Source organism: Dendrobates tinctorius, unplaced genomic scaffold (genome assembly GCF_039654945.1).
Source record: "Dendrobates tinctorius isolate UK_male_01 unplaced genomic scaffold, ASM3965494v1 ptg000044l, whole genome shotgun sequence".
Taxonomy (NCBI): domain Eukaryota; kingdom Metazoa; phylum Chordata; class Amphibia; order Anura; family Dendrobatidae; genus Dendrobates; species Dendrobates tinctorius.
In genome coordinates this window covers 3,838,929-3,983,107 of record NW_027361712.1, presented here as the reverse complement: position 1 = coordinate 3,983,107, position 144,179 = coordinate 3,838,929, and positions in this window count along the sequence as shown.

The window sequence follows — 144,179 nt, the reverse complement described above, 5'->3', positions numbered from 1 at the left end:
TAACAATAGTAATCCTCACCTAATGCCAATTCCACTGAAGCCCTGGTCTCCTGTAAAAAAATAAAAAATAAAAAATAGCCATATCCCTCGCCTATCCGATGTTCTGTCCTATGACATAATCCATGTTTGCGATAAATGATTTTTAACCTTGATGGTGACAAGATGCCAACATCCAGGCTGAAAACAACAGGAGAATAAAATGCTGTGAGTGTAGCTTCAGTGACTAGGGTGACATCGTTGAGGTTTCCGCAGGTCACTGAGGCTACAGCTGGGCCAATGAACCGTGGTGATCTTAGTGAGATCACTGCTCACACAGTAAGAAATGTGAGTCAGTAATGTGTCCCATCCTGGTCTCCATCCTGTACTAATGTCCGTTATCCTCATCCCCTTCTTGTAGTAATGCCCCATCCTCATCTTCAGCTTGTAGTAATGCCCAATCCTGGTCCCCATCTTGTAGTAACACCAATCCTGGTCCCTATCTCATAGTAATGCCCCATCCTGGTCCGCCTCCTATAGTACATGCCACATCCTGGTTCTCATATCATAGTAATGCCCCATCCTTGTCCCTTTCATATAATAATGCCTCATCATTGTCTCCTTCTTACAGTAATGCCCCATCCTGGTTGCCTTATTTTAGTAGCATCCCATCCTGTTCCCTTTCTTACACTGTAGTAATGCCCTATCCTGGTCTCCTTCTTATAGTAATTCCCTATCCTGGTCCTCATCTTGTAGTAATGTACCTGATTGTGCTATTCTTCACATACACATGACGTCCTTTCTGCACATGTGGCCCGCAGGCACTGTAGACGTACAACCAATTGAAATGTATTGTCATGCAGAGATGAGCTCTGCACAGCAAAACCAACGCCAGCTGCCAGCCAATCAGGGGCCAGTAGCTGACGTGGACTGATTTCAGCTGTTGGCCTTTGATTGGCTGATGGCTGGCAGTGGTATTGTGCAGAGAGCTTGTTTCCATGTGGCAATAAATTTCAATTGAATGGGCGTGCAAGTACCCCCATTCAACTGAAATAAAGTGCTGACATCAACAGCCCTGGAATGGACCACAATCGTCAAGTGGTTTACAGTGCCTGCAGACCGTGTGAAGCATCCTTAGGAGCCATATGTGGCCTGCTATAGAGCATTCTGTGCACTTGAAGAAAAGTTATGAGAATTTAGACTTTATTTTCTAGTAATTTTGTTTTTAGGATAAAGGATGATCAATATGTGGTGGTCTGAAAGTTCTCTCTTTGCTCCTTTGGCAGCAAGGAGGATATTACCCATGCTTTTTGTGTGAATGAGACAGCTGGGCTAGGACTCATCACTGAAGCCAAAAAAGTTGTCCATTGAGAATATCTTGCAACTTGGACTCAAGAGCATAGTTGGGGAAAGTTTAATTGATCCCACTAAAATTCTCCTGCCACCACTTAAGCTTGGACTGATATAGCAATTTGTGAAAGCTCAACGAAAAGGATAATTTTTTAATTATCTGTGTAGCAAGTTTCAGGGACTGTCCCAAGCAAAACTGAAGGAAGGCATTTTTGTGGGTCTGGATATTCGGAATCTTATGAAAGATAACGTGTTTGAAATAAAAATGAAAGCTGTTGAGAAAAGGGCTTAACCCCTTAACCCCCAAGTGTGGTTTGCACGTTCATGACCGGGCCAATTTTTACAATTCTGACCACTGTCCCTTTATGAGGTAATAACTCTGGAACGCTTCCGTGGATCCTGGTGATTCTGACATTGTTTTCTCATGACATATTGTACTTCATGCTAGTGGTAAAATTTAATTCATATAACTTTGGTTTATTTGTGAAAAAAATGGAAATTTGGCGAAAATTTTGAAAATTTCACAATTTTCCAACTTTGAATTTTTATGCCCTTAAATCACAGAGATACGGCACACAAAAAACTTAATAAGTAACATTTCTCACATGTTTACTTTACATCAGCACAATTTTGGAACTCAAATTATTTTTTCTTAGTAAGTTATAAGGGTTAAAAGTTGACCAGCGATTTCTCATTTTTGCAACACCATTTTATTTTTATGGACAACATCACATTTGAAGCCACTTTGAGGGGTCTATATGATAGAAAATACCCAAGTGACACCATTCTAAAAAATGCACCCCTTAAGATGCTTAAAACCACATTTAAGAAGTTCATTAACCCTTCAGGTGCTTCACAGGAATTTTTTGAATATTTAAAAAATGAACATTTAACTTTTTTTCACAAAAAAAATTCTTCAGGTTTAATTTTTTTATTTTACCAAGGGTAACAGAGAAGTTGGACTGCAAAAGTTATTGTGCAGTTTGTCCTGAGTACGCTGATACCTGATATGTGGGGGGAACCACTGTTTCGGCGCATGGCAGAGCTCAGAAGGGAAGGAGCGCCATTTGACTTTTTCAATGCAAAATTGGCTAGAATTCAGATTGGACGCCATGTCACGTTTGGAGAGCCCCTGATGTACCTAAACAGTGAAAACCCCCCACAAGTGACCCCATTTTGGAAACTAGGCCCCCCAAGGAACTTATCTAGATATGTGGTGAGAACTTTGAACCAACAAGGGCTTCACAGAAGTTTATAACGTACAGCGGTACAATTAAAAAATCATATTTTTCCAAAAAAATTATCTTTTCACCCCAAATTTTTATTTTCCCAAGGGTAACAGGACCTTAAAAGTTATTGTGCAATTTGTCCTGAGTACACTGATACCCCATATGTGGGTGTAAATGACTATTTGGGTGCATGGCAGAGCTCAGAAGGGAAGCAGTGCCATTTGACTTTTTTGGCTGGAATTGAGATCGGACACCATGTCGCGATTGGAAAACCCCTGATGTACCAAAACAGTGGAAACCCCCCACAAATGACACCATTTTGGAAACTAGACCCCCAAGGAACTTATCTAGATGTGTGGTGAGAACTTTGAGCCCCCAAGGGCTTCACAGAAGTTTATAACGTACAGCCGTGCAATTAAAAAATCATATTTTTTCCACAAAAATGATCTTTTCACCCTCAATTCTTATTTTTCCAAGGGTAACAGGACCTTAAACGTTATTGTGCAATTTGTCCTGAGTACACTGATACCCCATATGTGGGTGTAAATGACTATTTGGGCGCATGGCAGAGCTCAGAAGGGAAGCAGCGCCATTTTACCTTTTTGGCTGGAATTGAGATCGGACACCATGTCGCATTTGGAAAGCCCCTGATGTACCAAAACAGTGAAAACCCCCCACAAATTACACCATTTTGGAAACTAGACTCCCCAAGGAACTTACCTAGATGTGTGGTGAGCACTTTGCACCCCCCAATGCTTCACAGAAGTTTATAACGCCTGGGCGTGAAAATAAAAAAATCGTATTTTTTCCACAAACATGATCTTTTAGTCACCATTTTTTTTATTTTACCAAGGGTACCAGGAGAAATTGGACCCCAAAAGTTGTTGTCCAATTTGTCCTGAGTACGCTGATATGTGGGAGAAAACTACTGTTTGGGCACACGTCGGGGCTCGGAAGGGAAGTAGTGACGTTTTGGAATGCAGACTTTGATGCAATGTTCTGCGGGTGTCATGTGCGTTTGGAGAGCCTCTGATGTACCTAAACTATTGAAACTCCCCACAAGTGACCTCATTTTGGAAACTAGACCCTCCACGGAACTTACCTAGATGTGTGGTGAGCACTTTGATCCCCCAAGTGCTTCACAGAAGTTTACAACGCCCGGGCGTGAAAATAAAAAAATCATTTTTTTCCACAAAAATGATATTTTTGCCCCCAATTTTTTACTTTCCTAAGGGTAACAGGAGAAATTGGACACCAAACGTTGTTTTGCAATTTGTCCTGAGCAAGCTGATATCCTTTATGTGGGGGTAAAACACTGTTAGGGCGCATGGCAGAGCTTGGAAGGGAAGGAGCACCATTTGACTTTTTCAACGCAGAATTGGCTGGAATTGAGATCAGACGCCATGTTGCATTTGGAGAGCACCTGATGTGCCCAAACAGTGGAAACCCCCCAATTCTAACTCCAATCCTAACCCCAACACACACCTAACCCTAATCTCAGCCCTAACCCAAACCCTAGCCCTAACCTAATGGGAAAATGGAAATAAATACATTTTTTTTATTTTATTATTTTTCCCTAACTAAGCGGGTGATAACGGGGGGTTTGATTTACTATTTATGGCGGTTTTTATATTTGGCAGCTGTCACACGCTAAAAGGCGCTTTTTATTGTAAGAATAGTTTTTGCATCACCACATATTGAGAGCTATAATTTTTCCATATTTTGACCCACTGAGTCATGTGAGGTCTTATTTTTTGCGGGATGAGTTGACACTTTTATTGGTATCATGTTCGGGCACGTGACATCTTTTGATCGCTTTTTATTCTGATTTTTGTGATGCAGAATGAACAAAAACCAGCGTTTCATGAATTTCTTTTGGGGGGTGCATTTACTCCGTTCAGCGTGCGGTAAAATTGATAAACCCCTTTTATTCTTCGGGTCAGTACGGTTACAGCGATACCTCACTTAGGTCGTTTTTTACATTTTGGTGCTTTTATGCAATGAAAACAATTTTATATAAAAAATAATTATTTTTGCATCGCTTTATTCTGCGAGCTATAACTTTTTTATTTTTTCACTGATGACACTGTGTGGCAGCTCGTTTTTTGTGGGACAAGATGACGTTTTCAGCGGTACCATGGATATTTATATGAGTGTTTTTGATTGTGCGTTATTGCACTTTTTGTTTGGCAGTATGATAACAAATCATTATTTTTTGCTTCGTTTTTTATTTTTATTTTTTAAGGGGTTCACTAAAGGGGTTAATTAATGGGACAGTTTTATAGGGCGGGTCGTTACGGACGTGACGATACCAAATATGTGTACTTTTATTGTTTTTTTTTTTATTTCCAAAAAATGAATTTATTAGCGAATATTTTTTTTTTTAAATTTATTTAGTGATTTTTTAAAAATTATTTTTACACTTTTTTTAACTTTATTACATTGTCCCAGGTGGGACATCACTGTCCTGTGACAGATCGGTGATCTGTCACATCACAGATCACTGTGACAGATCAGCGATCTGTCACAGGCACTGCACAAGGCTTACTCCTTACTCAGGGAAGCACGGAAGGAGCCCCCTTCCTGCCGATGCTTCCCTTTAACTCCCGGTACACCGCGATCTTGTTTGATCGCAAGGGGTTAACATGTCGGGGCGGTCCGTGATCGCCCCTGACACACTGTGCCGGGTGTCAGCTGTGATAATCAGCTGACACCCGGCCGCGATCAGCGGCGCTCACCACGTGGGCGCCACTGATCGCTGTGACCTACTATCCTGACCCTGGGAATTAACTCCCAGGGCACATGGACGGGATAGTAGGTCACATGACAGAAAGGGATTTAAGAGAAGTCATGAAGAAATTTCTACGTAACAACAAAGATCCAAAACTTAATTCATCATAGAGGACATGCTGAAGTATTTCAAAGCCTTGGGTTGTCTGATAAATTTGAGGTTACATTTTTTATATTCCCATTTGGACTACCTTCCTGAAAACTTGGAACTGTTAGCGAAGAGCAAGGAGAAAGACTTCATCAGGAGTCAAGGAGATGGAACAATGATACAAAGCTAGATGGAATGTGAACATGATGGGGGTCTATTGCTGGATGCTTCACAGAAAAGATCGGCAGGCCTTTATTTTTAAAAAAACTTGCAGAATGAATGTTCATTAATTTGTTATAAATAAGATTGTGGGCATTTTTGGCTACAATAAAGATTTTTCTTGCTCATCTCGCTTGTACATATTTTATGCATGTTTTGTGCAAAATTAATGTGATGTAGAAGTGTTATTTTTTTTTTTAAATCAGGGCGTAAGGAAATATAAATCTAAATTTTGCATACCTGTATAATTCATACTATTAGGTGACCTGGCATTCTCTATTAACATCTATAAAGTAATGATTCTTTGTTTAATAAGAGACTTGTCCAATTGTCACTTCGTTCAGGTTTGTCAACTTTTTTCACCCTTAAAAAATCCCAAATTGAGTCTAATCTACAATTTTGCAGTTCTAAAAAGTGTTTGGCCTCACCAGACACATTAAACTGATTCCATAAACTCTGTCTCTGGTAACACAATTGATGAAGGGCTTGATAAAAAAGGAATTACCATTACAGATAAATTCATTTTTTGTTATGCTGAAGGATCTCAACAAGTGCAAGATCCTGATTCAAAACTTGGAAATATTTGAAAATGATGTGTTACATGCCTGAATTTGTGAACATTCTTCACAAATTCTTCACAAATGCGTGATTCTGCAGGTGAACAACTGGCTACGTCGATGGTGCCGTCAGCAACGATTTGGATTTCTGGATCACGGAGTGAACTACTTATACGATGGACTACTTGCTAGAGATGGGGTGCACCTTACGAAGACTGGAAAGCATGTATTTGGAAGTCGCCTTGCTACACTTGTAAGGAGAGCTTTAAACTAGAACAACATGGGAAGGGAAGCAAAAGACCAGAAAAAGCCATACACCTGACAAATGCTATTGAGAACTCTGCTATTAGAAGTGGAAAGGAAGAACAAAGACGAAAGAATCTAATTAATAAAAATATTGGAGAAAGAGAAACCAATCACAAACTAAAATGTTTCTATACTAATGCACAAAGCATGGGCAACAAACAAGGAGAATTGGAACTACTAACACAGGAACAGAAATATGATGTAATTGGAATCACTGAAACTTGGTGGGACAATACACATGATTGGAATACAAGACTAGAAGGATACAACTTATTTGCAAGAAACAGACTTGATAAACGAGGAGGGGGTGTCGCATTGTATGTTCGAAACGCGTATATCTGCACAGAGATTGAAGCTTCAGAGACTGGGAGTTCTGTGGAAACTGTTTGGGTAAGAATACAAGGACAGAACAATGGAAAGGACACCATTGTAGGCATTTACTACAGGCCGCCTGTGCAAGCCGAATATATAGATGAACTCTTTATGCATCAGATGGCCAAGTTCTCCAAAAAATATGACATAGTTGTCATGGGAGATTTCAACTATCCAGACATTTGTTGGGAATCTCTCTCAGGCAAAACTAACAGGTCAAGGAAATTCTTATCCTCTCTTGCTGACAACTTTATCTTCCAAAAGGTAAGGGAGAAAACAAGGGGAACTGCTACCTTGGATCTAATCCTTATAAACAGGGAGGAAATGGTTGAGGAGGTAAAAGTGGCTGGGACCCTAGGAGGTAGCGACCATGCTATTTTAGAATTTTGGATTACTAGAGGTGGAAGACCTGTGAAGACTCAGACGTCAAGGTTAGATTTCAGAAAGGCAGATTTTAAGGGATTCAGAAAGAGAATTGGAGGGATCCAATGGCTGGATATCCTTAAAGACAAAAATGTCCAGGAAGGATGGGAAATCTTGAAAAATGAAATTCTCAAAGCACAGTTGTTAACAATTCCGAAAAGAGGGAAGAATAGGAAGCATTTAAGGAAACCAGGATGGATGAACACAGAACTTAAGCACATGCTAAAAAGGAAGAAAAAAATGTTTATAAAATGGAAAGAGGGAGGCATATCTAAAGAAGAATATAATGCTGTCTGCAGAACCTGCAGGGCACAAATCAGATTAGCTAAAGCTGAAAATGAACTGAGGCTTGCAAGAGATGTCAAAAGCAATAATAAAGGATTTTGGGGATATGTCAAAAGTAAAAGAAAAGTCAAAGATGCTATAGGATTTTTACAGGATGAAAATGATGAAATGGTAAGACAGGATGTTGAGAAGGCTGAACTTTTAAATTCCTATTTTGCATCTGTTTTCTCTCAGAAAGGAAATGCAACACCAACTGTTATTCACTGTCCTATTAAGGGAATAGAAGAATCCAGGATATCTATAAACAGAAAGATAGTGAGGAAACACTTAGCTAACCTAAATGAATTCAAGTCTCCAGGTCCAGATGAATTACACCCCAGAGTACTGAAGGAGATAGCAGAAGAAATTTTTGAACCCCTCTCCATAATCTTTGAAAATTCTTGGAGAACAGGAGAAGTGCCAGAAGACTGGAGAAGAGCAAATGTTGTTCCTATCTTCAAAAAGGGGAAGAAGGTGGACCCAGGCAACTATAGGCCGGTGAGTCTGACTTCTATACCAGGAAAGATCTTTGAACAAATTATTAAACAACACGTATGTCAATACCTGGATAAGAATGAAGTGATTAAACAGAGTCAGCATGGGTTTCTAACTAATAAGTCATGTCAGACTAACTTAATTTCCTTCTATGACGGTATCACTGATTGGGTGGATCAAGGAAATGCTGTAGATATAGTATATCTTGACTTCAGCAAAGCATTTGACAAAGTCTCTCATACAATCCTTATTGAAAAAATGACTAAGTATGGAATGGACAAGGCAACTGTTAGGTGGATTCATAACTGGCTTAGTGATCGGACCCAAAGAGTGGTCGTAAATGGCTGCACATCCAGTTGGAAGAATGTCTCAAGTGGGGTACCACAGGGCTCTGTCCTGGGCCCTGTATTGTTCAACATCTTTATCAACGATTTAGATGAAGGAATTGAGGGTAAACTGATTAAATTTGCTGATGACACAAAGCTAGGAGGGATAGCTAATACTAGAGAAGAGAGAGAGAGGATTCAAAAAGATTTAAATAAACTGGAGAAGTGGGCAGCAACTAACAGAATGGTTTTTAACAGGGAGAAATGCAAAGTACTACATCTGGGCAATAAAAATGAAAAAAGCATATATAGAATGGGAGGAATAGGGCTAAGTGACAGCACATGTGAAAAAGACTTGGGTATACTAATAGATCACAGACTGAATATGAGTCAACAGTGTGATGCAGCAGCAAAAAAGGCAAATGCAATTCTAGGATGTATTAACAGAAGCATACAGTCTAGATCACGTGAAGTCATTATTTCCCTCTACTCCTCTTTGGTCAGACCTCATCTGGAATATTGTGTCCAGTTTTGGGCACCACATTTTAAAAAAGACATCAACAAACTGGAGCAAGTTCAGAAAAGAGCGACCAGAATGGTGACCGGTCTGCAAACCCTGTCTTATGAGGAAAGGTTGCAGGATTTGGGAATGTTTAGTTTGCAAAAGAGAAGACTGAGAGGAGACTTAATAGCTGTCTACAAATATCTAAAGGGCTGTCACATTGTAGAAGGATCAACTTTATTCTCATTTGCACAAGGAAAGACTAGAAGCAATGGGATGAAACTGAATGGGAAGAGACACAGATTAGATATTAGAAAAAACTTTTTGACAGTTAGAGTGATCAATGAGTGGAACAGGCTGCCACGAGAAGTGGTGAGTTCTCCTTCAATGGAAGTTTTCAAACAGAGGCTGGACAGACATCTGACTGGGATGATTTAGAGAATCCTGCTTTGAGCAGGGGGTTGGACCAGATGGCCCAGGAGGTCCCTTCCAACTCTACGATTCTATGATTCTAAGAATGCCCTCTACCAGTTGTAGAGAAAACTGGGATGGTGGAATCCCAGCTATCTCTAAAAAAAATTTTCTTCCATTTTACATGATGATTTCTAGCTAGCATTTTTGTGTAATAGTGATGTACCAGACATTATTTTGATTTTCAATATGGCATTTTCTAAGATAAGATTTTTCTGTAATCTGCTGGTAATAATAGTACACTGGTCTTTAACCCCTTCCTGACATGAGACGTACTATCCCGTCCACGGTACCCGGGCCCGTATGACCGGGGACGGGATAGTACGTCTACCGCGATCAGCGGCGCCCACGTGGTGAGCGCCGCTGATCGCGGCCGGGTGTCAGCTGATTATCACAGCTGACACCCGGCACAATGTGTCAGGGGCGGTCACGGACCGCCCCCGACACGTTAACCCCTTGCACACCGCGATCAAACGCGATCGCGGTGTACCGGGAGTTAAAGGGAAGCATCGGCAGGGAGGGGGCTCCCTCCGTGCTTCCCTGAGCCCCCCACGGCAGCGCAATGTGCAGCGCTGCTGCGGGGGGCTCCTATCCTCCAGGCCCCCGAATCCAAGATGGCGACGGGGGCCTTCGGGGGCCTGGGGAAGCTGGCTTCCTCAGTGCCTGCAAAGCGCAGGCATGAGGAAGCCTTGTGCACTGCCTGTGACAGATTGCTGATCTGTCACAGTGATCTGTGATGTGACAGATCAGCGATCTGTCACAGGACAGTGATGTCCCACCTGGGACTATGTAATAAAGTAAAAAAAAATTAAAAAAAAAGTGTAAAAATAAATTTAAAAAAATTGCCAAATAAATTAGTAAAAAAAAAAAAAAATATTCCCCAATAAATTCATTTTTTTAAAATAATAAAAAAACAAAACAATAAATGTACACATATTAGGTATCGCCGCGTCCGTAACGACCTGCCCTATAAAACTGTCCCATTAGTTAACCCCTTTAGCGAACCCCTTAAAAAATAAAAATAAAAAACGAAGCAAAAAATAATGATTTATTATCATACCGCCAAACAAAAAGTGCAATAACGCGCGATCAAAAAGACGCATATAAATATCCATGGTACCACTGAAAACGTCATCTTGTCCCGCAAAAAACAAGCCGCCACACAGCATTATCAGCGAAAAAATAAAAAAGTTATAACTCGCAGAATAAAGCGATGCAAAAATAATTATTTTTTATATAAAATAGTTTTCATTGCATAAAACCGACAAAAACATAAAAAAACGACCTAAATGAGGTATCGCTGTAACCGTACTGACCCGAAGAATAAAACCGCTTTATCAATTTTACTGCACGCGGAACGGTGTAAACGCACCCCCCCCAAAAGAAATTCATGAAACGCTGGTTTTTGTTCATTCTGCGTCCCAAAAATCGGAATAAAAAGCGATCAAAAAATTTCACGTGCCCGAAAATGGTACCAATAAAAACATCAACTCGTCCCGCAAAAAATAAGACCTCACATGACTCGGTGGGTCAAAATACGGAAAAATTATAGCTCTCAATATGTGGTGATGAAAAAACTATTTTTACAATAAAAAGCGTCTTTTAGCGTGCGACAGCCGCCAAACATAAAAACCGCCATAAATAGTAAATCAAACCCCCCGTTATCACCCCCTTTAGTTAGGGAAAAATAATAAAATAAAAAAAATGTATTTATTTCCATTTTTCCATTAGGGTTAGGGCTAGGGTTAGGGCTAGGGGTGTGTTGGGGTAGGGTTAGGTTAGGGTTAGGGTTAGGGTTAGGGTTAGGGCTAGGGTTAGGGTTAGGGCTAGGGCTAGGGTTAGGGCTAGGGTTAGGGCTAGGGTTAGGGCTAGGGTTAGGGGCGTGTTGGGGTTCGGGTTGGAGTTAGAATTGGGGGTTTCCACTGTTTGGGCACATCAGGGGCTCTCCAAATGCAACATGGCGTCTGATCTCAATTCCAGCCAATTCTGAGTTGAAAAAGTCAAAAGGTGCTCCTTCCCTTCCAAGCTCTGCTATGCGCCCAAACAGTGTTTTACCCCCTCATGTAGGGTATCAGCCTACTCAGGACAAATTGCAAAACAATTTTTGGGGTCCAATTTCTCCTGTTACCCTTAGGAAAATAAAAAATTGGGGGCAAAAATATCATTTTTGTGGAAAAAAATGATTTTTTTATTTTCACGTCCGAGTGTTATAAACTTCTGTGAAGCACTTGGGGGTTCAAAGTGCTCACCACACATCTAGATAAGTTCCGTGGGGGGTCTAGTGTCCAAAATGGGGTCACTTGTGGGGAGTTTCAATAGTTTAGGTACATCAGGGGCTCTCCAAACGCACATGACACCCGCAGACCATTCCATCAAAGTCTGCATTCCAAAACGTCACTGCTTCCCTTCCGAGCCCCGACGTGTGTCCATACAGTAGTTTTCTCCCACATATGGGGTGTCAGCGTACTCAGGACAAATTGGACAACAACTTTTGGGGTCCAATTTCTCCTGGTACCCTTGGGAAAATAAAAAAAATGGTGACTAAAAGATCATGTTTGTGGAAAAAATACGAATTTTTTATTTTCACGCCCGGGCGTTGTAAACTTCTGTGAAGCACTGGGGGGGTCAAAGTGCTCACCACACATCTAGATAAGTTCCTTGGGGGGTCTAGTTTACAAAATGGTGTCATTTGTGGGGGGTTTCCACTGTTTAGGTACATTAGGGGCTCTCCAAAGGCAATATGACACCCGCAGACCATTCCATCAAAGTCTGCATTCCAAAACGTCATTACTTCCCTTCCGAGCCCCGACGTGTGCCCATACAGTAGTTTTCTCCCACATATGGGGTATCAGCATACTCAGGACAAATTGTACAACAACTTTTGGGGTCCAATTTCTCCTGGTACCCTTGGGAAAATAAAAAAATGGTGACTAAAAGATCACGTTTGTGGAAAAAATACGAATTTTTTATTTTCACGCCCGGGCGTTGTAAACTTCTGTGAAGCACTGGGGGGGTCAAAGTGCTCACCACACATCTAGATAAGTTCCTTGGGGGGTCTAGTTTACAAAATGGTGTCATTTGTGGGGGGTTTCCACTGTTTAGGTACATTAGGGGCTCTCCAAAGGCAACATGACACCCGCAGACCATTCCATCAAAGTCTGCATTCCAAAACGTCACTACTTCCCTTCCGAGCCCCGACGTGTGCCCATACAGTAGTTTTCTCCCACATATGGGGTATCAGCATACACAGGACAAATTGGACAACAACTTTTGGGGTCCAATTTCTCCTGGTACCCTTGGGAAAATAAAAAAATGGTGACTAAAAGATCATGTTTGTGGAAAAAATACGAATTTTTTATTTTCACACCCGGGCGTTGTAAACTTCTGTGAAGCACTGGGGGGGTCAAAGTGCTCACCACACATCTAGATAAGTTCCTTAGGGGGTCTAGTTTCCAAAATGGTGTCATTTGTGGGGGGTTCCACTGTTTTGGTACATCAGGAGTTTTCCAAACGCGACATGGTGTCCGATCTCAATTCCAGCCAGAAACGTCAAATGGCGCTGCTTCCCTTCCGAGCTCTGCCATGCCCCCAAATAGTGGTTTACCCCCACATGTGGGGTATCAGCGTACTCAGGACAAATTGCACAATAACTTTTAGGGTCCTGTTACCCTTGGAAAAATAAGAATTGAGGGTGAAAAGATCATTTTTGTGGAAAAAATATGATTTTTTAATTGTATGGCTTTATGTTATAAACTTCTGTGAAGCCCATGGGGGTTCAAAGTTTTCACCACACATCTAGATAAGTTCCTTAGGGTGTCTAGTTTCCAAAATGGTGTCATTTGTGGGGGGTTTCCACTGTTTTGGTACATCAGGGGTTTTCCAAACGCGACATGGTGTCCGATCTCAATTCCAGCCAAAAACGTCAAATGGCGCTGCTTCCCTTCCGAGCTCTGCCATGCGCCCAAATAGTGGTTTACCCCCACATGTGGGGTATCAGCGTACTCAGGACAAATTGCACAATAACTTTTAGGGTCCTGTTACCCTTGAAAAAATAAGAATTGAGGGTGAAAAGATCATTTTTGTTGAAAAAATATGATTTTTTTAATTGTATGGCTTTATGTTATAAACTTCTGTGAAGCCCATGGGGGTTCAAAGTTCTCACCACACATCTAGATAAGTTCCTTAGGGGGTCTAGTTTCCAAAATGGTGTCATTTGTGGGGGGTTTCCACTGTTTTGGTACATCAGGGGTTTTCCAAACGCGACATGGTGTCCGATCTCAATTCCAGCCAAAAACGTCAAATGGCGCTGCTTCCCTTCCGAGCTCTGCCATGCGCCCAAATAGTGGTTTACCCCCACATGTGGGGTATCAGCGTACTCACGACAAATTGCACAATAACTTTTAGGGTCCTGTTACCCTTGGGAAAATAAAAATTGGGGTGAAAAGATCATTTTTGTGGAAAAAATATGATTTTTTAATTGTACCGCTGTACGTTATAAACTTCTGTAAAGCCCTTGTGGGTTCAAAGTTCTCACCACATATCTAGATAAGTTCCTTGGGGGGTCTAGTTTCCAAAATGGGGTCACTTGTAGGGTGTTTCCAATGTTTAGGTACATCAGGGACTCTCCAAACGTGACATGGCGTCCAATCTGAATTCCAGCCAATTTTGCATTGAAAAAGTCAAACGGCGCTCCTTCCATTCTGAGCTCTGCCATGCGCCGAAACAGTCGTTCCCCCCCACATATCAGGTTATCTGCGTACTCAGGACAAATTGCACAATAACTTTTGCAGTTCAATTTCTCCTGTTACCCTTGGTAAAATAAAAAAAATTGAACCTGAAGTATTTTTTTTATGAAAAAAAGTTAGATGTTCATTTTTTTTAAATATTCAAAAAAATTCCTGTGACGCACCTAAAGGGTTAATAAACTTCTTGAATGTGGTTTTGAGCACCTTAAGGGGTGCAGTTTTTAGAATGGTGTCACTTTTGTGTATTTTCTATCATATAGACCCCTCAAAGTGGCTTCAAATGTGATGTGGTCCTAAAAATAAAATGGTGTTGTAAAAATGAGAAATCGCTGGTCAACTTTTAACCCTTATAACTTCCTAACAAAAAAAAATTTTGGTTCCAAAATTGTGCTGATGTAAAGTAAACATGTGGGAAATGTTAGTTATCAAGTTTTTTGTGTGCCGTATCTCTGTGATTTAAGGGCATAAAAATTCAAAGTTGGAAAATTGCGAAATTTTCAAAATTTTCGCCAAATTTCCGTTTTTCTCACAAATAAACGCAAGTTATTTGAATGAAATTTTACCACTAACATGAAGTACAATATGTCACGAGAAAACATTGTCAGAATCACCGGGATCCATGGAAGCGTTCCAGAGTTATGACCTCATAAAGGTACAGTGGTCAGAATTGTAAAAATTGGCCCGGTCATGAACGTGCAAACCACCCTTGGGGGTGAAGGGGTTAAACAGTTCAGTTTTGGCGCAAATATACTTAGCCCTACGTAACTCTCCATATTTTATTTCAGCAATGTCTGCCCCTGCTCCAGGCAGCATGAATCTCATGACAGGTTCTCTTACACAAATTTTATAGCGCTAGCGCAGGCCTGAGTGACATCTGGCCCACCGAAGGATGTTGTCCAGACTACAAATGAGCGACCATGTTCGGAAAACATTTGCCAATCTCAAATTCTGCATCAATGTAGCACATTCGGATTTATGTATGCTTTCACAAGCAAGTTTACCCAAAGTTGGCAAAATTCGGTCACAGGTTTTTAAATCATCGTGTTTCCACTAATCCTCTTGTTATTACTTTGGCTAGAATAGTGGTGCTGTGTGATGAGCATGGGGATGGGGGAAGGGGTAGTGCAGAGGTTAGAAAAGTGTGTGAAGAGATTACAGGAGTGGCATGTGCTTTTTTTCCCACTTATCTTTATGTGTTTTGATTCCAGAAACCAATAAGTGCGCCAAAGCCATACAGACCATCATGACACAAGGACTTGTGTGACTGCCAAGGTCACATGTCCCTGGCCATATAAAAAGCAGACATCTTGTTTTGCTGGCACCATTTGCTCAGTGTAACAGCCCAGAGAGGTCACTCCTGCACTAGTGCTGATGGTGAAAGGGAATTTGTCAGTTAAATAGGATCCTATAGTTTGAAATGAATTTTCCAGTGTCAAAGTAGAATGTGCAAAAACTGTGTGGCAGTATCTGGAAGCCCCATTTGCTACTTCAAATCATTTGTGCTAAAACTGAGCTTCAGTGACAATTCAGAAGGCCAGATTTCCACCTAAAAATCATCAGGACTAATATTGAGGTGCAACATCGAGGGCTAACTTCTAATCAAAGTAGTTTGTGATAAAACTGTGTTTCAGTGGCAAATCAGAAGGCAGATTTCCACTTAAAAATTGTGAGGCCTAATGTAGTAGTGCAGTCACGAGGCCCAATTAGCTACTTCTAATCGTTTGTGATAAAACTATTTTTCAGTGACAAATCAGAAGGCCAGATTTCCTCATAGAATTTGTTTGGTCTAACACAGCCACAAGGACCAATTAGTTACTCCAAATCGTTTGTGCTAAACTTGTGTTTCAGTGGCAAATCATGAGGCCAGATTTCCACTTAAAAATCGTTAGTAGAGACGAGCGACTTTGCCTTTTTTTGGGTCGAGTCGGGTTTAATGAAACCCGACTTTCTCAAAAGTCGGGTTGAACGAAATCGGCCGATTATTGTGAAAAGTCGAAGGCCAACTGAAACACAAAACCAATGCAAGTCAATGGGGAACCATGGTCGGCAGGGAGTGGAGGACAGGAAACACACCTACAGTGCCCATTTTAATGCTAATAACATCAATTCTTATTACTTAAGCTTGTCAACCTTAATTTACTTTATAATAGTTAGGCATTGAAAACTGGGGGTTATTTGGCTAAAGTTGTGGGGAGGGGTTAGGGCTGGCTCCAGATTTTCATGGGCCCTGGGCCAAAGAGTGTCACTGGGCTCTTTTAACACATGCCACAATTCATGATCCTCTGATACAGCAGAGAAATAGAAGTATAGTACAGTGAAGAATACTTCACTTCTTACATCTCATGACTGATATCCATTTTAAATTCTCCAAAAGCTCCAAAAATGTACAGCATCTTACTCCATACAGTATTATGGCCACCGCATAGTGCACTATACAGAGTAATGAGGCCCATATATTTCTCCATACAGAATCATTGATCCCATATAATCTTTGAAACAGTATATGATGAGCTCCACATAATGCTACAGTATATGTTGATCCCCATGGATGAAGCTCTACTGTGCTATGGGCCCAAATAATGCTTCATATATAATGGGCCCCATTTCTAATGCTCCAGTGCATAATGGGCCCTGTAAATGCTGCTCCAGTGTCTGATGTCCACCTTTGGAATGCTCCAGTGTATGGTGGGCCTCATATATCATTCTCTAGAGTATAGTGCTCCCAAAAATAGCTGTCCCAACATCGAAAACAATTAAATAAGTCTCCTCGATAGGGAATCCCTGTACTAGTCTGGACTCCTCATTGTCCCCATCTTCCATCTCACTGCACTTGAACTGTTTAGGCAGAGGGCGTACAGACGTGATGTGCTCGTGCTCTCTGACCAGAATGTCACTGTCAGGAAACGCGGAAGACGTCACGGCGGTGGAGCAGGGAGAGGTAAGTATTTCAACATTGCAAGTGCTGTGATCCTGAGCAAGCAGGTGGGGCCCACTCGTTGGTGACGGCACTGGCACGGGGCCCCTCATAGTACGGCGGTGTGTCTGACGGCGGGTGGTGGTGGGCCCGCCGCCCTCCCACCTGCAGAGACACTTTTGCATACTATGAGGGGCCCTGTGCCAGTGCCATCGCTCATGAGTATGCCCCCCCACCTGCTCAAGGAACCTGCACTTTCATCTGCACCTTCGTCTTTGTCATCGTGCAAGGTGGTATAGTATGCGGGAAGGGGAACCTGATCTTCATCAGGGTCAGATTCTGGCTGTGTAGAGTGTGAGGGGAATGTAGTGGTCTGGGTCAATGTATCAGCAGAATCATCTAACAGTGGCTGGGCATCAGTGCACTTGTGGTGCCCCCAGGAGTACGGTCACCACAGTGGCATTACCTTCCTCCTAGGGAGTGTGATGTCATGCTTGGGAGCAATGAAGGATCTCGCTAGCAGTTAAACCAACACACAACACAGTTCCCACTCCAGGCCAGCAGGGAGACCTCTGAACCTGACTGCTGAGGAGCTGCTCTCTGTGGTCGGGAGGAGGGAAGTTAGGGCAGTCTGTGAAGGGAAGGGTAAGTGTGTGGACGTGAGAAGGGGAGCTGGAGGATGAGCAGAGTTAAGGCTCACTCCTAGCTGGAGCGCATGGTCGGGATTCCGGTCTCCGAGTTTGTAGGGACACTGACGATCCTGCAGCAGAAACCGGAGGAAGTAGCAGCTGTAAATGCTCTGTTCCCAACTAAGGCTCGGAGGCCCCAGCAGCGACGTGTGAGCCAGAAGGAAAAGGCTATGGCTGCCTGCCATACAAGAAAGTTCCAAAAGAGAGTCAACAGGGGGAACTTCAGTGAACTCAGTACTGCGAGTACCTCAGATAAGCACTAGAACGGAGGCCACACTACCTATCTGCAGAGAGAATTCCAAATTTGCTTCCAGGCTGACCAACTCCTTCTCCATCTGTACTCTGGGTCCTGGACAGCACTTACCGATTACAGGTAAAGAACTGCACGACTGTCTGACATCTTTCTCCTGCGCCTGGTGCACAGCTCTGTTACATCCTGCACTGCACACCATCTACCATCTCTTTTATCTGCTCTGCGACTACGGCCCTACCTGTGCAGGGCTTCTACATCTTAGCTGCACCACAACATCTGTCCCAGAGAAGCGACACTGCAGCGCGGGTCAATGTGATCAGAAACCACAGGTGGCGTCACGTATCATTCACCTATAAATGTTATTCACCCCTTTGCATGGATGCCCAGGGCCACGGAACGAGTCATCACCCCTAATGTGACACATCCCTCTGAGACACTGGCCCGGTACCGATTAACCCCACTGCACTGGCTGGCCACCCACACTCCATGTCAGATTCATCTTGGACTGGGGAATTCACGATTTGACTTGATAACCCAGGCATGGTATGATAGAAAGAGCTACATGGACTAATGTGAAGTGTGGCCTGCTGCATCATTCACTTTGAGTGGGGGTGAAGGACACAAGGAAAGGGGTTCTTCCCGACCAGGAGTCAGCACTTGACGACTCAGTGCTTGCACTTTTTGAAACTTCAGAAGAGGAGGGCATATTTGCTGGAGTCTGTTTCAGCAATGTAAGCCAAAACCAGTTCCTGATGCTCCGGTTTTAAAAGCGATTAACCTACTCCCAGAAAAGGTAGCCTTCCAGGTGTTCTGGAGCCAGACCATGATGCAGGCTCAACACCTCCTGCCTTAGCTGCTATTGTGCTTTTGCCACTACCAGCAGATGCACCACCACCAACAGCACCAGCTGGCCCCCCACGCCCACGTCCGCGGCCTCTTCCACCAAACTTCAAAATGTTGCAGAACATGAACCCAAAATAACATCAGATATATGGTACTGTATCTGAAGCGTACATCTCTATACAGTCAAAGGATGATTGTCAATCTCCCTATATATACCATCAGTCACACAGAGACGCTCACAGGCTCAGTATGGATTAGACAAGAATATAAAAAGTAGAAAAAGTGTACAGTATCATCAGATAGCAGGTATATATAGCATAGTTTGAACATTCTAAATCTCCGTAGATATTTCAGGAGCCAGACACAGATGCTCTCAGGCTCAGTATGGATTACAACACAATATAAAAAGCCGTAAAACGGTAATGGAACTGAAGAGTACAGCTGTATACAGTGTAGGAGTCATTGTTGACAATCTCAGTATTTATTTTCACAGTCAGAAAATAACTCTCACTAGGTCAATTTGTATTAGAACATAATATAAAAAGCAGTAAATGGGTAATGTATCACAAGCGTAGAGCTATATACACTAGTGTTGGGGTAATTTTTAAATGTACATCTAAATTGCAGGACTAACCCACAGACTGTCACACACTCAGGATGGATCACACCACAATATAACAAGAAGATCTGCAAGAAATAATCACACATGTGGGACAATGTTCAAGGTGTTAATGATACACTTAGAGTGGTGGGTGAAGGAGGACTTCCTGGCAGAAAGGGTACAGTGTCACCAGATACAAGGTATATATAGCATAGTTTAAACATTAAAAATGTACGTCTATATATTCAGGAGTAGTGTTGAGCCACCCCGCTAGTGTTCCAGTTCGTTTTGGTTCGTCGAACACGAGGCAAGTTCGTCAAATGTTTGTCGAACGTTCGACGAACAATGTCGAACACCATTGAAAACAATGGCAGGCAAACACAAACACATACGAACACATATAAAACAATTGCAAAACACCTTAAAAGGTGTCCCAAAGCAGACAAAATGCTCAGAATACAAAAATAACATATGGAAAACGGCAACTACATATAGAAAAGAGGTGTAGGAGTAAAAGGAGGAGGAGGAGACACAGATATAGGCATGTCATGCCCTTATGAAGTCAAGAAAGGCTGGAATAAAAATGTAAAATACCAAAAAACAGTAAAAATCTGAAATCGAAGACAATCCTATACCGTCGGACTTCCCACCATAAATTAGGCCAACTGCTGATCGGGCGGCGTTACTCCCACGACCCTCCGAACAGCGTCCATGAAGGCAAAGTGTTTGGTTTCTGGGGCAGTATGGTTGCAAAGCTGAACCTTAAAGGAATGTCCACAAGGGCACCACCAGGAGTGGAGCCTGTGGCTTAATTTGACTCCACCCGGGAAACCTCAGCCATGCCAGCTGCAGAAAAGATTGACAGATTGCAAGCTTTGTTGATTCTGTGGGTGGTGGTGGATGTCCATTTTTAGTTGTGCTAGCGATTTCTCAGCTTAATTCCGTTAACGAACGAGACTCCGTCATGCCCCCGCAGTACACGTTAAGCTTACTAGAGGGACACGCGAGGCTCTGGCACGCGAGATCAATCAATAACAGGTCTGTCATGCCCTTACATGTTCGGGGCTGCATGCGCGCTACACTGAACAGTTCAGAGTGTGTCGCTTACAGGTGCAGATAACCCGCTGAACCTCATTAGTGATGGAGATCTGGGATTACAATTCTTCCCCGCGAACGAGGATTTCCCAGTAAGTGCAGGTCAACCGGAATTCCGGAATTAGGACTAACCGGCATTCCAGAAAAAATGAAAAAATTAAGTGTCCAAACCACAGGTGCTGTAGCTTGCTTAACAGCTGGAATCCTATGCTGAGTAGCACGCAGTTCTTACATAAACAGGCGGCATAGCTTGGTTCACTGGTGGGCTTCTCTGCTGAGTAGCAGACAGTGCTACAAGGCCCAAAAGGACATGATGCGGTAAAAAATAATTAGAAACACACACGGTGTAGCTCCTTGACAGGTATACTACACCGCTTGCTACCACACACCGCTACTATGCTATGAAACAGTCTATTGACATTGAAAACCATTATTAATTTGAAAATGAAGTTACGCTTTTGGTGAACGAACCGTTCTCGAACGAAACCTCGAACAAAGTGTTCGACGAACGGCTCGAACACTGCCCAAAACAGCTGGAATTTTAACTTGGCGAGCAGGTCGACTCAAACACCGCTCATCTCTAATCAGGAGGCAGACTCAGACGTTCTCAGGCCCAGTATGGATTCGACAAGATTGTGGAAAGTTGAGAAAGGGTACAGTATCACCCGATAACAGGTAACATGTAGCATAGTTTACACATGAAAAGCCTATTTCTATATATCAGGAGGCAGACTCAGAGAGTCTCAGGCCCAGTATGGATTTGATGTGATTGTGCAAAGTTGAGAAAGGGTACAGTATCACCGGATAACAGGTATATATGTAGCATAGTGTACACCTGAAAAACCTATGTCTATATATCAGGAGGCAGATTCAGAGGGTCTCAGGCCCAGTATGGATATGACTTGATTGTACAAAGTTGAGAAAGGGTATAGTATCACCGGATAGCAGGTATATATAGCATAGTTTAAACATTAAAAACCTATGTCTATATATCAGAAGGAAGACTCAGATGGTCTCAGGCCCAGTATGGATTTGACGTGATTGTAGAAAGTTGAGAAAGGGTACAGTAGCACTGGATAGCAGTTATATATATAGCATAGTTTAAACATTAAAAATCTGCGTGTATATTTCCGGAGTCCGACAAAGACACTCACAGCCTCAGTATGGATTAGACAAGAATTTAAAAAGTAGAAAAAAAAGGGTTATGTATTCGAAGCGTACACCAGTATACACTGTTGGGGTATTTTTCAATCTTCATATATATTTCAGTCACAGTAACACAGTCCAGACTCACCACAAGAGGAAACGAGATGGATACAAGTACAGACGGAAAGTCGACTGATTGCAGAAATTTTAGAATTACTAATCATGGTAAAAACTCCCGGGAGAATTCTCAGAGGCGATGCTGACCCTCAATTACTTTGTCTGTGAAGAAAGGTTTGCTGTATCGCAGTACCGTGGAACCCATCACCGTTACTCATCTCCATCAAATTGTGATCACAGGGACAGATGTAGACATTGTCCTCACTGCCTATCATGATCTGTCAGGTAACTTTGGAGTGCAAAAGACACAAGCCACAGGCCGTAGGCGATTCTATTGGATTGGCATGAGAGGACACATTTAAAAATGTGGGCAGGAATGTCACACGTCTGTGAGTCAGAAAACCGTGAAAGCTGATAATAAACCACCACTGCATCTCATTGTGAGTCGACGTCCATAACAAATGGAAGCCATTGATCATCTGAAGATAGAGCCCAGCAGGACAGGGCATAGCTACGTCTTAACCATCATCTATCATTTCACCAAATTTGTATTGGCAGTCCCAGTGAAGTATTTAACAGTCCAGACTACACAGTGGTGGAGCAGGGAGAGGTAAGTATTGCAAGTGCTGGTGCCCTGAGCAAGCAGGGGGGGCCCACTCGTGGCACAGGGCCCCTCATAGTACGCCAGTGTGTCTGACGGCAGGTGTGCACCCCCACCGTCAGAGACACTTGATTCTACTATGAGGGACCTTGTGCCAGTGCCGTTGCCAAAGAGTGTGCCCACCCACCTGTCCAGGGCAACGGCACTCGCATGGGTGCGTGCTCCAGGTGGTGACCCCGGCCCTGTGGGGGCAGTCAGCTCAGTTAGGGAGATGGAAAAAATGGCATATGTTGATGTTGGACATTCAGCAGCTGCAAATGGAGTAATTGGAGAAGACCGCAGAAGAGGAGGACAAAAGCAAGCCATTTTTCTGGCAACCTACGTGTCAGCAGGGGAGGGTGGGACAAAATCCTTTGAAACCCATGCATGGTTCATTTTAAAGAAGGTCAGATCATCAACATTTTGGGTCGACAGACGATTCCTTTTTTCTGTCAGGATTGATCCAGCAGCACTGAAGACTCGTTCGGATAACACACTAGCAGCTGGGCAAGCGAGCTCCTGTAAGGCATATTGTGCCAATTCAGGCCAGGTGTCAAGTTTACTGGCCGAATAGTCAAAGGGGAATGACGGGTGAGGGAGAACATCGATATGGGAGGAGAAGTAGTTTGCTACCATAGTTGATAACTGCTGTCTCCAGTCACTTTTGATCGATGCAGTATTACCAGTCGTGTGAGCGGTACTTGAAAAATCAGTCCACAACATGGTCATGAAACCCCTGTGTCCAACGTCACTTCGGCTATGTGCACCACGAACACCTCTTCCATGTTGCCCCCTACGGCTCATGGGAGAAACATCACCGCCACTGTGTGCTGGGAATGCCTCAAACAAACGGTTTACCAGAGTTGCTTGTTTGTTAGCCAATATTAGCTCTAGGTTCTCGTGTGGCATGATGTTTTGGAATTTGCCTTTATAGCGTGTTTCCAGGATGCTGGCCAACCAGTAGTCATCATCGTTCATCCTTTTTGCAATGCGGGGGTCCCTTTTTAGGATTTGCAAGGCATAATCAGACATGTGGGCCAATGTTCCTGCGAGTGCTGGGTGGAGGAGCACTTTCTGGCAAATCCACATCCCTCCAGTCACGCACAAACCCTGTACCTGACCTTGCCACACCAACATTTTTTCTTGCCCCCTGAGAAGCATCCTCCTCTCCAAAATAATCATCCCCTTTATCATCCTCCTCCTCCTCTTCCTCTTCTTCCTCCACCTCATCCACAAGACTTATCTGAGCAGACAATGGCTGACTATCCTCCTCTTCCTCCTCGGCTGCAGACGCCTGCTCCTTAATGTGCATCAAAGTTTGCATGAGCAGATGCATAAGAGGGATGTTCATGCTTATGATGGCGCCGTCTGCGCTTACCTGCCGTGTGCATTCCTCAAAACACTGAAGGACTTTACAGAGGTCTTCCACTTCGACCACTGCACACCAGACAACTCCATGTCTGCCTGCAAACTGCCTGCCCGAGTATCATCCCACAAATGAATTACAGCCTGCCTCTGTTCGCACAGCCTCTGAACCATGTGAAGGGTGGAGTTCCACCTTGTTGTAACGTCGATAATTAGGCTGTGCTTGGGAAGGTGGAGCAATCACTGCAGCTTCTGCATATGACTGGAGTGTATGGGCGACCAATGGATGTGCGAGCACAGTCTTCACACCTTATAGAGCAGGGGTGTTAACTCCGGATAATTATTGAGGAAGCAATGCAACACCAGGTTCAAGGTGTGAGCCAGGCAAGGTATGTGCCTGAGTTTTGAAAGGGCTATGGCTGCCTCAAAATTCCGGCCATTATCCCTAACTACCTTGCCTGCCTCAAGATGTAGACTGCCCAGCTTTGACTCAGTTTGTCGCTGCAAGTAGTCGGCCAGTACCTCAGCGGTGTGTCTGTTGTCGTCCAAACACATCATCTTCAACACAGCCTGCTGACTCTTACCCCTGGCTGTTCGATAGTGGGACAACTCGTGTGCAACACTGGCAGCTGCGGATGGAGTGCTCGTGTGACTGCGCTCTGTGGATGAGCTTTTGCTTCTGGAGGAGGAGGAGGGTCGAACACCTACAGCCAACTGTTTCCTATACCGTGGGCTAGGCAGCACAGTCCCACCGCCGCTGTCCCCTGTGGACCCTGCATCCACCACATTAACCCAGTGCGCAGTGATGGACACATAACAGCCCTGGCCATGCCTACTGGACCATGCATCTGTTGTGAGGTGCATCTTTCCACTCACTGATTGCTTGAGTGCATGGACAATGCGGTCTTTCACATGCACGTGGAGGGCTGGGATGGATTTTCGCTAAAAGAAGTGCCCACTGGGTAGGTCATAGCGTGGTACTGCATAGGCCATGAGCTCGCTGAAAGCTTTGCTTTCAACCAACCGGTAGGGCATCATCTCTAACAAGATTAGTTTGACAATGTGGGCGTTCAAAGCCAGTGTACGCGGATGAGAGGATGAGTACTTTCTTGTCCTACTCAAAGTCTCTGGTAGGGTGAGCTGGACTTCAGAGCTGCATATGGTGGAACTAGCGGTGGACATGGCGGACTGAGAGAGGGTTGGTGATGGTGATTGTGTTGGTGGTGTTGCTGATGGCCTAGATTCAGTCTTTCGTAGCAATAACATTGTGATTCCATGACTGCTTTGCCCTTGCGACGACACCTCGACATTTGCTGCTGGTGGTGTGCTAACCGGTGGGCTTTCAGTGGGGAAGCGATGTAGCGTTGCTGACTACCTTCATTTTAAGCAGGCGCACATGTGGTACGTGAGGTTTGGTAGCCCGTCCACATTTGCAAGTGCATGGTGGTTAAATGTCTAAGCATGCAACTGGTATTCAAATTTCTCAGATTTTTCCCTCGGCTAAAGGTCTTTGCGCACTTCCTACAGATAACTTTTGCCTGATCATTAGGATTTTGTTCAAAAATTTGCCACACTGCACTCTTCCTACTATGGAAGACATTTTGAGACCTTGCACGCTGTGCTATTTGACCATCTGGCCAAGCTGTCCTGCAACTCTTTTGGTTTTTGTAACACATTTTTGGACTGCTACGGTCATGCCAGATAACAGCTGTTGCGATGTTGTTGCCTGCTCCGGATCCTCCTCCTCCTCTTCTGAGCTATTGGCAGCCGCAACCTCTTCCCCCAATGGATGCCAATCTGGGTCAACAACTGGGTCATCCTCTTCAATTTCATGTGCACCTTCCTCTGTGTCAGCATGTAAGGTGGTATAGTATGCGGGAAGGGGCACCTGAGTTTCATCAGGGTCTGATTCTGCCTCAGTACACTGCGAGGACAATGTAGCGCTCTGAGTGAATGTACCAGCAGAAAAATCTAGCAGTGGCTGTGCATCAGTGCACTTCATGTCAGATTCATCTTGGACTGGGGAATTCACGATTTGACTTGCTAACCCAGGCATGGTATGTGAAAAGAGCTCCATGGAGTAATCGGTAGTGTAACACAAGTAAAGGTATTGTTCCTGACCAGGAGCCTCCACTGACAACTCAGTGCTTTTATTTTTAAAACTTCAGAAGAGGAGGCGAGAGAGCTGGAGTGTTATGATGAGTCACCGAAGGAGGAAAAAACAAAATACCAGCTAAGTCCAGAAAAACCAGAGAGGTTGGCAGCTATTGGATTGCAGACCCCTGGACCTATCCACAACAACTAGCAGTAGCCGTGGGGGGTTACTACGGTTCCCCTTTACCCCTCGATCACAGCCGGAGAGCTAGATAGCCTAAAGACAGAAAGGGGAAAAACTAAACTGCCCCAGATCAGACCCCAAAGCAATAGGCAGCCCCCAACATATAATGACGGTGAAGCAAGATGAAAACACTAACACAGATAGAAAGATAGGTTGAGCAAATGATGGGGCCCAAGCTAACTACATAGGACAGGGTAGGAAAGCTGCTGTCTGCCATCCGCAAAAACCCTATCAAAATGAGCCAACCGACTGATAGGAAAAACAGGCCCTGAAGTCGCTAGGCTTCAAAAGACTATATCAGCACTCAGGTAAATTCTGAAGACAAAGCAAAAGATCAACAGATCAGAGACAAAAATGGAATTCAGCTCACCCCCGGCCGGGGATGGCAGAACTCCCAAAAAGCAAGGCAAAACAAAAACAAAACTGAAGAGTACAAAGCAGAGCAGAAAAACTTAGCTTTGAGATGAAGGAATCAGACTGGTCTCCAAGAATCCAGCAGGAAAATCACCAGCCTGGAAGAAGGGCGTCGGCAGCCTTATATCCAGTCCTCAATTCCAGCCACCCAGTCATCATCTAGCTGCCCAGGTGTTTGATAATCAGCCTCACTACCTTCCTTCACCAGAGGAGGGAGTTCATCAGACCTCAATGGTGAATGGAAAAATGAACTCACAACACTGGAGGCTGTGTCAGCAATGTAAGCCAAAACTTGTTCCTGAAGCTCCGGCTTTAAAAGCGGTTTACCTATTCCCAGAAAAGGGAGCCTTCGAGGCCTTTGTGGAGCAGACGATGACGCAGGCTCAACACCTCCTGCCTTAGGTGCCATTGTGCTTTTGCCACTACCAACAGATGCAACACCACCACCACCATCGGGACCAGCTGGCAACCCCCGCCCACTTCCATGGCGTCTTCCACCATACTTCCTCATTTTTGTGAAAATGTACCCAAAATACCACCAGCTATATAGTACTGTAAAACAAGGTAGAAAGTGTATCTACTATGGGTGAGAATTTGAATCACACTATAGATTTGAGGACGCAGCACTATTGTCTCAGGCCCAGGAGAGATTACACCTCAATGTAACAGGCTGAAATTGGATGGTGTATGACAAGGTGGAGGGTGTCTATAGGATTGGTGAGAATTTGAATCTCACTATATACTTTGGAGGACGCTGAACTATTGTCTCAGGCCCAGGAGAGATTACACCTCAATGTAACAGGCTGAAATTGGATGGTGTATGACAAGGTGGAGGGTGTCTATTGGATTGGTGAGAATTTGAATCTCACTATAGATTTGAGGACGCTGAACTATTGTCTCAGGCCCAGTAGAGATTACACCTCAATGTAACAGACTGAAATTGGATGGTGTATGACAAGGTGGAGGGTGTCTATAGGATTGGTGAGAATTTGAATCTCACTATAGATTTGAGAATGCTGAACTATTGTCTCAGGCCCAGTAGATATTACACCTCAATGTAACAGGCTGAAATTTGATGGTGTATGACAAGGTGGAGGGTGTCTATAGGATTGGTGAGAATTTGGATTTCACTAGAGATTTGAGGACGCTGGCAATGATGCTCTCAGTCAAAGTATGGATGCAGGCAGCCTAATAAGCAGGACTGCTGCACACACAAAAGGGTGGAAAAATGAATGCTTGGTAACTGTGCAGAAAAGAGGAAGAAAAAGTATTTTTGCTTTTAAAAAAGCAGTTTGCACATCAGTGTGCAAACAGCAATGCAGCTATCAGGGAGCCTTATAAGGCAGCCTAATAACCAACAGAGCTGATGCACAAAAATAGAGCCTCCCCTGTCACTGCACACAAAGTGTTGTGTTGTAAGTGGAAATCGCTAACAGCAGAAGCAGTTTTTTGGTTCTTCTTCCCTGCCTAACGCTCTCCCTTATTCTGAATCAGCAGCCAGCAACCTCTCCCTAATGCTAAGATAGGCAGAAGTAAGATGGCGGTCGGCGTTCACGCCCTTTTACAGCCCCTGTGGTGCCACACCAAGTCAGCCAATCACTTGCATGCCCTTCTCAAAGATGGTGGTGACCGATGCCTATGTCATCACGTTGCCCACAGTGTGCGTCCTCCATCATTGGCTGAAAAAGGGCGCTGGAAGCATCTTTTGAAATGCGACTTTGGCGCTCTGGTCGCCGACCTCGTGGCCTTCTTCACGCTATGGTCGGGTTTCGTTTCATGAAACCCGACTTCAGCGAAAGTCGCCGACTTTTGAATATGACCGACCCGTTTTGCTCAACTCTAATCGTTAGGTCTATTATAGTGATGCAGCCAAGAGGCAGAAATTAGCTACTCAAAATCCTTTGTGATAAAAATATTTTCAGTGGCAAATCAGAAGGCCAGATTTCCACATAAAAATAGTTAAATGTAATATTGTGGTACATATATTAAGCCCAATTAGCTACTCCAAATCCTTTGTGATAAAACTGTGTTTCAATGGCAAATCAGAAGGCCAGATTTCCACTTAAAAATCATTTAGTATAACAGTGTTGTTCAGACAGACTATCTAAGAAAATAAATAGTGATTGTTCATTTAGTGACTGACAGCTGTGACTGACAGCTGTGGGCCTAAGGTTGTCAAACAGCGTGTCATAAGAGGAGAAGGCTACTTTTACAACATGAGTGTGAAAAAGCGAGGTTGAGGTGGAAGGGAATTGGCTTGATGCTCAATGTGTGGGTTAGTTAATGTGAATGAAAGATCTACTTAACAAACAATGTCTCGTAATATTCAAAGACCACTGATAGCATCTGTTACTGACAGGTCTACTCGACTCCCTTTCTTTGACAGCCGCACAGCGGTACACCTTGCAAATGAAGAGCATCAAATGGCCTCTCCTCCTCTTCCTCCAACTTAACACCACCTTAACATCACACAGTACAATCCTCAGAGGTAGCATCCCAATCACCCTTGCTTCTCCCCTAGTCAAAAATTTCCAAATGTCCAACTGACTGTGGGGAAAATGAGTTGGACCATTCTGCAGATCTGTTCACACATTCTACTCCATGGACATCAGAGGTCTGCTCTGAAACATCACAGAATACAGAGGAATGCATCTGCACAGAGGCCCAAAATTTTTTCATGTTGGATCTGGGGTCGGACAAAGTAGGATGACACTGAGGTTGCAGCTTAGTAGCTCAGCAGAGGACATGGAGGAGGAGAAAAATGAGGAGGTTTTGTTGCAGCTTCCCACACAGACACAATGTGTTGCAACCATAACAAGCACTGCATCCTCAGCCCCAACTTTGGCTATGACCTCCACCCGTCATGAGTGTGCAGTTCGCAGGGGAGGCAAGGGTTGCCTAGCCTGGGTCTTTTTTGAGACCACAAAGGATGACTGAACATGTGAAATAAAAAAACTCAGCAGAGGCAAAAATTGCAATAATTTGACTACTACATGCATGAACTGGTACATGTGCGATCGACATACCTTAGTATTGGAATCTCACTGCACTAAAATGCTGACTACCGGGTCTCACCAACCACCAGCCATCCCATCAACCCCGTCTGCTGCTTCTTCCTTCTCCATCACCATGCCAAGTATTTTCACACAGGTCTCTGGCCGCAGAAACTACACTTGTTTACCCTGTACAGTTAGGGTGAGTGAAAGCCTGTAAGCAGTAGTAGTAGACATGATTGCTGCTTTAGTGTCACCTAGCAGAACACATCTTTCTCAATCCACCATAACTTCTCTGCCTGCACCTCACGCACAATCCATCAGTTTGTCCTGTTCTCTGTACTCGAAACCCTATCAGTACAGCATCCAGCCCTCGGTCCCTCAGTTGTGGTAACATGAAAGAATGTTTCCTCCTACACATTTCAAAGCTAAGAGCTTGAATGCCAGCATCTCCAATTAGTTTGCCATGGAAATATTGCCTTTCTGCCAGGTGGATGCAGATGGTTTCAGAATGTTGATGACTGTCGCAGTCCCCCAGTACCACTTGCCTAGTTGCCATTACTTCTCTAAGAAAGCTGTGCCTGCACATGCTACATCAGTATGTCGCTAGCAACAATACACATTCCCTGAAAAAAAACACAAACATCGCCCATTCTATGAAAAAAATCTATGTCGGCCAGGGTGCATTTTACCACTGACACCTGGAGGAGCAAACATGGGCAGGGGTGTTACATCTCACTGACTTTTCACTGGGTGACTCCGGTGGCTGTGGAGTCAGGCGGTCAAGGGGCTGCTCCACAAATCTTTGAATCCTGAGGCTTGCGTGACAAAACTCTGTATCTAACAGTTCCTTCACTGCATCTGTCTTCTTCACCTTCTCTTAGAACTCTACCTGTGCCCTCAACCTCTCCATTATTCAGACACAGTGCAGATAGAATCTCCCTCACATTCGTACTGCTCAGCCATGGCTCACTGCAATAAGTCAGTGTTTAAGTTAATATGACTTGGAGATCTCAATCACACAGCTCAAGAGTTGTGGACAGCTATCTAGGCTAAATTGGAGCAGAGGCGGTCTCCACTAAACCTGGAGCCAGGGAAGGCCATGTATGATAACAGTGGAAACCTGGTGGCGGCCCTTCGCCGTTGAAACCTCACACATGTGCCCTGCATGGCTCACGTCCTCAAGCTGTTGGTACAGCAATTTCTATGCCACTATCATGGCTTGGATATGCTGCTGCAGAAAGCACAGTCGCTGTGTGCTTAGTTCCGATGATTGCACCCCGCGGTCATCGACCTGCATCGTTTTAGAGATCGTTCGGCCTACCGGTTAAACATTTGATTAAAGATGTTCTGCCAAGGTGGAATTCCATTCTGCACATGTTACAACAGCTTTGGCAGCAGCAAAAAGCCCTGGTGTATTATATCCTTTTGCATATTGTGGGGCAATGCAGTACAGAGGTCGTGGTGCAAATCACGCTTGTAGAGTGGGCACAGAATAAGGATCTTGGCATCCTTCTGAATAGCATTGAAATGGCTGCTAAGATGGTAAGTGCTGATGATGCCATCATCATCATCATCACTATTACGGTCATCTACATGCTGAAGCACACTTTGTATAGTTTACGTGAAGAGGTGATAGTCCCAGAGTAAGACGTTGAAGCAGAGGAGGATGCGGAAGGGATAACGATATCTTAATTTTCAAGACTGTCATTACGCAAGCGGCTGCCGTGAGCGGGTGGCTTACAGCAATCAAGGGGGACTCATGGTACCAGACAAACTGTTAATGAAGATACAGAAGCCGAGGAATAAATAGAGGAGGATGAAGTGATGTACGCTTAACAGTCAGGAGATGAAGAGTATAATGATCCACTCTCAGTTGACTGTGGTTGGGGGGAGTGGATGGATTAAGCAACCTTGAGTGTTACCAAGCCACCAACACACCATGGACTTAGACCTCATGGAAGCCCCCAACACCTGAGTGCCTTCTTTATGCACTATCTTCAACACGATGCCTGTATTCTTAGGGTTAGAAATAGTACTGACAGCAGTATGGCACACAGTGTTCGTCCCAGTTCTAGATGTCCAACCCCAGGAATGTCAAGGCGTTATCACAAGAACATTAGCAGCAGCAGAGTTGTTTAACACATTTTTTGCACCAGTCTGGGGCACCAGCAGAACAGTATACAAGTCTGACATGTTGTGAACCACTGGAGGGTATGGTGCAGGAGTATCTGGAGCTCAATCTCAATGCCATCAGGCGGGTTTGAACCCTTTTGCATTCTGGTCTTCAAAAATGGAAGAGTGGCCTGAGCTTGCCTGTCATTCCTTGGATATTTTGTCATGCCCGGCAGCCAGCGTTCTCTCAGAACATGTCTTCAGTGCTGCTGACGGTGTCCTGATGGATAAACACATCTGGCTGTCCCCTGAAAGTGTTAACCTTCCAACCTTTTATCAAAATGAAAAAGTCATGGATGATTTTTGCACCCTAGTCACAGATTGGGCAGACTAAGAAATGGAGTCATTTTAAGGGTCATTTATTGATCTTGCATTATTGCAGTCTGTGCCAGTGCCATCTTTATGGTGTTTGAAGAAAAAGATGGAATCCAGCTCCAAGGAATAAAATCAATTTGTTTTATTCAGTTTCAATAAAAAATATGACAAAGTCATGCATCACGTTAATACCCGGTATACCGGTGAGAAAAAGTACCTGACTGAAACTGAACGCGTTTCGAACACACACACGTGTTCTTAGACTCAGTTAATTGCACACAGGCATGAAACCTATTTATATGAAAGGCTCAACAGGTGTATCAGAAGAATTTTTTATAACAAAAAATAATAACAAATATAAAGACAATGAATAAACATCACTGGACCAATTTTTAACAAATATCAAAAACACGCACAATTAATTAGGGAACAATGGAAAATTAATAATGCAGCATTAATTATTTTTCCAAATTTAAACCCAATGGAACTCTTGTATTAAGCCAGTAGAGCCAGAAGGCTTCCTTGTCCCTAAGTCTTCTTTCTCTTTCTCCAACTCTTGGATCCACATTGATTTGTTCTATCGCAAAAACTTTACAAACATTGTCTGTCTATTGTGAACAGTGACAAAATGATTAGACAAATTAGAAATATTTTGGGTAGTGGGATGTGATATATCATGCAAATATTCTCTGATCCTACTCTTCAATTTGCGAATAGTGGAACCCACATATAACTGATTACATTCAGAGCATTCCACAACATTGACTATATAATCAGAATTATAATTCAAAAAATTCTTTATTTTTTAAGTTTTCTCATTTTTGCTGACTGAAGAAATCATAGTTTTTTTAGAATGTACACAGGTCTTACAAGGAAAAAATCCACACTTATAAAAGCCTGTGGTGGACAAACCAATGAGGAGACTAAGAACTTTTATTAGAAATATAAAAACTTGGGGACAAGCGATTCCCCAATGTGGGTGCACGTCTGGCTACAATTTTTATACCGTTTTTTAAGATAATGTCAATGGTTTCATCATTTCTCAAAATATTTAAATTGTGGTATACAATTTTAGAAATGGCTTTGAAATGAGAGCTATATGTTAAAACTAAAACAGGTTGTTTCAGTGTTTTAATGTGTTTCAATTAAAAGAAATTGATTTTATTCCTTGGAGCTGGATTCCTTCTTTTTCTTCAAGCACATTATGAGGTGTCCAGCAGAGACACAAATCCTTGCTCATTGGTGTTGCATGAGGTATCTGGGCTCCCAGCAAAGAAGGCTTACACCGCACCCTTAGCCAACATGTCTTAATTGAAACTTCAATTCATAGCTGTAACTGTCCGAAACCCTGATACCTCATGCATGGGCCATGGCTGACTGCTTCTGTGCCATTATAAAAGGTTCTACTGTGGGTCAATTGATCAGTCAACTACCTGTAATACTTTCCTTACATTTTCTCCTAATAGTGTTGTATGAAACTGATGTTTTTGCCATCTAAGTGTGGATAAAAAAAAATTTTTTGAATGAAAAAAAAATTGGAGGTGCTGTATGAGGTATCAGGTCTACCAGCTAAGACAGCTTATACCGCTCCCTGAACTACCAAGTCCTCATTAAAAAATCAAATTTCAAGCTGTTGATGCTGGACCAGACCCTGACACCTCATGCATGGGCTATGGTTGACTGCTTCTGTACCATTATAAAAGGTTCTACTGTGAGTCAATTGATCAGTCAAAAACCTGAGTTACTTTCCTTACATTTTTCTCCCAATAGTACTGTATGAAACTGATGTTTGTGCCATCTGAGTGTGGCTGGAATAAAAAGAAGTAAAAAATTGGACGTGTTGCATGAGGTATCAGGTCTCCCAGCTAAGAAGGCTTACACCGCTCCCTTAACCACCAGGTCCTCATTGAAACTTCTGGGCCGGGTCCTTATACCTCATGCATGGCCCATGGCTGACTGTTGCTGTGCCATTTGCAAATTTCTACTGTGGATCAATTGATGCCACTTTTCATGGTGTCAACCCCTAATATTAGCTGCATGGGAAGCTTTTTGTTACCCTCTAACGTGTTGTGTATACTTTTGGTTTAGCCTCCCATTGAATCTAATGGCGTTTGTGTTGTGAGTTCATTTTTCCCTTCACCAGTGAGGTCTGATGAACTCCCTCTTCTGGCAAAGGAAGGTAGTGAGGCTGATTACCAAACAGCTGAGCAGGTAGATGATGACTGGGTCACAGGAACTGATGACTGGATATAAGGCAGCCAACGCCCTGCTGCCTTGCCAGTGATTTTCCTGCTGGATTCTTGGAGACCAGTCTGATTTCTGCTTCTCAAAGCTAAGTTTTGCTCTGCCTTTTGTACACTTTAGTTCTGGTTTTGTTTGCCTTGTTTTTTTGGAGTTCAGCCATCCCCGGCCGGGGGTGAGCTGAATTCCATTTTTGTCTCTGATCTGCTGATCTCTGGCTTTGTCTTCAGAATATACCTGAAAGCTGATATAGTCTTTTGAAGCCTAGCGACTTCAGGGCCTGTTTCTCCTATCAGTCTGTTGGTACATTTTTGGATAGGGTTTTTGCGGATTGCAGACAGCAGCTTTTCTATCCTGTTCTATTTAGTTAGCTTGGGCCCCATCATTTGCTCAACCTATCTTTCTATCTGTGTTAGTGTTTTTCATCTTGCTTCACAGTCATTATATGTTGGGGGCTGCCTATTGCTTTGGGGTCTGCTCTGGGGCAGTTTAGATTTCCCCTTTCTGTCTGTAGGCTAATTTAGTTCTCCGGCTGTGATCAAGGGGTCTAGGGTACCATAGGAACCCCCCACGGCTACTGCTAGTTGTTGTGGATAGGTTCAGGGGTCTGCAATCCGATACCTGTCAACTTCTCTGGTTTTCTGGACTTAGCTATTATTTTTGTTTTTTCCTCCTTCGGTGACTCATCCATAACACGTTCGGGTACGTTTGTCGAACCATTTGACGGACATGTTCGGTGAACATCTAATCATTCAGAGAATTGAGCCAAACCTTAAAATATTTGCTCATGTCTAGTTCTGATCATGTAGCAATCCATACTGTGTTTCAATTTAAAACTAAAAAATCCTCAAAACTTTTTTTTTTGAGGTTACGAGGAGGATTTGTTTTAGCTTCTGTTCCAAAAACTCAGTGTAAGTTTGAGGGTGTTCACACTGATATTTTGGAGCAGAAACTCTCTAAATCCTTCTCAAATACTCAAAATTTGGTTCTGCTGATGTATTCATGTAAATACCCAATAAGATTCTTTTTGTGGCTCTTCAGATTTGTTCAATTTGACATTGTGGCCCTTGAACTAAAAATATATTGTGCAACTTGTGAGTGGATTTAAGTATAATGTAAATGGATTCTAGCCTGAAAGTTATCACTGCATCAAAAGTCCGTATTGCATGAAATAATTTAAATTTCTCTCCAAAATTGTAATACAGTTGTGGTTTTAAAAAACAAAAGTTATTAAAAGTATACATAAGTAATTTAAGTCCATAGATAGCATAGACAATAAAAGGAAGCAATATAAATCATCATTAAAGCACACATTCCAGCCGAGAAAGAGGCATTCTATCATATTACCGCAGCAGGATGGTCTCCAAAATTAGATTTCTAATTTAAGGTAAATAGACTTTCTGAGCACCTATGCGCACCAATACAAATCCGAAAAGATAAAAATGGTATTTCTCTGTGCTATTGTTCCTTGACAAAAGCTCAAAGTACAAAGAATTATTGTTAAGCAGTTCATAAGAATTTTTTATCAGTATGATTCCAGCAAGCATATTTCTCATTGGAATGATGAGAAAGAACAAAAAATGTAGGTAGGAACATTTCAAGCTGTTTATCTTAGTGCTCTGCTCAGTGCAAACAACAAAATAGACTTTGCCCACCACATTAATGGAGTGGAGAGAAAAAAAAACCTGCACTACTGTGATAATACCTTTGCAGCAGAGTTACATTAGCAGTAATAGGCAAAGATTCCATTTGTAAATTCTGCTAGCTAGCATATTACAAGTGGGCCATTTTTAAAACATTTTACAGACAATAATGTACAATTATTGTTTTTCACAATACTGCCAGAAAAAAGCATATAAGTGCTCTATAAATATTACTATTTATAAATTTTAAAACCTTTTTGTAAACCAGTCAGTTAATTTTCAAAATGCGGTAAGATGCTCTTGTTAAAAGGATGTGAATTGTTTTGTTCGTTAATACCTAATACTTACAAATTAAAAGTGAATACACAGCTAAACATATGTAGTCATTTTAATAAACTATAATAAATCTGAAAAGCATGTCTTATCACTTCAAAATATATTACTAGTTGTATGAGCATATATAAATGGGATTGGATGGTGTAAAGGCAAAATTTATATATTATGTCATTCTCTCAAAACCCTTTCACCTATGTTATACAAACCATTAAAGATGTTGTCTGACCCAGAAATCAAAATTTTTATTCAAACTAATCTGTGCTTTAGTGTAATACAAAACATGCCTATATTTTTTTTTTTATTTCTATCTTTTGTTCCTCTGGAATTTCACTTCAAAGCAGTTTGTTTACATGCTCTGTTTGTGACTAGACAGCTACCCGCAAAAGATTTTGAGTGAGGGCAGCCTGATGACCCTATAAAGATTAGAGTGAAGACCACCTGTTGACCCTATAATGATTTTGAATGAGGGCTGCCTGATTACCTTATAAAGATTTTGAGTGAGGGCTACCTAATGACCCTACCTTTGAATTGGCTTTATGTTCCGCTGCTGTCATCAGGTGGGGTTGAGAAGCCTGGGCGAATCTAGGCCTTGTTCATTTTGATAAAAGTCAGCCTGTCAGCATTTAGACTTTTAGTGCCTGCTCCTGGTGGCAATAAAAACCCACTCTGACAAAAGGATGGTGGCAGGGCAGGTCAGCACCTCCATGGTGTAGAAGGACAGTTCACGGCATGTGTTCAGTTTGGATAAACAATAGATGTACTACATAGCGGCAATCATAGCACTGTTGGCTAAGTACTCCTTCACCATCTTCAAAAATTTTCCTTCCCTGTATGACTACCCAATGTAAGAAGACCTGGGCATTGGGGGGATCTAATGAAATTGTCCCAGACCTTTGACATTGTTCCCCTGCCTCTGTTTGAAATGTACTGCATTGCTTCTTTAGCAATATTAGATACTGCATATCCTAAAATACGCTCCCCCTCTTATAACAACTCTTCCTGAACTGCTTCTCAAGGACAGTATGCTGAACATCACATTATTTGGTCTTATATAAGACACCATGACGCAATGTGGCTGGCAAATCACAGTAATGCCAGTATCCAGCATGGCAATGGCATTATCGTGTATGTCAGGCAATCACCACATGTTTATTGGTTGTCTAACAGGCATCAAACATGCGGGATAAGGACTCGAGCACAGTGCTCGTGCAATCCCAATACTCGACAAAGTAATAGCGTGCTCGCTCTTCACTAGTTGTAATGTATCATAATATGGTTATGCATAGTGTATAAGATATGTAAAGAAGGGAAATGTAGTTTAGGACGTAGTACGTAAGGTAGGTAGCATTTGATAGTTGACTGTAGTTTAGATAGCTTCATTAGAGTAAGTTAAGAGTTAATATTTGTTACTAGCCCATAGCTGGAGGATTTTAATGTTAATGCCATTGACTGCTTTCTGTAGATAGCTAGATAGTGTCCTGGTAAAGTGTAAGTAGGAAGTGTTATGTGAGCAGTGCTGCAGTTGGGGTGACCTACAAGAAAAGGAGACAAAGGGATATAGAAGTAGCGAGATTCTAAAGAGACTGAAGAGTGACTTACTGGAAAGGGGTCCTTGGATAGGATGACGAATCCTAGAGAACCCTGAATTTACAAAATGCCAAAAGTTATGGACCTCAAAAGGATTGGGTTCATGGGGTTAGTGGGGTAACAAGCGGTAGGTCCAGCCAGGATGTCAGTAGTAGAAGAAATAGGATGCTTAACTGCTGAGCGAGTAAAGAGATTTGCTAATCAGAACTGTGGTGTCAGCTGGGTTGAGGGAAAGTAGGGTGAAAAAGTGTGCTTCACCGGCCCTGGAGTAGACTACATTGGAAGGATACTGTTTGAATGAAAATGTTTCTCACTGTAAATGAAATGTCCATAACACTTTGTCACCGCTACCACATGAACATTACCCATACCAAGTTTACTATTCAGTCAAAACTGACTGTGTTTTAAAACAGGAGTCTCCTTTATTGAACTGTGGAACCTATGGTCCTGACCAGCCAAAACCACCAAATACAGGTGGCCTGCATGGGCGCAAGGTCTTCACAGGACCAACTGCCATACCCAGCCCAAAACCCCCACTTTCATGTAGTGCACCAGGGTGCAAAAGGAGGCGACAAATGCCTCTCCTGTGCCACACTACACATTGTAGCATGATGTATGTGACCCCGAGGTACTGTGACAGGGAAGTTTTTAAAAAAAAAAAAACAAGATTGGACTTTTAGCAACTTGCATGTTGCGGTAGTCTATGGATTGCATTGTGACCTTATTCACTATCCTTCAGCTGCTATGTAATGTAGAAGCAGCTTACAGTGATTTTGTGCAGCACAACCTGTACTCCTTCCATTCAGCACTTTTCCATCCTTTTAAACATTTTCACTACTCCCCAGACCTTGTAGAGTCTGCCAGAAAAATGCTAGGATTTCCTATTGACTCCCCTTTACTTGTGACTCAAAACTAGCAGACAAGCATTAGGAATTTATTGGTTCAAATAACGAGCATCCAAGCAATTTAGTGCTTACTCACCCCTAGTGGAGATAAGTGGATCGAACCATGGAGGATCAAATACAAGTTACATTTCCTGAAACTTGAGAAGATTTCATGCAAATTAGAACAATCTACATTTCGATTCAGGAGTAGCATCAAAAAAAGTAAAGAACTTTTTTACCATTTCACACATGCTGCACATTCATGCTGCACAGACCACTTAAAAGAGCTCAGTTGCATTATTTAATAGGGCTGTGAGACATTCCATACCTAACACTTTCAGTTTACACAAATGTAACTTGATTATTTGATGGAGGTAAAGTCAATCTCCACTTACACGCAGTCAAACATCTCTTACACGCAGTCAAACATCTAGCAGCAGTGATCATGTGGAGTAAAATTTGTCGAGTTTTACGACTGATTTGAAACCATTGGATATTAAGTAAATAAGACTAAGAATCAAGGAATACCTGAAAACCAATGACCTTAATAAAAATATCTTTAACAGATTTTCAAAAGCTTAGGATACCTGTACAAGGCCAGATGTTAGGAACTGACCTATGTTAGAGTAGTGGTATTGCAACCACTAAGGGCAGCACCAACAGGTAGCAGAGTGTAGAATCAGCCAGAGGTCAGTACATGGACGCAGCAGTATATTTTGAACGATAAGCAGATTGAATAGTCAGGAGTCAGCCAAAGTTCGGTACACAGGAGCAGCAGTATAGTTTGAAGAATAAGCAGGTTGCGTAGTCAGGAATCAGGCAGAGGTTGGTACGCAAAAGTAGTAATATAGTTTGGACAAGGCAGCAGATGAAAGCAGAACTTGACTAAAAACTGGGTGCTCAATAATCACACAAGGAAGGAAATGCAATGCAGGTTTAATTAGGGACTTTAATCAATAGATTAGAGGGTGAAGCCAATCAAGAGCTCAGAATAGAGGCAATCAGGAATGCAGGATGGAGGCAATCAGAAACCCAGGGTGGAGGTAATCAGAAACAACACAAGTACGTGTATCTAGTGAGCTGAATACCTCAAAGGGAAGAGTTGCTGCCTGGTGCACAATAGCCACAGTGTTTGAATCCTGACACCAGAATAAGTGATGTAAATCACCTTCAGAGTTGCCACATCTCTATCAGCTGTTGAAAATAGTAATAGGGAAGGCGTGTGATACAAATACATAAGTAGCTTTTAATGATTTTCTATGTAGGTGAAGATGTGGAAGTCTTAGCTGCACTCCTCCACATCCCTTGCCAAGTACTAGGCGAGAGGGATTCTATACAGGGGTTAAGTAATATCTGATAAATACCTGTATCTTATATTGATCCTTTAGTTTATACACCAGGAGTATCAACAGTGAGCATTCATGGTGCTAGCGGGGATCTCACCGGATGTCATCGCAGCTCAGCCTGGCTGGGAAAGGAGCTTTACTGACCTGAGGTAACCTGTATGACGTCACCGCCAGTCACTGACATTTTGTTTCCAGCAGTTCATTCACCAGTGGTTCTCTGCCTGGACAGTCGCATCTTGGCACCGTCCAGGTTGAAGACTAATTATCCCTCAAACATAGATTATGGCATGGGACAGAATGACTGACAGGTGAGGAATATTGTGTTTTTTTTATTTTTATTACAGGAGAACGAGGTCTTCTGTCGAATAGATGTTAGGTGTGTATAACTGTTTGTCATTTTTAAATAAAAAAAGTAAAACTTTGTTTTGCTTTATTTCTAATAAAAGTCTTTATTTTGTCTGTGTTGATATTTACCATTAAACTATAGGCTTGATGTCACCTGACAATACAAAGGTGACGTCAACCCCCAAAATATTAACCCCCCCTAGCCACAGCTACAGGGCAAGTGGGAAGAGCCATGCAAAGCACGAGAATAGGTGCATTTAATAGATGTGCCTTTTATGGGCAGCTGTGGGCTACTATTTTTAGGATGGGGGTCAATATCCAAGGCCCCTTACCATCCTGGGAATGCCAGCCCCCAGCTGTCTGCTTTAGCAAGGCTGAATGTCAAAAATGGCGGAACCCTACACAGTTTTTTTTTCATTATTTATTTAAATAATATTAAAAAGCAGTGTGGGGACCCCTCTGTTCTTGATAACCAACATTGCTGAAATGACAGCTGAGAGTTGCAGCCCCCAACTGTGAGTTTTGCCTGGCTGGTTATAGAAAATGCATTTTTTTCACAAATAAATGCAAGTCATAGCAAAGAAATTTTACCACTATTATGAAGCACAATATGTCTCTAGTAAATAGTCTCAGAATCACCAGGATCCATTGAAGAGTTCCAGAGTTATTGCTTCATAAAGGGACAATGGTCAGAACTGTAAAAATTGGCCTGATCATTAACGTGCAAACCACCCTTGGGGGTAAAGTGGTTAATACCTCATCCTCAAGATCTGAACATATGACAGATATAACCACTTCTTCTTCCAGAATGAGAACAGAGTCCTCATAGCTATCTTCCCCAGGGAAACTTCAGGACAACACAGCCTTAACATGTTTAACGCCAGGACAACAAGTGACATATAAATTAAACCTGGTAAAACCTAAAGACCACATAGCTTATCTTGGAGTGAGACGTTTCGCAAATTCTAAATACAACACATTTGTATAAACAGTAATCACTAGTGATGAGCAAGCACTAAAACAAAATTAATTCTTCACTTGCTGTTGATTTGTTCATTCTGCCTGCCAAACATTGCAGTAAGGCTCAACTCATATTTATCCTGCACTGAGGGCTTACACTGGGGTTTTCGTGTAAATCTCTGAAATATGTGATTCAGATGGAACCCCTGGCAGAAGATTCCCTTTAAAAAGGCAGATGGAGGCACTGTGGATGCCATAGGATCTGTGATCCGGCAGTGTCTGTGTTTTTAGACATACATAGAAGCGCAGTCGACCACAGTTTTTGTGCACTTCTGAAAAGAAGGACAATGCTGAACAGAGGCCAGAGAGAGTTCAGAGTAGCTCTGCTGCCTCATTTATTGAATTAATCACTTGGGGGTTCCTTCTAAATTATGTCACTTGAAGATTTAACTGGAAATCCCCAAAGTAAGTGTTCAGTGTAGAGCGCCAGATAAATGAATCCATGAATCACAGCATGGCTGCACATCATCTCTTCAAAATTGTAAGATGTTCAGCTGTTTTTAACAACTGAAAACATGCAGCAACCATTTGGACCCAGAGACAACCATCTATTATTTGGAGAAGTCTAGCCAGAACTAGTTTTCATGGAAGAAATGCAGTCAGAAACTATAACTACAAAATGGAAACAAAATCAAATGACTCAACTATACAGGTGCTCTGTACTGATGAATCAAAATTTGAAATATTTGACATGTCTCATGTGGCAGTTTGTTCATCCACTGGCTGGAGAGTGATACAATAATGAGTGTTTACAGGCATCAGTGAAGCATAGTGGAGGTTTCTTGCAGGTTTGGGGCTGCAGTTAACCAGTTGAGAATCAGTCAAGGTTAATGGTGTCCTCAATGATGAAAAATGCAGGCATATACTTATTAATAATGTAATGCCACTACGGAGGTATCTGATTGGTTCCAAATTAATTTTGCAGCAGGACAATGAATAAAAACTTTCACAGAAAGCTTTGCAAGAAAAATAAAATAAAAAACTTGACACATCCACCATTCCCAGGTATATGGATACAAAATATGTGGAGAAATCCTTATTTCTTCATAGATATAACTGCATATTATTAAAAAGAGATGATTTATGTAGCATCCATGCTGGCATCACTGCATGGCTTCCCATACCACACCAGGCAGATACATCGACTTACTCACCACTCCTGGCCATGCAGTGAGTTCTATCCTCTGATTGCTGTATGCTGTAAACCATGTGTGCTTTGCTTGCTGTGTGCATACTTCCTGGCTTGTATAGATAGGGCGTGCCCGCATGCCCTTCCTGATTCTTAAAGTGAGAGTGCGGTCGTTCCTAATGTGCCCCCAGCCAATTGCTAAGAGACACCAGTTACTTAAGGCATCTCCACCAATGGTAAGATGCATGTGCAACATTCGCTTTCAGTCAGTGTTCAACTACTGAGTTGCCAGGTCCTGTTTATGGTTTTGTCTCTGCCACCCTGGGGGCTGAGTACTCAGGCCTGTATCCTGAACCTATACCTGTGTCAGTCCTTGTCTGAATTAGTACATAATCCTGAACCTGTTTGAATCAAAGCCTGGATTCTTCCCTAACGTATTTTGTCTATCCCTGTCACTATTCCTTAAACTTGTAGTGTCCGAACTAGATTCTATCTATAAAGACCTGCAGGGTTTGTACTGACACTTATCTAAAAAACATGCAGTATATGAACCAGCACCTATGTCTATTCTGTGGTCTCTGCGCAACATTAGGGATCTTTGCACACCCAAATCACCCAAATTAGATAAATTCTTTGTTATTGGTATACATCCATGAAAACAGTACCCACTGGTTTAAAGGAAGGAAATAAGTGGTACAGTCGAAAACAGTTATGCTGGAAAACTTGTATGGTCATGTAGCACAATGATCATTGTCTATAGTGCATCTCACTTCCTATCTTTTACACTTTTTCATGGCTTTGTAATTTAAAATAAGAATGTTTCTATTTTCGGTAAGTGCCATCTTCTGATTTTATCTCCAAAATGTCCTAAACATACAACCAATGTCATTAAAAAAGTTATCCACTACGGGACAACTCCAGCTTAATAAATTCAGGATCAGGATACTAGTCAGTGTCTATTGTCAGCTGCAGCCTCTACTATTTCATCTGAGTAAACGTCTGTTCTGACGGAATGCGATAATCTGCAGATGATGAGCGATCACACATAGGCTGCCGATGGCAGATTCACAACTATGTCATGTCACCCTCGGGAACAGCAGTGCCCATATAATTGGAACAGTCCAACTGCAGTTGATGAGCTTTATTTTAATTTGGGTCCTGAATTCATTTAGTTGGGATTGACCCATAGTGGAGTACTAGAAGACACTTTTTCAGCATAAGAAATCAGTAGTTTGTTTACTGTAACAACCCCCTGCAAAGTTCTTTCAGAAACTGCTTGTATGTGTAGCTATAAAAATTGATGCTTTGGCGGTGATTTGATGGCACTTTGTGTTCGTACTGAAAATGGATTTGGATTTTTCTTTTGTTCAATCACTTTGCATTTTGTTAATTGATTAAAAAAATATAATTAACATATTTTTTGGATTATAAGATGCAATTTTTTTCCCCCAAATTTGGGGGGAAAATGGGGGTGCATCTTATAATGTGAATATACCTTACCAGTACCATTGCTGCAGGTCACAGGCTGGGATGAGGGGGTGTCCGGAGGTGCTGTGGGTGCCCTGCAGTTCTACGGGTGTCTCTGGCTCTGCTGGGGCTCTGCTGACATTTTGTGAAAGGCCAGAGCACCGGAAGTTCCATGGTTTCCTGTGCAGTAGACTCCGAGAAAATGGCCACCGGGGGGCGGCGCATGCACAGATGTAGATCTCGTCACCAAGATCTTAAGAGATCTTAAGAGTCTTGTATTAAAACCTTACTATATGTCAAAGGTATTTGAATGTGAATAAGGGCAGATCAGGACCGGGTCCTGAATATGGATAATAACCAGCAAATGTCCAACTCAAAAAAGGGAGGCCGCATCCTTATCTCCACTAAGTGCACAAACCTGAAATGTACCTGAAATTCTCAATTATGTATGGATTTAAAGGGAATCCTCCCTCCCCCACAATAATTCTCCCCCAAACTGTTGCGGTCATGTTGCTCACTGAAAGATAATGTCATCCACGCAATCTGTTACTCTCTGACAAATGTGCTTGTCTCTTTAATGCTCAATAATAGTGCTCACTGCTTGGAGTCTGTCTCGGATTTTGAAAATACAGTATCTTGTACATAATAAATGGATTTGGTAACAGTGACTCTTTAAATGCTTTTTTTGCATGCTGTAATCCAGAATGCTTGTAATATTAAAGGAAGCTGTAATGATTTAGTTAGTTTATTTTTCTACAAGAGGGGACCTAATTGTTCCCTCTGTATAAATAGTAACATATGTTCAGGAGTAGTGGTCTTTTTCTTACCTAAGCAATAAACTCAGACAGAGTTGGTGTGTTTACAGATGCAAACTCATGAATGTATTTTCGTTCCAATTGATACTCTTGAAAAAACTGACCTCACACCGACAGCACTCGGACCAATGTTATTTAATTAAGTTTTTTAATTATTCAAATGACATTTTTTCATACGCACTGAATGTCTGAGTGAAAAAAATCGTAGCATGCACTATTGTCTTCTGTTATTTGGATGATACTCACCTATTAAAGTATATAGGTACACAGAAAATTGTATCCCATACAGAACATAACATTTGATTTTTCACATGCTGCTTGTGCTACGGTGAACAGCCTGCACAAACTATACATGCCACCATTGCCTGTAGCATCTACGTGCTGGTCTCTCATCAAGCACATCTTGGTTGGCAATTTCAAAGGAAACTGCCAGCAGCTAATCTTGATGATTTGTGTGCCCAAGTGCATTCAGTGTGCCAGAAAATTACTCAAACAACAATTGGGGTTAATTCATACCCGGACCATTTTCCATGTTTTAGTTTTTGTTTTTACCTCCAAGTGCCAAATATTTTTTTTTATTTTTCCATCAATATACCCGCATGAGATTTGTTTTCTGCAGGACGAGTTGTAATTTTGAAGTACACCATTGATTTAACCACATATTATTACTAGAAAACAGGAAAAAAATCCAATTGCGGTGAAGTCGCAAAAATAATGCAACTTCACAAGTTTTTGGGGTTTTGTATTTACCATGTTTACTATATGGTAAAACTGACCTGCCATTATGATTTTCTAGGTCAGTACTATACATGTTTAGATTTTTTTTAAATTTAAGTAGTGACAAAAAATTCAGAAATGTGTGTAAAAAAAAAATTATATATCTTTGTACCGTGTTAGCCAGTAGATAGAAAAATATTCAGGACTGAGGACTCTCAATCCTGAATATTTTTCTAAAAAAAAATTGTGATTTTTGTCTCCATTTTTTGAGACCCGTAATGTTTTCATTTTTCGGAATATAGGGCTTTGTGAGGGCTCATTTTTTGTGCTCTGAGATAATGTTTTTTACTGATACTATTTTGGGGTGCACACGATGTTCTGATCACCCCTTATTGCATTTTACTTCAATGTTGCAGCTGCCAAAAAAAAAACTTAATTGAGAAGAAACAATTTCTTTCTCATTATGCTGTTTACTGTCTGGATTATTTTATTTTATACTTAAATTGATCCGACATTTAAAAAAAAGCTTTTCTATTTTTTACTTTCTTTAGATTTCCCCTTTGGGGACTTTAAGCTGTGGTCATCTGATCACTTGTGACTGAGCACCTTCAGCACTGCTATGTATTGAAGAAATTGCAATCACCTTTTATATGCCTGCCTTGAGCTGACAGTCACAGGAGTATCGTAATGACAGGCACGAGGGTCATTAGTAGACCCTCGGCTGTTATGACAACCCAGGGTGTACAGGGGCGCCGATGGATGAGATGAATGATGGGCTTCCATCCGACGCATCTTAGATTTCCCTGTCAGTGATTGACAGCGGGATTTAACTGGTTAACATCTGTGGCTGGACTACCACTCCATCCACAGATGTTAAAGTCACATGATGACTGATAAAATCAGTCATCAAGTGCGGGGAAAGAAAACAGGTTCATACGCATTTGGGGGTGGATGCATTGCAAGGGAGCTCTTGCAGCTATCCATGAATATATTGACTTCCCTGTATATGCACATGCTGTGTTACTATGTACATTTGCTTGGGATTCGTGCTGACTATTGTGAATGTGAAATATGTCACTGTGATATCTATTTATGAATCCCTATTGCAAAGTAAGATGCATCTTTGGCTAATTGTATACATTCAGTGTTTTAACGCCAAGCTATATATGTATATATTTCATTTACACATTTTGACATTGATTACATTTCATGTACACTGTGGATACTACTATGCAGCATGTCTCCCTACTAACTTTTGGCCCACATAATTTTTATTATACACATCTGTGATATGCACCCTTCTGCTTGTGTTTGTGTGTCTGCCACACCTTTCTTGCACAAATAAAATTCATTTTTATACATTCATGACTTCATAACTGACTTCATTATAAGTTTGGTTGGTGTTTTGCAAGTTCTGGACTGATTATACATCTTCAGCTACTGATTATATCCTCTATGTTTTCCTGGTGTTACCTGCCTTGCTTTTCGGCCTGTAATCCTGCATACCCTACACTCCTGGTTCTTGTTGATCCATGTGTAGGGATGGGTGATCCCGAACAGTAAAGTTCAGGACCTATACTGAAAAACTATTGTTCAGGCATGGACTCCGTACATGAACTTCTCCAGGAAGTTCATGTTACTGTTCAGGTTTGGCACCCCAAATATTGGGTGTTTCCCACACTGTAATCTGCATGACAGCATGAGACACAACAACAGTTCTGATCAGCAGTAAGATTCTTAACACCAGTCAGAGTACCAGTAGCTTCCACCGGCAGAAAAAGTTAACCTCCTTTCACAGAGGCATCGGTAGATGAGAGAGTACAATTCCCAACAGCCTACGCCTGAAACCACTGATAACAGCAAAAGCAGGTGGCTGCTAAGGGCAGTATTCATCAGCTAGTGCCTGAGCTATAAATAAATTAAAAAATATTGTTGTGTGTTCCCCTCTATTTTTGAAAACCAGCTTGGCAAAACTGACAGCTGTAGGCTGCAACCCTCAGATGTCAGCTTTATCATGACTGGTTATCAAAAATTGAGGGGTTCCCATGTCGATTTTTAACTCATCAATGACCGGAGCTTTTTTCGGTTTTGAGCTTTCGTTTTTTCCTCCCCTTCTTTCCAGAGCCATATCTTTTATATTTTTCTGTCAATGTGGCCATGTGAGAGCTTATTTTTTGTGGGACGAGTTGTACTTTTCAACTATACTAATGGTTTTACCATGTCATGTAACAGAAACAGGAAAAAAATTCCAAGTGTGGTGAAATTACAAAAAAAGTGCAATACCACACTTGTATTTTGTTTGGCTTTTTTGCTAGATTTACTAAATGCTAAAACTGACCTGCCATTATGATTATCCAGGTCGTTATGAGTTCATAAACATGCAAAACACAAGCCGCGGAGACACCATCACATGTTTCTCAACACAAGCAATGACTAGCCAGGTCTTTCCCCGGGAAGGAACAACCAAGGGAAGGGCAGTCTCCAATGAAGGAAACCACCTATGCCAAAACATGGTATCCATCCACAGACAGCTGTTTCGGGGTATTGCCCCTCATCAGTGTGGAGTAGAAAACTGGCTAGTAGGAGCAATGCCTAGTAAAAGACTGTGAAAAATGAGGATGAATGAACTCATGGAGATCAACATTCAACACTGCGGAGACACCACCACATGTTTCTCAACGCAGTGATTCTAGAGCAATGCCCCCATCCCTTACGGGAAATATGCAAAAACATGCAAAACACAAGCCGTGGAGACACCATCACATGTTTCTCAACACAAGCAATGACTAGCCAGGTCTTTCCCTAGGAAGGAACAACCAAGGAAAGGGCAGTCTCCAATGAAGAAAACCACCTATGCCCAAACATGGTATCCATCCACAGACAGCCTAGGTTCTTTTTTATCTGAGTAGTGAAAAAAAATTCCAAAGTTTGCTAAAAAAAATTGCGCCATTTTCCCGTAGCATCTCTATTTTTTGTGATCTCGGGTTGGGTGAGGGCTTATTTTTTGCTTGCCAAGCTGACGCTTTTACAGTACTGATACCACTTTTGTGCATACATGTTCTTTTGCTCGCCAGTTATTGCATTTTAATGCAATGTCGCGGCGACCAAAAAAAGTAATTCTGGCTTGATTAATTTTTTTCTCGCTGCGCCATTTAGTGATGAGGTTAATCCTTTTTTTATTGATAGATTGGGCGATTCTGAGAGCGGTGATACCAAATGTGTGCAGGTTTGATTTTTTTATTGTTTTATTTTGATAGGGGCGAAAGGGGGGTGATTTGAACGTTTATGTTTTTTATTTTTTTATATCGCTAAAAACATTTTTTTTTTTACTTTTGGCATGCTTCAATAGCCTCCATAGGAGGCTAGAAGAATCCACTACTTGATCGGCTCTGCTACATAGAGGTGATGCACAGATCAACTCTATGTAGCTGAATTACAGCATTGCTATGAGCGCCGACCACAGGGTGGTGCTCATAGCAATCCATCATCAACAACCATAGAGGTCTCTAGGAGAACTCTGGTTGTGATGGCAACACATCGCTGACCCCCGATCATAGGACGAGAATCAGCGATGCTCTTACATCTGGCCCGGTAGCCGGAAGCACTTGTTAAATGCCGCTGTCAGCGTTTGACAGTGACATTTAACTAGTTAATAGGCGCGGTCAGATCGCGATTCCACTTCCGTCTATTGCGGGCACATGTCAGCTGTTTTGCAGCTGAGGGCTGGTATTCTCAGGCTGGTAAGGGGCCATGAATATTGGCCCCAAGCCTAAAAATAGCAGTCTGCAGCCACCCCAGAAAAGGCACATTTATCTGATGCGCCAATTCTGCTGATTTGACCGCTCTTACCACTTGACCTATGGCGGCGGCGGCAAGTGGAGCTTTTTGTGGGATTGATGTCACCTTGTATTTTCAGGTGACATCAAGCCCATCAGTTATAAATGGAGAGGCATCTATAGGACACTTATCCATTACTCACCCCATAGTCATATTGTAAATAAACACAGCCAGAAAAAAGTCCTTTATTTGAAATAACCAAATGCTATTTGCCGTGTCATTGAGATGACAGTGTAAAACACCGGCCGAGTTGTAGACATGTCAGCACAATCCATACTCAATCCATACTCATTGTGCTATCAGCTGCTTCTTCCTTGCTGTGTCCCCCATTTTTCCTGATGTTCAAAGGACAGGAGGCAGAGTCCAAAGCAACTTTAAGCAAAACGGATTTATTTTCTTCAGGACACAGCACATCCATAACACTTCCAGCACACTCTTCTCAGTACCAGCAATGCATTATCTTCGTCTTTCCCTAACTTCTTCTACTTCACAGGAATAGGCCACAAAGATATAACGAGATGAGGAGCCCGGTGAAAACGCCACTTGTATTCACCTCCCTGGAACCGACTTCAGCCCAGACACGGAAATATTCTCTACTGGGTCGTCCACGCCCTTACGGTTATCCTGCCCACGCACTCACTGGTGGCCCACTCTACAACTTCTGTTCCCAAACTTCTTCTGTAACTTCTTTACTACATTGCTGCGGATACCATGCACTTTTACTCTTCTCTTTCTTTCTTTCTACTCCCTCTCCTTTCTATGGATGATTGGGCTTCTACTTGAAAACATTGTATGATAGCTAAGCAGCTCAGGCACAAGTCCACCTGAGCAGCACCAGGGGTCTGCCCCCGACTGACTATGTCCAGGAAATGGGTGTACCTTATTCCCCAGCTACCACTACTACAATTAACCTCTAAGTGTCCTACAACTAAACCTTCCTATGCAGTTTACTCAGTGTTCCCATCTAGTGGCCTTTTCCCTAATTGCACTGTCCCTAGCTTACATATAATACAAAGATATGTAAATGCGACACAATGAAATATATAGCAATTACATACATGACACATACAAATATGGCAATTATGTACATGTAAAAAGTAGTATCAACATTTAAAGGGGCTAAACCCTGACCACCTTACAACAGCATGACAAACAATGGATGTTCGGTCCCCCCATTCAATTGAATGGGCTCCTGGCTCAGGTTCGGGTACTGTTCTGGTAGCTGAACCAATTATTTTTAACTGTGTGGCCAAACCAGCTGCAAACATCCAGAGGTTCACCCATCACTATCCATGTGCAATCCAGAAAGCCCAGTTTCACTCAGCCATCGTCTTTGGTCCATGTTGCTTACCGGCACACAGGGCCAAACCCCTTCTTGCTATAGAAATGATTTGTAAAAATATTCTAAGATTAATAATTTCGTTTGAGTTGTACTTACATTGAACTTTGCCTTAAGTAATGTTACTAAAAATGTTAAAGAAGTTGTGCCCACATGGACTAATGTGAGATTTTAGTAGTTATTATGCCTTATTCTACTACAAGAACTCTTGAAAAGACTCTTAAACTTGAGAAGAAAAATCTGTTCATCGTGCCTTGGCAGGAAGCCATCTAAAACAGCCAGTGCAGTGAATTTTCTATTATGGTCTGTGTGCCCTGCAGCTGCACTCAGGGACAATCCAACCAGTGCCCCATCTAGTGGTCTTTTCCCTAACTGTACTGTCCCTAGCTTACGGCTTACATATAATACAAAGATATGTAAATACGACACAATGAAATATATAGCAATTATATCCAAGACACATACAAATATGGCAATTATGTGCATGTAAAAAGTAGCATCAACATTTAAAGGGGCTAAGCCCTGACCCCCTTACAACAGTATGAAAAACAATGGATGTTCGGTCCCCCCATTCAATTGAATGGGCTCCTGGCTCAGGTTCGCGTACTGTTCTGGTAGCTGAACTAATTTTTTTTAACTGTTCGGCCAAACCAGCTACAAGCATCCAGAGGTTCACCCATCACTATCCATGTGCAATCCAGAAAACCCAGTTTCACTTGCTTACCCTGACCAATAACTTAGAGATTACACCTCACCAGGTGAGCCGTTAAAAAGTTATATGCTCTATTGTATTTTTTAAAATATTTATACTCATGAATGGTGATGAATATTGCGAAGGAGGACTGTTTAATTCTGTAATTATACCCTGCTTATCAGTAGCAAAAAGGAGAAAGTGATACTCATATAATAATACTTATATAGTACTTTTACAGAGATTCCACAATTATCTGTTTTCACAAATATGATTTCCTATTTGCTCTAATGGGAGGAAAATTTGTATCGTACATGGATTTTCCCATGTGCTTCTTCAGCTTCATCCAAGCCTGAAAAGGCCAGTCCATACTATTGCTGCTACACAATTTTTTGTACTGCAGTTCCTGCAGTGCATACCTAAACACTTCTCTGCTCCAAGAATACTGAGAGAAGGTGCCATATGTGCATTGTTGTTAGAAAATAAATGTTGCATGCTACCCCGAGTGCTGTATTAGTGATGTATTATTTCTCTTTTAGAAATATTGCGCCCTGGGGAAAGGGGAAAATACTTTTTGCAATATGGTAGTCTACCAAAATCCCCTATGATAATTTTATGGGCTCTAAATGACACTGTGCAGGCTTTAAAGCCTTCATCTCTAAAATTGCCTGCAACAAATGTTTAATGAAAAATATATAATAAGCTCTGCCTTAAAAAAAATGCAAATTAAAAGCTTAAAAAAAAGTAAAAAATATTCAATATTGATATTAGCTATGCCATTCTTGTAGTACCTACCACTAAACAATTAATTCTTCATTAGCAAGTCAGACTATTGCAATGTAGCTAAGGTTCAAGTTGGGAACAAATTAACTTTCAGACCTTATTGGAGAAAAGCTATCTATGACCACCATCTAAAACAGCAATTACTTTTCCATGTCTTGAAAATGCAAGGTTCTATGTAGGAAAACGAAATCCTAAAATCAATTTCAATTTATAGTCCACAAACTGCAAGATACTTCACATTTGCATCAAGGCCATCTGTTCTTCAGGGATAATTTTTAAATGATTTTCGATGCATCTGCTTATAGCTATTTAAACACCAGCACAAGCAGGATGCACACAGATATCTCTTAAAATCAGAAAGTGACATTTTTTTCTGATATAATTAAATTCATTTATGTGGAGTAGTTTATTCACTGAAGAGTATCAGAACTTTAATCTTCAAAATGCACATCAACGACGATGATATTGCCTTACTGTCTCAGATAAGATTTGTAATTAGAGATTTTTTAATTTACTTTTGTTTCTCGCCTTTTTAATAATGAAATATTTTATCACATAATATTATAAATAATCTTACCACATTGTTTTCAAAGTGGATATAGATTAGACTGTAAAGTTCATTATCATTATTTTTAACAAATTACACAAATTTAAAGAATGTTCTATTGTAATAATATTTTGTATAGAGCAGCCTATTAAGAAAGACAGTTTTAAATGAATTTAAAAAATTATTCTCTGCCATTTTGAATACATTTTCGATGTGTTTTGTCATTGCATTTGGTATTTGCATTTGTATATCTTACAAATAAATACTTAAAGAGATGGTTCGAAACCAAAGTTGAATTTAACACTGGGTCAGGCGCTTTTCTAGCGCTCCCGAGTTCAGGCGCAGTGTGGGCTTTAAAAGTAATCAGTGACCTTCATAGGGATGTACTAAAAGTGAAAACACAAAATCAGAAGCAAAAAAAAAAACATTTAATAACCATTAGCGTAATACAACAAAAAGTACCACTAATTCACAACTACCACCAAATGGCCTCCAGTTTTCAGGACTATTACTAAACATTAAAATTAGAAAAAAAAACTTAATTGTAAGGCAATTAGATGCTATTGGAGTCACATTCCCTCAGATTCAGATGTTAAAAGTTCAGCAGAAGGAACACAATGGCAGAGAGAAAAGCAAGGTTGGCAGATCTTATCATATCTTATCATATCAAAGATTATTATTACATGTTCTGGAGCAATATGCCTGAGAGGTCATTTAAAAAAACAAATTTATGTAAGAAAACCCTACTTATTTATTCAAAATATCCACAAACATTGAATTATTTATTCATAAAACAAGCAAAATAAACAATTTACTCCAGTCAAAATATGGTTTGACCCGGAACAAATTCCAAGAAAATGTTTTATGATTTTTTTAATTACTATTATATGTGGGGAACAACATATTAAAAGTTTTCCAAAAATTGATCAACACAAAGGTCCTAACTATGACGTCATAAGACGATGACAGCCATCGCACTAAAAATAGCGAATATTTCCCTATTTCAATGCTGTAACTTTAGGTTACAGAAGAATTTGCATTTTGTATACTATATATTTTCATATAACAATTTTTATGCAAAGTTTTATACTAACTACACGGACAGGCGAGGTCATGACGTCATCAATGACGTCATGACATATGTACATTTCTAGAAATTATAGAATTAATACACAGTGCATTTTAAGACCTATTTCATCACTGAATAAGTGTGTCAGGTCAATAGTCACTATTTTCATCATCAGACACTGCTTCCTCACTCATATTGTCACAATGCCCTTCTTGACATGGTCCGCATACCCGTAAACAGGTGCAGTCATATGCTAAAGTTTGGGCACCCCTATTAATGTTAACCTTTTTTCTTTGTAACAATTTTGGTTTTTGCAACAGCTATTTCAGTTTCATATATCTTATAACTGATGGACTCAGTTATATTTCTGGATTCAAATGAGGTTTATTGTACTAACAGAAAATGTGCAATCTGCATTTAAACAAAATTTGACCGACGCAAAAGTATGGGCACCTCAACATAAAAGTGACATTAATATTTCGTAGATCCTCCTTTTGCAAAAATAACAGCCTCTAGTCACTTCCTGTAGCTATTAATGAGTTCCTGGATCCTGTATGAAGGTATTTGTGACAATTCCTGTTTACAAAACAATTCCAGTTCAGTTAAGTTTGATGGTCGCCGAGCATGGACAGCCCGCTTCAAATCATCCCACAGATGTTCGATGATATTCATGTCTGGGGACTGGGATGGCCATTCCAGAACATTGTAATTGTTCCTCTGCATGAATGCCTGAGTAGATTTGGAGCGGTGTTTTGGATCATTGTCTTGCTGAAATATCCATCCCCTGCGTAACTTCAACTTTGTCACTGATTCTTGCACATTATTGTCAAGAATCTGCTGATAGTGAGTTGAATCCATGCGACCCTCAACTTTAACGAGATTCCTGGTGCCGGCATTGGCCACACAGCCCCAAAGCATGATGGAACCTCCACCAAATTTTACTGTGGGTAGCAAGTGTTTTTCTTGGAATGCTGTGTTTTTTAGCCTCCATGCATAACGCCTTTTTGTATGACCAAACAACTCAATCTTTGATTCAGTCCACAGGACCTTCTTCCAAAATGTAACTGGCTTGTCCAAATGTGCTTTCGCATACCTCAGGTGACTCTGTTTGTGGCGTGCTTGCAGAAACGTCTTCTTTCGCATCACTCTCCCATACAGCTTCTCCTTGTGCAAAGTGCGCTGTATTGTTGACCGATGCACAGTGACACCATCTGCAGCAAGATGATGCTGCAGGTCTTTGGAGGTGGTCTGTGAAATGTCCTTGACTGTTCTCACCATTCTTCTTCTCTGCCTTTCTGATATTTTTCTTGGCCTGCCACTTCTGGGCTTAACAAGAACTGTACCTGTGTTCTTCCATTTCCTTACTATGTTCCTCACAGTGGAAACTGACAGGTTAAATCTCTGAGACAACTTTTTGTATCCTTCCCCTGAAAAGCTATGTTGAATAATCTTTGTTTTCAGATTTTTTGAGAGTTGTTTTGAGGAGCCCATGATGTCACTCTTCATAGGAGAATCAAATAGGAGAACTACTTGCAAGTGGCCACCTTAAATACATTTTCTCATGATTTGATACACCTGGCTATGAAGTTCAAAGCTCAATGAGGTTACAAAACCAATTTAGTGCTTCAGGAAGTCAGTAAAAAGTAGTTAGGAGTGTTCAAATCAAGAAAATGATAAGGGTGCTCATACTTTTGCACCGGTCAAATTTTGTTTAAATGCAGATTGCACATTTTCTGTTAGTACAATAAACCTCATTTGCATCTAGAAATGTAACTGAGTCCATCAGTTATTAGATATATGAAACTGAAATAGCTGCTGCAAAAAACAAAATTGTTATAAAGAAAAAAGGTTAACATTAATAGGGGTGCCCAAACTTTAACATACGACTGTAAGTCCGTGTCTTTTGCAAGTGCACCGAAGTGTACTAAAACCACAAGAACAATTGCAGTAAATTATTTTCAGAAGTGTTTCTGGCGCAGGTGAAGTATCCATCATCACTGGAACTAGACTGTTGTTCTGCAATTCCCATCCCCATTCAGTAGTGTCCATGGCCTCACCATTGTCCATCCAAAGCATCACTTGGAGGTAACTCCGAAGGGCATGATACTTCGTTTTCAGAGAGATGGTCGGTGGCAGTCGTTCAGGTGTAACAAAGATTTTGGCTGAACCAACTTTTTTACAGAGAGTAGAATTCCTCATTGCAGACAGATTGTCTCCAGGTTTGCCCACCGAACAATGCCACCATCGCTTTACCCCCAGCGTCTTCAATCTCAGCTCTGTTTTTGATAGGTGTGGAAAAGATTTTAGCACAGCTATTTAAGACCGAGTCTCCCTTCAAAACCTTGTGTAGACCGAGTTTTTTTCCGATTCCAAAAACCACGGAAGTGGTATCGCAACCCATGAATGCATGAAGGAACAGAAGACTGCTGTAGACATGGTTTCCCAGGAACTTCTTCATAACCTTAATGTCATATACTGTTGCAGGACTCCCTTTATCTGAGTAGAAATAAAGCTTGTTGCCATCGCTGGTTGACACGTGATGAAGTAACAACACCAAAAGATCTGTATCTTCGCCAATGAGACTAGTACTTTTGTTGGATGACATTGACACTGCTGCCTTAACAATCTCCACATCTGCATCCCCCTCTGATTGTATTACGTGGCAACCTCTGTCATTCATGCGCTGTGAAACAAGATTGATAAGAGACTGTTTGTTCTCCACATTCGAAAGGAAGTCCTCCTTTTTCCCGACAAATTTTTTTCCTTCAGCAATGTTTACTTTGTTACTTGTTTGTTTTTTGCGCTGTCGCTGATGGGTAATGTCCTTTGTGTTTGGTCCTCCAATGTAACCATCAAATACTATCGTAGCCCTACCATAGAGCTTTAGTGTGAAAGATGCATAGTCTTCAGCGATTGAACAATATGTCTTTCCTTCTGACCACTTCAGTCGATGGAGAAGAGAACCTCCGTCAAGAACATAATGTTCCACTTCTGGTACATCCTTGAGTACTGCGTCATCTGAACTCTGTTCTTTTATAGCAGCCATCAATTGTGCTTTGTTTGGTTTGCGAAAGAGATGTTTTGCCTCAAAGAGGGATGGTGGGTATGGTGAAAGTTCATAGGCCATCACCTCATCAAGGGAAAGATCAGCAGTTTGAGACACCACAAGAAACCTTTGGAACAAAAGAGCGGGGTCTATTGTTTTGTCCTTAGCAACGTCAATAGCCTCACTGGATGCCAGGGTCTTGGCTTTCATTGACCGCGTGTACTGAAAACAGTGATTGACCCTCCATTGTTGACACTATTTCTCTGCCAATGGTGAACAGGTTATGGACATTCACATCCTTATTTGCATTGACACCGGTGATAATGTTGCGAAGAGACACTTCATCAGAGAAAGGTGAAAAGGTCTCGAGTTTATCTGCAATTTTCTCCAGGTCTTCACGATCTCTTCTCGTCCTTGACGTTCTTGCCTCCTTGTGTTGTTCACTGGTGACAAAGCTCTGGCGAGTGAAACCCTGCATTGCATCACTGTAGGAAGAGGATACTTGCACAGACAGAGTCCACAAGGCCCTCTGATGTTCGGACATTCCACTTCCTTTGGTAAGTCCTCCTGCAGTTTTTTGGGAGTGCATCAGAGCTTGCTCGATGACTAGGTCGCAACCCAGGCCTGCCCAGTACTGATCTGTCTGCCTTACAACATGCAACCCATTCAAAAATCTATGGAAGACTGATGGCATTTCATCTTCCAGAGTGGTCATAGACTGGAGGTAAAGGTAGAAACTGGGTCTGAGCAGAAAAAGTAAATTAATGTGCATGCAAAATGTAATTGCATATGAACACATAACCTTTACACAGAGAAAACCAAAAGCAAAACACAAAACAAATATCCTGGAATAAAAAAGTAAAAAAATATATTGCAAAAATTGCATGAAGGTAGTAATAATAGTAATAATAAGGGTATTTAGTTAACATAATTTTGATCAAAATAATGTAGAAGCCATCCCGCCATGTCACGGCAACCCTTGTGGGACAGTCCTAACTCTTGTATTTAAAACCTTTCCACTTTTCAAGTGACATAAATGTGAACAAGGACAGAGGGACTGAACCACCAGTAATAGTATAGGCCAGACAGGATGGATTTTCCAACTCAGAAACAGGGCGGTCACACCCTTATATGCACAGAATGCACAATGAAACAAATGAGAAACTGGGTCTGAGCAGAAAAAGTAAATTAATGTGCATGCAAAATGTAATTGCATATGAACACATAACCTTTACACAGAGAAAACCAAAAGCAAAACACAAAACAAATATCCTGGAATAAAAAAGTAAAAAAATATATTGCAAAAATTGCATGAAGGTAGTAATAATAGTAATAATAAGGGTATTTAGTTAACATTATTTTGATCAAAATTATGTTAACTAAATACCCTTATTATTACTATTATTACTACCTTCATGCAATTTTTGAAATATATTTTTTTACTTTTTTATTCCAGGATATTTGTTTTGTGTTTTGCTTTTGGTTTTCTCTGGAGGTAAAGGTAGGCGGCCTTCACATTGTTCCCATGCCCAGCAGCTGCAAGAATGGGCAAACATTCGGCTACAGCATGAAGGTGCATCAGCCAGGATCCTGTACGATCGGCATCGATAAGCTCCATTGCAATTTCAACCATCTGTTGGTAATTCAGCCATAGTTTATGGGTGCGAGAGTGAGCGGATAATCAGTTTCTTTTGGTGGACGAGAGGTGGACAATTTCACTAAGGCATGTAGAAGTGATGACCGAATTCAGGGTATGTGCACACGGTGCGGATTCTTCTGTGGTTCCGCAGCGTTTCTGCAGCTGCAGGTCCACAGCAGATTCTGCTGCGGTGTACAGTACCTTTATTTCCTATGGAAATTAAAAAACGCTGTGCACATGCTGCGGATTTTTCCGCACGGTTTTGCTGCGGTTTACAATCCGCAGCAAGTCAATTGTTTGGTGCGGAAACGCTGCAGTTTTACACCTCATCCATTATGAGGTGTAAAACCGCAGGCAAAACCACAGATAAACCGCAGGACTTTTGTCCTGCGTATTTACCTGCGGTTTTCTCTCCAAAATCCGCACACCAAAAAAACTACGTGTGCACATAGCCTTAAGTCACTCTCCCCTGTCAGTGTCCGAGAATACAACTGCTCAAGTTCTTGCAACAGATCTTTAAAACCGGGATGGTCGCAAAGTACTTTGTCTGCAACTTGCTGAGTAAGACACTGATCAAGGAGGAGATGGCCACGAGCTGCACGCTGAACTGCCTTTCCAGTCATGATGTGTTGCACAGCATTGTCACCGTAAATTGTTCCCAAGATCTCTTTGATTCCACTCCCATCCATCAATGTCCCTATGGCACCCATAAGATTCATCAATGTGTGGAAGTTCCCGAGCATCAGGACAACATCTCGAACCGGGCTGTCTTCAGGCACCTCGTGTTTGATTTCTGACGCTTTCCAGTAGAGTGGCTGATCGAATGTAACAACTACAGCAGATCGGTGTTTATCAGCAAGGTTGCACAGATACCCAAAAGTAGAGAAGATGCATGACTTGTCTCCGGAATACATGTCAATGATGGGCAGGAAGATTACCGAAGACGACCCCGGATGATCACAGTCTTTATGTAGCATGTGCATCATTTCATTCCAGCTCGGTGTAGGCTGTTTGAAGTGTAAAGACATCTCCCACAATACATCAACATGATGGTGAATGGCGTCGAGAAATGGCAAGGGCTTGAATTTTATGTTTCGGTGAGTGTGTTTTGTGAAACCGTATTCCCTTACATCAACTCTGCTTTGTTCAACTATCTCGAAGTCCGCAGTCTTCCGTCTGAGAACAGTGCAACTGACCTTCCTTCCTGGAGTCACAGTAGCTACCATCCCCATGCCGTGGAAAGTCCCCTTCCCATCTAACGTGATGATATTATGATCGACGTTGTCCGCAGCGAACAGCAGTGCCGTATCCAGTCTGTCTATGGTATCACCGAGTACATCCTGGCCAACAGAAGCGGCAGTGTTTTCCTCGAATCGCTGAACTTCCGAATATGATGAACAATATCCCATGGCTGAGAGACTGTCTACAATAAATCAAGACCTGAAATGATGATGGAGCTGGACTGCTAACCCAAGCTGCAATGGAGCTACTACAGCCCTGGGACGTACAGCCTGAACAACTGATTGTCCAATGCTTGCGACCTTCCTGTGAATGTCCTTTCCAACGAAGATCATTTCAAGCAAGCAAAGCAAACTCAGGGGAAGATAATCTAAGGCAGACTGACATTCAAGCGAAGAAGTCTTCGGATATTCATCGGTTGATGATGGGATCTTAGACTTGATATCACTCTTGGTTAGTTTGGCCGCAGTCTCTATGATGGCTCTCTTCTGGGCTTCTTCATCCGTTTCCTGACTACGCAAATAGTCCCTCAGGATTATTCTGGTCTTTTTACGGAACGTTACAATGTTAGGCAACCCTTCACACTATGAATAGCGAATCGCCATACCTCTCCTCCAGCCTATACCTCAGCCATTTATTACTATAGGCAGTACTGTCTCCTTCTACAAGATACTCCGTCATTTTCTTTTCAAGATCTGTGACAGTCAGTTGCTCTTCATCGTTGTCCTCGAGAAATGCACACATTCTCAAGAACGCTTGCTCTTGGTCCATGTTCATCAGCCTCCCTACCTTCCGCGGTTTCTTTTTAGTCGATCCACCACCATGACGCATAGGAATTCCGTAATTTGTCCGAAAGTTAATGTCACATGAACGATGAGACAGTCTGCAGCATGTAAGTCCTTCCCAAAGTACGCGATTCTCCCTTGAATGGTGATGGCCCAGTCATCATTACGCTGTTTGCAATGTGACAAGATGGACCTTACAAATCCATCCGTTTTAACAAAGCTATAGTCATCGAAATCACTACTAGATCTTGTCTTCACCACTTCATGACCACAGAACAAATACTGCGTCGTGCTATCATAGGATCCAGTAGACACCCGTGTACCTCTCTTGGCAGGTGAACGATGAACGGAAGTAGCTTTCTTATGCAAGTCTATTTGCTTCTTGTTTATGTAGTTCATACAACATCTCATGTGTACCACTGCTCTAGCAGCTACCACAGTGCTAATGCCCCTCTCAATACTGGCTTTATTGATCCCTTCAGCTCCTTTCGCACCAATCACCACTCTTTCTTCGTCATCTTCTACTTCATGGCTCCATAAGGGGCAAGTTTCTTGACTTTCCATCATTCACAGCTCTGTAAAAGAAGATAAATAAATCGTTAAATAATAAATATAATAATAGTAGTAATTGTAAAAGAAATATGCTAAACACTGAAAGGCGAGTCGCATTTAACATTTTACAGCTTTGGCGGCCATATTCTTTGACGCCACATTTGGACCCTTTGTGGTAACCCTATCTTGGTAAACTTTTAGTATGTTTTTCCCTACATGTAATACTACCAAAAAAACAATAAAACACTTTCTTGGAATTTGTTCAGGGTAAAGGATTTTTTTTTCGTATTTTGACTGGACTAATTGTGATGAAAAAACCTCAGAAAGTACAAACCTTCAAAACTGAGAACCTTCAGGTGCAGTGAGCCTGAAAGGCCACGGAATTCACACCTGCTCTTCGCAAGGACAGTGGTAAAACTGAGGGGGGGTTCAAGAAGCACCTAAAGATAGGAAGGTAATAAAAGGGGTGGGATCCCTTGCTGCCTTGGAAAGGAGAGGGAAAAAAATGTGTGAGCTGTGCCTGTCAGGCCTATAGCTCCAGCTATACCCTCGTTCTGGTGCCTTACTATCCTGCTCGGAGAATTAGCAGCAGAGAGAAGCAAAGTCTTGTTTTTTAGTTTATTTTACCCTTAGGTGTCTGTCGTATCTATCCTTGTTTGTTATTTGGTTTAGTACATGTTTTCCCTGTCTCACCTCCTGGTGAGGGGGTTGGGGGATTAGCTCAGGGCTTAACATGAGATAGGGACAGGTCGGGAACTTGGGCCTCACTACCATTAAGTGTACCCCCAAGTTAAGGAGAGTCAGGGCCCCCCTTAGCCTGAGGGGCAGTTCAGAGGCCCAGGTTCCACATCTCCTGTTTTCCCCCTACTGCACTGTGACATTTTGCTCCTGCCTCCCCTCTGACACTGTGCTCCTGGTTGTTGCTAACTTGGCTTGTATGACCTCTCTACTGCCCCCTAGCAGTGTTTGCTCAGCTCTACAGGTCTTTGCTTGAGGTAAGCTCCTGTTACCTCCCTTTCACCCCCTCTGGTGGTTGTCCCTGTATTGCACGACACTGTGAATATTTTTTTCATGACATATTGAAATTCATAAAAGTGGTAACATTTGTTTTACATGACCTACGTACATTTATGAAAATACTGGAAATTTGGTGAAAATTTTGAAAAATAGGTAATATATAACATTTCCCACATGTCTACTTTACATCTGCATAATTTTTTTAAACTTATTTTTTCTTTGTTAGGAAGTTATAACGGTTAAAAGTTGATCAGCAATTTTTCATTTTTCCAATGAAATTTACAAAACCATTTTTTTAGTGACCACATCACATGTGAAGTGACTTTGTGGGGCCTGTATGACAGAAAATACCCCAAAGTGACACCATTCTAAAAACTGCATACCTCAAAGTACTGAAAACCACATTCAAGAAGTTTGCTACCATATCGGTGATTCACAGCAATTAAAGCAATGTGGAAGGAACTAATTAACATTTAACTTTTTTTCACAAAGATTTTACTTTAGCTCCAAATTTGTTATTTTCACAAGGGTAACAGGAGAAATGGACCCCAAAATTTGTTGTACATTTTCTAATGACTATGCTGGTACCCCATATGTTGAGAAATACTACTACTTGGGTACACAACAAGGCTCAGAAGGGAAGCAACACCGTTTGACTTTTTGTATGCAAAAACATCTGGAATCGAGTGCAGATGCAATGTCCTGTTTAGAGAGCCCCTGATGTGCATAAACAGTGAAAACCCCCTACAAGTGACCCCATTTTGGAAACTAGACCCTTCAAGGAACTTATCTAGATGTTTCATGAACACCTTGACCCACAGGTGTTTCACAGAAGTTTATAATGTATAGCGGTGAAAATGAAAAATCACATTTAACTCACAAAAATGTACATTTCGTCCCAATTTTTTTATTTTAACAAGGGTAAGAGAAAAAAATGGACCCCAAAATTTGTTTTGCAATTTCTCCTGAGTTCGCCAATACCCCACATGTGGAGGAAAACCACTGTTTGTGTACACAGTAGGGTTTGGAAAGGTAGGAGTCACGTTGTGGCGTCATGTTGCATTTGGATAGCCCCTGATATGCCCAAACAGGGAAAAAACACAATTGACCCTATTTTGGAAACTACAACCCCCAAGGATTTTATCCATCGCTATAGTGAGAATTTTGAACCCACAGGAACTACACAGAATTTAATAACATTAGGTCGTCAAATTGAAAATTTTCATTTTTTTTCACAAAAATGTTGTTTTAGACCAAAATTTCTAATTTTTACTATGGATAATTGGAGAAAATGGACACCATAATTTGTTGTACAATTTGTCCAAAACGTGACTATATCCAATACGTGGTCAAAAACTTCTGCTTGGGCACATGGCAAGGTTAGAAAAAGAAAGAGAGCTACAGTTAGGTCCATATATATTTGGACAGAGACAATATTTTTCTAATTTTGGTTCAAGACATTACTACAATGAATTATAAACAAAACATTTCAGATGCAGTTGAATTTCAAACTTTCAGCTTTCATTTGAGGGTATCCACATTAAAATTGGATGAAGGGTATAGGAGTTTCAGCTCCTTAACATGTGCCACCCTGTTTTTAAAGGGCCCATACTTGGCTGAAAACCCTTTGTTGGCAATGACTGCCTGAAGTCTTGAACTCATGGACATCACCAGACGCTGTATTTCCTCCTTTTTGATGCTCTGCCAGGCCTTCACTGCGGTGGTTTTCAGTTGCTGTTTGTTTGTGGGCCTTTCTGTCTGAAGCTTAGTCTTTAACAAGTGAAATGCATGTTCAATTCAGTTGAGATCATGTGACTGACTTGGCCATTCAAGAATATTCCACTTCTTTGCTTTAATAAACTCCTGGGTTGCTTTGGCTTTATGTTTTGGGTCATTGTACATCTATAGTATGAAATGGCGACCAATAAGTTTGGCTGCATTTGGCTGGATCTGAGCAAACAGTATGGCTCTGAATACCTCAGAATTCATTCGGCTGCTTCTGTCCTGTGTCACATCATCAATAAACACTAGTGACCCAGTGCCACTGGCAGCAATACATGCCCAAGCCATCACACTGCATCCGCCGTGTTTTACAGATGATGTGGTATGCTTTGGATCATGAGCTGTACCACGCCTTCGCCATACTTTTCCCTTTCCATCATTCTGGTAGAGGTTGATCTTGGTTTTATCTGTCCAAAGAATGTTCTTCCAGAACTGTGCTGACTTTTTTAGCTGTTTTTTAGCAAAGTCCAGTCTAGCCTTTTGATTCTTGATGCTTATGAGTGGCTTGCACCATGCAATAAACCCTCTGTATTTACTTTCATGCAGTCTTCTCTTTATGGTTGATTTGGATATTGATACGCCTACCTCCTGGAGAGTGTTGTTCATTTGGTTGGCTGTTGTGAAGGGGTTTCGCTTCACCATGGAAATTATTCTGCGATCATCCACCACTGTTGTCTTCCGTGGGCGCCCCGGTCTTTTTGCATTGATGAGTTCACCAGTGTTTTCTTTCTTTCTCAGGATGTACCAAACTGTAGATTTTGCCACTCCAAATGTTGTAGCAATTTCTCGGATGGGTTTTTTCTGTTTTTGCAGCTGAAGGATGGCTTGTTTCACCTGCATGAAGAGCTCCTTTGACCGCATGTTTCCTTCACAGCAAAACCTTCCAAAGGCAAGCACCACACCTCAAATCAACTCCAGGTCTTTTATCTGCTTAATTGAGAATGACATAACAAAGGGATTGCCCACACCTGTCCATGCTGGTCGGGCAATGTGTGGAGGCTAAACCGGACACGTCTGCATTCAGACCTGGTTGGCCTTCATCCGCACTTGCCTTTTCTGGCATCATGGGAGCGATCCAGAAATGCTCAGGTACGGATTGCACTTAAAGTGGTCTTGCTTTTAATGTATCTAGGAGGCCGTAATGGCACAGTGTTTATTAAAAACGTAGAGTAGGACCCCCCACATGAGATTGCCTTGGCGCGGCGGGGTGGCTCAATTGAATTGATCAATTTTTTTGCTAAGTATCTGATTTTGAATACAGTTAGATGTTATGTGCATATGCACTTTATGTTATGCGTTCTGACCTTGGCAACGCTGGCTTCTCTTCTCTTTTTTTTTGTACATTGGTATGTGGCTGACCACCACTGTTGCCGTGCGCGCTGGGTTTTGGTCGCCATTTTTTCTGTGTTCACTGTGATGGATCTAGGCTGCTGTGCACACATACACAGCAGCCCCACCCTGCCCCAAGCTTTATTTAATTGTGCACCTGTATCTGAACCTGCATTGCCCTTCATCTATGCTTGCTGGTCGGGCAATGTGTGGAGGCTAAACCTGACACGTCTGCATTCAGACCTGGTTGGCCTTCATCCGCACTTGCCTTTTCTGGCATCATGGGAGCGATCCAGAAATGCTCAGGTACGGATTGCACTTAAAGTGGTCTTGCTTTTAATGTATCTAGGAGGCCGTAATGGCACAGTGTTTATTAAAAACGTAGAGTAGGACCCCCCACATGAGATTGCCTTGGCGCGGCGGGGTGGCTCAATTGAATTCATCAATTTTTTTGCTAAATATCTCATTTTGAATACAGTTAGATGTTATGTGCATATGCACTTTATGTTATGCGTTCTGACCTTGGCAACGCTGGCTTCTCTTCTCTTTTTTTTTGTCCATGAAATAGCCTTGGAGTCAATTGTCCAATTACTTTTGGTCCCTTTAAAAACAGGGTGGCACATGTTAAGGAGCTGAAACTCCTAAACCCTTCATCCAATTTTAATGTGGATACCCTCAAAAGAAAGCTGAAAGTCTGAACTTCAACTGCATCATTGTGGTAATGTCTAGAACCAAAATTAGAAAAATGTTGTCTCTGTCCAAATATATATGGATCTAACTGTATTTGTCTGGGATAGATTGTGACTGCCGTGTCCCATTTGAAGAGTCCCTGACAAGTGAAAACAGCAGAAACCCCCCACAAGTATGTAAGGGGTGTGACAGAGGCTGCCATGTGCCTCTCACTCTCTAAAAAGTGTTAGCATTAAATATGTGCTGCTTCATTGAGTTTTATGAATGTTATTGTATTTGTTTAATGTTATTATAATGTGTATGTGCTTTACATCTACTTTGTACAAGATAAGGGAAAGATATAGAAGATAGAATAGGACAATATTTGGAATAGATTAGTGGGGCACAGTTGAGGTAGGAAATGAGAGTGTCAGAACAAGCTTTGTTAGAATAAGTGGTTTTCCAGGTAGGGAGAAGATAGAGATGGGTGTAGTGCAGAACAGTAAGATATAGTGGAGAGACTTCCTGTTTGGGGACGACAAGTGATTAAGCCAAGAGAGTGGGAAAACAGATAGCCCTGGGGCCGGAGATTGCTGAGGCAATGTGGGACTCCAGGCTAAGCAGTGTGCTAGTGGTCACCATCTATTGAAGTAACCATTCCAAAGAGGATACGGGGTCTACGGCCAGGACTAGACAGAGCTGAGCACGCCTTTTATATTTTACCAAGGAAAACCGGACAGGGGGAATGGGAGGAAGATGGTGGACCTAGGGGCACGGGAGCTGCAGAATTGAAGGGAGCGTCTGCAGGACAGAAGTTGTCAGAAAAGGCAGGGAGAACTCAAGGAATACAAATGAATGTGAACTGTGTTATGTCTGTAATAAAAATCCCTGCTTTCATCTAAAGTTGAATTGTTGGGTATGAACACTGAGTCTGGAAGTGTTTGTGGGAACCGTGGATCTGGAACTGAGATTACAGAATCAGAAGAAACCGCAGAGCCTAATGTGAGTTCCTTACTTGCACATATTACATACAACAAATGGGACATTATGCTTCCTTTGTGGGGTGTCAGAGTACAGGAACCCAACAGCTTCTCACCACGACTACCACCCTAGCTACCTCACAAGTACACAAGGGTTAATAGGTGAAACTAGATCACATAATTTATTGCAAAATTCCTCCAAATGTGGTGCTACCCCACATGTTGTCAGAAAGTACCGCTAGGCCACGTGTCAGGGCTGAGAAGGAAGGAGCGCTATTTGGCTTTTGGAGCAAAGATTTTGCTAGAATAGTTTGTGCACAACATTTGTGGAGCCCCAAAGGTTCCAGAACAGCAAAAAATAAAACAAAAGTGACCCCACTGTAGAAACTGCACCTCTCAATGAATTCATCGACAGCTGCAGTGACTCTTTTGTAACATCCACACCAGGCTTTTTTTCTGGAGAATTGCAAATTCTCCATGCTAGTACACATACATTGTGTTCTCATAAATAGTAGAGCCTGTAGTGTCCCAATACATTGTGCTCAGCTTGTGCTTCTGGTGACACACACCCTGTAAATTGCTGAGTGTTCTCTCCCCACTACAATAATGCCAAACATGTGGCAGCTTACTGTGGTGGAGGAGGGCATTTGTACAGTATTTGGAACACATAATTCACTGGATTTTATTTGAAGGATTGGGAGTCATGTTGTTTTTCCAGAGTCTTTGTTCTACCAGTAACATGGGAACCCCTATAATTACAGTGGCAGATGACAGACCTGAGTGGGGGCTGGGTTTTTGTAGGATAAATTAGGGGTTTTATTGGTAACATTTTGATGTACAATATATTTTTAGATCGCTTGCAGTATAAGGCTGGAATAACATTCTTCTCTTCTACACTAAGCACTTACGTTGGTGTTTCCATGTAAATCCCACAAAACTGCTATTCAGACAAAACTCTGAATAGCAGTTTTGTGGGATTTACATGGAAACACCAACGTAAGTGCTTTTGGTTTATCAAAAACACTGTGTTTTGAGTGGTAAAATGGATTTTTGTGATTTGTGTGTGCTCTTTTGTGTTTTATTAACTTTTTTACATATTTTAATTTTTTTTCACTTTTGTACACTTTTTTACTGTGGCACATGTATAATTTTTGCTTTGCTCACTTGTCTCATACACTGCTGTTCTCATGTACAGCTTTGCATTAGAGCAGTCAGTGTCTCCCTAACTGTGCCTGTGAGACTCAGCTTAAGGCCAGGGTCTCACTTGCAAATGCAATGCGAGAAACTCTGGCACTCGGGACTGGAGTGTTTTGCTGCATGTATTTCTATGCAGCTGAGTGCTCCGGTACTGACTGTAGGCGGCAGTGCCGGGTATTGATGCAAGTTCCTCGCATTCCAGTTGCAAGTGTGATCCCAGCCTAAAGCTGGATCTCACAGGCCACCTGTCACGGGGACTTAGTTCAACTAAGGCTGAAATACCCGGGGCCCCTGTGGTGTCCCTTTTACTAGGGGAAACCCTGTCTGACCCTCAACCCAGGGTTTTTGCTGAAGGTGCAAATGCCTGAGCCTCCGACCTTTCCTTATCTCCTGCTCAGCCCTGCACTTAACCCTCCACCCTCCACCCAGTGAGGAGACACACCACCAAAGCTCCCACACAAATAATGACAGACAGGGAGAACTTAAACTGCACTGCGCCGCACACACACAGGAATAAACAGTAATGTGAACAGGGCACAACTAAACACAAATATGGGAAGGAGAAAGGATAACGACGGATCATACGACACCAGATACGAATCTCTCTCTGCAACACCTCCACTCCAGACCGGAACCACTTGGTATGAAACACAAGCTATAATCGGCGACGCCCATATGCCAGTATGACTATTTAAAGACCGTGGGCGTGACTAACCTTCCAACCTGGTCTCCAGCAGGATTAACCCCCGAGAGCCTGAAGATCAAGCCGGCGCCACTGAGGCTATAGTGGCTGGAGGTGGAACTACCTCTGCCTGCCGGACGCTGTGGTGTGAACAGCGTCCGACATGACACCACCATACCCTGATGTTATACCCTGATTATTATCACAGGTGTCTGATGGTTACTAAGGGGGTCTTGTGACCCCCTTGTGACAACTTAAATACCGCTGTCGCGATTGACAGAGGTATTGTTACACCCGCTCCCTGTCCTGGCGCGGCGCCCAGGTCTGTCACTGTTACACCTGGTCCCCGTCCTGGTGCTGCGTCTAGGTCTGCCGCAGCCCCCAGTTCTGGGCACTCACCTGGAGCCTCGCACGCTGACCTTAGGCAGCAGCCGGCCTCCTCTGGGTCTCATGCTGCTGCTCAGCATTCAGGTCTCCCTCCTGCCTCCACCTCCTGGTGTCCTGTCGGCAGATCTGTAACTAAAGCTATTAGGGCACGTCCGCTCTCCTGCCTTCTTAAAGGGACAGTGTGCATTTTTCAAAAAGTGTAATTAACCAATGGCAGCACACTGGCAGCTATTTTTGGCCTCTCCTCCATAGGGAGAGTGCCGGAGCAACGAGTATCAATCATTGCTACATCCGGTTCTCATGCTAACCTGTCTGCCCTGCGTCTGCAGTCTCTGTGCATTCTCTAATGCTATCTGTCTCCACAGAGTATCAGTTTCCTGTGCTTCCTGGTTATATCTGCAACCATCTGGGCGAAAGCCATCCCGTTCCGCCAACAGCCATCCGAGTCCAAGGACTGTGTGAAGGTCACTGGAACCGCCTCCTTACCAACTACCCGTATCCAGGACCCATCTCATCACAAACTCTGCTGTAACTACTGTTACTGATAACTACTGTTATCCTCCGAGTATTCCATTCTGGCCCTTTCTGAGGGGCTTTACTACAGGTACCCGGGACTCACTAGTCACGCCCCCTTCGGAGCCCCCCAGACTGTGGTCCTGAGGTTCCACTTTAAAAATAAAAATGAATGTTAACTTCACCATCTCTGCCCCTGCTTCCATTCGTTACAGGTATTGAAGGGGTTAATCGGCTCCGATCGGTCGCAAAACAGGCCGGGTCTGATACTGCTGGGTGTCAGCTGTCATGTCCCATAATCCCCATCGCAGGTTTAAAATGACAAGGACGGAATATGTACCCTTAATGACCATCGTTTTAATGTGTATCAGCAGTCGTTATGGTGTTCAATAAAAAGTTCCTTACTGTTCCCTCTCTACTCTATCTTCCCAAGTTTATGTTTGTTTGTTTGTAAACCTCCGTTACAATGATGTTTTGTTTCACAATCAGCAGCACATGCTTGCATGCTCCCATGGGACATCATCAAGGGATCAAGCTGCAGTCACTGAATCAAAGCGTCATCAATGATGCTCCCTGAAATAAATTGTAATTTTTTTTCCCTACCCTGAAACAAAGCATTATCGGTGACATCCATTTCAGGGGCTATGCTAGTCCTTGCTCTGTTGCACATGTGCCAGCTGTAATTTCTGCTGCATGCTCAGTATGTGCTCCCTCCTCACTGTGCTATATTCCTTTGACTGCGAATAATAGTGTGCTCCCTCGCCAGCTCAAATGAGAAGTGACGTTCCACTAAAAGAATGGGAAAGAGGGTATGCATCAAGCAAGGTGAGCAGAGACTAGATCAGCGCCTCAAACAGACGTCACTGATGACCTCCTGATTTAAAGGGGTATTCCCATCTTTAAGATCCTATCCCAATATGTAGTAGGTGTAATAATAATAATAATAGCAAATATCTCCATAGGTAGTTTCTGATTTGCTATGACTCTTTCCTCAAGTCCTCATTGCCGAGCCTTAGGTATCCATGGTTATGACGACTAGCAACTAGCTAACTTTCATTATATAAGGGGTCACAACCATGGATACTCAAGGTTTTGTAATGCTTGCACATGAGAATAGAGATATAGCAAATCAGAAAAACTATACTATGTTTCTAAATGGAGGGATTTGCTAATATTATTACACCTACTACATATTGGGATAGGATAATGGAGATGGAAATACCCTTTTAAGGGTGGTGGTGACATCTGTTTCAGGAGCTGGATGTTAAATATAAGCTAATACAAGAATATGACAGGAAGGGTAAACAGAATTTTTTTGTGGCATTATTTTAACATTTTTTGTGCATGTTTGGGTCTCTGGCATTATTTCTAAGCATGGAAAACCTCTAAGGGTATGTGAACACGATGTCTTTTTCAGGCATATGCCACAAACCCACTTGAAAATGCACTCAATACACGTTAAAATCAATGAGCAGATTGACTTGCTGTGCACATGTCCTGTCTTTTTTAACTTCTTTTAATCAATTCAGGCTGTCAAGCTGTAAAGCGGGTAAAAAAAATGGCCTGACCCTATTTCAGTTGGACTCTCCATGGAGCTGCCATTGTTTTACGTATGAAATGAAAAAAGCAGCAAAAAATTGATAGAAAAGATAACAGAGAGATGCTTCAGAAAAACTCAGCTGGTATTTTCTTGAATTGTCTCCTGTTTCAAAAACTATCAAGGAATGCTGGCATTTAAAAACGCTATGTGCATGGTTGGGTGTGTCTTTTTATGGGTTTTCCTATAGACTTCTGTATTAAAATGTGCATAAAAATGCAAGCAATTTTAATAAAGGACACAATAAATGCTTTGTCATAAATTCATGAAAATCAAGGAATTTTTAGAAGCTAGGTATAAAAAATTATTTGATTATTTGAAATTATATACAAAGAGCATCTCTTGCTCTTGAAGAAATAATGGCCCATGATTTATACGACCATCCTGTAATAAACTGAATGTTTGCTGCTGGTGGTCCACATCAGTACTTCACTAATGATTTTACATCTGTAATTTAAGAAGTAAGTGTTCTCCTTGTGGAGAGTGACAGGCCAGGTCTGGCACGCCAGCATGAGGAGGCATAAATACCTTGCTTGCTTCTCTGGGAAATTAAATATGCAAATTGTCTCTTCAAAGAGGAAAAGGACTTGAACTCTAGTGCCACCTATTGGAAATAGCAATCCTACAACTCAATATCAACCCTTTAATGAGCCTTGCAATATGACTTAGGATAAAATCTAAATCAGAATCTCAACTTGAATACACAGTGTTTCGGGGTATTGCCCCTCATCAGTGCAAAGTATGAGATCTGATTTGGCTTGTCGAGAGGCTAAGACTAGGATCTAAGGGGTAAGTGTTTTTGTGGAGAGTGACATGCCAGGTCTAGCACAAAAGTATGAGGATACATAACCGCCTATAATACTTCCCTGGGAAATTAAATATGCAAATTGTCTCTTCAGAGAGGAAAAGGACTTGAAATCTAGTGCCAACTATTGGAATTAGTAATCCAACAAGTCAATATAGACCTTTTAACAAGCCTTACAATATGACTTAGGATAAAAACTAAATCAGAATATCAATTTGCAGACACTTTGTTTCGGAGTATTGCCCCTTGAAAGCTACAACAAATAAAGTAAAATAAATATTACCTAATTTTTATCGAAGAGAATACAACAGATAAAACTTTAAAAAGATCAATTTTTCCTCTGGGATGTGTAACTATTACAGACAAAACTGTAATGATTTACTCAGAGAGCAATTTTCTCTAAGCTGTATTATTTTGCTTGACTATCGGACACCTTTATGTACCCAGACCGAAAGTGACCTGATCATAGTCTCAAATACCTAAGCAAGCGTATAAAATGAAATGCCATTTACTATGAACAGTCTCTACTAATACTTTAACGTTCCCTTGTTGTTGTTTTTTCCAAATACTCTAATTTATTAAAAATATAAAAATAAGTTAATTAAGGCTGTGTGCCCACGATGCGATTTTTAAGCGTTTTTGCAGCGATTTTCGGCGCGAAAACGTTTAAAAATCTTGTACATGGCGCAACCCATGCATTCCTATGGAATTCCGCACATGCTGTGCTAATGCTGTGCTTTTTTCTGTGGCAGAATCGCATTGCGGAAAAAATCGCAGCATGATCATTCTTTTGTGCGGCCTCGCAAAGAATTGCCGTGATTCCGCACCCATAGGAATGCATGAGAATCGCTTACTTCCCGCATGTGGCTATGCCCACCATGCGGGAAGTTAAGCGTCTCATGTGCGGTTGGTACCCACGGTGTGGAGGAGAGGAGACTGTCCTCCAGGCCCTGGGTACCATACCCCTGTAAAAAAAAGAATAAAAAATAAAAAATCGGGGTATATTTACCTTCCGACGTCCCGCGCTGCCATCCCGGGCCTCACGTTCCCAGTAATGCCTTGCGGCAAGGTCCTGTGATGACGGAGTCTCGCGTGACTCTAGCGGTCTCGTGAGATCGCTATAGTAACGCGAGACCAACGTCATCACAGGTCTCGCAAGGCATCGCTGGGAACGCTGAGGCCCGGGATGGCAGCGCGGGACGTCGGAAGGTAAATATACCCCGATTTTTTATTTTTTTTATCATTTTTAACATCTTATCTTGTACTATTGAGGCCGCATAGGCGGCCTCAATAGTAAAAAGCTGCTCACACTTGTCAAACACTATGTTTGACGAGTGTGACCAACCTGTCAATCACTTTCCAAGCGATGCTTCAAATCGCTTGGAAAGTACTTGAGAAAATCGCGGCAAAATCACGAACAGAATCACGGTAAAATCACGGTGAAATCGTGCAGAAAAAAAGCGCGATTTCTGGGAAGGAGTCCGGTTTTCAGTGTGTGTTTTAAAACGCTAAGTGGGCCCATAGCCTAAAGGCTACGTACTGTACATCTGTGATATTATTTGCACATATGTTAACGGTTACACTGAATTAAGAAAAAGTTGCAGTAACTTTTAGCTCCAATATTTTTTCCATTCATTTTTAGACTCCCAGCTATACAGCATGTCACCTTCTCCTAGTTTCATTTATTTCTTCCGAGGGGGTGTCAATCTTAATAACACTTCTCTGATGTGTGGCTTGTGTGTCCAAGATGCTGCCTTTAGCAGCTTTTATTTTTCAGTACATCTTCGTTGCTTTATTGATTTCTCTTTCTAAAGTCCATGAAAAATCTTTTCTACCTTTTGATGAAACAAAATATTACTAAGGAATATGTGATCCTTCCTCTATTTCCCAAAGTCCGATGTGACCACTGTTTGTGACATATTCCCTCTCTATGAATTTTCCTCCTCGTCTTCATTATGGTGAATCCCTGCCCAAAACACATTTTAATCTGCCATATTTATTCTTTCTGAGATATCCAGTAGACACAGCCGACACAGCAAAAATAGTCTGCTGTTCAATCTGTCAGTAGCAGCAGGGTAGCTATCTAAGTGAAAGGGATGTACAGACTATACCCCAGCAAATAGCAGGAAATTTTAATTACAGGTGCTTAGGAAGTTACAAAATGGGTTGTCCACTATTTTTAGATTGGTAACCTATCCTTGATTGGCTTCTTTCGAAGATAATAGGAGTCTATCTGTAGTACCCAGCAGTTTGCAATAATCAGTTTTAGAGTTGAGCGAAACGGGTCGAAAAAATTCAAAAGTCGCCGACTTTTGGCAAAGTCGGGTTTCATGAAACGAAAACCGACCCTAGGATGTGGTCGGCCACGAGGTCGGCGACTTACGCGCCAAAGTCGCGTTTCAAAAGTTTGTTTTGCGCTCTTTTTCAGCCAATCAGGATCCACGGACACTGTGGGCAACGTGATGACATAGGCACGGGTCACCACCATCTTTCAGAAGGGCATGCAAGTGATTGGCTTGCTTTGGTGGGCGTCACAGGGGGTATAAAAGGGCGTGCACGCCGACCGCCATCTTAATTCTGCCGATCTTAGTATAGGGAGAGGTTGCTGCTGATTCTGTAGGGAGAGCGTTAGGCAGGGAAGAAGACAAAAAAACTGCTTCTGCTGCTAGCGATTTGGCCTGCACAACACACCAGTCACTGTGTGTGCAGTGCAAGGGGAGGCTATATAGTGGTGTATCAGTGGTGTTGGTTGTTGGGCTGCCTTTTAAGGCTTCCTGACAGGCTGGCATTGCTGTTTACCCACTGCTCCGCAAACTGCTTTTTTAAAAGCAATCCCAATTTTTTTTTTTGTCCTGCTGAGAAGAAAAATAAACTGCTTCTGCTGCTAGCAATTTGGCCTGCACAACACACCAGTCACTGTGTGTGCAGTGCAAGGGGAGGCTATATAGTGGTGTATCAGTGGTGTTGGTTGTTGGGCTGCCTTCTAAGGCTTCCTGACAGGCTGGCATTGCTGTTTACCCACTGCTCCGCAAACTGCTTTTTTAAAAGCAATCCAATCTCCCTTATCCTCTAGTCACTTTTGTCACAGCTGTGCCATCGAGCCTGTCACATAGCGCTCAGATATTCATTGGGCCTCACACAATCCAAAAGTGTACAGTGTCCAAAAGTGTGTGCAGAGATTCAAAATCTCCCTTATCCTCTAGTCACTTTTGTCACAGCTGTGCCATCGAGCCTGTCACATAGCACTCAGATATCAGTGGGCCTCACACAATCCAAAAGTGTCCACTGTCCACAAGTGTGTACAGAAATTCAAAATCTCCCTTATCCTCTAGTCACTTTTGTCACAGCAGTGCCATCGAGCCTGTCACATAGCGCTCAGATATCAGTGGGCCTCACACAATCCAAAAGTGTCCAGTGTCCAAAAGTGTGTGCAGATATTCAAAATCTCCCTTATCCTCTAGTCACTTTTGTCACAGCAGTGCCATCGAGCCTGTCACATAGCGCTCAGATATCAGTGGGCCTCACACAATCCAAAAGTGTCAAGTGTCCAAAAGTGTGTGCAGATATTCAAAATCTCCCTTATCCTCTAGTCACTTTTGTCACAGCAGTGCCATCGAGCCTGTCACATAGCGCTCAGATATCAGTGGGCCTCACACAATCCAAAAGTGTCCAGTGTCCAAAAGTGTGTGCAGATATTTAAAATCTCCCTTATCCTCTAGTCACTTTTGTCACAGCAGTGCCATCGAGCCTGTCACATAGCGCTCAGATATCAGTGGGCCTCACACAATCCAAAAGTGTCCACTGTCCACAAGTGTGTGCAGAAATTCAAAATCTCCCTTATCCTCTAGTCACTTTTGTCACAGCAGTGCCATCAAGCCTGTCACATAGCGCTCAGATATCAGTGGGCCTCACACAATCCAAAAGTGTCCAGTGTCCAAAAGTGTGTGCAGATATTCAAAATCTCCCTTATCCTCTAGTCACTTTTGTCACAGCAGTGCCATCGAGCCTGTCACATAGCGCTCAGATATCAGTGGGCCTCACACAATCCAAAAGTGTCCAGTGTCCAAAAGTGTGTGCAGATATTCAAAATCTCCCTTATCCTCTAGTCACTTTTGTCACAGCAGTGCCATCGAGCCTGTCACATAGCGCTCAGATATCAGTGGGCCTCACACAATCCAAAAGTGTCCACTGTTCACAAGTGTGTGCAGAAATTCAAAATCTCCCTTATCCTCTAGTCACTTTTGTCACAGCAGTGCCATCGAGCCTGTCACATAGCTCTCAGATATCAGTGGGCCTCACACAATCCAAAAGTGTCCAGTGTCCAAAAGTGTGTGCAGATATTCAAAATCTCCCTTATCCTCTAGTCACTTTTGTCACAGCAGTGCCATCGAGCCAGTCACATAGCGCTCAGATATCAGTGGGCCTCACACAATCCAAAAGTGTCAAGTGTCCAAAAGTGTGTGCAGATATTCAAAATCTCCCTTATCCTCTAGTCACTTTTGTCACAGCAGTGCCATCGAGCAGGTCACATAGCGCTCAGATATCAGTGGGCCTCACACAATCCAAAAGTGTCCAGTGTCCAAAAGTGTGTGCAGATATTCAAAATCTCCCTTATCCTCTAGTCACTTTTGTCACAGCAGTGCCATCGAGCCTGTCACATAGCGCTCAGATATCAGTGGGCCTCACACAATCCAAAAGTGTCCACTGTCCACAAGTGTGTGCAGAAATTCAAAATCTCCCTTATCCTCTAGTCACTTTTGTCACAGCTGTGCCATCGAGCCTTTCACATAGCGCTCAGATATCAGTGGGCCTCACACAATCCAAAAGTGTCCACTGTCCAAAAGTGTGTGCAGATATTCAAAATCTCCCTTATCCTCTAGTCACTTTTGTCACAGCAGTGCCATCGAGCGTGTCACATAGCGCTCAGATATCAGTGGGCCTCACACAATCCAAAAGTGTCCAGTGTCCAAAAGTGTGTGCAGATATTCAAAATCTCCCTTATCCTCTAGTCACTTTTGTCACAGCAGTGCCATCGAGCCTGTCACATAGCGCTCAGATATCAGTGGGCCTCACACAATCCAAAAGTGTCCAGTGTCCAAAAGTGTGTGCAGATATTCAAAATCTCCCTTATCCTCTAGTCACTTTTGTCACAGCAGTGCCATCGAGCCTGTCACATAGCGCTCAGATATCAGTGGGCCTCACACAATCCAAAAGTGTCCAGTGTCCAAAAGTGTGTGCAGATATTCAAAATCTCCCTTATCCTCTAGTCACTTTTGTCACAGCAGTGCCATCGAGCGTGTCACATAGCGCTCAGATATCAGTGGGCCTCACACAATCCAAAAGTGTCCAGTGTCCAAAAGTGTGTGCAGATATTCAAAATCTCCCTTATCCTCTAGTCACTTTTGTCACAGCAGTGCCATCGAGCCTGTCACATAGCGCTCAGATATCAGTGGGCCTCACACAATCCAAAAGTGTCCACTGTCCACAAGTGTGTGCAGAAATTCAAAATCTCCCTTACCCTCTAGTCACTTTTGTCACAGCAGTGCCATCGAGCCTGTCACATAGCGCTCAGATATCAGTGGGCCTCACACAATCCAAAAGTGTCCAGTGTCCAAAAGTGTGTGCAGATATTCAAAATCTCCCTTATCCTCTAGTCACTTTTGTCACAGCAGTGCCATCGAGCCTGTCACATAGCGCTCAGATATCAGTGGGCCTCACACAATCCAAAAGTGTCCAGTGTCCAAAAGTGTGTGCAGATATTCAAAATCTCCCTTATCCTCTAGTCACTTTTGTCACAGCAGTGCCATCGAGCCTGTCACATAGCGCTCAGATATCAGTGGGCCTCACACAATCCAAAAGTGTCCACTGTCCAAAAGTGTGTGCAGATATTCAAAATCTCCCTTATCCTCTAGTCACTTTTGTCACAGCAGTGCCATCGAGCCTGTCACATAGCGCTCAGATATCAGTGGGCCTCACACAATCCAAAAGTGTCCAGTGTCCAAAAGTGTGTGCAGATATTCAAAATCTCCCTTATCCTCTAGTCACTTTTGTCACAGCAGTGCCATCGAGCCTGTCACATAGCGCTCAGATATCAGTGGGCCTCACACAATCCAAAAGTGTCCAGTGTCCAAAAGTGTGTGCAGATATTCAAAATCTCCCTTATCCTCTAGTCACTTTTGTCACAGCAGTGCCATCGAGCCTGTCACATAGCGCTCAGATATCAGTGGGCCTCACACAATCCAAAAGTGTCCACTGTCCAAAAGTGTGTACAGATATACAAAATCTCCCTTATCCTCTAGTCACTTTTGTCACAGCAGTGCCATCGAGCCTGTCACATAGCGCTCAGATATCAGTGGGCCTCACACAATCCAAAAGTGTCCAGTGTCCAAAAGTGTGTGCAGATATTCAAAATCTCCCTTATCCTCTAGTCACTTTTGTCACAGCAGTGCCATCGAGCCTGTCACATAGCGCTCAGATATCAGTGGGCCTCACACAATCCAAAAGTGTCCACTGTCCAAAAGTGTGTGCAGATATTCAAAATCTCCCTTATCCTCTAGTCACTTTTGTCACAGCAGTGCCATCGAGCCTGTCACATAGCGCTCAGATATCAGTGGGCCTCACACAATCCAAAAGTGTCCACTGTCCACAAGTGTGTGCAGAAATTCAAAATCTCCCTTATCCTCTCGTCACTTTGGTCACAGCTGTGCCATCGAGCCTGTCACATAGCGCTCAGATATCAGTGGGCCTCACACAATCCAAAAGTGTCCACTGTCCACAAGTGTGTGCAGAAATTCAAAATCTCCCTTATCCTCTCGTCACTTTGGTCACAGCTGTGCCATCGAGCCTGTCACATAGCGCTCAGATATCAGTGGGCCTCACACAATCCAAAAGTGTCCACTGTCCAAAAGTGTGTGCAGAAATTCAAAATCTCCCCTGTCCTATAGACACCTTGTACCTTGTTTTACATTACTATATAGTTTGTTGGATTTTGTCTACATTTCTACCAAAAATGAGGAAGGCTGGTGGAAGAGGCCGTGGAATTGGGCGGGGGTTGGCAGCTGGTAATGATGGTGTTGGTGGTGGATCTGATGGTAGTGGCAAGAGCAAAATAGGACCGAATGCAGGAGGTGCTGACCCTGCGTCATCGTCTGGCTACATAAGGCCTCGAACGCTTAGTTTTCTAGGAGTTGGCAAACCGCTTTTAAAGCCAGAGCATCAGGAAAAAGTTTTGTCTTACATTGCTGACTCAGCCTCCAGCTCTATCGCCTCCTCTTCTTCAGTTGTAAAAAGTAAAAGCACTGAGTCGTCATTGGAGGCTCATGTTCATGAACCACACCTTTCCTTGTGTCCTTCACCCCAACCAAGATTGAAGGATGATGCAGGCCATACTACTGATTACTCCATGGAGCTGTTTTCACATACCATGCCTGGATTATCAAGTCAAATGGTGAATTACCCAGGCCAAGATGAATCTGACATGGAGTGCACTGATGCACAGCCGCTGATGGATGATTCTGCTGGTACATTCACTCAGAGCACTACATTGTCCTCGCAGTGTACAGAGCCAGATTCTGACCCTGATGAGACTCAGGTGCCCCTTCCCGCACACTATACCACCATACACGGTGACACAGAGGAAGGTGCACATGACATAGAAGAGGAGGTGATGGATGACCCAGTTGTTGACCCAGATTGGCATCCATTGGGGGAAGAGGGTGCTGCTTCCAATAGCTCAGATGAGGAGCATCCACAGCAGACATCGACATCGCAACAGCTGTTATCTGGCAGGCCCGGAGCACTCCAAAGACAGGTTCCAAACATCAAAAGAGTTGCTGGACAGCTTGTCCAGAGGGTCAAAAGATCACAGCGTGCTAGGCCGCAAAATGTCTGCCAAAGTAGGAAGAGTGCAGTGTGGCACTTTTTTGAACAAAATCCTCATGATCAGGCCAAGGTTATCTGTAAGAAGTGCGCAAAGACCTTTAGCCGAGGGAAAAATCTGAAAAATTTGAATACCAGTTGCATGCTTAGACATTTAACCAGCATGCACTTGCAAGCGTGGACACAACACCAAACCTCAAGTGCCACATGTGCAACTGATCACAACAAAGGTAGTCAGCAACGCTACATTGTTTCCCCCACTGTAAGCCCACCGGTTAGCACAGCAGCAAATGTTGAGGTGTCGTTGCAAGACCACAGCAGTCAGGGAATCCCACTGTTATATCAACGAAAGACTGATTCTAGGCCATCAGAAAGAACACCAACTCCATCACCATCATCAACCCTCTCTCAGTCCACCCTGTCCACCGCTACTTCCACCATATGCAGCTCTCAAGTCCAGCTCACCCTCCCAGACACTATGAGTAGGTCAAGAAAGTACTCAGTCTCTCATCTGCGTACACTGGGTTTGAACGCCCACATTGCCAAACTAATCTCGTTTGAGATGATGCCCTTTCGGTTGGTGGAAAGCACAGCTTTCCGCGAACTCATGGCCTATGCAGTACCACGCTATGACCTACCCAGTCGCCACTTCTTCTCTCGCAAAGCCATCCCAGCCCTCCACCATCATGTGATAGACCGCATTGTCCATGCACTCAAGCAGTCAGTGAGCGGAAAGGTGCACCTCACAACTGATGCATGGTCCAGTCGGCATGGCCAGGGCCGTTACGTGTCCATCACTGCGCACTGGGTTAATGTGGTGGATGCAGGGTCCACAGGGGACAGCGGTGGTGGGACAGTGCTGCCTAGCCCACGGTATAGGAAACAGTTGGCTGTAGGCGTTCGACCCTCCTCCTCCTCCTCCAGAAGCGAAAGCTCGTCCACAGAGCGCAGTCGTACGAGCACTCCATCTGCAGCTGCCACTGTTGCACACGATGTGTCCCCCTATCGAGCAGCTAGTGGAAAGCGTCAGCAGGCTGGGTTGCAGATGATGTGTTTGGGCGACAGACACACCGCCGAGGTGCTGGCCAAGTACTTGAAGCGACAAACTGAGTCATGGCTGGGCAGTGTACATCTTGAGGCAGGCAAGGTAGTTAGTGATAACGGCCGTAATTTTGTGGCAGCCATAGCCCTTTCAAAACTCAGCCACATACCTTGCTTGGCTCACACCTTGAACCTGGTGGTGCAGTGCTTCCTCAAAAATTATCCGGAGTTAACAGCCCTGCTCCAGAAGGTGCGAAGACTGTGCGCGCACATCCGCCGGTCGCCTGTACACTCCGTTCGTATGCAGAAGCTGCAGCGATTGCTCCACCTTCCCAACCACCGCCTCATTATCGACATTGCAACAAGGTGGAACTCCACCCTGCACATGGTGGAGCGGCTGTGCGAGCAGAGGCAGGCCATAATGCATTTGTGGGAGGATACACGTCCAGGCACTTTGAGAGCAGACATGGAGTTGACAGGTGTGCAGTGGTCGAAGCTGAAAGACCTTTGTAAAGTCCTTCAGTGTTTTGAGGAATGCACACGGCTGGTAAGCGCAGACGACGCCATCCTAAGCATGAGCATCCCACTTATGCGTCTGCTCATGCAAACTTTGACGCACCTTAAGGAGCAGGCGTCTGCAGCCAATGTTGATGAGGAGGAAGAGGAGGAGGGAATCCTTGATGACATTCAGCCATTGTCTGCTCAGGGACCTCTCCTGGATGAGGTGGAGGAAGAAGAGGAGGAGGAGGATGATGATGGGGATGATTACTTAGGGGAGGAGGATGCATCTCGTGGGGCAAGTGAAAATTTTGGCGTGGCAAGGTCTGGTACAGGGTTTGTGCGTGACTGGAGGGATGTGGATTTGCCAGAAAGTGCTCCTCCACCCAGCACTCGCAGTGCATCATTGACACCGGGAACATTGGCCCACATGTCAGATTATGCCTTGCGGATCCTAAAAAGGGACCCCCGCATTGCCAAAATGATGAACGATGACGACTACTGGTTGGCCAGCATCCTGGATCCACGCTATAAAGGCAAATTACAAAACATCATGCCACAGGAGAACCTTGACCTAATATTGGCTAATAAACAAGCAACTCTGGTAAATCGGTTGCTTGAGGCATTCCCAGCACACAGCAGCGGTGATGGTTCTCACACGAGCCGTACGGGCCGGGGGCAGCTTGGCAGAGGTGTTCGTGGTGCACACAGCAGAAGTGGCGTTGGAGACAGGGGTTTCATGACAATGTTGTGGACTGATTTTTCAAATACCGCTCACACAACTGGTAATACTGCATCGATGGAAAGTGACAGGAGACAGCAGTTGTCAACTATGGTTACAAACTACTTTTCCTCCCATATCGATGTTCTCCCACACAGGTCATTCCCCTTTGACTATTGGGCCGCTAAACTGGACACCTGGCCTGAATTGGCCCAATATGCCTTACAGGAGCTCGCTTGCCCAGCTGCAAGTGTGCTATCGGAAAGAGTCTTCAGTGCAGCTGGATCAATCCTGACAGAAAAAAGGACCCGTCTGTCAACCCAAAATGTGGATGATCTAACCTTCATTAAAATGAACCACGCATGGGTTTCCAAGGATTTTGTCCCACCTTCCCCTGATGACACATAGGGTGACAGAAAAATGGCTTGCTTTGGTCCACCTCTTCCTGGTACTTCACCTATTTCGCCTTTTGCATCAGCTGAATGTCCAACATCAACATATGCCACTTTCTAAAACTCCCTAACTGTGCTGCCTCCCCCCCATGGCCGGGGTCACCACCTAGCGCACGACACCGTGCGAGTGCTGTTGCCCTGGACAGGTGGGTAGGCCGACTCTTGGGCGCGGGCACTGGCACAGGGTCCCTCATAGTGCAATCAAGTGTCTCTGACGGTGGTGGTGCACACCCGCCGTCAGACACACCGCTGTACTATGAGGGGCCCAGTGCCAGTACCGACGCCCACGAGTGGGCCCCCCTTGTTTGGGCAGGGCCCCAGCATTTGCAATCTTTACCTCTCCCTGGTCCTCCGCTGTGTAATCTGGGCCGTCAAATCCATACTGTGCCTGACACCATCTGAGCCTGCCTCCTGAGACATATATTTTGAATGTGTACGCTATCCATACATGTTATCCAGGGATACGGTACCCTTTCTAACCTTTGTGCAATCACGTGCAATCCATACTGGGCCTAACACCGTCTGAGCCTGCCTCATGCTGTATAGACATATATTTTGAATGTGTACGCTATCCATACATGTTATCCAGGGATACGGTACCCTTTCTAACCTTTGTGCAATCACGTGCAATCCATACTGGGCCTAACACCGTCTGAGCCTGCCTCCTGAGACATATATTTTGAATGTGTACGCTATCCATACATGTTATCCGGGGATACGGTACCCTTTCTAACCTTTGTGCAATCACGTGCAATCCATACTGGGCCTAACACCGTCTGAGACTGCCTCATGCTGTATAGACATATATTTTGAATGTGTACGCTATCCATACATGTTATCCGGGGATTCGGTACCCTTTCTAACCTTTGTGCAATCACGTGCAATCCATACTGGGCCTAACACGTCTGAGCCTGCCTCCTGAGACATATATTTTGAATGTGTACGCTATCCATACATGTTATCCGGGGATACGGTACCCTTTCTAACCTTTGTGCAATCACGTGCAATCCATACTGGGCCTAACGCCGTCTGAGCCTGCCTCATGCTGTATAGACATATATTTTGAATGTGTACGCTATCCATACATGTTATCCAGGGATACGGTACCCTTTCTAACCTTTGTGCAATCACGTGCAATCCATACTGGGCCTAACACCGTCTGAGCCTGCCTCATGCTGTATAGACATATATTTTGAATGTGTACGCTATCCATACATGTTATCCGGGGATACGGTACCCTTTCTAACCTTTGTGCAATCACGTGCAATCCATACTGGGCCTAACACTGTCTGAGCCTGCCTCCTGAGACATATATTTTGAATGTGTACGCTATCCATACATGTTATCCGGGGATACGGTACCCTTTCTAACCTTTGTGCAATCACGTGCAATCCATACTGGGCCTAACACCGTCTGAGCCTGCCTCCTGAGACATATATTTTGAATGTGTACGCTATCCATACATGTTATCTGGGGATACGGTACCCTTTCTCACCTTTGTGCAATCACGTGTAATCCATACTGGGCGTGAGAACGGCTGGCGAGCTGTTAAGCAAGCTACAGCACCTGTCCAGACAAGTACAGGGATTCCCTAGCGAGGAGACTTATTTGATTGTTTTCAATGTTGGGACAGCAATTTTTGGGGAGCACTATACTCTGGAGAATGATAGATGGGGCCCACCATACACTGGAACATTCCAAAGGTGGACATCAGACACTGGAGCAGCATTTACAGGGCCTATTATACACTAGAGCATTAGAAATGGAGCCCATTATGTTTGGAGCATTATTTGGGCCCATAAGACAGTGGAGCTTCATCCATGGGGACCAACATATACTGTAGCATTATGTGGAGCTCATCATATACTGTTTCAAACATTATATGGGACCAATGATTCTGTATGGAGAAATAGATGGGCCTCGTCATGAGATGTAAAAAGTGAGGTATTTTTCATTGGACTATACCGCTATTTCTCTGCCGTATCGGAGCATGATGAGTTGTGGTATGTGTTAAAGGGGCGCTCTTTCGCCCAGGGCACATGAAAACCTGGAGCCAGCCCTCCCCCCCCACAGTTTGTAGCCAAATAACCCCCATTTTTCAGTGCGTAACTTGTATTATGAAGTTAATTAAGGTTGACAAGCTTAAGAAAGAAGAATTGATGCTTTTGGCATTCAAATGGGCACTGTAGGTGTGTTTCCTGTCCTCCTCTCACTGCTGACTTTTATTCCCCATTGACTTACATTGGGTTTCGTGTTTCGGGACGACCCCGACTTTTCTCTATAATCGGACGATCTTGCTCGACCCGACTTTTGGAAAAGTCGGGTTTCACGAAACGAAACGCGACCCTAAAAAACCAAAAGTCGCTCAACTCTAATCAGTTTAGGCGACTCTATACATCAGGTTTTTGAAATGGAGCTTAAAATATAGGTTTAAACGAGCTCTTGTACAATAGATAAATCTCATCAGGACTCACAAATGTTGGTCAATTCAGCCAATTATCTAATATATAGATGTCTTCCTCCTTATTTCTGAAAAATATCCTTACCTTTGTGCTCAGCTTGATAAATAGCAAGAAATAAGTAGAACAGTGTGACTAAATTTGAATAAAAAACACATTTTAGTGATACTCCGTCGGGAGTTTTTTATGCTGTGTGTCTATATGTGGCCAGCTAATGGTTGTAATGTGAGTGGCAGCCTGTCAAAGATTTTGCTAGCATGTAGCTTTAATGTATCAAATTCTTATCAGACAAACCTAGACTCCTTAATGAATTTGACTGAAAAGTAAGGGTGCTTGCATTTGTTTATGGGGTTCCAATATGATAATAGAAATAATAATTTATTCACAAAATAGTCCTTTGCGATAATACTTTTACTATATCGTCTATATGTATACAATCTAATTTAAGACCACCCATTTACAGTACACTGAATGTGGACTAAACCACCATTTCCTTGAGGCTCTCCCGACCATCTAATGTACATGGGAGCCTCTTGATTCTTCCTGACTGATAATAATTGATGACAGTTTTAATGCAAATATCCAATCCTTTTGTTCTTCTAACAGATAAGTTTTACCATAGAAAACACATGAACGTTTCATGCATATGGGTGAGTTGGAAGAGATAGCTCCTCCTCTCACGGCGGCACCTTGGATTATTTCAGCGGCCTCTTAGCGATGCAGCCCCTTGCAGATACTGCTCCAGACAGCGCAGCCCCTCTCTCCCTAAGGCCTGCTTCATCCAGTCACATTGTATCCAGCCCCTTTGATAGACTCGAGCTCGAGTCACTACAAAATAAACAGGATTTCATTCCTGCCTTAGGATGTCTTTAACCCTACTGTATCTCTTACAGTCTACTCTAAAGAATAAAAAAGACCTTTCTGATGAATGTCCGTTGTTGGATCGAAAGCGTTCATATCATATGAGTCTATTTTTGTCTGGATGCACAATAAAGAAAAAATTGCTTCTACGATTTTGAGTGCCAGGTAATTTTGTATATGTCTATGGGTTGGAAACCTTACTTGAGCACCAATTCTCCTCTGTTTTTCTCTGGAGTGCCGTGTTTTTTTGTATATTGGAAGAGATAGCTGTCGGCCATACCCTTGTTCAGTAAATGGTTTTTTAAAAAGGTGTAAGGCCACTTTTAGAGCTTTAGAAGTGACGACTTGAGTGACAAGGTAATCTTACCTATCTTGGTAATGGAGAATGATGTTAATTGCAGATTTTTCTTAATTCCATAAGTAACATCTTTGTAATTGTATTCATCACAATTCTGATCTAAAATACATTCTTATAGAGATTAAATTAACTTTCATTCAGAGAAGCATAAAAATGTTAAAAATGTCATATCCATAACAACTGAATGCAGGAAATATCAAATCTATTAAAATATTGAGTATGTTTGCTGTCTTATTTCTTTTGCTCCAAATTAGAAAGCTTTAATTTACATGTTAATGAGAGAATGCTAAATTAAGTACTGTATCTGCTGCTTTTACCAGAACACCAAATATATGTGGCATAATTGGTGTTGCTGCACTGAATAACAATTATTTTACAGCAAAACAAGCTATTCAGCATGTTATTCATTGTGCAAACTTTTTAGTGCTTGGTGTACTTAAAGAGAACATGTCGCCAGTCCAGAATTGGCGAGTTTTTTCCTCTTATTTTAATTCTTGCTACTCAAAGTATTCTGCTGTTTGTCTTTTCTTTTTTATTTTTCATACGGAGACATGTTTTATTTTTATTTATTACTATATTATGGGGCTCTGCACTATTACCCTGTAATCAGCATTCCCTTAGTAAAAATTATAGTAATAAGTAGTGCTGAGCGATACCGTTCGATACCCAAAAATATCGTATCGGATGGTATCGCCCGATACGTAAAAAATATCGGGTGTCGCCGATTCCGATACCGGAAGTCCCATTCAAGTCAATGGGACTTCCGGTATCAGAATTTAAAAAAGCCCTTTATTTCCTTGTTGGCTAATTCTACATAATTGAAAACAAATAAGAATCATGTAGAATGTATTGTGGGAGGTGGAGGAGACATTAAAAGCATAGTGGTTTATTCAAATCACATGGCATAGCATTAATTTCAATTTTTTTTTTCAAGACGTTCGGAGTTAAAAAGATATTGACTATGTTAGCTTTTTTATATTTAATCAGATATGTATGTTTCACAACTTCCATGCTCTTCACCTTCTTTTGTACTTCTCCCACACTTTCTCCTTCATGATCCGCAGCAGTAGCATTTTTTTCATCAACTTTTTCTTCACCTTATTCATCTTCTTCTTCTTCACCTTCTTCCCATTAATTTTTTTTTTCCATTCTTCATATTCTTCTTATTCAGCTATTATTAATTTTCATATGCTATTTCTTCATCTTCTTCCTATTCTTCTTTTTCTTCATTTTCTTATGGTGACAGGCATTCCTGTAGTACTTATCTATAAAAGTTATAAGATTACACCTTACGTTCTGCCTGTCACAAAAGATTTACAACAGGATTTGTCCGCGTTCAGTTTGGCCTGCAGCAGCAGGCATTTTCCAGGGGCACCACGAGGAGGAACGGACTCACCCCCATTTACTGCGAAGTCTTCTTCTGCTTATAATTTTGATTTCTTCTATGCTGATTTTTAGTCTTATGCTTAATGTTCTTCTGCTTTCTGTTCTTCTGCTTTTGCTTCTTCTGCTTCTTGTTCTTCTGTCTTTTGTTCTGTATCTTGGTGGTTGTCTTCATGTTCTTTGTCCTCTTGGTCTTATTATTTAGGGTCATATTTCTGGTCTTCTTTGGTGTGGTCTTCAGGGTCGTCGTCATCATGGTCGTCGTCATGGAGATCAATAAGGATTACCAAAGACAATTTCAAAAAGCTTGATCTTGGAAATGTAGCAGAAGGTACAAGAAGGCTGAGAAACTGGCGAGAACCAGCTGAAAGTACTGGAACCCATAGTGGCAGCAGAAGGAACAATAGCCAATGGCACTACTGAGGAACAGCTGACGGTGCTGGACCCTGGTTAATATGCAGGAGGTACCTGTGCTAGAAACCACTACCAAGGACCAGCTGACGTTGCTGGACCTCGGATACCGAGATGGAGGCACCTAGGCCAAAGGCTCTGGCGAGAACCAGCAGACAGTGCTGGAACCCGGATGGGTAGCAGAAGGAACAAGAGCCAATGGCACTACCGAGGACCAACTGACGGTGCTGGAACACGGTTACTAAGCAGAAGGTACCTGTGCTCAAAAGCACTCCCAAGGACCAGCTGACGGTGCTGGATCTCAGATACCGAGATGGAGGCACCTAGGCCAAAGTGTTGTGAGTTCATTTTTCCCTTCATCATTGAGGTCTGATGAACTCCCTCCTCTGGTGAAGGAAGGTAGTGAGGCTGATTACCAAACACCTGGGCAGCTAGATGATGACTGGGTGGCTGGAATTGAGGACTGGATATAAGGCTGCCGACGCCCTTCTTCCTGGCTGGTGATTTTCCTGCTGGATTCTTGGAGACCAGTCTGATTAGTGCATCTCAAAGCTAAGTTTTTCTGCTCTGCTTTGTACTCTTCAGTTTTGTTGTTGTTTTGCCTTGTTTTATTGTGAGTTCTGCCATCCCCGGGGGTGAGCTGAACTCCATTTTTGTCTCTGATCTGTTGATATTTTGCTCTGTCTTCAGAATATACCTGAGTGCTGATATAGTCTTTTGAAGCCTAGCGACTTCAGGGCCTGTTTTTCCTATCAGTCGGTTGGCTCATTTTTATAGGGTTTTTGCGGATGGCAGACAGCAGCTTTCCTATCCTGTCCTATGTAGTTAGCTTGGGCCCCATCATTTGCTCAACCTATCTTTCTATCTGTGTTAGTGTTTTCATCTTGCTTCACCGTCATTATATGTCGGGGGCTGCCTATTGCTTTGGGGTCTCCTCTGGGGCAGTTTAGTTTTTCCCCTTTCTGTCCTTAGGCTATATAGTTCTCCGGCTGTGATCGAGGGGTCTAGGGCACCGTAGGAACCCCCCACAGCTACTGCTAGTTGTTGTGGATCTGCAACCCGATAGCTGCCAACCTCTCTGGTTTTTCTGGACTTAGCTGGTATTTTGTTTTTTCCTCCTTCGGTGACTCATCATAACAGAATCACCAGCCATACCGCAGATCCTAGGGTACTCATTAGCAGGAGAGAATTGTAAGGGAAAAAAAGAAAAAAAAAAAAAAAAAAAGGGTGTCAGAATTTTTTTTTTTTGTGCATATTTTTTCCTCTATATCTCTGAGGCCATAGGGGGAATTTTTCTCTCAATGGAGATGAAGCAATTGTCTGATCATGTGGAGCAGCTCACTGCTGAAGTGCGGGGAATTTCCGCCTATCTTGCTCATTCACATGCTGCTGAACCAAAGATTCCTACTCCTGATGTGTTTTTGGGGATCGGTCTAAATTCTTGAATTTCAAGGATAATTGTAAATTATTATTTGCCTTGAAGCCTAACTGTCGGGGAACTCCGCGCAGCAGGTTAAAATTGTCATCTCTTTGCTGCGCAGTGATCCCCAGGATTGGGTGTTTTCTTTGAAACCTGAAGATCCTATTCTGAATAATGTGAACGCATTTTTTCAAGCCTTGGGGTTGTTGTATGATGAACCTAATGCTATTGATCTGGCTGAAAAGACCCTGTTGGCATTAAGCCAGGGTCGGGATTCGGCAGAGTTGTACTGTCAAAAATTCTGAAAGTGGGCAGTCCTTACTACCTGGAATGATGGTGCCTTGGCAGCCCTCTTTCGGAAGGGTTTGTCAGAAACTGTAAAAGATACTATGGTGGGATTTCCTGTTCCCTCTGGTCTTGACGATTCTATGTCATTAGCCATTCAGGTGGATCGGCGTTTACGTGAACACAAAACTACAAGAGAGATGTCGCCACCTGTTGAACAAATGTCTGAACCTATGCAACGTGATAGAGTTTTGTCTAGGGCGCAACGTCAGGAGTTCAGAAGGCGTAATAAGCCGTGTTTTTTTTGTGGAGATGCCTCGCATATTATTTCTGTCTGCCCTAAACGAGAGAAACGTTGTGCACACACGTTTTCTGTGGGTGGTGTTCAACCTAAGTTTCTTCTGGCAATTACTCTGATCTGCTCCCTGTCCACATTTTCCGCCAAGGCTTTTGTGGATTCAGGAGCAGCTCTGAACCTGATGGACTTGGATTTTGCTAAATGTTGTGGATTTCCTATGACACCTCTGCGGACGCCTATCCCTTTGAGGGGTATTGATGCTACTCCTTTGGCGAAGAATAAACCTCAGTTTTGGACCCAGGTGGTAATGCGGGTCGCCCCAGACCATCAAGAAAATTGCAGATTTTTGGTGTTGCATAATTTGCATGATACCATTGTTCTGGGGTTTCCCTGGTTGCAAATCCATAATCCAGTTCTGGATTGGAAATCTTTGTCTGTGGTGAGTTGGGGTTGTCGGTGTGCCCTTAGTGATGCTCCTGTTTTCTCCACCTCTCCCCAGTCACATGATGTTCCTGACTATTTGGCTGGCTTCTATGATGTATTTAGTGAGAATGAGTCTGCATCTTTGCCTCCTCATAGGAGTTATGACTGTGCAATTGAGCTGAACCCGGGGTGTAAATTCCCCAAGGGTCGGCTTTTCAATTTATCTGTACCCGAGCACGAGGCTATGCGATCCTATATTAAGGAGGCATTGGAGAAGGGTCATATTAGACCATCCTCTTCACCCTTAGGTGCTGTTTTTTTTTTCATGGCTAAAAAGGATGGTTCATTAAGGCCTTGTATTGACTATCGTGCCCTCAACAAAATTACTGTTAAATATCAGTATCCGTTACCCCTGATTTCTGATCTATTCTCCAGAGTTAAAGGTGCTTGCTGGTTTACCAAGCTTGACCTCAGGGGGGCGTATAATCTTATTCGCATTAAGCATGGGGATGAATGGAAGATGGCGTTTAATACTCCGGAGGGACATTTTGAGTACCTGGTGATGCCTTTTGGGCTCACTAATGCCCCTTCTGTCTTCCAGTGCTTCATGAACGATATATTCTGAGACTTTGTGGATAAATTTTTGATTATCTATCTGGATGATAGTTTGATCTTCTCCAAGAATTGGGACTCTCATGTGGAACATGTTCGGACTGTGTTCCGGATTTTGAGGGAGAATTCCCTGTATGTCAAGGGATCGAAATGCCTTTTTGGGGTACAGAGGATTTTATTTTTGGGATTTATTTTGTCTCCGTCAACTATTGAAAAGGACTCGGCCAAGGTACAGGCCATTTATGATTGGGTTCAGCCCACTTCTTTGAAGGCCCTCCAGAAGTTTTTGGGTTTTGCTAATTTTTATCGGAAATTTATAGCTAATTTTTCAGGTATTGCCAAGCCATTGACGGATTTGACTAGGAAGGGTGCTGGTGTGCTGAATTGGTCCCCGGAGGCTGTTTCTTCCTTTCAGGAGCTGAAGCGAAGATTCACTTCTGCTCCGGTTTTGCAGCAACCTGATGTCTCACTCCCGTTTCAGGTGGAGGTGGACGCTTCTGAGATTGGTGCAGGAGCTGTGTTGTCCCAAAAAGATCCTGTGACATCTAAAATAAATCCTTGTGCTTTCTTTTCCCGAAAGTTCTCCCCATCCGAACGCAACTACGATATGGTGAATCGGGAACTGTTGGCCATGAAATGGGCATTTGAGGACTGGAGACATTGGTTGGAGGGAGCCAAACACCAAGTCGTGGTCCTTACTGACCACAAGAATTTGATTTATCTGGAGTCGGCCAAGCGCTTGAATCCTAGACAGGCTAGGTGGGCCTTGTTTTTCACACGTTTTGATTTTGTGGTCTCTTTTCTTCCGGGCACTAAGAATGTCAAGGCAGACGCCCTCTCTAGGAGTTTCCTTGCTGATTCTCCTGTTGTGACTAAGCCTGCTACCATCTTAGGCGAGGGAGTAATTCTTTCTGCCATCTCGCCCGATTTGAGATGTGCTCTGGAAGAGTTTCAGGAGGACAAACCTGAGCGTTGTCCCAGTGGAAAGTTGTATGTTCCTGACCAGTGGAGGAAGAGAGTGATGTCAGAAGTTCATTGCTCTGCATTGACTGGTCATCCAGGTATTTTTGGTACTAGAGATCTGGTGAGTCGGTCTTTTTGGTGGCCCGCCTTGTCTCATGATGTCAGGAATTTTGTGCAGTCCTGTGGGACTTGCTCCCGGTCTAAACCTTGCTCTCGCTCTAGTGGCTTGTTGATGCCTTTGCCGGTGCCCAGGAGGCCATGGACCCATATTTCAATGGATTTTATCTCTGATATGCCTGTCTCTCAGAGAATCACTGTTATTTGGGTGATTTGTGATAGATTCTCTAAGATGGTCCATCTTGTACCACTCCCTAAGTTGCCATTTTCCTCTGAGTTGGTGCCCTTGTTTTTGCAACAGGTGGTTCGCTTGCACGGGATTCCTGAGAACATTGTATCTGACAGAGGAGTTCAGTTTGTGTCTAGATTTTGGAGGACTTTCTGTTCCAAGCTGGGAATTCAGTTGTCCTTCTCCTCTGCATTTCACCCTCAGACCAATGGGCAGACGGAGAGAACAAACCAGACTTTGGAGTCGTATTTGAGATGTTTTATTTCTGCCGATCAGGATGATTGGGTTTCATTATTGCCCTTGGCCGAATTTGCTTTAAATAATAGAGCTAGTTCTGCCACTTTGATGTCACCTTTTTTTTTGTAACTTTGGTTTTCACCCTCGATTTTCTTCACGGCAGGTGGAGCCTTCTGCCTGCCCAGGTGTTGACACAGTGGTGGAGAGAATGCACCAGACCTGGGACCAAGTAGTGGATAAGTTGTCTCTCTCCCAGGAAAAGGCCCAGCGGTTTTCCAACCGGCGTAGGACCATTGGTCCCCAGTTTAAGGTGGGTGATATGGTTTGGTTGTCATAAAAAAATATCGCTATGAAGGTGGCTTCTCCTAAGTTTAAGCCTAGATTTATTGGACCTTACAAGATTTTGGAGATTATTAATCTGGTCTCTTTTCGGTTGGTTTGGTTTTCGGTCACATTTAAAATTCATAATGTGTTTCATAAGTCCTTGTTGAAGAGGTTTCTTGAACCAGTAGTTCCTGTGGTGGCACCTCCTGACCCTATATTGGTTGAAGGTAACATGGAATATGAGGTAGAGAAGATACTGGACTCCCGTCTGGCTAGACGGAGACTCCAGTATTTGGTTAAGTGGAAGGGTTATGGTCAGGAGGATAATTCCTGGGTCTCTGCCTCTGATATTCATGCCGAAAGATTGGTGCGTGCCTTTCATCGGGCTCACCCGGATCGCCCTGGTGGCGTGGATGAGGGTTCGGTGACCCCTCCTCAAGGGGGAGGTACTGTTGTGAGTTCATTTTTCCCTTCACCATTGAGGTCTGATGAACTCCCTCCTCTGGTGAAGGAAGGTAGTGAGGCTGATTACCAAACACCTGGGCAGCTAGATGATGACTGGGTGGCTGGAATTGAGGACTGGATATAAGGCTGCTGACGCCCTTCTTCCTGACTGGTGATTTTCCTGCTGGAGTCTTGGAGACCAGTCTGATTCCTGCATCTCAAAGCTAAGTTTTTCTGCTCTGCTTTGTACTCTTCAGTTTTGTTTTTGTTTTGCCTTGTTTTATTGGGAGTTCTGCCATCCCCGGCCGGGGCTGAGCTGAACTCCATTTTTGTCTCTGATCTGTTGATATTTTGCTCTGTCTTCAGAATATACCTGAGTGCTGATATAGTCTTTTGAAGCCTAGCGACTTCAGGGCCTGTTTTCCTATCAGTCGGTTGGCTCATTTTTATAGGGTTTTTGCGGATGGCAGACAGCAGCTTTCCTATCCTGTCCTATGTAGTTAGCTTGGGCCCCATCATTTGCTCAACCTATCTTTCTATCTGTGTTAGTGTTTTCATCTTGCTTCACCGTCATTATATGTTGGGGGCTGCCTATTGCTTTGGGGTCTGCTCTGGGGCAGTTTAGTTTTTCCACTTTCTGTCTTTAGGCTATATAGTTCTCCGGCTGTGATCGAGGGGTCTAGGGCACCGTAGGAACCCCTCACGGCTACTGCAACCCGATAGCTGCCAACCTCTCTGTTTTTTCTGGACTTAGCTGGTATTTTGTTTTTTCCTCCTTCGGTGACTCATCATAACACCAAAGGCTCTGGCGAGAACCAGCAGACAGTGCTGGAACCCGGATGGGTAGCAGAAGGAACAAGAGCCAATGGCACTACCGAGGACCAACTGACGGTGCTGGACCACGGTTACTAAGCAGAAGGTACCTGTGCTAAAAAGCACTACCAAGGACCAGCTGACGGTGCTGGACCTCGGATACCGAGATGGAGGCACCTAGGCCAAAGGCTCTGGCGAGAACCAGCAGACAGTGCTGGAACCCGGATGGGTAGCAGAAGGAACAAGAGCCAATGGCACTACCGAGGACCAACTGACGGTGCTGGACCACGGTTACTAAGCAGAAGGTAACTGTGCTAAAAAGCACTACTAAGGACCAGCTGACGGTGCTGGACTTCGGATACCGAGATGGAGGCACCTAGGCCAAAAGCTCTGGCGAGAACCAGCAGACAGTGCTGGAACCCGGATGGGTAGCAGAAGGAGCAAGAGCCAATGGCACTACTGAGGACCAACTGACGGTGCTGGACCACGGTTACTAAGCAGAAGGTACCTGTGCTAAAAAGCACTACCAAGGACCAGCTGACGGTGCTGGACCTCGAATACCGAGATGGAGGCACCTAGGCCAAAGGCTCTGGCGAGAACCAGCAGACAGTGCTGGAACCCGGATGGGTAGCAGAAGGAACAAGAGCCAATGGCACTACTGAGGACTAACTGACGGTGATGGACCACGGTTACTAAGCAGAAGGTACCTGTGCTAAAAAGCACTACCAAGGACCACCTGACGGTGCTGGACTTCGGATACCGAGATGGAGGCACCTAGGCCAAAGGCTCTGGCGAGAACCAGCTGACAGTGCTGGCACCCGGATGGGTAGCAGAAGGAACAAGAGCCAATGGCACTACCGAGGACCAACTGACAGTGCTGGACCACGGTTACTAAGCAGAAGGTACCTGTGCTAAAAAGCACTACCAAGGACCAGCTGACGGTGCTGGACCTCGGATACCGAGATAGAGGCACCTAGGCCAAAGGCTCTGGCGAGAACCAGCTGACAGTGCTGGAACCCGGGTGGGTAGCAGAAGGTACCCATCCAAAGCAAAGTAGCCAGACTGCAATCCGGCCGCAGTTACCGAAACCCACAGTCCTGCAGGGGGTCCATGTCCCATTGGCACTACGGATCCAGCCTTCAGTGCCAGTTCCCGCAGCCCACATAGGAGTCACCTAAACTGTAGGCACCGTAGAGTCGGCTAACCCGGCCGCAAGACGACAGGACAACGGATTGGTGGCATAGTGACCTTGACACTACCCGGAAACAGCTGGCGTGCTGGAACCAGGATGGGCAACAGGGAGTACCCGTGCCAAAGACACTGCCGAGAATCAGCTGACGGTGCTGGAACCCAGATGGGTAGCAAAAGCTACAAGAGCCAATGGCACTACCGAGGAACAGCTGACGTTGCTGGACCACGGTTACTAGGCAGGAGGTACCTGTGCTAGAAAGCACTACCAAGTACCAGCTGACGGTGCTGGACCTTCAGATACCGAGATGGAGGCACCTAGGCCAAAGGCTCTGGCGAGAACCAGCTGACAGTGATGGCACCCGGGTGGGTAGCAGAAGGTACCCATCCAAAGCAAAGTAGCCAGGCCGCAAGCCGGCCGCAGTTACCGAAACCCACAGTCCTACAGGGAGTCCATGTCCCAATGGCACTGCAGATCCAGCCTTCAGTGCCAGCTCCCGCAGCCCACATAGGAGTCACCTAAACTGCAGGCACCGTAGAGTCGGCTAACCCGGCCGCAAGACGACAGGACAACGGATTGGTGGCATAGTGACCTTGACACTACCCGGAAACAGCTGGCGTGCTGGAACCAGGCTGGGCAACAGGGAGTACCCATGCTAAAGACACTGCCGAGCATCAACTGGCGTTGTTGGAACCCAGGGACAATCATGGTGAAGGCCGAGGCCTACTTGGTGGTAGTTTTAGATTGTTTGTAGGCTACAACAGACTGACATTGTGCTCCAATTAGGCATCTGTCTCCACTCTGTTTCCAGGATTTCACGTGACCAACAACACCGCCAGTTTATGCGTACAGCAGCCGTCTGCCCAATCCACACGTGTTCCTGGGTTACTGGGGTTCTGTAATGTCAGCAGAGCCCCTGATGTGTGTCTGCCACTGTCTCCTGCTCTGTCCACATTCCCACCGCTTGCAGTGGGAAGGTGGACAGCGCAGGAGACAGTGGCGGACACACATTGGGGGATCTGCTGACATTACAGAACCCCAGTAACACAGAAACACATGTGGAATGCGCGGACGGCAACTGTGAGCAGGAACTGGCGGTGCTGGAGGTCAGGGGAAATACTAGAGATTTGTACAATTTGGAGGAAGCAGCACTTTGCCCTCCACACAGCAGGGAATCAGCTGACGTTACCGAACCCCACTTTCACATGAACGAGTGTTTTTTTCTGTGTGGACAGCACTTCCGAACAACTGACGATGTTGGAGCCCAGGGATAGTCATTTTGTAGGCTGAGGCCTACTTGGAGGCAGTTTAAGATAAGACGTTGTTTGAATTTGGAGGCAGCAGGAGAGTTTGCCGTACACACAGCAGGGGATCAGCTGACGTTACCGAACCCCACTTACACATGAGCGAGTGTTTTGTCTGTGCGGACAGCACTTCTGAGCACCAACTGGCGGTGTCGGAGCCCAGGGAAAATCAGGTAGGAGGCCAAGGCCTACTTGGAGCCAGGTGTAAATCTGAGGTTGTTTGACTGTGGAGGGAGCAGGACACTTTGCCATACACACAGCTGGGGATCAGCTGACATTACCGAACCCCACTTACACATGAGCGAGTGTTTTGTCTGTGCGGACAGCACTTCTGAGCAACAACTGGCGGTGTCGTAGCCCAGGGAAAATCAGGTAGTAGGCCGAGGCCTACTTGGTGGCAGTTTTCGATTGTTTGTTTCTAGACTACTACTAACTGTCAACGTACCCCAATTAAGCCTCTATCTTCACTCTGTTTCGAGTATTTCCTCTGGCTTCCAACCACGCCAGTTGCTGCTCTGAAATGTCGTCTGCACAACCCACACTTGTTCCTGTGTTACTGGGGTTCTGTAACAGCAGCTTCTCCCTAGAGGTGAGTCAGGCAATGTCTCCTGCTCTGTCCACTTTTCCACTACAAGTAGTGGGAATGTAGACAAAGCAGGAGACATTGCCGGACTCACCTCTGGAGATGAGCAGATGTTACAGGACCCAGGTAACACAGGAACAAGTGTGGATTGTGCAGACGGCACTTGAGAGCAGAAACAGGCAGTGTTGTAGGCCGGAGGAAATACTCAAAACAGAGTGGAGACAGAGGGCAAATCAGAGAACATATTAAATCAGAGGTAGTCAGAAGTTGCAGGCAGCAGTAGAGTTTGCCGTACACACAGCAGGGGATCAGCTGACGTTACCGAACCCCACGTACACATGAGAGAGTGTTTTGTCTGTGCGGACAGCACTTCTGAGCAACAACTGGCGGTGTCGGAGCCCAGGGAAAATCATGTAGTAGGCCGAGGCCTACTTGGAGCCAGGTGTAAATCTGAGGTTGTTTGACTGTGGAGGGAGCAGGACACTTCGCCATACACACAGCAGGGGATCAGCTTACGTTATCGAACCCCACTTACACATGAGCAAGTGTTTTGTCTGTGCGGACAGCACTTCTGAGAGCAACAATGGGCGTTGCTGTAGCCCAGGAAATAAAGTTCAGGTCATAGAAACATGAACACAACAGGAGACCTGGATCCTGTTGCCAGCCAATTATTTATTCTGGAAGAGGACTGGCAAATTCAGGTGAGATCCAGGCCTTGTTCATTTTCAGAAAAGTAAGCTGGTCAACATTATCGGTGGATAGTCGCGTGCGACGGTCTGTTACCACACCACCTGCAGCACTAAAGACACGTTCCGATAATACACTGGCAGCAGGGCAAGCCAGCACCTCCAATGCATACTGGCAAAACTCTGGCCATGTATCCAGCTTAGAAACCCAATACTTGAACGAGGAAGAGCCGTCTGGGAGTACACTAACAGGGCAAGACAAGTAGTCTGTCACCATCTGACGGAAACGTTGCCTTCTGCTGACTGGAGCCGTCTGTAATGGTGAAGCCATTTGTGGCGGTCCCACAAAACTTTTCCACATTTGGGCCATACTGGCCTTGCCTTGTCCTGCGGCACTGCCTCTGCTACCTCTTTGTGCAGAGCTTCCTCCACTGCCTCTACCCACATGCCTGCTTTGAAAAGGACTACCAGCAACACTTGGGGGGGAATGGAGAACATATTGGCCTGCACAAGTGTTTCTTGGTACTCCCGCATTTTTCGCTCCCGGTTCAACTGTGGTATGAGGCTTTGGAAGTTGTCCCGGTAGCGAGGATCTAGGAGGGTGTACACCCAATAATCAGCCGTATGGAGAATGTTGGCGATGCGGCGGTCATTTAACAAGCACTGCAGCATGAAATCAACCATGTGCTGCAGACTGCCAACTGGACCGGAATCTCTGTCCCCAGCTTGAGGCAGCATCTCAGCCTGCTCAGCATCACCCCACCCTCGCTTTACACACTGACTACTAGAGCCTTGTGTACCTCCCTCCTCTGGAGAGATGTGTTCCTCCTCCTCCAATGACTCCTCGTCATCCTCCTCACTAAGTGTCCCCTGCCTGGGCCTTTGTGTGGAGGCACGTTGCGCAGACTTGCCAGAAACAGATGGCATTTCTGACTCCTCATCCTCGACCTCTTCAAAAACCTCCTCACTTAGTGCTTGTAAGGTTTTTTGAAGCAGACAGATAAGGGGGACAGTCATGCTGACTAGTGCATCATCTGCACTGGCCATCCGCGTGAAGTCATCGAAGGCACGCAAAACTTGGCAGATGTCCCTCATAGTGGCCCACTCAGTGGTGGTGAAGTGTGTCCGGTGCACAGTGCGACTTGTTTGTGCCTGATGCAGCTGTTACTCCATTACTGCTGCCTGCTGCTCACACAACTGCTCCAACATATGTAACGTTGAATTCCACCTGGTGGGGAGGTCACATATGATGCGATGTTCTGGCAGGCGGAATCGGCGTTGCAGAGATGCAATGCGCGATCTTGCCATGCTGGAACGCCGCAAGTGAGCACACTCTAGGCGAACCTTGTGCAGCAGTGCATCAAGATCCGGATAGTCCCTCAGAAAGCTCTGCACGACCAAATTGAGCACATGTGCCAGACATGGTATGTGAGTGAGGTTGCCTAGGCCCAGAGCTGCCACTAGATTTCAGCCATTGTCACTAGCTACCAAACCTGGCTGGAGATTCGCTGGCACAAACCACACATCGCTCTCCTGCTTGATGGCATTCCAGAGCTCCTGTGCTGTGTGGCTCCGATTCCCCAAAGAAATTAATTTAAGGACGGCCTGTTGACGTTTGGCCACACCTGTGCTCATATCTGGCCTAACAGGCTCATGCAGTGCTGATTCCGAAGAACTAGAGTAGGAGGAGGACTCAATATGTACAGACTGCATTCCTGCAATCCTTGGAGTTGGCAGAATACGTACAGAGCCGCTCTCCAGATCTGTACGCTTTTTCTCCCATTCCTGTGCTACCGATTGCTGGTGAGTGGCCTGGGAGTGTGCGGATGACAGAGAACGTGGTTCAGTGGGTGGAATTTCACTGGGTCTCTGGACAACAGTGGCAGAGGTTCTTCCATGGCGTTCCAGTGAGGAAGCCGAACCAGCTGTGTGTGAGCTGGTGGAAGAGGCCCCAACACGAGCTGAAGAGGTGGTAGGTGCTGCTGAAGGTTGGCCTACATCTTCAGTGTGTCTGTGTAACTCCACCTCGTGCTTGGTGCGCACATGTTTTCACATATTTGTGGTATTGAGGTTGCTCACATTTTTCCCTCGTTTAACTTTCTGATGACACAGCTTGCATTTGACAAAGCAAATGTCATCTGCAACTGTGTCAAAAAAAGACCACTCACAGCAAGTCCTGGGAGCTCGTTTTCTGTTTTGGATGAGGATTGCTCCTCACGGGTGCCAAAGTGGAGGCTACAGGCAACTAAGTCTGCCCCCGCCCTCTCCCTCCTCTTTTGGCCGTTCGGGGAATCTCTTCCTCAGAGCTGCTCCCACCACCTACCTGTGGCTGACGCCATGATGGGTCAAGGACCTCATCATCTCCACTCCCTTCTTCAAGCACCGTCTGGTCCTGGGTTGTCTCGTCAGCACCGTACGCACCAGAAATTGGCAACTGAGTCTCATCATCATCAGATGAGCACTGAGGTGTGCTTACAATAGGCACTGGCCCACCCGACTCTTCAGATTCAGAGGGACAAAGCAGTTGCGCATCACTGCATACTCCCTCTTCTTCACGCTCTAGAATGCTGCTTGGCTGGCCACCTCTTTCCAAGCCAACAGATTCTGAGAACAGAAGCAAAGATTGAGATGGCTCCTGTCCAGGGCTCTCAGACTGCCTGGGCAATTTGGCAGGTGGTGAAGAGAGAGATGGTTGCTCTTCAGTGCTCTGGCCCTGGGAGGATTCGGAAGTCATTGAAGTGGATGCGTTAGCTGCCATCCATCCGACAACGGCTTCAATTTGTTCGTCACGCAGCAGTGGGGTACGGCGAGGTCCTACAAAGCTGCGCATGAAGGACTGTTGCCTGGTAAAAGTGGGGGATGCCGGGTCACTGGTGACCGCAGCAGACACCGAATCCCAACGTCCTCTCCCTGCTGAATCCCCCCGTCCTCTCCCTGCTGAAACTCCACGGCCACGACCACGTGCCTTATTCCCTGCCTTCTTCATCTTGGTAGACTGATAAAGATAGACAGAAAAGTAAAAAAGGGGTGGCTTAGTGTTCTTATTCCTGAACACCTGCTAACCAGTATAAGAAACACTAGTTTGGCTAAGAGTGTGTGTACTACTCTTTAATATAATCTAATGTGGCCTACACAATTGTAAAGTGGAGTGTTTGGTGAACTTTATTTCCTTTTTTTTTGGGGGGAGAAAAGAAAAGGATGTGACCAAAGTTTGAAAGCTATAGTATCACAAACTTTTTGGAGCGATTACAATGCAGGAAGTTAACCTACAATGCAATTGATGAGGCTCCGAAAAATAGGGTGATACTAGTCTGGCTGGCCCTGAAGGGCACAAGCCAGCAAAAAGGCTCCTCTATCTAATCCTATATAGTGTTTGCAACCAACCAATGACAATGGATGCGGATGGAAGCACACTAATATAGGAGCAAAAATATGGACAAATTAGCTGCAAAAAAAGGACTATGTATGAGGCAGTGACGCACGCTGAGCGGACTACAACGAGCAGTGGCTGTAGAACACACTGCAACGTGAGCTGCACTCACACACAAAGAGACCTATCAGACAGCCAAAAACAGTGCAGAGAAATGGGCTATAGCACGGAAAGGCTGCTGAAAGGCTCCGCTGTCCACTCCTTTAGTGTTTGCAACCAACGTATATGGATACGTATGGAAGCACACTATACAGGAGAAAAAAAAAGCAGCAATAAAAGAAAAATGTGTATGAGGCAGAGACACACGCTGGGCGGCCTACAAGCAGACGTGTCTGCAGGACACACTACACAGCGTGGGTCTGAACTCACACAGCCCTTGCAGACAGCTATTAAAACAGTGCTGCTGGGCTACAAAAATGCTACAGTGGTGGATTATGTAGCCTGGGTAGAGCAATAGATATGTTTGATGATCGCTATTTCTAACTGTCCCTCACAGTCTTCAACAGCAGCCTGTCCCTAACTGAATTCACAGCAGAGTGACCAGAAATGGCGGCTGCTGCGGTTTTTATAGTGCATCATGACATGATTTCAGCAGCCAATCACAGCCATGCCAGCAGTTAACATGCCTACTTGCCTAACAGGATGTGCCCACACTTCTGAGGATCCCCATTGGCTGAATCAAATCGAGCAGGCTCCTAGCATTATGGGAACTTCCGATTCCGGTATTCGATATGAAAAAAGTATCGGAACTAATTATCGGAATTCTGATACAGCGAATATCGGCCGATACCCGGTATCGGAATGCTCAACACTAGTAATAAGCACTAAATAAAAACGTTTGTGGAGCGCCCCGTGGGGCCTGGGGGTACTCGGTACCGTCGACTTCCATGGGGGACGGTGTCACGGCGGCGGCGACCCGTTCCGTGACCCAGAGGCGTCCAGTAATAAAATAGGGGAAAGTTGTGTGGTATTTATGTGGTAAAAATGAAAATAAAGTTATTAGATGGTGAAATACTTGACGCCACCTGTGGTATTCTAGTCAGAGGTGAACAGCGCTGCGGTGTTGCTTCTCTGGAATGAATTTTGGGCGCAGCTATGATGTTGCAGACCTGCACAGGTAGGGCTGTAGTCCCAGGGCAAAGATGTTAAATAAATAGTAAAAATGGTTATAAACGTTGGGGTGCAGAGAAGTGAGAGAAAGACACAGAGAGGTGCAGTTTCTTTACCTTTTACTTGAAAGTAGTTGTATTCCAGAGTACCACACACAGGTGATGGAATGAGTCCGGCTCGCCTGGAGGCATTCAGGGGATCCACCTTGCCAGGTGGGGATTTAGGACCTTCCTTCTGCGCTTTTTGTGTGGGTCTCCGCTGTTTATAACTATGCTGCGACCCTCTATTCGTGATGGTTTCACTAACCTGTATGGCTGTCAGCATGAGCCTATTCCACGGGTACCGTTCTCTTCACCGTCGGCCCCAGGCTCCTTATCCGCTGCCGTGCCCTCAGGTGATCAATGTGCACAGGAATTTACAATCCCCTGTACTTTCAGATTCGGCTATCAGGACGTACAGCTCCTGTCAGCCTAGGACTCTGATGTCCCTTTTCTCTTTATTAGCGCTTCACTCAAGGTTCTGCTATATGCAATATTTTAGCTTCCCTAGAGTCTCTTAGTCTCTGCTCTTTTCCTTTCCCTCTTCACAGATCAGCTCTGCCTATCGAGCTCATCTCAGATCAGCTGCCTGTCTTCGTCTGACAGGATCTTCCAGAAAGATCTCTTTACCTCACGTCCTCACGTTTAACTGTCATCATTTTTCCTCACAGCTGTTTTGTTTCCATGACAACCCTTTCAGCTGACTTCTAGCTGACTCACCAACCCCCTCTGCTGGCCACAATTTATAAGGCAGCTCCCTTTTCTGACCTGCAGCAGTAATTGTGATTTTTAATCTCTGTTACCTGGCATGGGGGTCCCTTTCTGCCTCCAAGCATGACTTCATCTCTTAGAGGGAGGCAATGTCACTGTGACAACCGGACTCCGGGGTGTCACATTTGCATCTCTCTCGGATACAAATAAAATGATGCAAAAGCTAAGGGGAACAGTGGTAGTAAAACAATAAACTGGTTCCATTTTACCTGTTCATAGGTCTTCTCTAAGAGACATAAGTAAAGTTTTCTTTTTGATATGTAATGCATAATGTTATCCCTAACTAACACTTCTTATGCCCCTTCGTTAGTAAGCCTGTTCTGGTGGATTTATTTTTTACTTGCATCCCTGTATGTTCTGAAGGATCTTCCCTGTAAATGCAGCTATTTTTCACAGAAACAATAACATTACTCAGCAGTGATGCCAGGTGCTGGAACACTAAAACTTTAGGCACTGTTTATAAATTGTGCCGAAGAAATAAAATGGCACCGTGCTGAAAGATAAAATAGTTGAACAGTGCCCAAGTGTTAAAAAAAATCCTGCAAAGATTAACAAATTTCCATTTGCCTATTTAAGGTCAACATTTAAGGTAAACATTGGGAGCCACAGTGTTTGAAGTTTGACTTATAGTTGATTACTAAAAAGCTTAAAGTAAAAAAAGTCAAGTCTTTATAAGAAAACAACCTAAATATAGTTTATGCAACAATTAATTATTTTTAAATGTTCATATTTCTCACTGTAAAATATTTTTCAGGTTGCCCAAATTTTTGAGTGGTTGAACTATGCATGTATCTTTCTTCATAGTTAGGTTTTTCTTAGTTGGGAACCCTGACACTTCATACAACACCTCCATTTTTTTTCCAGCCACACTAAGGTTACTTTCACACATCAGGATTTTCGCCGTCACGCGCGTTCCGGCGTCGTGCCGGAGCGCCGGATCCGGCAAATGTTTTGTAAAACCGGATGTGACGGATCCAGTTTTCTGCCAGATCCGTCTTGCGCATGACAGCCAAAACCGGATCCGTCTCATCCGTTTCATCCGGTTTTCGATCCGTTTTTCGACGGATTACGCCAGATCCGGTTTTTAAAAAGGCCCCTTGTGGCCTTCCGAACGGGATTGGCTACTGAAAAACTATATATACCTTGTTCCTACAGCCCTTCTTTGACAGGTTGTAGAGGAGAAAGTGCAGGCTGGAGAGAAGAGCAAGTGACTGGCGAAGATGGATGTTGTGATTGGAAATATTTTGAAGAATTTGGCGGATTTTACAGCACAGGCGAATCGTTTGAGGGTGATTGTTCTGGAGAAGGAGAGAGCGAGACAGCAGCGCATCAGGCATCGTAGACGATGTTTATGGATCCACCCCATCACAGCCAAGAGAATGACGCGTTGGGTCTATTCTACACTCTGCATGGACCTTACACGAAACCAGGAGAAATTTTTTGGATATGTTCAGATGAAAATGGAGAATTTTGATTACTTGGTGGAGCGCATTGCACACCTCATAAGAAAATCAGACACCTATTGCCGCTTCTCTGTTTCACCCGCAGAGCGTCTGATGGTGACTTTAAGGTAAGCCACATTTATTGGATATGCTCACATCAGAGCACACTTTCACTGCAATCTTGTTGGTGGTAGTTTGTATCTCCAAGTGTTATAACTGAGTTTTGGTATGTAATGCTGTTATTTTAAACTAATTGATTGTTTTTTAATTCCCCACAGATTTCTTGCAACTGGAGAATCCCTTTTGTCACTGCATTTCCAGTACAGACTTGGGATTTCCACCATATCTGGAATAGTGAAGCACACATGCCGTGCACTGTGGGACTCCTTAGCTGAAGAGTTTTTACCAGAGCCCACAACAGAGAGGTGGATTGAAATTTCTGAAAAGTTTCTACAGATAAGGTTTATCAGGTCAGCATGGCGGCGGTCAGCCATATTCCATAGCGGCTCCCTTTCTCTGACAAGATCGATTAGCTGGTCAACATCAATTCCTCCATCCTCACCGTCAGAGTCGGGAGCACGCTGTGAAGGCTGTTAAAGTAAAAGAGAAAAATAGCAAAATTAGGCACCACACTTTAAGACATGAAATAAAAAGTGTACCAAAATTTAACTTAAATATTATACTTACACGCTGGTGACCGCCGCGTTGCTGTCACCGATGACCCTGGGAGGCACTGCGAGGACCTCTTGGCCGAGCACCAGATTGGGAAGACTAGAGAAGAAAAGAAAAAAATTTATGTGTTTGGATGTTGGCATATTTGTTTGCTGTGTGATGTCTGTGGTACATTGTTTTCTATGTGTTGTGTGTAGTGTGATGTTGTGTTTCTGCGTTTGATGAGAAAAACTTACCAATTGTGAGCCCACTCCAGGTGTCTGTCCACCCCTTCCTTCTTCTTCTGGGAGCTCCTCTTCAGCTTGTGATTCCTGTTTTGAAATAAAAGCCAATGAATAGACATATATTACAGAGATGATGGATTTTGGAAATAAAAACTTACCGTCAAACGCTGACGATGCGAGGGAGCGCTCCCAGAAGAAGATGTGGTGTCCTCCTGCTGGCCAGACTCCATGCCTGTGGGTGGTGCTGCTGCTGCTGCCAGTGCTGCCAGTGCTGCATCTCTTGGGCGGCTGTTGAATAAAGAGAAACAAAGGGCCAATGAATATCTTGATATTCCATGGCCCTAGTTTTGAGGAATGGGGGATTTGATAATTACCATCTGTCATCTGCTGGTGGACTCCCCTCCGGTTGTTCTGCATGGTCGGATTGCTCCATTTGGGGTGGTGGTGCTGGTGGTGGTGAAGTTCTCTCATGCCTTCTCCTGCACCTGGTTCCTGTCTTGGGTGGCATGTTGGGTGTGGCTGAGGGTCCCACTGTCATGGTTTTATATATGTGTGCTGTGGGCAGAGCTACTGAGCATGCTCAGACCCAAAAAACCGGATCCGGCCACCGGATCCGGCTTTTGCCAGATCAGGCACATTGCGGCACTCATAGACTTTCATTGTGTGAAAAAGCCGGACGCGCCGGATCCGGAGGGTCCGGCTTTTTCGCCGGAGACAAAAAACGTTACAGTAGCCGTTTTTTCCAGACGCCGGATTGCGACACATTGCCGGATCCGGCGAAAAACGGACGAAACTCATGGCCATCCGACGCGATCTGACGCTAATGCAAGTCAATGGGGGGGGGACCAGATCCGGCATTGCATTTCGCCGGATCCGGTTTTTGTCAAAAGAGCCGGATCACGCCTGACGGCAAAAACCTGATGTGTGAAAGAGGCCTAAGATGGCACAAGCGTTAGTTTCATACAGTAATTTTGTTAAAAAAAGGAAGGAGAGTAACACGGGTAGTTGACTGAAAGTAAGTGCAGGACTGCCTGTCTGGGAGCTCTACTTACTTAGGCAACTCACCAGATGCAGACCCAACTTCGTGTCTCCACATTTCGAAAAATAATTGTCACACACCACTAAAGTGTCAGCAATTTCCACAGATTAGAAACCATATAATAGGCCTCTGTCCCGCTCTACTACAGGCAACCCACCAGATGAAGACCCAACTTTGAGTCTCCACATTTCAAAATATTTTTGTCACACACCACTAAAGTGGCATCAATTTCCACAGAGAAGAAACCGTATAATAGGCCTCTGACACACCTTCCACCACTGGCAATTCAACACATGGAGACCCAACTTGGAGTCTCCACATTTCAAAATTTTTTTGAAACATCAGCAGCAGTAGCAGCAGCAGGCATAGAAGCCACCACAAAAGTGACACAGACTGCAATAATACGAGACCAAAGCATGTCACTAAAAACCACACCCTTGCCTAGTCTGCCCAGACTGCGGCTAGGATGCAAAAGTCATTGGAGATCTATGACTTTTTCAGTTTGATGAAAGTTAGGCAGCCTACACTTTCAGGGCACAGCTGGATGCGCTATTACATCAGGTGACCATGAGAAGTGGTGAAGACATGTTCTGAGAGAATGCTGGCTGAAGGTCATGACGAAACCTCCAAGGCGTGACAGATAAGCTCTGATCACTCTTCCATTTTTAAGACCAAAATGGTCCAAACCCCCTCCCCCAATGGCATTGATATTGAGCTTCAGATATACAAATATATATGTAGAGAGCAAAGAAGAATTTTTAAAAAATATAAAGTATTTATGCAAAGTATAAATATGAGTATGAAATTGCTAAGTGCATATGCATCAAAACACTAATTCTCAGCACTTGCATACCATCATATTTTGCTGGTGATATATACATTTTATCCTTTAAAATTGAGCTCAATTTGCCAATTCAAACCTTTTTCCTTATATTAGTGGGGTTTGATAACTACTGTACGTTGGCATGGGATACTACAAGGATTTTGCAAGGAGTAGTTATTTTGAAAAATATTTATTATCATATCAATTGTTTATATACTACTATCTTATGGCTGATAGGACTATGAGTATTGCACTTTATATTGTGGATCAATTTTTGTAGTCCATTTGTCTATATACTTTTTAAGTGTTTTTAAAAAATTCTTCTTTGCTCCCAATTAAAATTAAAAATTGTTAATATTCGGTGATCCTTTAGTTTTTGCATATATCTTTTTCTCTTTGTATATGATTCAATTGATATGCATTAAGATGATCCCGTTGTATATGTGTGACGCCCCTGAGGGTTCAGTCGTCACAGAGGTACTGCACCTCCTCCTGAGGTGTGGTACCCCACTATCCAGGTAAGGTGGAGACGCCTGACCACGCTCCAACACCTGCATCCCACACAACATAGTAGTGAGGCAAAGCACCCTTTGGTGGCTCCCTGCTTGGAACACGAAGCGTGCTGGGAGGTGGGTGGAGTTTAGTTTTGCATCAAAAGAGCGGGAAGAGTTAAGGATTCAGTCAGCTTGTCACAGGAGTCTGACGAGGTCAGTCTGTGAGAGGAGATCCCCGGAGTGGGATGGATGAAGGGAGTGCTGCAGCCAACCTCAGTGATCTGGGTCCGCTGGTACAGGAAAGGAACTTGGATAGAAAGCCTGACTCTCCATAAGAAGCAAAGGATTACTACGGAACGTGAGGAGAAGAAGAGAACTAAGGGTTAGAGGAGAACCCTTCCCAAGTTCTAAGCGCAAGGCCGGGGTCCGGTCCCCAAGGTTGTTTGGATACTAATGGTCCTGCGACAGACACCGGAGGAATAGAAGTTGTCACCACTTTATTCCCACACAAGACTTGGGGGCACAACAGCAATGATAGTGAGCCGGGACTTGGTAGCAAGGAGTCCTCGAAGCAGGCTACAGCTGTCTGCCGTACAATTAGAGTTCATAGGAACATGTGACAGGAGGAACTCCAGTGTAACTCAGTACTGTGAGTACTTCACTAAAGGCGCTAAGAGGGAGAGGTTCAGAAAAGGCACATATGTTAGCGGAGTGTTGGAAAGGAGTACTTCATCTTGCCTGGAAGTTGGCTGAGCTCCTGACCCGGAGGACACGGCACGGATGTGGGCTCTTGTGCCACAACAGACTGTGAGTAAAGCTTTGGAACTACATGCCCTGGTGTCCTCCACTTATTCCTGTGTCCACCTGCCCGGCACTGCTACATCCCCTGCACCCGACACTACACCATCTAAGTGTCACTTCACCTACTCTGCCCTGGGACTACAGGCCTGCCTGTGAAGGGCTATAACATCATTGCTGCACCACACCATCTGTCCCAGAGGATCTGTCTGCAGCATCGGCTTAACATCTTCATTGCCGAACACCACAGGTGGCGTCACGACTCATTCATTCTAATCATCATAAGCACAGTGAACATTTTCCCCTTAAACAATGGGTGCCCAGGGCCACGGGCCGGGTCACAGCTGCCATGACATCTCCCATTGAGGTTCATCGGGCCCGGTAACGAGTACCCCACAGCCCTGGGAGGGCGACCCAACTTGGCGTCACAAACAGGATGACGAAGTCCGGTGCCACCGAGTTCTGTGTGCCTGAGAATGTGCAGAATAACCAAATTAATAGACTGTAAAATGGACTGTAAAAATGGCCGCTGGCGCGTAGAAGAAGGGCGTGACAATATGGGTGGTCCTAAGAAAAGACCACAAACTGTCCTGGGCCTCCCCTGTCTGAACTTCTATGCAACTGCAACATGGCCCACCCCCGAGGGGTTCGTATGCTGGCCTGGTATGGAGGAATAAGAAGAAGACGCCGCCCTCAGTAGGAGGAGCGAGGGCCGGTGGCGGGAAAAGAGTCCAGACAGGAAGAAGAAAGAGAGGACGCCATGATGGAAGAAGGACGGAGGCCAGGAGAAAGCGGTGGAGAAAAACAACTCTCCTCCAGGATGCACCTGTGGAACATACGACCACTGCGATACCCTTTGCAGCGCCCGCCACCAACGCCAAGCCGATACTGCCACTGGATCCGGTCTGCAAGGAGAAGATACATGAAGGCCCCGGAGTAGCCTGTGAGGCGGAGGTTGTATCCCTGCCCGGACTGGGCACGGCCGCGCAGGTCCACATCGGAGGCCTCGGCTGACACCAATTCCGTGCCAGCTCTGATCCTGCTGCCGAACACTCACCAGGCAATCCCGGAGGTTGCAGCTGCCACCATTCACCACCCTGAACCAGCGCCGGAGTCAGAACCTTGCCGGGAATCACCAGGTAGGATCATTGCCCCTGCCATGATCCTGGTATTAGGAACTGTGCCCCTGGTCAGAAATGGTCCAGTGATTGCTGAGACACCAAGTGGCAGCATCCAAATCGCCCCATGCCAGCAACGACAGGTTGCAGCACTGCTAACCAGGGCAGTTTCTAGGGAATTTTGCCAACAGGGCGAACATCGAAAAAGCGCCCCCCCCGAACATTAACATGCTGAATACTTTAGACAAACTTAGTTAAACGTGTCCTCATGTCACTGTTATTAGCAGCAGCAGGTGTAGGTTGATAAGAGTAATAGTCCCAAAAGCCTCCACCTGCTGTCATTGTTCTCACCTTAATATAAAGCTCATCATTCTCCCCTGCTCGTGCTGATCGCCGGCAGAGCAGGGGAGAATGATGAGAGCCGTCTTCAGCACCCGCTGCCGGGGAACAGTGCTTACTGTAGTGCTTCTTCCCCGGCGGCCTCCTGTGTTGCACTGATGTGGCACACGGTTGCCACACGGTTGCCACACGTGTGCCGCAAGTATTACACACTCAGTCACGGATATCTCCGGTACCGGTTTTTCCGGTACCAGAAATATCAGAACGTGTGAAACCGGCCTCACACACAGTGACTCACAGACCCTGCGCTATCAATCTGCAAATTGCAAAGATTGCAGTGTGTGAACAATGTATGTAAGACATCCATCTCTATTCTAGGAAACAATGGTTTTCATTTGGGATGATAACGTATGAGAATAACGAGAGTGGCTCCCGTCCTCACCGAACATCTGTGAGCCGGTAATGGTTCATCATCATCTATAGGAGCTGGCGCAGACTTCTGTGTGCAGCCTCCGACCCTCTCCTGTGCCATTTCATCACTCACCCCCCCATCAACCAGGACATGACAAGTGACATCAGCGAAGCTTCACAAAATCACTGGGGCAGACACTGGGGTATATACACATCACTGGGGCAGACACTGGGGTATATACACATCACTGGGGCAGACACTGGGGTATATACACATCACTGAGGCAGACACTGGGGTATACACACATATCACTGGGGCAGACACTGGGGTATATACACATCACTGGGGCAGACACTGGGGTATATACACATCACTGGGGCAGACACCGAGGTATATACACATCACTGGGGCAGACACCGGGGTATATACACATCACTGAGGCAGACATTGGGGTATTTACTTCAATGAGGCAGACACTGGGGTATATACAGATCACTGGGGCAGACAGTGGGGTATATACACATCACTGGGGCAGACACCGCGGTATATACACATCACTGAGGCAGACATTGGGGTATTTACATCACTGGGGCAGACACTGCTGTATATACAGATCCCTGGGGCAGACACTGGAGTATATACACATCACTGGGGCAGACACTGGGGTATATACACATCACTGGGGCAGACACTGGGGTATATACATCACTGGGGCAGACACTGGGGTATATACACATCAATGGGGCAGACACTGGGGTATATACATCACTGGGGCAGACACTGGGGTATATACATCACTGGGGCAGACACTGGGGTATATATACATCACTGGGGCAGACACTGGGGTATATACACATCACTGGGGCAGACACTGGGGTATATACAGACACTGGGGTATATACAGACACTGGGGCAGACACCGAGGTATATACACATCACTGGGGCAGACACTGGGGTATAAACATCACTGGGGCAGACACTGGGGCATATACACATCAATGGGGCAGACACTGGGGTATATGCAGACACTGTGGTATATACACATCACTGGGGCAGTGTCATGTCGGACGCTGTTCACACCACAGCATCCGGCAGGCAGAGGTAGTTCCACCTCCAGCCACTATGGCCTCAGTGGCGCCGACCTGATCTTCAGGCTCTCGGGGGTTAATCCTGCTGGAGACCAGGTTGGATGGTTAGTCACGCCCACGGTCTTTAAATAGTCATGCTGGCCTATGGGCGTCGCCGATTATAGCTTGTGTTTCATACCAAGTGGTTCCGGTCTGGAGTGGAGGTGTTCAAGAGAGAGAGATTCATATCTGGTGTCGTATGATCCGTCGTTATCCTTTCTCCTTCCCATATTTGTGTTTAGTTGTGCCCTGTTCACATTACTGTTTATTCCTCTGTGTGTGCGGCGCAGTGCAGTTTAAGTTCTCCCTGTCTGTCATTATTTGTGTGGGAGCTTTGGTGGTGACTTCTCACTGGGTGGAGGGTGGAGGGTTAAGTGCAGGGCTGAGCAGGAGATAAGGAAAGGTCGGAGGCTCAGGCATTTGCACCTTCAGCAAAAACCCTGGGTTGAGGGTCAGACAGGGTTTCCCCTAGTAAAGGGACACCACAGGGGCCCCGGGTCTTTCAGCCTTAGTTGAACTAAGCCCCCGTGACATTATAATCGGCCCACATTTTTTCAGGAGTCCATGGATCCATTAGATTCCATAACCCGCCAGTTGGCGGCGCTGTCCATACAGGTCTCCGAGTTGAATGGGGCAGTTCAGCAGCAGGGCCTGGTAGTAGCAAAGGTGCAAACGGCATCTGCAGGTATCGGTGCAGAGCCGAAGTTTCCGCTGCCAGAACGATTTTCAGGCGATCGCAGCAAATTTGTCGTATTTCGGGAGGCCTGCAAATTATACTTCCGCATGCGGCCAATCTCCTCAGGTAATGAGGCCCAGCGAGTAGGGCTGGTGTTGTCATTACTGAGTGGTGACCCCCAAGCATGGGCATTTTCCTTACCACCTGACTCTGCTACATTTCATTCGGTCGATAATGTTTTTTCTGCCCTCGGGCTCATTTACGATGACCCTGACCGACTGGCTCTAGCGGAATCTAAAATCCGCGCCCTCCGCCAGGGGGAGCGCTTGGCAGAAGACTATTGTTCGGAATTTCGCCGCTGGGCTGTAGACACACAGTGGAATGACCCAGCACTGCGGAGCCAGTTTATTCATGGGGTATCAGGGAGGGTGAAACAAGCCCTCCTGATGTATGAGACTCCGGCATCATTGGAGTTTGCCATGAGTTTGGTGATACGTATTGATCGCCGTTTTCGTCAGGGGGCACAGGAGACGCTACCTCTGGGGGAAAACAGAGGTGCAGGTGTGGTTGAAGTAGATTAGTCCCCTGAACCTATGCAGATTGCTGGCGTGGCACAGGTTCAGCCTCGCGCTCCGGGAGTCCGGAAGTCCGGAGCATGTTTCTACTGTGGTAAAGGTGGTCATTATGTTAACGTTTGCCCGGTACTACCTAAGAGGGTCACACCGGCGGAAAACTGTTAAGCTCAGAGGGTATGGAGGAGACCCAACTGAGCATATGCATATCCTCCATGATGGTATCTCAATGTATGCTCCCTGCCAAGGTTATTGTCGCCGGCAGAGAGCTACCTATATCAGTGTTTGTGGATAGCGGTTCCACCACCAATCTCATAGATGAGGAGTTTGCACACTCCGCCGGGTTTAAGATTGAAAAACTTCCTCACCCCATACAGGTGGTGACCATTAATGCTGTTCCCCTCCCTCAAGGGGAGATTACTGAGTTTGTGGCAGAGGTGAAACTCCACATTGGGGTCCTACATTCTGAGTCGGTTACATGTAGGGTCCTCCGTAATCTCCCAGCTCAAATGGTCCTGGGTTTTCCATGGCTGTCCAGGCACAACCCGGTAATTGATTGGAAAACTCAGGACATAGTACAATGGAGTGGTTTCTGCCAAGACAATTGCTTGGCCACATGTGTGTCCGCCGTGACGCCCAGCCTGCCGGAGGCTTTGCAGGATTTCGCGGATGTTTTCTCTTAGAAGGGTTGCTCAGAACTGCCTCCACATAGAGCCTATGACTGTGCTATTAGGCTAAAACCCGGGGCCAAATTACCTAAGGCCAGGATGTTTAATATTTCTGGTCCTGAGAGACAAGCTCTGAAAGACTACATCGCGGAGAGTCTGAGCAAAGGTCACATCCGGCCTTCGTCCTCGCCTGTAGCCGCGGGGTTTTTCTTCATTAAGAAGAAAGATGGGGGGTTACGCCCGTGTCTGGATTTCCGAGAGTTAAACCAGATTACTATCCGTGATCCCTACCCAATGCCGTTGATCCCGGATTTGTTCAACCAGGTAGCGGGGGCAAAATGGTTTTCCAAGCTGGACCTCAGGGGGGCGTATAACCTCATAAGGGTCCGTCAGGGGGATGAGTGGAAGACGGCGTTTAACACTCCTGAGGGTCATTTTGAGAGTCTGGTTATGCCGTTTGGGTTGACCACCGCGCCTGCCGTTTTCCAACATTTTATTAATGATGTCTTTGCTCATGTCCTGGGGAGATTTGTGATTGTATACCTGGATGATATCCTCATTTATTCTAGCGATCGGGACACTCATTTGCAGCATGTTAGGCAGGTGTTACAGTTGCTCCGGGAGAACCAGCTCTATGCTAAGCTGGAAAAATGTTTATTTTTTGTCCAGGAGTTGCCCTTTTTGGGATATATTGTGTCCGCAGCTGGTTTTAAAATGGACACCGCTAAGGTGCAAGCGGTGTTGCAATGGGAGAGGCCGGAGAGTCTGAAAGCACTCCAGCGGTTCCTGGGGTTTGCGAATTATTATAGGAAATTTATAAAACACTTTTCGACTGTCGCCAAACCGCTCACGGACATGACAAAAAAGGGTGCCGATCTGGCGAACTGGCCTGAGGTGGCTATACGTGCATTTGAGCGTCTGAAGAATAGTTTTGCATCAGCCCCCATTCTGGTGCAACCAGACGTGTCTAAACCTTTTGTGGTAGAGGTTGATGCGTCGGAGGTGGGAGTGGGGGCAGTACTGTCTCAAGGCTCGTCCTTGAGCGAGATGCATCCATGCGCCTACTTCTCCAAGAAGTTGTCGCCGGCCGAACGGAATTATGATATCGGCAACAGGGAGTTGTTGGCCATCAAACTGGCTTTTGAGGAATGGCGACACTTCTTGGAGGGGGCGGCTCACCAGGTCACAGTTATCACCGACCATAAGAACCTGCTCTACCTGGAGTCGGCCAAGCGTCTGTCTCCTAGGCAGGCTCGCTGGGCATTGTTTTTTACTCGTTTCAATTTTCTTGTGACGTACCGTCCCGGGGCTAAAAACACCAAGGCGGATGCTTTGTCTAGGTGTTTTCCGGGGGGAGAACCTCGGGAAGAGCCGGTACCCATCCTCCAGAAAGGGGTAGTGGTCTCGGCTCTCACGACTGAGGTAGAGGCGGAGATTGCCGAGGCCCAAGAGGAGGTACCACCAGGACTTCCCGCCAACAAATCATTTGTACCCCTGCATCTTCGGCCTAAGGTGTTGAAGGAACACCACGATTCGGTACTGGCTGGTCACCCAGGGGTGAAGGGCACCTTAGAGCTGGTATCGCGTTGTTTCTGGTGGCCCAAAATCCGGCAGGACGTGGTCTCGTACGTGGCAGCTTGCATCACGTGCGCTAGGGCTAAGTCACCCCGAACCCGTCCTGCTGGCACGCTACAGCCTCTGGGGGTACCCAATAGGCCATGGACAGAAATCTCCATGGATTTTATCACTGACTTGCCAGCCTCGGCAGGGAACACGGTCATCCTGGTGGTGGTTGACCGTTTTTCAAAGATGGCGCATTTTGTGGCGTTGTCCTCTTTGCCCAATGCTAAGACGTTGGCTCAGGTATTTGTGAAGGAGGTGGTCAGACTCCACGGAGTACCGTCTGACATAGTATCTGATAGGGGTACGCAATTTGTGGCGAGGTTTTGGAAAGCTTTTTGCTCAAGGTTGGGGATCAAGTTGTCACATTCATCGGCGTTTCATCCACAGTCTAATGGACAAACTGAGCGCATGAACCAAAATCTTGAACAGTATTTACGATGCTTTGTGTCCGACAACCAGGAGGAGTGGTCTACTTTCCTTCCTCAGGCCGAATTCGCATTAAATAATCACCGCCAAGAGTCATCAGGAGAGTCTCCATTCTTTTGTGTGTACGGTCAACATCCTCAGTTTTGTACCTTACGTCAGGGTGACTCCGGGGGTGTCCCGGAGGAGGATCAGCTAGGAGCCCAATTGTCATCAGTCTGGAGGCGGGTGAAACAGCGTTTGTTGAACATGAGTGCCAGGTACAAACGGGTGGCTGACAGTAGACGCGTGCCAGGTCCGGACCTGTGTGTGGGTGAATGGGTGTGGTTAGCTACGAAGAACATAAAACTCAAAATCCCTTCTTTAAAACTGGGTCCAAGGTTTATTGGGCCTTTTAGGATTTCTGCCATCATTAACCCAGTGGCTTATCGGTTGGAACTTCCCACAGTGTACAAGATACACAACGTGTTTCACAGGGCTTTATTGAAAAAGGTGGTAGGCTCTGTGGACACAACGCCGATGCCACCTCCAGTCATGGTGGATGGCGAGTTAGAGTTCGAGGTCGCCAAGGTAGTGGACTCTCGAGTAGTACGCCGTACTCTTCAGTATTTGGTGCACTGGCGGGGGTATGGTCCAGAGGAGAGGTCTTGGGTTCCAGCCTCAGACATACATGCGGATCGGCTGGTCAGTTCTTTTCACCATCGTCATCCGGACAAGCCGGGTCCTATGAGTCTTGAGGGCCCTGGGGTCCCTCGTAGAAGACGGGGTACTGTCATGTCGGACGCTGTTCACACCACAGCATCCGGCAGGCAGAGGTAGTTCCACCTCCAGCCACTATGGCCTCAGTGGCGCCGGCCTGATCTTCAGGCTCTCGGGGGTTAATCCTGCTGGAGACCAGGTTGGATGGTTAGTCACGCCCACGGTCTTTAAATAGTCATGCTGGCCTATGGGCGTCGCCGATTATAGCTTGTGTTTCATACCAAGTGGTTCCGGTCTGGAGTGGAGGTGTTCAAGAGAGAGAGATTCATATCTGGTGTCGTATGATCCGTCGTTATCCTTTCTCCTTCCCATATTTGTGTTTAGTTGTGCCCTGTTCACATTACTGTTTATTCCTCTGTGTGTGCGGCGCAGTGCAGTTTAAGTTCTCCCTGTCTGTCATTATTTGTGTGGGAGCTTTGGTGGTGACTTCTCACTGGGTGGAGGGTGGAGGGTTAAGTGCAGGGCTGAGCAGGAGATAAGGAAAGGTCGGAGGCTCAGGCATTTGCACCTTCAGCAAAAACCCTGGGTTGAGGGTCAGACAGGGTTTCCCCTAGTAAAGGGACACCACAGGGGCCCCGGGTCTTTCAGCCTTAGTTGAACTAAGCCCCTGTGACAGGCAGACACTGGAGTATATACATCACTTGGGCAGACACTGGGGTATATACATCACTGGAGCAGACACTGGGGTATATACACATCACTGGGGCAGACACTGGGGTATATACAGACACTGGGGTATATACAGACACTGGGGCAGACACTGAGGTATATACAGACACTGGGGAAGACACTGTGGTATATACACATAACTGGGGCAGACACAGGGATATATACACATCACTGGGGCAGACACTGGGGTATATACATCACTGGGGCAGACACTGGGGTATATAAACATCACTGGGGCAGACACTGGGGTATATACAGACACTGGGGTATATACACATCACTGGGGCCGGGACTGTGCATACTGTAACAGATGCTCCATGTCTGGACTCACCCAGATCCTGATGATGGGAAGATGAAAGGCGGGAACGCAGAGCATATTCCATAGACAATACAGGCACAGAGCAGACTCCATAGAGACAACGGGACAGAGCACAAACTCCTCCCCACAGAAAAACTTCCTTGCCGGAGTCAGACATGTGACACAGCAGGGGTTACAGGGAGAGTCGGCACCACGTTATCTGACAGGGGGCCGCTCTGCCGCCCCGTCTTCAGGAAGCACTGCCGCCTGTGGCAAATAGCTCAACTTGGCTCATGATAGGTGCGGCCCTGCAGGCGCCCCCTGGCTTGGGTGGCTTCCAGGGAGATCGCACCCCCTGTCCCCCCTAAAAACGGCCCTGCTGCTAACTGTGGTACCACGTGAAACTGGGGAACAATATCCTTCGGTACCAGCTGCAACTCCTACAGAGTCACTGGCAGCAGAGATACCACCAGCAGCAGCTGAAGTATTAATCTCACAGGCAGCAGTTACTCCTGCTGCCATTCCATTTACACAGACAGATGCCCATCTCACTCCATGGGAGGAAGAATACCTGCAATTTGTAGACAGGAAGCAGGAAGAGGAAAACCTGAAAATCTCCCCTGGAAGCAGCCCAAATCATCATCTTCCAGTACCCCAGGAGGGGACCACCAACATTAAAGAGCATACCAAAAACTAACTCTGTTACCCAGGAGGGTATTTGCACCACTGTGCCTGTTTTTTCTATTTTTGTTATCATGATGTTTCCCTGCTGATTCCAGTTTTGGTGCCCTGTTTTATTGGCAGTGTTTTTCTTACTGAACTGTGGAGATCATGGACACTGAATGATCCAGAACTGTAAAGTATATAGCTGCACCTCTTTAGGTGCCCTTTCTTGGTTTTACATAGCCCTTTTTGGAATAAGGACTACCTCACCTGGACCATGGCTCCCTTCAAAAGGACACTTCAAGAGATCCCGACTGGGAGAGGTGTCCAGCACTTACAAGAATTATTGAAGTTTTGATGTGAAGTATTTTATAATGTGCCTTATGAAAGTATTAATGGTTAGAGAACAGCTTTTATATAGAATCTAGTTAATAGTAATAACTTTTAGGAATGTTTTAATAAAGAGATGAAGGATTTGAATAAAGATAAAGATTTGAAAAATGCAGGTGACGAACCAGGCATCAGCGGTTGTCACTTAAGGTTAATAATAGAAAGTAGAAAATGTGAAAGGAGAGATGATGAAGAAATGTGTTATAATACTTGAAGTGGTAGTGAGTTACTGCCAATAGCACTTTTGAATTAGCAACTATAGTAAGATATAGATAGTTAGTTAAAATGATTGTAACGTTCAAGAATCAGTGACTCCCACATTGGGAAGTTTAGATAAGAACTGTTTATTTAGCATTACAAAAAAATGTTGTATGTTCCTGTATTTGTCTATCTTTGCTTCTTTTACAGCCTGCGGATGTGCTGTGTTTAATGGGGGGGGTATGTGGTGCCCCTGGGGGTTCAGTCACCACAGAGGTACTGCACCTCCTCCTGAGGTGTGGTACCCCACCATCCAGGTAAGGTGGAGATGCCTGACCACGCTCCAACACCTGCATCCCACACATAGATCTCCAATGACTTTTGCATCCTAGTCGCAGTCTGGGCAGACTAGGTGATGGTATGGTTTTTAGTTACATGCTTTGGTCTCGTATTATTGCAGTCTGTGTCATCTTTGTGGTGGCTTCTATGCCTGCTGCTCCTACTGCTGCTGATGTTTCAAAAAAAATTTTGAAATGTGGAGACTCCAAGTTGGGTCTCCATGTGTTGGATTGCCAGTGGTGGAAGGTGAGTCAGTGGCCTATTATACGGTTTCTTCTCTGTGGAAATTGATGCCACTTTAGTGGTGTGTGACAAAAATATTTTGAAATGTGGAGACTCAAAGTTGGGTCTTCATCTGGTGGGTTGCCTGTAGTAGAGCGGGACAGAGGCCTATTATACGGTTTCTGATCTGTGGAAATTGCTGACACTTTAGTGGTGTGTGACAATTATTTTTTGAAATGTGGAGACTCAAAGTTGGGCCTGCATCTGGTGAGTTGCCTAAGTAAGTAGAGCTCCCAGACAGGCAGTCCTGCACTTACTTTCAGTCAACTACCTGTGTTACTCTCCTTCCTTTTTTTAACAAAATTACTGTATGAAACTCACGCTTGTGCCATCTTAGTGTGGCTGGAAAAAAAATGGATGTGTTGTATGATGTGTCAGGGTTCCCAGCTAAGAAAAACCTAACTCTGAGTAAAGATACATACATAGTTCAACCACTCAAAAATTTGGGCAACCTGAAAAATATTTTACAGCGAGAAATATGGACATTTAAAAATAATAAATTGTTACATAAAATATATTTAGGTTGTTTTCTTATAAAGACTTGACTTTTTTTACTTTAAGCTTTTTAGTAATCAACTATAAGTCAAACTTCAAACACTGTGGCTCTCAATGTTTACGTTAAATGTTGACCTTAAATAGGCAAATGGAAATTTGTTAATCTTTGCAGGATTTTTTTTAACACTTGGGCACTGTTCAACTATTTTATCTTTCAGCACGGTGCCATTTTATTTCTTCGGCACAATTTATAAACAGTGCCTAAAGTTTTAGTGTTCCAACACCTGGCATCACTGCTGAGTAATGTTATTGTTTCTGTGAAAAATAGCTGCATTTACATGGAAGATCCTTCAGTACAAACAGGGATGCAAGTAAAAAATAAATCCACCAGAACAGGCTTACTAACGAAGGGGCATAAGAAGTGTTAGTTAAGGATAACATTATGCATTACATATCAAAAAGAAAACTTTACTTATGTCTCTTAGAGAAGACCTATGAACAGGTAAAATGGAACCAGTTTATTGTTTTACTACCACTGTTCCCCTTAGCTTTTGCATCATTTTATTTGTATCCGAGAGAGATGCAAATGTGACACCCCAGAGGCCGGTTGTCACAGTGACATTGCCTCCCTCTAAGAGATGAAGTCATGCCTGGAGGCAGAAGGGGGCCCCCATGCCAGGTAACATAGATTAAATCACAATTCCTGCTGCAGGTCAGAAAAGGGAGCTGCCCTATAAATTCTGGCCAGCAGAGGGGGTTGATGAGTCAGCTAGAAGTCAGCTGAGGGAGTTGTCATGGAAATGAGAGCAGCTGTGAGCAAATGAAAAGACAGTTAAAATCTGAGGTAAAAAGATCTTTCTGAAAGATCCAGTCAGTTGGTGAGGGGAAGCTGATCTGTGAAGAGGGAAAGGACATGAGCAGAGACAGAGAGGCTCTGGGGAAGCTAAAAACTGCATATAGCAGAACCCAGAGGGAAGCGCTAATAGAGAGAAAGGGATGCCAGAGTCCTTGGTGGTCAGGAGCTGTATGTCCTGACCGCCGAATCTGGAAGTACAGGGGACTGTAAGTTCCTGAGCGACATTTAACACCAAAGGGCATGGCAGCAGATCAGGAGCCCGGGGCTGACGGTGAAAAGGACAGTACCCGCGGAATAGGCTCACGCTGACAGCCGTACAGGTTAGCGAAACCATCACGCACTAGAGGGTCGCAGCTTAGTTACAAACAGCAGAGACCCGCACACAAAGCGCAGAAGGAAGGTCCCAAACCTTCACCTGGCAGGGTGGATCCCCTAATTGCTTCCATTCGAGCCAGACTCAATCCATCACCTGTATGTGGTACTCCGGATTGCAACCACTTGCCAGTAAAAGGTAAAGAAGCTGCACCTCTCTGTGCCCTTCTCTTCTTTCTCTGCGCCCCAACGTTCACTGCCATCTGAACTATTAATCAAACATCTTTGTCCTGGGACTATTGCTCTACCTGTGGAGAGCTATTTTCACCTCAGCTGCTACACACCAACAGTCTCAGGGGAACAACACATCAGCGCTGGTCGCCTCTGACCAGAATACCACAGGTGGCGTCATGTATTTAATAGTGTTGAGCATTCCGATACCGCAAGTATCGGAATTAAGCTACTTAGTTCCGATACTGTTTTCATATCAAATACCGGAATCAGAAGTTCCCATAATGCTAGGAGCCCGTTCGATTTGATTAAGCCAATGGGGATCCTCAGAAGTGTGGGCACATCCTGTATCCTGTTAGGCATGTAGGCATGTTAACTACTGGCATGGCTGTGATTGGCTGCTGAAATGATGTCATGAAGCACTATAAAAACCGCAGCAGCCGCCATTTCTGGTCACTCTGCTATGAATTCAGTTAGAGACAGGCTGCTTTTGAAGACTGTGAGGGACAGTTAGAAATAGCGATCATCAAACATATCTATTGCTCTACCCAGGCTACATAATCCACCACTGTAGCATTTTTGTAGCCCAGCAGCGCCGTTTTAATAGCTGTCTGCAAGGGCTGTGTGAGTGCAAACCCACGCTGTGTAGTGTGTCCTGCAGGCACGTCTGCTTGTAGGCCGCCCAGCGTGTGTCTCTGCCTCATACACATTTTTCTTTTATTGCTGCTTTTTTTTCTCCTGTATAGTGTGCTTCCATACGTATCCATATACGTTGGTTGCAAACACTAAAGGAGTGGACAGCGGAGCCTTTCAGCAGCCTTTCCGTGCTATAGCCCATTTCTCTGCACTGTTTTTGGCTGTCTGATAGGTCTCTCTGTGTGTGAGTGCAGCTCACGTTGCAGTGTGTTCTACAGCCACTGCTCGTTGTAGTCCGCTCAGCGTGCGTCACTGCCTCATACATAGTCCTTTTTTTGCAGCTAATTTACCCATATTTTTGCTCCTATATTAGTGTGCTTCCATCCGCATCCATTGTCATTGGTTGGTTGCAAATACTATATAGGATTAGATAGAGGAGCCTTTTTGCTGGCTTGTGCCCTTCAGGGCCAGCCAGACTAGTATCACCCTATTTTTTGGAGCCTCATCAATTGCATTGTAGGTTAACTTCCTGCATTGTAATCGCTCCAAAAAGTTTGTGATACTATAGCTTTCAAACTTTGGTCACATCCTTTTATTTCCCCCCCCCCCAAAAAAAAAGGAAATAAAGTTCACCAAACACTCCACTTTAGAGTTGTGTAGGCCACATTAGATCATATTAAAGTGTAGTACACACACTCTTAGCAAAATTAGTGTTTCTTATGCTGGTTAGCAGGTGTTCAGGAATAAGAACACTAAGCCCCCCTTTTTTACTTTTCTGCCTATCTTTATCAGTCTACCAAGATGAAGAAGGCAGGGAGTAAGGCACGTGGTCGTGGCCATGGAGTTTCAGCAGGGAGAGGACGGGGGGATTCAGCAGGGAGAGGACGTGGGGATTCGGTGTCTGCTGCGGTCACCAGTGACCCGGCATCCCCCACTTTTACCAGGCAACAGTCCTTCAAGCGCAGCTTTGTAGGACCTCGCCGTACCCCACTGCTGCGTGACGAACAAATTGAAGCCGTTGTCGGATGGATGGCAGCTAACGCATCCACTTCAATGACTTCCGCATCCTCCCAGGGCCAGAGCACTGAAGAGCAACCATCTCTCTCTTCACCACCTGCCAAATTGCCCAGGCAGTCTGAGAGCCCTGGACAGGAGCCATCTCAATCTTTACTTCTGTTCTCAGAATCTGTTAGCTTGGAAAGAGGTGGCCAGCCAAGCAGCATTCTAGAGCGTGAAGAAGAGGGAGTATGCAGTGATGCGCAACTGCTTTGTCCCTCTGAATCTGAAGAGGCGGGTGGGCCAGTGCCTATTGTCAGCACACCTCAGTGCTCATCTGATGATGATGAGACTCAGTTGCCAATTTCTGGTGCGTACGGTGCTGGCGAGACAACCCAGGACCAGCCGGTGCTTGAAGAGGGGAGTGGAGATGATGAGGTCCTTGACCCATCATGGCGTCAGCCACAGGAAGGTGGTGGGAGCAGCTCTGAGGAAGAGATTCCCCGAAAACGGCCAAAAGAGGAGGGAGAGGGTGGGGGCAGACTTGGTTGCCTGTAGCCTCCACTTTGGCACCCGTGAGGAGCAATCCTCTTCCAAAAGAGAAAACGGGCGCTCCCAGGACTTGCAGTGCGTGGTCTTTTTTTGACACAGTTGCAGATGACATTTGCTTTGTCAAATGCAAGCTGTGTCATCAGAAAGTTAAACGAGTGAAAAATGTGAGCAACCTCAATACCACAAATATGTGGAAACATGTGCGTACCAAGCACGAGGTGGAGTTACACAGACACACTGAAGATGTAGGCCAACCTTCAGCAGCACCTACCACCTCTTCAGCTCGTGTTGGGGCCTCTTCCTCCAGCTCACACACAGCTGGTTCGGCTTCCTCACTGGAACGCCATGGAAGAACCTCTGCCACTGTTGTCCAGAGACCCAGTGAAATTCCACCCACTGAACCACGTTCTCAGTCATCAGTACACTCCCAGGCCACTCACCAGCAATTGGTAGCACATGGGAGAAAAAGCGGCCATACTCGGCAAACCATCCCCGAGCACTGGCTCTGAATGTCGGCATTGCCAAACTACTGACCCTTGAGATGCTGTCATTCAGGCTGGTGGAGACTGACACCTTCCGGAACTTGATGTCATTGGCAGTTCCACAATACAATGTGCCCAGCCGCTTTTATTTCAGCAGGCAAGCCGTCCCTGCCCTGCAAAAGCATGTGGAGGTAAAAATTAAAAATGCGCTACTAAACGCCGTCAGTAGCAAGGTCCACCTGACCACCGATGCGTGGACCAGTAGCCATGGACAGGGACGATACCTTTCCCTCACTGCCCATTGGGTCAATGTTGTGGAGCCGGGTACAGATCTGGAGAGTGGCTCTGTACGTATTCTGCCAACTCCAAGGATTGCAGGAATGCAGTCTGTACATATTGAGTCCTCATCCTACTCTAGTTCCTCAGAATCAGGACTGCATGAGCCTGTTAGGTCAGATATGAGCACAGGTGTGGCCAAACGTCAACAGGCCATCCTTAAATTAATTTCTTTGGGGAATCGGAGCCACACAGCACAGGAACTCTGGAATACCATCAAGCAGGAGAGCGATGTGTGGTTTGTGCCAGCGAATCTCCAGCCAGGTTTGGTAGTGAGTGACAATGGCTGAAATCTAGTGGCAGCTCTGGGCCTAGGCAACCTCACTCACATACCATGTCTGGCACACGTGATCAATTTGGTCGTGCAGAGCTTTCTGAGAGACTATCCGGATCTTGATGCACTGCTGCACAAGGTTCGCCTAGAGTGTGCTCACTTGCGGCGTTCCAGCATGGCAAGATCGCGCATTGCATCTCTGCAACGCCGATTCCGCCTGCCAGAACATCGCATCATATGTGACCTCCCCACCAGGTGGAATTCAACATTACATATGTTGGAGCGGTTGTGTGAGCAGCAGGCAGCAGTAATGGAGTACCAGCTGCATCAGGCGCAAACAAGTCTCACTGTGCGCCGGACACACTACACCACCACTGAGTGGGCCACTATGAGGGACATCTGCCAAGTTTTGCGTGCCTTTGATGACTCCACGCGGATGGCCAGTGCAGATGATGCACTAGTCAGCATGACTGTCCCCCTTATCTGTCTGCTTCAAAAAACCTTACAAGCACTAAGTGAGGAGGTTTTTGAAGAGGTCGAGGATGATTAGTCAGAAATGCCATCTGCTTCTGGCAAGTCTGCGCAACGTGCTTCCACACAAAGGCCCAGGCAGGGGACACTTAGTGAGGAGGATGACGAGGAGTCAATGGAGGAGGAGGAACACATCTCTCCAGAGGAGGGAGGTACACAAGGCTCTAGTAGTCAGTGTGTACAGCGAGGGTGGGGTGATGCTGAGCAGGCTGAGATGCTGCCTCAAGCTGGGGACAGAGTTTCCGGTCCAGTTGGCAGTCTGCAGCACATGGTTGATTTCATGCTGCAGTGCTTATTAAATGACTGCCGCATCACCAACATTCTCCACATGGCTGATTATTGGGTGTACATCCCCTTAGATCCTCGCTACCGGGACAACTTACAAAGCCTCATACCACAGTTGAACCGGGAGCGTAAAATGCGGGAGTACCAAGAAACACTTGTGCAGGCTATCATGTTCTCCATTCCCCCCACAAGTGTTGCTGGTAGTGCTTTTCAAAGCAGCCATGTGGGTAGAGGCAGTGGAGGAAGCTCTGCACAAAGAGGTAGCAGAGGCAGTGCCGCAGGACAAGGCAAGGCCAGTATGGCCCAAATGTGGAAAAGTTTTGTGGGACCGCCACAAACGGCTACACCATCACACACGGCTCCAGTCAGCAGGAGGCAACGTTTCCATCAGATGGTGACAGACTACTTGTCTTGCCCTGTTAGTGTACTCCCAGATGGCTCTTCCTCATTCAAGTATTGGGTCTCTAAGCTGGATACATGGCCAGAGCTTAGCCAGTATGCATTGGAGGTGCTGGCTTGCCCTGCTGCCAGTGAATTATCGGAACGTGTCTTTAGTGCTGCAGGTGGTGTGGTAACAGACCGTCACACGCGACTATCCGCCGATAATGTTGACCGGCTTACTTTTCTGAAAATGAACAAGGCCTGGATCTCACCTGAATTTGCCAGTCATCTTCCAGAGTAAATCATTGGCTGGCAACAGGATCCAGGTCTCCTGTTGTGTTCATGTTTCTAAGACCTGAACTTTATTTCCTGGGTTACAGCAATGCCCGTTGTTGCTCAGAAGTGCTGTCTACAGAGACAAAACACTCTCTCATGTGTAAGTGGGGTTTGGTAACGTCAGCTGATCCCCTGCTGTGTGTACGGCAAACTCTGCTGCTGCCTACAACTTCTGACTACCTCTGATTTAATATGTTCTCTGATTTGCCCTCTGTCTCCACTCTGTTTTGAGTATTTCCTCCGGCCTACAACACCGCCTGTTTCTGCTCACTAGTGCCGTCTGCACAATCAACACTTGTTCCTGTGTTACCTGGGTCCTGTAACATCTGCTCATCTCCAGAGGTGAGTCCGGCAATGTCTCCTGCTTTGTCTACATTCCCACTACTTGTAGTGGAAAAGTGGACAGAGCAGGAGACATTGCGTGACTCACCTCTAGGGAGAAGCTGCTGTTACAGAACCCCAGTAACACAGGAACAAGTGTTGGTTGTGCAGACGGCATTTCAGAGCAGCAACTGACGTGGTTGGAAGCCAGAGGAAATACTCGAAACAGAGTGAAGACAGAGGCTTAATTGGAGTACGTTGACAGTTAGTAGTAGTGTAGAAACAATCGAAAACTGCCAGCAAGTAGGCCTCAGCCTACTACATGATTTTCCCTGGGCTCCGACACTGCCAGTTGGTGCTCAGAAGTGCTGTCCACACAGACAAAACACTCGCTCATGTGTAAGTTTGGTTTGGTAACGTCAGCTGATCCCCAGCTGTGTGTATGGCAAAGTGTCCTGCTCCCTCCACAGTCAAAGTACCTCAGATTTAAACCTGGCTCCAAGTAGGCCTCGGCCTACTACCTGATTTTCCCTGGGCTCCGACACCGCCAGTTGGTGCTCAGAAGTGCTGTCCACACAGACAAAACACTCGCTCATGTTTAAGTGGGGTTCGGTAACGTCAGCTGATCCCCTGCTGTGTGTATGGCAAAGTGTCCTGCTTCCTCCACAGTCAAAGTACCTCAGATTTACACCTGGCTCCAAGTAGGCCTCGGCCTACTGCCTGAATTTCCCTGGGCTCCGACACCACCAGTTGGTGCTCAGAAGTGCTGTCCGCACAGAAAAAAACACTCGTTCATGTGAAAGTGGGGGTCCGTAACGTCAGCTGATCCCCTGCTGTGTGGAGGGCAAACTGCTGCTGCCTCCAAATTGTAACTACTTCAGATTTAAACATTCTCTGATTTGGCCTCTGTCTCCACTCTTTCTCTAGTATTTCCCCTGACCTCCATCACCGCCAGTTCCTGCTCACAGTTGCCGTCCACGCGTTCCACACTTGTTCCTGTGTTCCTGGTGTTCTGTTACGTGAGCAGATCCCCCAATGTGTCCGGCACTGTCTCCTGCGATGTCCACCGTCCCACTACAAGTGATGGGAATGTGGACAGAGCAGGAGACAGTGGCAGACACACATCAGGGGATCTGCTGACATTACAGAACCTCAGTAACACAGGAACACATGTGGATTGGGCAGACGGCTGCTGTACGCATAAACTGGCGGTGTTGGTGGTCACGTGAAATCCTGGAAGCAGAGTGGAGACAGATGCCTAATTGGAGCACGTTGACAGTCTGTTGTAGCCTACAAACAATCTAAAACTGCCACCAAGTAGGCCTTGGCCTACACCATGATTGTCCCTGGGCTCCAACAACGCCAGTTGGTGCTCGGAAGTGCTGTCCACACAAAAAAACACACTTGTTCATATGAAAGTGGGGTTCGGTAACGTCCGCTGATCCCCAGCTGTGTGGAGGGCAAAGTGTCCTGCTCCCTCCAAAGTCAAAATACCTCCGATTTACACCTGGCTCCTAGTAAGCCTCGGCCTGCACCATGATTGTCCCTGGGCTCCAACAACGCCAGTTGGTGCTCGGAAGTGCTGTCCACACAGAAAAAAACACTCGAACATGTGAAAGTGGGGTTCGGTAACGTCAGTTGATCCCCTGCTGTGTGGAGGGCAAACTGCTGCTGCCTCCAAATGGTAACTACTTCAGATTTAAACATTCTCTGATTTGGCCTCTGTCTCCACTCTGTCTCTAGTATTTCCCCTGACCTCCAACTCCGCCAGTTCCTGCTCACAGTTGCTGTCCACGCATTTCACACTTGTTCTTGTGTTCCTGGTGTTCTGTTACGTGATCAGATCCCCCAATGTGTCCGGCACTGTCTCCTGCGCTGTCCACCGTCCCACTACAAGTGGTGGGAATGTGGACAGAGCAGGAGACAGTGGCAGACACACATCAGGGGATCTGCTGACATTACAGAACCCCAGTAACACAGGAACACATGTGGATTGGGCAGACGGCTGCTGTACGCATAAACTGGCGGTGTTGGTGGTCACGTGAAATCCTGGAAGCAGAGTGGAGACAGATGCCTAATTGGAGCACGTTGACAGTCTGTTGTAGCCTACAAACAATCTAAAACTGCCACCAAGTAGGCCTTGGCCTACACCATGATTGTCCCTGGGCTCCAACAACGCCAGTTGGTGCTCGGAAGTGCTGTCCACACAGAAAAACACACTTGTTCATGTGAAAGTGGGACTCGGTAATCTCTGCTGATCCCCTGCTGTGTGTACGGCAAACTCTCCTGCTGCCTCCAAATTCTAACAACGTCTTATCTTAAACTGCCTCCAAGTAGGCCTCAGCCTACAAAATGACTATCAGTGGGCTCCAACATCGTCAGTTGTTGCTCGGAAGTACTGTCCACACAGAAAAAAACACTCGTTCATGTGAAAGTGGGGTTCGGTAATGTCAGCTGATCCCCTGCTGTATGGAGGGCAAAGTGTCCTGCTCCCTCCAAAGTCAAAATACCTCCGATTTGCACCTGGCTCCTAGTAGGCCTTGGCCGACACCATGATTGTCCCTGGGCTCCAACAATGCCAGTTGGTGCTCGGAAGTGCTGTCCACACAGAAAAACACACTTGTTCATGTGAAAGTGGGGTTCGGTAATGTCAGCTGATCCCCTGCTGTGTGGAGGGCAAAGTGTCCTGCTCCCTCCAAAGTCAAAATACCTCCGATTTACACCTGGCTCCTAGTAGGCCTCGGCCTACTACCTGAATTTCCCTGGGCTCCGACACCACCAGTTGGTGCTCAGAAGTGCTGTCCGCACAGAAAAAAACACTCGTTCATGTGAAAGTGGGGGTCCGTAACGTCAGCTGATCCCCTGCTGTGTGGAGGGCAAACTGCTGCTGCCTCCAAATTGTAACTACTTCAGATTTAAACATTCTCTGATTTGGCCTCTGTCTCCACTCTGTCTCTAGTATTTCCCCTGACCTCCAACACCGCCATTTCCTGCTCACAGTTGCCGTCCACACGTTCCACACTTGTTCCTGTGTTCCTGGTGTTCTGTTATGTGAGCAGATCCCCCAATGTGTCCGGCACTGTCTCCTGCGCTGTCCACCCTCCCACTACAAGTGGTGGGAATGTGGACAGAGCAGGCGACAGTGGCAGACACACATCAGGGGATCTGCTGACATAACAGAACCTCAGTAACACAGGAACACATGTGGATTGGGCAGACGGCTGCTGTACGCATAAACTGGTGGTGTTGGTGGTCACGTGAAATCCTGGAAGCAGAGTGGAGACAGATGCCTAATTGGAGCACGTTGACAGTCTGTTGTAGCCTACAAACAATCTAAAACTGCCACCAAGTAGGCCTCGGCCTACACCATGATTGTCCCTGGGCTCCAACAACGCCAGTTGGTGCTCGGAAGTGCTGTCCACACAGAAAAACACCCTTGTTCATGTGAAAGTGGGGTTCGGTAACGTCTGCTGATCCCCTGCTGTGTGTACGGCAAACTCTCCTGCTGCCTCCAAATTCTAACAACGTCTTATCTTAAACTGCCTCCAAGTAGGCCTCAGCCTACAAAATGACTATCCCTGGGCTCCATCATCGTCAGTTGTTGCTCGGAAGTGCTGTCCACACAGAAAAAAACACTCGTTCATGTGAAAGTGGGGTTCGGTAACGTCAGCTGATCCCCTGCTGTGTGGAGGGCAAAGTGTCCTGCTCCCTCCAAAGTCAAAATACCTCCGATTTACACCTGGCTCCTAGTAGGCCTCGGCCTGCACCATGATTGTCCTTGGGCTCCAACAACGCCAGTTGGTGCTCGGAAGTGCTGTCCACACAAAACAACACACTTGTTCATATGAAAGTGGGGTTCGGTAACGTCAGCTGATCCCCAGCTGTGTGGAGGGCAAACTGTCCTGCTCCCTCCAAAGTCAAAATACCTACGATTTACACCTGGCTCCTAGTAAGCCTCGGCCTGCACCATGATTGTCCCTGGGCTCCAACAACGCCAGTTGGTTCTCGGAAGTGCTGTCCACACAGAAAAAAACACTCGAACATGTGAAAGTGGGGTTCGGTAACGTCAGCTGATCCCCTGCTGTGTGGAGGGCATACTGCTGCTGCCTCCAAATGGTAACTACTTCAGATTTAAACATTCTCTGATTTGGCCTGTGTCTCCACTCTGTCTCTAGTATTTCCCCTGACCTCCAACGCCGCCAGTTCCTGCTCACAGTTGCTGTCCACGCATTCCACACTTGTTCCTGTGTTCCTGGTGTTCTGTTACGTGATCAGATCCCCCAATGTGTCCGGCACTGTCTCCTGCGCTGTCCACCGTCCCACTACAAGTGGTGGGAATGTGGACAGAGCAGGAGACAGTGGCAGCCACACATCAGGGGATCTGCTGACATTACAGAACCCCAGTAACACAGGAACACATGTGGATTGGGCAGACGGCTGCTGTACGCATAAACTGGCGGTGTTGGTGGTCACGTGAAATCCTGGAAGCAGAGTGGAGACAGATGCCTAATTGGAGCATGTTGACAGTCTGTTGTAGCCTACAAACAATCTAAAACTGCCACCAAGTAGGCCTCGGCCTACACCATGATTGTCCCTGGGCTCCAACAACGCCAGTTGGTGCTCGGAAGTGCTGTCCACACAGAAAAACACACTTGTTCATGTGAAAGTGGGGCTCGGTAACGTCTGCTGATCCCCTGCTGTGTGTACGGCAAACTTTCCTGCTGCCTCCAATTTCTAACAACGTCTTATCTTAAACTGCCTCCAAGTAGGCCTCAGCCTACAAAATGACTATCCCTGGGCTCCAACATCGTCAGTTGTTGCTCGGAAGTACTGTCCACACAGAAAAAAACACTTGTTCATGTGAAAGTGGGGTTCGGTAACGTCAGCTGATCCCCTGCTGTGTGGAGGGCAAAGTGTCCTGCTCCCTCCAAAGTCAAAATACCTCCGATTTACACCTGGCTCCTAGTAGGCCTTGGCCGGCACCATGATTGTCCCTGGGCTCCAACAATGCCAGTTGGTGCTCAGAAGTGCTGTCCACACAGAAAAACACACTTGTTCATGTGAAAGTGGGGTTCGGTAATGTCAGCTGATCCCCTGCTGTGTGGAGGGCAAAGTGTCCTGCTCCCTCCAAAGTCAAAATACCTCCGATTTACACCTGGCTCCTAGTAGGCCTCGGCCTGCACCATGATTGTCCCTGGGCTCCAACAACGCCAGTTGGTGCTCGGAAGTGCTGTCCACACAAAAAAACACACTTGTTCATGTGAAAGTGGGGTTCGGTAACGTCAGCTGATCCCCTGCTGTGTGGAGGGCAAAGTGGCCTGCTCCCTCCAAAGTCAAAATACCTCCGATTTACACCTGGCTACTAGTAGGCCTCGGCCTGCACCATGATTGTCCCTGGGCTCCAACAACGCCAGTTGGCGCTCGGAAGTGCTGTCCACACAGAAAAAAACACTCGACCATGTGAAAGTGGGGTTCGGTAACGTCAGCTGAACCCTGCTGTGTGGAGGGCAAACTGCTGCTGCCTCCAAATTGTAACTACTTCAGATTTAAACATTCTCTGATTTGGCCTCTGTCTCCACTATGTCTCTAGTATTTCCCCTGACCTCCAACACTGCCAGTTCCTGCTCACAGTTGCCGTCCACGCATTCCACACTTGTTCCTGTGTTCCTGGTGTTCTGTTACGTGAGCTGATACCCCAATGTGTGTCCGGCACTGTCGGCAGACACACATCAGGGAATCTGCTGACATTACAGAACCCCAGTAACACAGGAACACGTGTGGATTGGGCAGAAGGCTGCTGTACGCATAAACTGGCGGTGTTGGTGGTCACGTGAAATCCTGGAAACAGAGTGGAGACAGATGCCTACTTGGAGCACGTTCACAGTCTGTTGTAGCCTACAAAAAATCTAAAACTACCACCAAGTAGGCCTCGGCCTACACCATGATTGTCCCTGGGCTCCAACATCGCCAGTTGGTGCTCAGAAGTGCTGTCCACACAGAAAAAAACACTCGTTCATGTGAAACTGGGGTTCGGTAACGTCAGCTGATCCCCTGCTGTGTGGAGGGCAAACTGCTGCTGCCTCCAAATTGTAACTACTTCAGATTTAAACATTCTCTGATTTGGCCTCTGTCTCCACTCTGTCTCTAGTATTTCCCCTGACCTCCAACACTGCCAGTTCCTGCTCACAGTTGCCGTCCACACATTCCACACTTGTTCCTGTGTTCCTGGTGTTCTGTTACGAGAGCTGATCCCCCAATGTGTGTCCGGCACTGTCGGCAGACACACATCAGGGGATCTGCTGACATTACAGAACCTCAGTAACACAGGAACACATGTGGATTGGGCAGACGGCTGCTGTACGCATAAACTGGCGGTGTTGGTGGTCACATGAAATCCTGGAAGCAGAGTGGAGACAGATGCCTAATTGGAGCACGTTGACAGTCTGTTGTAGCCTACAAACAATCTAAAACTGCCACCAAGTAGGCCTCGGCCTACACCATGATTGTCCCTGGGCTCCAACAATGCCAGTTGGTGCTCGGAAGTGCTGTCCACACAGAAAAACACACTTGTTCATGTGAAAGTGGGGTTCGGTAACGTCTGCTGATCCCCTGCTGTGTGTACGGCAAACTCTCCTGCTGCCTCCAAATTCTAACAACGTCTTATCTTAAACTGCCTCCAAGTAGGCCTCAGCCTACAAAATGACTATCCCTGGGCTCCATCATCGTCAGTTGTTGCTCGGAAGTGCTGTCCACACAGAAAAAAACACTCGTTCATGTGAAAGTGGGGTTCGGTAACGTCAGCTGATCCCCTGCTGTGTGGAGGGCAAAGTGTCCTGCTCCCTCCAAAGTCAAAATACCTCGAATTTACACCTGGCTCCTAGTAGGCCTCGGCCTGCACCATGATTGTCCCTGGGCTCCAACAACGCCAGTTGGTGCTCGGAAGTGCTGTCCTCACAAAAAAACACACTTGTTCATGTGAAAGTGGGGTTCGGTAACGTCAGCTGATCCCCTGCTGTGTGGAGGGCAAAGTGTCCTGCTCCCTCCAAAGTCAAAATACCTCCGATTTACACCTGGCTCCTAGTAAGCCTCGGCCTGCACCATGATTGTCCCTGGGCTCCAACAACGCCAGTTGGTGCTCGGAAGTGCTGTCCACACAGAAAAAAACACTCGAACATGTGAAAGTGGGGTTCGGTAACGTCAGTTGATCCCCTGCTGTGTGTAGGGCAAACTGCTGCTGCCTCCAAATTGTAACTACTTCAGATTTAAACATTCTCTGATTTGGCCTCTGTCTCCACTCTGTCTCTAGTATTTCCCCTGACCTTCAACACCTCCAGTTCCTGCTCACAGTTGCCGTCCACGCATTCCACACTTGTTCCTGTGTTCCTGGTGTTCTGTTACGTGAGCAGATCCCCCAATGTGTCCGGCACTGTCTCCTGCGCTGTCCACCGTCCCACTACAAGTGGTGGGAATGTGGACAGAGCAGGAGACAGTGGCAGACACACATCAGGGGATCTGCTGACATTACAGAACCCCAGTAACACAGGAACACATGTGGATTGGGCAGACAGCTGCTGTACGCATAAACTGGTGGTGTTGGTGGTCACGTGAAATCCTGGAAGCAGAGTGGAGACAGATGCCTAATTGGAGCATGTTGACAGTCTGTTGTAGCCTACAAACAATCTAAAACTGCCACCAACTAGGTCTCGGCCTACACCATGATAGTCCCTGGGCTCCAACAACGCCAGTTGGTGATTGGAAGTGCTGTCCACACAGAAAAACACACTTGTTCATGTGAAAGTGGGGTTCGGTAACGTCTGATTATCCCCTGCTGTGTGTACGGCAAACTATCCTGCTGCCTCCAAATTCTAACAACGTCTTATTTTAAACTGCCTCCAAGTAGGCCTCAGCCTACAAAATGACTATCCCTGGGCTCCAACATCATCAGTTGTTGCTTGGAAGTGCTGTCCACACAGAAAAAAACACTCGTTCATGTGAAAGTGGGGTTCGGTAACGTCAGCTGATCCCCTGCTGTGTGGAGGGCAAAGTGGCCTGATCCCTCCAAAGTCAAAATACCTCCGATTTACACCTGGCTCCTAGTAGGCCTCGGCCTGCACCATGATTGTCCCTGGGCTCCAACAATGCCAGTTGGTGCTCGGAAGTGCTGTCCACACAGAAAAACACACTTGTTCATGTGAATGTGGGGTTCGGTAACGTCAGCTGATCCCCTGCTGTGTGGAGGGCAAAGTGTCCTGCTCCCTCCAAAGTCAAAATACCTCCGATTTACACCTGGCTCCTAGTAGGCCTCGGCCTGCACCATGATTGTCCCTGGGCTCCAACAATGCCAGTTGGTGCTCGAAAGTGCTGTGCACACAGAAAAACACACTTGTTCATGTGAAAGTGGGGTTCGGTAACGTCAGCTGATCCCCTGCTGTGTGGAGGGCAAAGTATCCTGCTCCCTCCAAAGTCAAAATACCTCCGATTTACACCTGGCTCCTAGTAGGCCTCGGCCTGCACCATGATTGTCCCTGGGCTCCAACAACGCCTGTTGGTGCTCGGAAGTGCTCTCCACACAGAAAAAAACACTCGTTCATGTGAAAGTGGGGTTCGGTAACGTCAGCTGATCCCCTGCTGTGTGGAGGGCAAACTGCTGCTGCCTCCAAATTATAACTACTTCAGATTTAAACATTCTCTGATTTGGCCTCTGTCTCCACTCTGTCTCTAGTATTCCCCTGACCTCCAACACCGCCAGTTCCTGCTCACAGTTGCCGTCCACGCATTCCACACTTGTTACTGTGTTCCTGGTGTTCTGTTACGTGAGCTGATCCCCCAATGTGAGTCCGGCACTGTCTCCTGCGCTGTCCACCTTCCCACTACAAGTGGTGGGAATGTGGAAAGAGCAGGAGACAGTGGCAGACACACATCAGGGAATCTGCTGACATTACAGAACCTCAGTAGCACAGGAACACGTGTGGATTGGACAGAAGGTTGCTGTACGCATAAACTGGCGGTGTTAGTGGTCACGTGAAATCCTGGAAAAAGAGTGGAGACAGATGCCTAATTGGAGCACGTTGACAGTCTGTTGTAGCCTACAAACAATCTAAAACTACCACCAAGTAGGCCTCGGCCTTCACCATGATTGTCCCTGGGTTTCAACAACGCCAGTTGGTGCTCGGCAGTGTCTTTGGCACGTCTACTCCCTGTCGCCCAGCCTGGTCCTCGGTAGTGCCATCGGCTCTTGTTCCTTCTGCTACCCATCCGGGTGCCAGCACTGTCAGCTGGTTCTCACCAGAGCCTTTGGCCTAGGTGCCTCCATCTCGGTATCCGAAGTCCAGCACCGTCAGCTGGTCCTTGGTAGTGCTTTTTAGCACAGGTACCTTCTGCTTAGTAAGCGTGGTCCATCACCGTCAGTTGGTCCTCGGTAGTGCCATTGGCTCTTGTTCCTTCTGCTACCCATCCGGGTGCCAGCACTGTCAGCTGGTTCTCGCCAGAGCCTTTGGCCTAGGTGCCTCCACCTCGGTATCCGAGGTCCAGCAACGTCAGCTGGTCCTTGGTAGTGGTTTCTAGCACAGGTACCTCCTGCATAGTAACCGGGGTCCAGCACCGTCAGCTGTTCCTCAGTAGTGCCGTTGGCTATTGTTCTTTCTGCTGCCACTAGAGGTTCCAGTACTGTCAGCTGGTTCTCGCCAGTTTCTCAGCCTTCTTGTACCTTCTGCTACATTTCCAAGATCAAGCTTTTTGAAATTGTCTTTGGTAATCCTTATTGATCTCCATGATGACGACCCTGATGACGATGACCCTGAAGACCACACCAAAGACCAGAAATATGACCTTACATAATAAGACCAAGATGACAAAGAACATGAAGACAACCACCAAGATACAGAACAAAAGACAGAAGAACAAGAAGCAGAAGAAGCAAAAGCAGAAGAACAGAAAGCAGAAGAACATTAAGCATAAGACTAAAAATCAGCATAGAAGAAATCAAAATTATAAGCAGAAGAAGACTATGCAGTAAATGGGGGTGAGTCCGTTCCTCCTCGTGGTGCCCCTGGAAAATACCTGCTGCTGCAGGCCAAACTGAACGCGGACAAATCCTGTTGTAAATCTTTTGTGACAGGCAGAATGTAAGGTGTAATCTTATAGCTTTTATAGATAAGTACTACAGGAATGCCTGTCACCATAAGAAAATGAAGAAAAAGAAGAATAGGAAGAAGATGAAGAAATAGCATATGAAAATTAATAATAGCTGAATAAGAAGAATATGAAGAATGGAAAAAAAAAATTAATGGGAAGAAGGTGAAGAAGATGAATAAGGTGAAGAAAAAGTTGATGAAAAAAATGCTACTGCTGCGCATCATGAAGGAGAAAGTGTGGGAGAAGTACAAAAGAAGGTGAAGAGCATGGAAGTTGTGAAACATACATATCTGACAAAATATAAAAAAGTTAACATAGTCAATATCTTTTTAACTCCGAACGTCTTGAAAAAAAAAATTGGAATTAATGCTATGCCATGTGATTTGAATAAACCACTATGCCTTTAATGTCTCCTCCACCTCCCACAATACATTCTACATGATTCTTATTTGTTTCCAATTATGTAGAATTAGCCAACAAGGAAATAAAGGGCTTTTTTAAATTCCAATACCGGAAGTCCCATTGACTTGAATGGGACTTCCGGTATCGGAATCGGCGATTCCCGATATTTTTTTCGTATCGGGCGATACCATCCGATACGATATTTTTGGGTATCGAACGGTATCGCTCAACACTAGTATTTAATCATCTATAAACTTTATCTTCATTTTTACCACACTTCAACATCACAAACTTTCCCCCATTTTATTTACTGGATGCCCCAGGGCCACGGACTGGGTCACCGCCGCCGTGACACCGTCCCCCATTGAAGTCGACGGGCCCAGTACTGAGTACCCCACGGCCCTGCGCAGGGTGCTCCATCAAGAGTGGGAGAAGATGGTTGCATTGACAATCCAACACAATCGGCAGCACTTTGAACTAGAGATGAGCGACTTTGCCTTTTTTCGGGTCGAGTCGGGTTTCACGAAACCCGACTTTCGCAAAAGTCGGGTCTAACGAAATCGGCCGATTATTGTGAAAAGTCGAAGTCCGACTGAAGCACGAAACCCAATGTATGTCAATGGGGAAGAAAGGTCGGCAGTGAGTGGACGACAGGAAACACACCCTACATTGCCCATTTTAATGCCAAAAACATCAATTCTTATTCCTTAAGCTTGTCAACCTTAATTTACTTTAAAATAATAGTTAGGCATTGAAAACTGGGGGTTATTTGGCTAAAGTTGTGGTGGGGGGTAGTGCTGGCTCCTGATTATCGTGGGCCCAGGGCCAAAGAGTGTCACTGGGCTCCTTTAACACATGACACAATTCATGATCCTTTTATACGGCAGAGAAATAGCGGTACAGTACAATGAAAAATACTTCAATTCTTACATCACATGACTGATATCCATTTTAAATTCTCCAATAGCTCCAAAAACAGACAGTATATTCCTCCATACAGTATTATGGCCACGCGTTTCGCGTGGGCTTCGTCGGGGGGGCTACACGGCGACGAAGCCCACGTGAAATGTGCGTAGGGGCTACATGTGTGGCATACTAATCAGCTATGGGTAAGCGTTTTTGAACAGGTTTTCAATATGTGGCCTCCAAACAAGATTTTGAGCTACTATGCGTTGACGGTTTATTACTGTGAGGGGGTCACTTTGTGGGATGTTATGGATATTTGAGAGAAAGACTTGAAGCACTGGCACTTTATTCATCTCGGTATATCCATTATACACACTTTCTACTCCATTGCTCTTAGTATTGCTGCATGTGTGTTTTTTCTGCACCTGAATTCTTCATTATATGGAGCTCTTTAATCATGTGACCCGTCTTTATGTGTTTCGTGTTTATATCATGAATTTTTGAGAATAAAATTATTTTAATTATTCTTCTTGGTGGATGTCTTTACTCCAAGTGTTTTTGTATACAAGGTATTGGGAGTTATTCCACAGCTAGTGCATGTTATGGGGTGGTCACCATGGGTCAGGGCCACCTGTAATTATATGTTCACTGCCCTTGAAATCTCGTTTGCTACAGTATGGATTCGACAAGATTGCAGAAAGTTGAGAAAGGGAACAGCATCACCGGATAACAGGTATATACAGCATAGTTTAAACATTTAAAATCTCTGTGTTTATTTCCGGAGTCCGACAAAGACACTCACAGCCTCAGTATGGATTATACAACAATCTAAAAAGTAGAAAAAAGCAAATGTTTTTGAAGCGTACACCAGTATACACTGTTGGGGTATTTTTAAATCTTCATATATATTTCTGTCTCAGTAAGACAGTCCAGACTCTCCGCAAGAGGAAACGAGATGGATAAAAGTACAGACATAAAGTTGAGTAATTGCAGAAATTTAGGAATTACTAATCATGGGTAAAAACTCCCTGGAGAATTCTCAGAGGTGATGCTGACCCTCAATTACTTTGTGTGTGGAGACAGCGAAAACAGTTCTTTGTGAAGAAAGGGTTGCTGTATCGCAGTACCGTTGATCCCATCACCGTTATTCATCTCCATCAAATTTTGATCACAGGGAGAGATGTAGACATGGTCCTCACTGCCTATCATGATCTGTCAGGTAACTTTGAAGTGCAAAAGAAAGAAGCCACAGGCTGTAGGTGATTCTATTGGATTGGCATGAGAGGGCACATTTAAAAATATGGGCAGGAATGTCACACGTCTGTGAGTAGGAAAACTGTACAAAGAGAAGGCTGGTAGTGCAACCAAGTCCTTGGACCTCGTGCAGACTGCTGCAGCTGTTTTATGCGATTATAGGTGTTGTGACTCTCACAACCATATCAGGTGAGCTTAACATTTGCTGTGCACTCATCTACTTTCCATACAGACCTACGCATTGGAAGCGCCCTGTCTCCCCCTTTCTTTTCACAGTAGGAAAACTGTGAAAGCTGGTGATAAACCACCACTGCATCTCATTGAGAGTCAACGTCCATAAGAAATGGAAGCCATTGATCATCTGAAGCTGGAGTCCGGCCAGCAGGACAGGGCATAGCTACGTCTTAACCATCATCTATCAGTTCACCAAATTTGTAATGGCAGTCCCAGGGAAGGTTTTGACAGCCCAGACTACACAGCGGAGGAGCAGGGAGAGGTAAATATTGCAAATGCTGGGGCCTTGCCCAAGCAAGGGGGGCCCACTCTTGGGCGTAGGTACTGGCATTGGGCCTATCATAGTGCGCCGGTGTGTCTGACGGCGGGTGTGCACCCCCACTGTCAGAGACACTTGATTGCACTATGAGGGACCCTATGCCAGTGCCGGCACCCAAGAGTTGGCCCACCCACCTGTCCAGGGAAATGGCACTCGCACGGTGGCGTGCGCTAGGTGGTGACCCCGGCCATGGGGGGGGAGGCAGCCCAGTTAGGGAGGTTTAAAAGATGGCATACAGTAGATTATAACAAATACCAAGAGGAAAGAGGGCCCTGCTCGCAAGCTTACATTTCTTATGGACGTCGACTCACAATGAGATGCAGTGGTGGTTTATCACCAGCTTTCACAGTTTTCCTACTAACAGACATGTGACATTCCTGCCCACATTTTAAAATGTGCCCTCTCATGCCAATCCAATAGAATCGCCTACAGCCTGTGGCTTCTGTCTTTTGCACTTCAAAGTTACCTGACAGATCATGATAGGCAGTGAGGACCATGTCTACATCTCTCCCTGTGATCAAAATTTGATGAAGATGAGTAACGGTGATGGGATCAACGGTACTGCGATACAGCAACCCTTTCTTCACAAAGAACTGTTTTCGCTGTCTCCACACACAAAGTAATTGAGGGTCAGCATCCCCTCTGAGAATTCTCCAGGGAGTTTTTCCCGTGATTAGTAATTCCTAAATTTCTGCAATCACTCGACTTTATGTCTGTACTTTTATCCATCTCGTTTCCTCTTGCGGAGAGTCTGGACTGTCTTACTGAGACAGAAATATATATGAAGATTTAAAAATACCCCAACAGTGTATGCTGGTGTACGCTTCAAAAACATTTCCTTTTTTCTACTTTTTAGATTGTTGTCTAATCCATACTGAGGCTGTGAGTGTCTTTGTCGGACTCCGGAAATAAACACGGAGATTTTAAATGTTTAAACTATGCTATATACACCTGTTATCCGGTGATACTGTACCCTTTCTCAACTTTCTGCAATTTTGTCGAATCCATACTGTGCCTGAGACCGTCTGAGTCTGCCTCCTGATTACAGATGAGTGGTGTTTAATACAATTACATCACTGAACTTTTTTTTAAGGAATGCAGTCACTACAGGGTTTTAATACGCTTATGAGTCATTATATGCATATTGGATTAAGAGATAAGTTTCACAAACCGCTAAAAAAATTGCACATGAATTGTTGTGCTCTATGATTTTTAAAGTGGTACATAACAGAGAATGTTAATATAATGTTCATTTATTTTGACACTTTACTGCTTAGGCCTGTTTCACACTCCCGTTTTTGACCATCAGTCAAAATCCGCCGTTTTTGCAAAAAAAACGGATCCGCCTTTTTTTTAGCGGATCCGTTTTTTTCCCCATTGATTTGCATTACCGGCAGATCTTGACGGATGGCCATCCGTTGGATCAGGTTTTTTGCAGATCCATCAATTTTCTTGCATCCGCCGAGATGCCTGGATGGACCATGTAACGTTTTTTGTGCTGCAGGATCCGCACTTTTATAGTGCGAATGCCCGGAGGAATGAAGTCAGGCAGAAATTTAACCCTGAAATCATTTCTGGCAGACAGAATAAATTTTCTCTCTCTCTCTCTCTCTCTCCTTCTCGGGCAGCAGTTCCTTTAAAATTCTTCATTTCACGGATCCGTCAAAAAAACGGTCCGGTGGCATCCGTTGACATCAGTTAACAACAGATCCACTTTCCGCCATTTTGGCAGATTTTAACTGACACTAAAAAACTGATGTGTGAAACAGGCTTTAATGATGCAAATGATGATGTAATTACTCATTGTTAGCGCTTGTATACATTTCTGTGTTTTACCTCTTTATTGCTATACTTAAAAAAAGCTCATTTTAGATGAAACATGGGTTCATTAAAGGTTAATTTAACTGCTTACCCACACAGTTGAGATCACACTTCATGCAGGTTTCATATTGAACTCTGATGGGGAGAGGTCACCTCTTCCAATACATCCATCCATACCTCAGTCCTGGTCAGTGGCATTCTCTTCAGTTTTTGCTATAACTGGCCATTTTCTTACAAGCCACCCCATATCTACTGGAGGTCTCACAACATAACCAGATTGGGAATCTTTCTCTCCCACCTGTGTAAAATTTAGGTCTCGTTACATTTAGCGATGCACCAGCGGTCAGGATCGCTGGTGCATCGCTAAATGGTCGCTAGTGAGCTGCCAAACAGGCAGATCTCACCCGCGACATAGCAGCCCATCGGCGGTCGTTACTTACCTGTCAGATGCAGCGATGATGACGTCTTCCGCCTGCATCCATGTGTTGCTCATCGGCACCAGCGAGATGACAGCGGGAAGCCAGCGAGAAGAAAATGGTCCAGGACGTTCTTGCATGATCAGCGATATCCAGCGGGGGGCTGGGTCGCAAGTACCTGTCGTATGTAGCGAGATTGCTGTTGCGTCACAAAATCGGTGACGCTTTAGCAATATCGCTAGCGATCTCGCTATGTGTGAAGGGGGCTTTTGCCGTAATCATCGACAATGCAACAATTGTTTTCAGCAGTCTCTACATCATTGACTCTGCCACCTTTGCAGCATAGGGGGAAGGGGGGAAATATTCTTAAAGCATCTTCATATGACCTTTCAATATAGGATTTCCAAAACTAAAGATGCCCTTGAAGAATGTTCTAGGTGGTTACTTTTATCAATACATTTTAGATGTCAAATAATTAATTGAAACAAAAAATATTGGTGAAAAATAAGAAAATGATATTCAGCCAATAAAATAAGATTAATATAGTTTGGTACAATCATGATTGCTTTTTTTTTTTTACTTTGAATCACACTGCATGTTTTGCAATTACATTTTCTTTCTGGCTCAAATATTCCTTAAGTTTTATAAAGAAGAGTGCAATATAATTTAGTCTGGTAAAGTTGTGGTACGGCTGAGAAATGAAGATATCCAGAAGGTCGCAGTCTTTCGATTGATGATGTTTTTGCTTTAGATACAGAAGAAGAAATAAATGGTATAACATACCCGATGAAGAAGATCCATAGCACAGATTTAGATGATATTGGTGGAGAGGAGAAATAAAACCTACTTATCTGGTACAAGCTCTTCTGTGATTTAGAGACCTTATCCAAGGTAACCTTCGGATGCTATTCAAGCTGTAGTTATTTGTGTTAGAATAAAAAAATCACATTTGATGACATCTTAAAGTAAACATCCAGCCTGACAGAAAAATGGAATATTATTTGGAAAATGATTGGTAAAATTACCTGGCACACTGCTTTTCTAGGGGGTCATCAATGATTCCTTGGTTCCTCTTCTTTTCTCCCACAAAGCCCAAATGCTTCTCAATCTAGCCAATGCACACTGTACATGGATAGGGTAAAACATGTACCTTCTCCAGCTTCCATGCCAGTGGCATCAGCTTTAAAGTATCTCCCCTGGAATTCAATGGGTGGCACCGACAGCAGTGAAGGTAGTTGCAAGATTGACGTCCACTTATGATTCATGAACACGCTGCAGATGTAAATAAAAGTCCAGATGGCCGGCCAATTGGGTGGGTGAGGTAGGGAAATGGAGAGGTAGATTTTGCAGCCACCTCTGGATTTCCATTATATTGCATTGTATTTCCTGGTCCTGGTTTGGTTATATAGAACTGACCTTTTGTGCTCTGACTAATTCTTATTGTTTTTCTTTGCTCATACTTATTCTGGCTATTGACCCCTCAATATCTCTATCTGCCCCCACCCCACCCTTCCTAACACCCTTACTAGATTTCTGGTATCCAATTTTTTTATTGTTTCCAATATTTTAGTTTTGACTCAGTTACCTGACTCTTTTATTATCTTGATTTACTGACCAGCTGCTACTCCATTCCTTCAATCCAGGGGCCTTTGCAGAAATAGATAAGATCCACATACAGGGGTAAAAGGGAAAATACCAGAATGACATTGGGACCTGCTAAATGGAGTGACATGCAGGAAGTGCTGGTTGATTTGAGTTCATATATTTGCTACAGGTTGCCTGAGACACTTTTTTTCTTGGAATGACCAGTGTTTCTCATAAGAGCAGTGCTGGTTATTTCAAGACCAGTGGAACGAACTCAGACTATTGCAATGAATAAAATTGATGATACCACCAAGTATTTGCTATTCATTCCTTGGATAATGTTTCATTTTTATATTAGACTGGAGGGATACCTAAAGAATCTTTATCATGAGGCAGAGGCACTATATAAAAGGGCATGCATAACAAGTCCGTAAAGGCTGAATACTAGTGAGGACTAGCACCCCACATCATAGAGCTGCCCAAATCAGAGTCTGGAGTCTGTATACCATACTTGGAGTGTATCTAAAAGAAGAACATTTAGAAGCTTCTATCAGCCAAATTTTCAAATGGGCTTTTTGGCAGAATGGTAACAAAAACCGGTCACATTGCTCTT